This window comes from Hydra viridissima, unplaced genomic scaffold (genome assembly GCF_058129835.1).
Source record: "Hydra viridissima isolate aposymbiotic clone 2 unplaced genomic scaffold, HvirCarnegie_v1 scaffold_9, whole genome shotgun sequence".
Classification (NCBI taxonomy): Eukaryota; Metazoa; Cnidaria; class Hydrozoa; order Anthoathecata; family Hydridae; genus Hydra; species Hydra viridissima.
In genome coordinates this window covers 3209830-3354008 of record NW_028324308.1, presented here as the reverse complement: position 1 = coordinate 3354008, position 144179 = coordinate 3209830, and the positions used below count along the sequence as shown (strand labels likewise).

Below are 144179 nucleotides of genomic sequence, written 5' to 3'. Positions count from 1 at the left end.
AATAAAATACCTGCTGAAAACCTGGTGAGAGCAATGGACGAGCCACATCTAAAATCTTTAAAGCCCTGTTTGTGTGCAAAATGGTTGTCAATGATATTAGTGATTGCATGTTCTAAAAATCAATTTCAATGAAACTAAAGATTTAAATGTAGTTATTTCAACTCACCTTTTAAACAAACAAACTTAAAGTTGTTTCACTTTTTTTTTTTTGTTTCTTTTTTTTCATTTTTTGGAAATGATTTTAATATCAGTAGTAAAAATAGGTTTTGAGGGGTTTAAAAAAGATGGCATATCTAGTATTAAATTGAATCAGACCATCTTGTAACTATATTCAAGTTGAAGCATCATCAATTCCCACTTAAAATCAGTATGTGTCATGTCACTGAAGTATAAATAACATACTTTCTCTATGGCTATATCCATGCCAACCTTTGCGGCAACAAAAAACAACAGGAACTGGTGCTTTTTTGCTTTGATTTGAAGAAAAGTGCAGCTGATGGACAGTGAGAACATGCTTCATCAATAAAAACATGGGAACACTGGTTCTGACATTTTAAAAGAGAAAATTTCAACATTAGCAACAAAAAACACGAAGGGAGGGGAGTAAAATTTAAAGACACTGAGTTAGAGGCGTTCTTGGATCACAAGTCATGACAAACTCAAATGACTTCATACTATCTCAAGACCATGGATATGGTGCAAAAACAAAGAAGTTGAGTTCCTTTTGAACTCAAACCAAGAAATGTTGAACACAAATTTTTCACATGCAAAAAACTACTCCAAAGGTAAATTTGGAAGGTTTTTTTGCATTGAATCATGAAAGGGGACAAAATTTGATCGAATATGACAACTAGGTGCCCTTTTTGACTCTAATTTTCCAAACTTGTGATTCAGGATTTGTCTGGCTTAGCATTTCAAAAACTGGGATTGGCCAGTTTTGACTGGGTTTCATCAGGTCAAGGAATCCTTTAGAATAAAAGATATTGGGAAAAATAGCACCTCATTTAGAAAACCTGCTAGTAAAAATGAGGTTTTTATTAAAAAAAAAAAAATTAGTAAAAGCTTAATTTTTAAAAACAAATACCTCATTTTTACTAGCAGGTAAAAATGAGGCTTTTACTTAAAAGAATTAAGTTTTTATTAATTAATAAAAATTTAATGTTCCCCATGTTACATGAATAACATGGGGTACAAAAATCGTACTCCATGTTATTCTAGTTTAGAAAAAAATAGGGTACTATTTTTGCCAATATCTCCTGTTCTTAAGGACTCCCAGTTATTTCAATGGGAGTTAGGGGCTCACAGAGTTCCTTGAATTTATTTAAGCCATCATCATTAAGATCAGATTCCTGATTAAGCTCAAATATTGCAAATATCACCTCTTTCCTCGAATCATAAAAGCATTTCAACATGGTAAGTAAGCTGTTCCACCTTGTTTGTGCATCAAGAATCAAAGCCATATCCTTTCCAAATGAATTCACTATTTTGGGTTGTAGGAAATCATCATTTTTTACTGGAAATTTGTGAAAAATATTTTTTCTGACTTTGACAATGATAGCTTTGAACTCTGGAATCAATTCAATATCAACTTGATCTTCCTCTGAACTTGAATCTTCTTCATCCTCCTCATTTTCATCAACTTGCTTTAATTAAGCTCAAATGCCCCCAAAATGCCAAACGAAATGAAAAGTGATATTTTAGCATGATACTGCTTGAACATGTTACAAAGGTCATCAAGGACACTTTGGAGGTGCTTCAATTGGATGTCCTACCTCACCAGCTGTATCCATTTATTACAGTCAATGACTCATAGCCTGACTGAGCAGCACTTCACTTCTTATAAAGAAGCAAAAATTGGATTAGTTCTTGGATTGCACTATGGTTTCTGAGACCCAATTTTTTGGCATAAACTAACAACTTTTATTAAAACACAAAATAGCTAATGATTTTTATTTCTTAATATTGCTAAATATGTACTGCACATGTTATAATATTATAAATAAAATATAACATAGACATAATTATATAGCATAGACATATAAAATATAACATAGACATAATTATATTTAATATATTATTATTTATATGTATTGTAAACAAATACTAAAAGATTAAGTTACATTTGAAAAATCACACAAATTTCAATTATATTTCACTGCCCAATTCAATTAAATCTAAATAGTTAAAAGATATTAGTTCTTAAGAACCATCATTGTCATATTTGTCACCATATTCTTTGTCATTGCTGACACTACCTTCTTTGCTTTCATTATATTGATGTTGTGAGGTATTAGATAGCATTTTTGTTAGTAACTCTATTACCTCAGGAGGAAGAAAACATTTACTTATAATCAAATATGAGATATCTAATGCTCTATCTAAATTTTTTTTCCTGTTGGTTTTGCAATCATGAAAATGTCTATCATGTTTATAAAATTTATATCTGGCTTCAAATATATCTTCTCCAAAATTTTAATTGGCAGCACTATATTTTCTAGAACCTGTCTGTCATGTACTAAAACTTTGTGTACAGTTGCAGATACCAGGGATATTTAGACATGTTTTGCAGTTAAAAACAATATTTTTCAAATTTATCTCAATTAATTTGATATTAGCAAGATATGTATATAAGAATAGATAAAAATTTTTTTTCAAGTCTTTGTCTGCATTAGTTATTTTGGCAAACTTTATAACATTATCAAATGCTTGTCCTACAGTATTGTCATCATTGGTACTTCCAAATACACATAGCGGACAAGCTTGGTTTGATTTTGTTTCGGTTAATGTATTTAAAATTTTGCCATTAATTAATGTTGTAAATAAAGTAGTGTTTATTTGAATTTTCTTATTATTAGACAGAGAACTTGTTAATATCTCTAACTTAACTACTTGTCTGTCAATATCATGGTTTTCTTTTAAAATGTGCTCCATGGATTCATTTACATAATCAACTATTAATGGTCTAAAAAACCGCACAGATTGAGGAGTGCGATTGTTCCATAAGATCTGGTCATCTTCCTAGTTCAAATAAAGTGCCATAACAGTTGTCACAAGTAAATTTAAATCAGAATGACTGACAGTAGTATCAAAGTGTTTATAGGTTGAATGTCCGGAACTGCCATCAAAACCATAACTAAATATTTCTCTGCACTAACGTGCTGAGAAATTGTTTCTTCTTGCAATTATACAATATGTCTCATCATATCTTCTCATAAATTTTTTAATAGTGCTTGAGCAATGATATCGGAAATGGAGATGCGTTCTGGTCTACATGCTGATTTACATTTCCAAATCTCTACTACAAACAACTATATATTTTTCAAATTAATGCAACTGTGGGCAAGTTTTAAAATCTGAAACATAAATATCAACTAAATTTAAAATTTAGAAAAAAAATATGAAAGAAAATATACTATATACATGCTATTTGCTTTTATATAATTAATGTAAATATGAAATATTTCAATTTCATTACATATTTTTAAAAAGTGTAAAAATAATTTTTACTTTTTATTGTTAAAAAAAAAGTTACGTATTATCAAGTTAACTGCTCATTTTACACTTATTCACTGTAAACTAAATTGAGATAAAAAATATTCTCAACTTGAGTGCACAATGTAAACAAACTAAGCTATTAATTTTAAAATAGACTGTGTTTAATTACACTTTGAATTGGTTTACTTCAAGATGCCACATAAAAAAAAAAAAAAAAATTTTTATACTTTGAAAAAACAAATTTTTGCCAAAAAATTGGATCACAGAAACCATAGTGGATTCAAAAGATGAGAAATTGTTTCTACATGCAATCCAAATGCTGTCTGAAAAATGGGGAAAAGTTGTATCTAACAATGAACAACACTTTGAATGAAATACATTAAGTTAAAAAAAAAACAACAACTCAAAATTTATTTTTACCCCAGTAACTACAAACAAATACATAACTGTGCATTTATACCTGATCTGTGTTGTTAAGGCTTAATTTCTCTAAAGTCGAGTTGAATTGTAAAGCATTGGCAATTGCTATACCACCATCTGCACCAAACTTATTTCCATCCAGTACTAATACTGTAAGACTTTTATTAAACTAAAAAAATAAATTGTAAATTTGAAATTGGTTTTATGAAGGCAATTAAACCCTATAATGATGTTATTTGTCAAAAATTTTAAAACTATAAGTTTTTAAAGCAATTTTAAAAAAACATTTTAAACTTTTATATAATGTATGTAAAATAGAATGGAAACATAAATTTTTAACGTAAGGATAACAAAATTTTTTGACATTGGTACATCTAAAGTCTAATTTTATCTTTTTATAGCTTTAATACTTTTATCAAATGTGTATGATATCTTTACCCAAGTTTGGAGTTATCCAAATTCGGGTAAAGCAGAGAAAAAATTTTATGACTTTCTTTGCAATTTATTGCAATACTTCCAAAAATTTATCTTTTTTCATTAGCATTATTATCATCTTCTCCATCCTAATAATCTTCATTAAAGAAAGCCATAATTATTTAGTACTCCAAATATAGTACACAACTATTTTAATGATGATCATGCCTATACAAAAATCTTTGATGAGTTCAAAGAGAATTGAACTTTAAACTGTAAATTACATTTTTATTTGATCAGTTGCCAAATAATGACTCAAGGTCACAAAAAAGAAGCTTCTCATAGCTTTTAAGAGTTTATTTTATAAAAAATGAGGTATGACAGGCTATTTCAACCAGTGAACTACTCATTTTCCCAAAAAAATATGATGCCTTTTTATGAACTGCATAGCTTTGTAACTATTTGAAAAAATAACAAAAAAAACCCCCTTTTTTCTGAGAAAAAGCTGCCTGTTTAATTCAAGATAAACTTACAACTTTGATCAAAAGAATTTTATCCATTACAAAAAAATGCCAAATTTTGCCTAAAACTAACAAGAATGCAGAAAGTGTGTTTGTGTTATCTGCATGAAGAAAGGTGAGTTGGTTGTTCATCATCAACTTGTGATTGTTTGATTTACTCAATTGTAAAACCCAAACAGAAAGAAAAGTATTCAACAGTCAGCTCAAACTTCAGAAAATTGTACAAAATGCTTGTCAATCTTTGTTGTGGACTTTCTCACTATTGTAATCCTAAAGCTAGACTTGAAACTTTAAAAACCATAGCTGGTGCTGATTTTATAGGAGCTAAGCAATGTCATCATCAGTTTTGGCTTCTAAAGAGGCATCTCCTCGCTAAATCCACTAGGTTGATTAAGTCAACCAAGTGGAAAACTTTTAGTAATAAGTAGTGAAAAAAGAACATCAAATTGATAATTCTACAATCAACAGACACTTATTTCGTTCAAAATTTTTTTTGGATCTGTTCATATTCAGTCCTTAAAATGATTGCTCTATCCAAATTTAAATCTCAGATAAAAGCAAAAACAAGAAAACTCTACCCCAGAGTTTAGGATACCGTTCACTGAAGATCAAGAAGCAGAGTTTCTAATGAATAAAACTGTAAAAAAGTGTCATGATTCCAAAAGCAATGAGTAAATTGCAAGGGTTTGCCTAGGGCAAAAGAAGCAAAACTTAATAGAGTTAGGAAATCTTTCTTCAGAAAACAGCAAAATGTTTTGGCTAAACTTGTGTTACTTTGTGAAAAAGGCCTAAAACATTTGAAGTATAGGCAACTTTAAATAAAATGAAAGAAGCAAATAAGTAGCGCAAATCTATGACATAATTTTACTTTAAGTTTAACTATTTTGCTAAAGTTAATGTATCAAAAATTTTTGCTAAAGTTAATGTATCATTTTTATTTTTGCATTATATTTGGGAGTTTTTTTCAGCACAAATTGTGTTTTTATTTAGTAATGTACAGTAGCATGCAAAAGTTTAAAAACACCAAATTTTTTCAGTTTTTAAAGCTGAAAATCAGCTGAAATTTTTACCAAATGTTTTATTAAATTAACTCAATTCATAATACAAATTATAAAAACTATAAATTAACAGTTAATTGAAATTTAACATTTTTTGTGAAAAGGCTTCTGTGCAAAAGTTTAGAAACAGTATCACACACTGCAATTAAATCAAGTTTTTGTAAACAAAAGTATAATTAAAGGCAAAATATCTGTGAAATTTTGTAATTCAATTATGTTGAGGTATTTTAAAAGCAGTGAAGTATAACTAATCACCAAAATATTTATGAAATTTTATAATTCAATAACTTTGTGATATTTCAAAAGCATGGGAAAAGCTAAGGAAGTTTCAAATGAAATTAAAAAAATTAATTTTAAAAGTTGTGAAAAAAAGTCTTACAGAGAGATTTCTGAACTTTATGTTACAAAACCAGGAATAAGTCAAATTATCAAGAGATCTTGTTAGCGCAAAACTATTGAAAACAAACCTTGAACTGAAAGACCTAAAATACAGTTTGTGCCATGAACCTAATACAATTATGCATTAGGTTCATGGCACAAACTGTAGCATTGATAAAACTAAACATTGATTACATCAAAATAATCTGTATGGTCACCATCCAGTTAAGAAACCGCTGATATCTGCAAAAAATCTGAAAGCCAGAATAAAATTTGATAGCCAGAATAGAATTTTCAATAGATCAATAGGTCAAAAGTCCTTTTCTCTGACAAATCAAAGTTTATGCTATTCAGTATTGACGGAATTAAAAATGCTGGATATCCAATCGGAGACTAACTCTATCCAAAATATCAGTTACCTACTATTAAACATGGTGAAAGAAATGTTATGACTTGGGGATGTTTTAGTCAAGACAATGTGGGTTCCCATTCATTGCATAGAAGGCATTATGTACCAGAAAGTTTATTTAGACATTATGAAGAACATTACACTGCCACATGCAAAGAATAAAATGACTCTCTAACGAATCTTATAACAAGATAATGACTCAAAGCATTGTGCTGGATCTGTTAAGGATTACTTTAAGACATGTACCAGAAAAAATCTGCGCGTGTTCTGATGTGGTGTTTATGGAAACCGTACAACATTTTAAATAGCTAATTGTTTTAAAATGTCATTGTATTAATGTTATTCAAAATTTAAACAACTCTGTTATTAAAACAATTAGTTTCAATTGAAATGTCATCAAATCAAGATAAGAAACAAGAAAAAATGTTGCATTTTCTCGTTGAAAATCCTGGTGTATCAAACAAAACAATTTCTAAAGAGCTGCAGATTGCTTTGAGAACAGTGCAGAGCATTGTGAAATGATTTAAGGACACTGGTACAATCAAAAGAAAATCAGGAAGTGGAAGAAAAAAATGTTTTGTTAGACAAGATCTTGGTAAAAAAGTGAAAGATGCCTTAGACAGAAAACCGGAGATTTCTGTTCGAACTTTAGGCAATAAATTTAAGACAAGTGCTTCCACTATACAAAGAGTAAAGAGAAATTGTGGCTATAAATCTTATAATAAGAAAAAAAGTTCCTCGTTGTAAAGAAAAGCAAAACTGTTCAAAACTGCTCTACAAAAAAATGTGCTAAAAAATCTTGTTTGATAATTGACAATGAAACTTATTGTGCTGCATATTTCCGATCTCTTCCAGGACACCAATATTATTCAACAATTAACTGCAAGAAACTGAATTTCAATTATAAATGGATTGGAATGCAAAAATTCGCTAAAAAATTCTTAGTTTGGGATGCAATTTGTGAATGTGGTGAAAGAAGATCTTGCTTTGTGACTATGGGAACAATTAACACCAAAATATACATAAAAGAATGCCTCAAGAAACATCTTTTGCCGTTTTTAAGAACACACATGGGTAACCTGTTATTTTGGCCCAATTTAGCATCATTTTACTACTCTGGGACAACTTTAAACTGGCTTAGAGAACATAAAGTAGATTTCTTTGTGAAACACTGCAATCCACCAAATTGTCCTGAACTACGCCCTATCGAAAGATATTGGGCTACTGTCAAAAAAAAAATAAGGTTCAATGTTAAAGAAGCCAAAAACATTAAAGATTTCAAAAATAAATGGATTAGAGCAACCAAGGAAGTTCAACTGAAGACTGTGCAAAACCTGATGTTGAGTGTAAAACGCAAAGTGCATGCGTTCTCATGTACAAAACATCACAAACTTTCCTAAGTGAAATTTAATAATTTTAATTTATGTACTTTCAAAATATATATAACATTCAATATCAAAATATAATAGTTAAATAAATATCCTTTATAATGTCCGTGCAGATTTTTTCTGGTACATATCTTAAATTACAAAAAATCAAAGTTCTTAAATGGCCCTCACAGAACTCAGATCTCAATCCTATTGAGTGTTTTTGAGAGTACATCAACTGCCAATAATTTGGTAGAAAACCAACCAATAAAGACCATTTATTTGCTTTGATTAAAGAATGTTGCTATAACATTCCTCAGGACATTCTCATTAATTTAGTTGACTCAATGCCTTGTTGCTGTGATGCTGTTTTGAAGGCAAATGAATATGCCACTAAATACTGTCCTATTGAAACAGTCTTTTTGAAAAACAGACATTTTAATAATTTTTGAAATAAACTTTTATTGAAATTCAGTTGTTTTTAAACTTCTACATGGGAGCCTTTTCAAAAAAAGATTTTAATCAACAGTTATTATTTATAATTTTTGTGGTTTGTAATATGAATTGCATTAACATAAAGAACATTTGGTAAAAATTTCAGCTGATTTGAGAATGTTTGTGAAAAGTTATGCATAAAAAACTGAAAAGAAATTGGTATTTCTAAATTTTTGCATGCTACTGTAGTAGCATTTAAGAAACATGAAAAATACAGTATAAAAAAATACTGCATTTTTCTTAAGTAATTATTTAAAAAACAGGAGCACTGTTTCTAAAGTTTTTCTTAACTGAAAATGCAGTAGCTAATATTTTTAATAGAAAAACTATACAAAATAAAGAAATTAAAAAAAGTTAAAAAAACAAAAAAAAACAAACAAAAAAAAAATGCATTACCATAATTCTTATTAAATAGGCATTTAACTTTAGAGCAAATTTTCTCAGTTAAGGGATTATTGTAGAAATCATGTTTTTACTACTGAGAGTTGCATTAATGTTCTAAAAATATTTTATAATATGCTTAAACTGTTTAAATAAAAATAAGTTCATTTTTTAAATACAGTTTCAATAATTTTTGATCATGCAATTGGCATGACTAATCTTACTTGGGTTGTAAACAGCATGATATACTAATGTCAACTTTGAAGCAATTGCCTGAAAGTTGTTAGGGTTTAATATTTATTTGTAAAATGCAATCTTGATACAGCTATTGCTGTATGTAGCAGCTGCTTTCTCATGGTCTCTTTGTTCTGCTATGCATTCCCAGATTGATAATGACACCATACCCATTAGAATATTTTTATTTTAACACTTTCATTATATTTACAACAGTTTTTATCCTTAAGTTGCACTAAGGTTTAAGATTCGCAGATCAATCCTTATCTTTTATCTTTAATTGTCATCAATCTTCAATTTAACATTCTAATTTAGGTGATTTTATTTATTCTGGAAAATTATTAATTTCTAAAAAATTAAACATTTGCACCATGCTGAACTAAACAGATCATTCTTATTTTGATACTTTTCCTGCAATAGAAGACAAAAGTGAAATACTTGATTATCATCAGAAAATAAAATATTTGGGACAAATTAAACAAGACAGAGAACTTCATCATTCAATCATATAATGATTTTACTAACTAAAAGAAAATAAAGCAAGTGCATTCAGAAAAAAAGAGTTGAAAGTATTTGAACTCAAAAAAAAAAAAAACTTTAATAAATAGCATAATCATTTAAATAAAGAGTTTGGTGCTGCTAAACAATTTAAAACGTCTTTCTTCAAAATGAACTTTTGGTTTTTAAACAGGTACTCAAAACTTCAATTAGTCTTTGATTTTGCACAAAATACTTGAATAATCATGTGCAGAATACTTGCAGAGAAAATTTAACATTAGTCACACTATTCCTTGTGTACCATCATGGTGGAAAAGAAATTTACATATTGTTATCATGGAATCATCATTTACCAAAATTACTAGTTGTTTGATATATAAATAAACACATTACAAAAGCATTTCCATTAACAAGTTGCTCTCACAAGTGATAAATATGTATAAAAAAGCAAAAGTGCAGGAATCAAAACTTAATTGAAAATATCTAAGAATATGGAGAAAGATGTAGACTTTTAGAAAAAAGTAAGGAAGCTTTTAACATGGGATAATTCTTTGAAAATTAGGAACATTGGTAATCATATTTGTAGCTAAAAAAACTTATATAAATGCTTAACTATTAAATAGTTGACCTAAATTAAAATTCATAAAAAAACAACAACAATCTATGATTTTTTTTTTTTTCTTTTAAATAAGAGCAAAATGTTACCAACTGCTTTTTTTTTTTTTTAAAAAAAAACCCATTTATTTGATAAGAGAAATTTAGTTTAAACAAAAAATGTTGAATATGAAAATATTTAATTTTTTTCAAAATCTTAAATTGAAAAGCTGTAAAATATAAAACAATTTTTACAAGCAATTAGCAAAATAAATATGGATTACAGTTTTTAACATACTTTTAAATAAATATTGAGTTTCTCTAGAACAATGGCTTTTTTTAAATCTAACAAAAATATTTTCTATTTATACCTTGGAGAAAATATTGTGGTGTTTATAGCTTTGAGCTTATATTGTGCTGTTTATGAGCAAACATTGTACTGTTTAATTCCATTTACTGTTATCATAATTTGTGCTTTGTCAGGTTAAAAAATCTTTTGGACCCATATGTTACTTTTTTTTAGAGGCTCAAAAGAATTATGGCTGTTCCTTTCTGTCCTTGTTTATGACTGGTCCTGTTTGGAATTCTTATTATTTGTTAGCTGGTATGATGTTTGAAATATGAAACACTTTTTGAATTTAAAAAACTTACAAATAAAAACAGTTATTCATAAAAAAGTTTATTAAATAATATTTCCATAAAAAACTTTTAACAAATATAAAAAAAGATTAAAGGCCTACTTTGAGTGCATTTGCAATTTGTTTTATACCATCAGCATAAATGTCATTGTAGCTGAGTATCAGGGTTTTAAGTGCAGTTGTTTCCTGATTTAAAAAATTTGAAAACAGAAATAAAATTCAGTCAGAAAATTGAGGACTGTACATTTCTCCTTTAAATTATAGGGGAAAAAAACATTTCATTGCATAGTAAACATAAATAATATAAAGTAACAAATATATTTATATTTGCCTCCAACTTAACTAAGAAAACTATTCAAAAGCAAAAGACCTTGCATTTTAGGCCTCAGATATTTTCAAATTAAACCTAGCTTGTTACCTGCAAGTACTTTCCAATTAAACCAGCACCATTATCACTTATCGAATTATAGCCAAGATCAATACCAACAACAAAAGTGCTGCTTTTCAGAGTTGCAGTTATTGGAAGAATATTCTAAAATTAATTTAGTACAATCTGTTTCAAGGTTTTAAGGTATCACTATATACATAAAATCTTTATATTTTATTCATATTTATGAAAACCTAATAACTAAAGCCACCATAAATGTTTCATTTTATACAAAATATAAGTTTTAGAACATTTGGTTTTAGAAATAAATTACTCAATGACTAGTTGTTTTAGGTATATATATGACTTTCTAAAAGTTGCCCCACATCAAATAAAATGCTCACCAAATATTATCATGTAACTATCATAGAGCTTTATATTAATTGACACCATTACTAGTTAATGATGAAAATAGTAAAAGCAATAAAATGTATACCTCATCAGTTAATTTTTTCCTGTAAACCTGGTTATTATCATTTTTTTTGTTACCATGTAAATAAAGAACATAAGTGTCAATTTTTTCCCTAAACAATAATATTTGATTATTCCAGATAAAAAAAATATGCTTATTCCAGATAAAAAAAACATTTGATTATTCCAGATAAAAAAGAGACAATCATTTATTAAAAACTGAAAGTATGTACTGCATGTAGCCAGCAGAGAATTCTCTCAAATAAAAACAAAACAAAAGAAAAGTTTGCATAAACAAACTTAATAACTTAACAAAATCTTTAAAAACACCATTTTAAAACACCTTTCTTAGACTTATGAAGATAATAAACCTTTGATTTTTTCATATGCTAAAATGTTTTTTTGTACTGCACCATTTTACATGCTGCTTTTATTTATACAAAAAGTAGTTCAAATTATTTCAAAAATTGTCTTTTTTTTTAAGATAACACAGAATTGAAGGGAAAATAAGCAGCTATCAAATGAAAAAAAATGTTTACACTTCTTCTTTTACACATGCTTGAGTTAGCATCTGAACAATTTCACTATTAACCTCTGAAGAGCTGCTTTGTACTACTTGAAGGTAAATGTTAAGCATACTTTTTGCATCTGCCATCTATATCTTAAAATGTTTCTAGACATAAAGTATTTTTGGAAAAAGATAAATTATTAATCTACATACATTCATATATCTAGCATACATACATACATACATACATTCATACATACATACATACATACATACATACATACATACATACATACATACATACATACATACATACATACACACATACATACACACATACATAAATACATATAAGTATATATATATATATATATATATATATATATATATATATATATATATATATATATATATATATATATATATATATATATATATATATATATATAATTTGCCTGCTATAAGTAGCACAGATTAAAACAAAAGTACTTTTTAAAAAAAAGCAGCATCAAATAATATCATTAAACTCTTTTACAAAATATTGCCTTGTATTTCTATAATTTCAAGTAACTAGGTTCCTATTCCCATGGGATTTGTTAAGTCCCATTCACAAGTGTAACTCTAATTCATCAAGGTTTGGAATGTTTTTCCAGAACTGTTGGAGACCTAGTAAGTAATAGTGCTGGGTTTATTTTCCAGCAGGATATTATCCTGAACATAGCTCAAAGTCATAAGGGAAATATTTAGACCAAAAAAAGATGAAATTATTTTGAAGAATATGCTTTGGCCTCTAAAAGCACTGGTCTCAATCTTATTGAACTTTAACAGGAATAGTTGGACAGAGAAGTTCATAGCCAGTTTCTAGCATCAAACGAGAAAGTTGATTTTTACTTTTTCTTCTTTTTTTTTTTTGTTATGATAAAAGTTCCCTTTAAGTTTAAAAACATTTGTCTGATTTTAGCAACTCCTTATTGTGTTTTTTAAATTCATCTATTGGTTATAATGGTCTCAAACTTTTGGGTGGCAGCATATACGTTTATAAAACACCAAATCTGATATTATTATCATTTGCTTTTTTTTTTTTTATTACTAGATACTGTTTTATTTTGCTATTATACTGCATAGACCTACACCTATTACAATATAAAATCTTAAAACTCAAATTTAAGTCTACTCTCACCTATTAAATGTTACGCAAAAAGAAGTGCTGTGCAAAAAGAAAAAATTCTGGGTTTAAAAAACTAACTTATATCAGTTACTATTAGGGATGGTAAGTTTAAAAAGATTCAATTTTTAAAATCAAGTATCAGTACTTAAAACTTTATTATGACACCAAAAACTAAGATATTTTGAACTCTTTCTTGCTATTAACTATACAATTTAATTCTGCATTTTTAAAGACTTTGGCTACTTTCTACTTCTTTGTAAAACCTTTTTAAAGTATTAGAGAGACCTGAAATATCATCACCAATCTTAGCCAAATCTAAAACTAACTATGATAAGCTAATTTCTTAAGCCCAGTGTTACTTTTTTGCACATTTAGTCAGACCAGACATTAAATTGCATTTGAGAAACCGCTCTTTTATGTAACTTGTAATTATATTTTTTATTAAAAATTTATGTAACTGCATATAATTTAATGTATAATAAAACACACAATTACTTAAAAGCCTGCAAATATATTTTAATTTCACTGAATAAATAATATATAGTCAATACAAATAACTTAATTTCAACAACACAAACATTTGAGAAACACAAGAGAAACATATATACTTGCTTACAAAAATATTACTGTCTGAAATATTTTAGTAATAAAAAATACCAGTTTAAAGTTGATTTTTAAAGCATTATTTCTATGGGGTTTATATTGGCTATAAAAAAAGAATATGAAAAGCCATGATATTTAAAAAAAACCAACCAAAAGTCAAGATATACAAAAAATGAAACTACACATTTTAAAGCAGTCATAAAAAAACTAACATGTGATAAAATCAAAAAACAGTTTAGTATTAACATATTGTACTTTAATCTCTTTTATCTAAAGCCAGTACAGTTCTATCTTTTATTCCCAAAGAATGCAGTGTGGCTGATGCTAGCTTCAACTCTCTTTTAGGAACTTCATTGGCATACAAAGCATAAGTTTTTAAGTCAATTTTTATTTTCATGCTTGAAGAAATATATTCAAGCACAGTACCTATTGTATCGTTTCCATTAAAGCAATGCTGTATACGTGAACCCTTAAGGAGCCGGATAACCAAATTGATTTTAGGGTGTTCTGGGTTACTTGTAGCTTTACTTGTGCCTATTAACAGTTCTTCATTTACTTCTGAATTTGTTAAATTATCAAACAAAGAACTAAGACACATTTTTTTAATGGTATTGGATAATGTATCATCTGTTGGAGCTTTCTCATTTGATGCTTTTACTGAGCATTCTGACATTGTATCAATATATGTACGCTTCATATCTTCTGCTCAAGTTACAGGTGAGATAAGTAGAAAGGTAAAATTGGTTTTATTTTTTATAATGAATAGTCCTTTTCGAGGCCAGAAAGTATAATGCTGCCTGATAACTTTTAAGAAGCTTTTATTTCAGAGAAAACTTCTTTAATGGTTTTATTTTTACCTGATTGTAACATTTGGAAGGTTCTTATTTAATTTATTTAGGGAGCTAACAGTGAACCAATTCATTAAAAATATATTAAAAGTTAGTTTTTTGGAACAACTAACTGACCAGATTTTATACGAAATGTAATTTAGTGACTGAGTATGCATATCATATTAAATCATCTAAAAGAAAAACAGATTATAAAGAAAAAACCTATGTTTTTTTTTTTGTTTTTTTTTAACCTAACTTATTATTGAAAACAAATTTTGGCGTTAAAACAATAAAAATAAAACTTCCTTGTATAAATAAAAAAAAAAAACAATTGTATCTTTCAAGTATTCAATATTAACATTATGTATGTATGTATGTATGTATGTATGTATGTATGTATGTATGTATGTATGTATGTATGTATGTATGTATGTATGTATGTATGTATGTATGTATGTATGTATGTATGTATGTATGTATGTATGTATGTATGTATGTATGTATGTATGTATGTATGTATGTATGTATGTATGTATGTATGTATGTATGTATGTATGTATGTATGTATGTATGTATGTATGTATGTATGTATGTATGTATGTATGTATGTATGTATGTATGTATGTATGTATGTATGTATGTATGTATGTATGTATGTATGTATGTATGTATGTATGTATGAGCTAGCCTTATCTCTCTAACCTCATATGCATCATAAACAATTTAAGAAATTTAACTAACTCATCCGATGTATGTTTAGTTTAGCAACGGCCACCATGTTTACGGACTAAACGTGAATACTTATCACCAAAATTGATTTGCTTTTCCTCTGAAACTATTGGTCAGCTGATCAACAGGAGTTGCGTGTTATTTGCACGATTTCATTCATCTTGTTTCAATCATGTAAATTTAAGTTGCAATACTTGAATGCTTTTTTAACAGTAAGTAAAATTTTTTTTTCTTCATCCGTAAACAAAAGTTAAATGGCAAAAGTCAAGTTATTGAACTATATTTTAGCTGAAGGTCGGAGGCTCACTATAATATATATCAGATCTTGTTCAAACGGGCCATTAAAGCAAAATAGTAAAATCACGGGAAACAAAAAAACAGCATCTTAAAGTTTTTATAAATTTATTCGCAACCTAAATTCAATACTAGCTTTAAAATGCTATATATATATATATATATATATATATATATATATATATATATATATATATATATATATATATATATATATCTTTGTGATTAGTAAAAGACTTCTTCACTCGAGAGTGCTCAATAGCCTGCTGGCAAGAGCAATAACATAAAAGATACAGCGAAGGATGACAACTTTGTTGGTACTTAAAGTTTCATACCGGCGTGCCGGCAATCATCAGCCAAAATACATAATGAAAAAAAGCGTTACAAAAAGAAAACATTAAAGAAAAACGAAGTATATAGCATTTAAATTTCTCTTTCGATTCCCTCTTAATGAAAATAAGAGATATTTGTACAATAATTTTAGAAATAAAGATTACATGAATTGCCCGTAAATCATGCTTTGTGTCTAAAATTTTTTTGTAACAGTCCCCCTCTTTAACTAAACTGGTTCCTACTTCTTTGAATGTGTAATAGAGTATCCTGTTTGCCCTCTTTGCTATAGACAGAATCAACAAACTTTAATACAAGCTTGAATGCTTTTTCTTTTCAGCTGTTAACCACATATAGTTGGTAAACAAAATCAAACAAGGTTTTACATAGGTCAACAAAGCCCCAGAAAGATGCAGAACTGTTCTGGACACAAGTAGGTTAGTGTGAGTCCAGTATTATCAACTCTTTAAAAAAAGACTAAACTGACAGTTCTATATCTGCAAAATTATTCTTTAAGTTCTTTATGATATCAATCTTTACAAACGCTTACGTATATATAGAATCCTTTGTTGTGTTCCAGTTTGTTTGGAACATTTTGAATATTAGATTGTCAAGAATATAAGATGAACCAGTGAGAAATTGTTCCCGAAAATATTTGTAACTAATTAACATGTCTTCTTCATGCAGGCTACAATTTGAAAACTACAAATTTTTACAATTGAATAATGTGTTTGATTGAAACTGTCAAAGTACAGACCCTTTTATTTGTCCAAAGATCAAATTCATCTTTTTGTATCCTTCAGTATGCATTCTTCAAAATTTTTCTATCGAAATGTGCAAGTATTGGGTATTATCTTTGATGTGTAGATTTTCTTATTTCTATTTTTCAAATGATATTGTAGACTTAGAAAATGAGAAACCTTATGTATTTCCAGTAGAAGTAACTATCATAATTGGGAACAAATGCATCATATTATACTCATATCTGCTGTTAGAGACTGCTGTTATTGTTCACATTTCTTCATTAACAGTGTCGGTTAAATCTCTAGAGTTTATAAAAATGGTAACAAAATGTTAAAAAAAAAAAAAGAAAAAAATTTGATTAAAAAAGTTATATTTCGTTATGCGTACAGGGTCGCTGCTAACAAGGGGCCAGAACTTGTCTTTAAATTTAGAATAGTCAATCTGTTTGAAAAGCAAATTTGCGTTTAGATTATAAACGTTTATGCTTAAAAACTCTAAAAAAAACTTATTTATGCAAAACATAAGTGAATAATTACAATAAATATGATAAAAGATGTCCTTTTTTAGTTCTCAACTTTATTTTTAGAATTTTCTGACTTTGTTTCTTTAACTTTGCTTAAAGCTTCTTTCCAAAACAACAAACCAGACGCTTGTCCTGACATGCAACTATCTGTTTCAACCGCTGAAATTCCCCCCAAATAGTTGTAACCCGGTCCAATATTGTGATATTTCTTTAGATATCCAAATGCATCGTGAACAGCTGCGTGATGGGCCCAAGGTCCATCGTCATCAAATAAAATGTTATGCATTAAACCAGTATCGCCTGGGCCAACCCTTCCTATTTTAAATTAGGCGCAAGACAGTTATTCTTTATACAATGTAACTAAATAAATACAACCTTGTTGTATATATGAAAGTATGAAAAGATTTTACCTGTTGTGGGGTTTAACAGGACGCCAAATACAAGATCTAAAGGACCGTAATCTTCGGCGACAAAATCGGCAATGACTTTTCCAGATATCAGTTGTTGAAGAGTTCCCCAATAATCTTTGTGTTTTAAAACATCAATTTCACCTAAAGCAAGCTTTTACCTACAGCATCTTTTTTTTTTTATTTTTGTTGCCATTTACAATTTTTTAATACAAAACAAAACTAAAAAAAAATAAACTATCAGTTGTAAACTTCGTTTGATCAAGTGATCATACCCTTAGCTTACATGATTAACTTTTAACAAATATTTTTAACAACCTAATAATTAAGAAGATTATGAAACAAGCGACAAAAACCTGAGCGGGATTTGTAAATTTGAAGAAACTTCTCTGCATCTTTTTTGAAGCGCTCTTTGTCTTTTATTCTTCTAAACTCTATTAACTTCTCAACATAGTAAGAAAATGGATTTGTTACATCAGTTGGTAAACCACCAGCCATCCAACACCAATTCCATTCCAATCTAAGAAATTCGTCTAAACTTTCTAAAAGATCTGCTAAAGTTTTATGTTTAGGTTCCATTGTTTGATCGACTACTTTCGGTTGATTTTCCATCTTATTTAATTTGCGTGATATTCGCTCGCGGCTGTTTACCAATTCCACACAGTAATCAACAATAGATTTATTTTTCAGACGCAACCATTTTGAGACATGAATATCATTACTATCCAAAACGGGAGCCGATTCTTCTATGGATAAAAGTCTCTCTCTAGATTCTTGATCGTTAGATTCTTTAGAGCACTCTGTTTTTACGCTGAAATCATTTTGACCAATTGGCTTTTCTTCTATAATAGAAATTTGTATGTAATCTTCAAACTGATCTTCTGATTTGTACGTAATACTTTCAATACTTATTGCAAATTCGCTGGAGACTTTTACAGAAGCTTCATTATTACAAGTCAAACCCAGGTTCTTTTTTTTGCTCAAGTTTGAAAACATTGAAACAAAACGCCCCATTATTACAAACTGCTTGATAATAATCTAATGAAAAAATAGTAATTTTCATTGGAAGTAGTAACAAGTTCTGATTTCTAATGAGACTTTCTGCATAAATCGTAATCTAGTGAACTCTAAATTTAGTGGTAGTGAACAACTAATCCAAAATGGTAATCTCTAAACTCATTAAAACATAGTAGAAGTAATGAATACATTAGTTTTTTAGTTAAATTTTTTCCTTAAAACACATACTTCGATTAATTCCAGGCGCGGATCTAAGGGGTGACCATTATGTCAATGCCCACATAGTTTAAATTTAACGGCAGCCACTTTAGTTATGAGAATTTTTCGCTAATGGAATACCCCTAAAAATTTAAATTTGTTTGCCGTAATTTACGGATTTTGGCTATAGAGATTCCTGCCATGGCCACAACGGTTCTTATAATACGTTACCGACGTTTTATTCAATCAATAAATGCTGTGAAAAAATATTAAAGTATCGATCTTTTATCAAAGTTTCAACCGTGAAAATAAGATTTGGCTACACATTTACAAATTCCTGGATCCGCGCCTGAATTCTCATACTATTTCAAAAGCACTTTGTATTAACATAACAGCAAATGAAATTTAGTTCAGGAAACTTTTCGATATTAGTTTAAAATATGTGAAAGGAATGAAAATATGCACAATATTGTATAATGTACAAATTCTTAATATTATAAATGCCTGTTATACATGTCTTTTATCACTTTCAAACTTATAGTAAACGTACAAACAATGTGTATAATTGACATTACATAATCATTTTGCTTGTTGTTAAGATTTTTGTAAGATTATTATTATTTTGTAAGTTATCAACGTTTATTTAACTATTAAACTAATTGAATTTTTTGAATTCTTATGAAATAAATGATGACGTAAGAGTGGCTAGTGGCAATCTATTTTCGTAAAATTAGTGGCACATGTTTCTTGCTCCAACAATTTTTACATATTTACAAATTTTTACAAAAGTTACATATAAAATATTTTTTTTACATGCATCCTGTACACACAACCAGTGTTATACTAAAAAATAACAGGCATAAATTCAGATTCCCATGAATTAAGTTAACATTATGCATGCCTTAGCAATTTAGCAAACTTAAATCTCGACAACTTAAAATTCAGAATAAACTTATATAAAAAGTAAAATAAAACAAATTAAAACCAAATAAAACACTTTTTTTATAGGTATTAAAAATCTATCCTTACCTCTTAGTTTATCATATTTAATAAAAATCAAACAATAAAAAATTAAGAGGATCATAAAAAAATTGCCATTTTTTACTGAATATTATTCAGGTTGGGATAAGATCCCCGACCGAGAGGTTGAGGGGTCTTATACTGACTCTTCCTATATAAATTATTTCTTCAAAATATTTTATTGCCAAAAACAAATATGTGACAAGTTGTAATCCATTTTCACAAACTTACTCATTTCTTAGATTACACTTATATCAAAAACAACAGCACAAACTTATTTAATGCAAAGTGATGTAACAAATTATTGCGTGATTTCGTACTTAACGTAGTTTAAGCATGACTAATTTATGATCTCAAAAATACTTATTAAGAATCCCCTGACTTATTATTATTGAATGACCGTTGTTGCCTTTTTACTCAAGTCCGCTTCGGGATACGATACAGCCTTTTTTTTTTTTAAATCAATAAACGCAACCCGCAATCCCACGGTGTAATGTTTAAAAATGATGCAATGTTCTCGGGCAATAAAAAAATGCAAACATATTTAACAAAAAATTTACAAGATATTTAAGATTTTATTATCGTTATTAACATGAGTGATTTTACCTGTTCAAAATCAAAAAAAAAAAAAAAAAAAAAAAAAAAAAAATTGATTTTAGAGGCAGTGGCGCTTATTGCTGTATTCCACAATCTAAAAGTGTATTTCACGATTCTCAAAAAAAAAAAAGAAATCAAGACAAATTGCATCATAGGAATGCGGGATGCATCTATTGCTATGCAGTATTGCAGATAAAAATCCTGCTTGAACAAAATCACAGGCATTATAAAGTAGTTGTTGGCAATATCAATCTAGTACCAAAATTTGTTTTGAGCATCAATAGTTATCAATATTTATGAAAAAGTATCAAGTTTATGCTTCGACGTTACCATTTTAAAAAAAAATAGGTTTTTCTACCAATTTTAAAAAACAATTCACTCGAACAAGCATAACGCGTGATTAATACAATAAAAATCTTAAAATTTAATTTAAAATTTAAGTCATAGATATCTGTATCGTAGTAAGTACCAATATTTTGGAAGATTTTTAATCGAATATCGATATAATCTAAAATCACATTATCGCAATCCAATTCCTCCTCTATCTTCCGATTTTTCATTAAATTTTTTTTTTTTGAGAATTTTTATTAGAACTGGCATAAACACTGTTGCAGTTTGATTTGGAATTAAAAGCAAAAAAACACAAAAAAAGCAACGTGTTTTTGTTTCAGAAAAAACAATTTTTATAATTTTTTATCTTAAGTATAACGAAAAATGCACACAAAAAAGTGATTCCAAGGATCAATTGATGATTCTACTCAAGTTTCTGCAGAAGAACTATAAGTTTTTTTTTTTTTATTAAGTAAAAAGTTATAAAAACTGAAAATTTAGAAACAAAAATTTTGCTACAAATACGCAAAAGTTTTGCTATTCACAAAAGGTACCACCAATTTTCCCGTTAGTTACGTATAAAAGATTTAAGCTTAAAATTTTCGTGAAAGAATGTTGCGCAAACAGAACAAAATAAAATGATTAAAATGATGAAATGATCAAAAGCACGTGACCGTAATGAAGACAATTTTTTTTGCTAAATTTATTTAAATCATTTTCGAAAACTTTCATCTTGATATCGACTGCTACTCAATTTCAAAGCTACTCATTAGTAGCTATTGATCACTAAAACTTCGAATTCCTTTTGACAGCGATATGTTAAATTGAACTCACGTCTAAATTTTTTTCTTCAACTCCCATTATTCTATTTGCATATATTGGAGGAAAACAAATTTTCTATCAATTACCTGATGTGGAAGATCTGATCTTAATCCCTTAATAATCCTATTGTTTGACATTTAAGACCAATTTAGAAACGTCATTTTTCAATATAGCGCTCTTGATTTCAATGTCCTTAGAGACAACCAAGATGAAGTCACCGAGTTTTATTTAGAACTAAAAGGTTAACTTTTTTTAGATTAAAACGTTCCAGATTCGTCATAATAATTCGAATTTCAACATTTACTAGCCGCACCAAAAAATTGATAATTTTTTAAGAAACGAAATATATGTTATATAAAAAAGATTACCTGTTCTCAAAACATGTGAAAAATGAAACAAATTTTAGTTTTAAAAAACTTTAATAAGCAATCGCTGTTAGATTTGTTTTATTTTCTACTTTAGCTTAAAACTCTGTAGTTAAACATTTCTCAAGATTCCAAAGATTTGTATTTGTATTTGTATACAAAGGGTTGCCTTCACTTTACTTGTTTTTTGGTTTTTAAAGTAAGCGTAGATTGTTTGTGAATTAAAAAAGGAATATTTTAGAATAACATTTTTTTAAGGTCAAGCTTACGCAAAATACTTAAAGAAAAAAGAATTACGCGTAAGAGCTTTTACTTATACTAAATTTAGTAACGTTTTTTCTTACGCCCAGCTTAAGTAATTCTTTTGAAGTAAGAGTTTTTAATACCTGCTGTATTTTAATTTTACGCATTTTTAAATAAATTCATTAAAATAAATTTTAAGATAAATTCATCAAATAAATATGTTCATGAGCTGATTTCTAACAGCATAGATTTGAATTGTATTTGGGCGCAGTACATCAATTTTATTAGTGACAAATCGATAATTTTTCTTAATAAAAAAAAACAATGAGGTTTTAGGCAATAACTTTTAAAATTGAAGTCACAAAATAAAAAGCGTAAAAGTTGCAAAAAAATCAAAAAATAATAAAAACGTATTTTCAAAAAACATCCCTTACAAATTGAGACAAAAAACTTACATTTGAGGTTGAATGATGACATATTTTTTGACACGCAAAAACTCTTAACTTTCAATTTATTTTTGATTTTATGTGACAATAAGTTTTGTTGGTTGAATTTTAATTGGTGAAATAAAATGTCAATGCGGAATTATTAAAATAGCGTTTTAAAATAAATTTACTGACAAATCAGGTCTCTTTGTAAATCAACTCTCCCTAATCTCCCCAAAGGATACAAAACGCAAATTGATTAAGTAACTCAACAAACAAAAAAATTAAATTCGCAAAATAAGTTTTAAAAGCGATAAATGCGAAAAAACGTCGTTGTTGTATGCGTTAAGCTTATTTAAATAGAAAAGAGAAAATGAGTTGCAAATCCGTCAAAATTTTTTCTCATACATGAATTTTCTCTAAGTCAAAAATATTTTGTTGTCCTGGATAAAAAGATAATTTGTTAAATTGGCTTGATCTTAGGCACGAAAGTTGTTATATAGGCATCAAATTTTTATATATCATACAAAGGCTTGTTTTACTTTTAATTAAGATTATTACTTTTCCTATCAATTCTTTTGGTCTGAATGGTATTTTTTTTTTGTGTGTGAAAAAACAACACTTGTTAGTAAAAATGGCTTTTCTTTTTCAGTAATATTGTATATATTTTTTTAATTCTTGAATATATATGTTATAAATGTACAGTATAACTATTTTAAATTTAGTAAGAGCCACAGTTATCCGATTTTCTACTTTAAAAAAAAAGGAAATCTGTGTTTGAAGATTCCTGCAGTCTTCAATGTTAAACATTTTTAAACTGCTCAATAAAAAAAAATCCAGCCTGTTAAAGGTGGATTTTTGCTTGCATATTGCGAAAAGTAATAAATAAGCACCAGTACATGATAAAAAGGACGCAAATGCGAAAACTTTTGAAATGGGACATCTGTAGTTTTTCCCGTGTTGTCTTCAATTATTATAGATTTAGCTTCATATTTGTTGCTACTATTCCTGTATTCCAGCATTGTTTTCTCTAAGAAAAAAAATTGGCTCTATTAGAAGCTAAGAAAAGCAGAAAATCCATCTAGCTTAATGATGAGCTGAGTGAGCATTTTAAACATTACGTAATTGTTTGCGGCAATGTCTTGATCTGCAGCAAAACAAAGTACTAGTTTGTGAAAAAAGTCCACGCAATTTATCAATATAACAAATTTTTTCTAAGGTTGCTCATCCAATTGCAGAAGAATGGCAACGAGTTTAGAGGTTGATCTGGATTCTCTAAAATAGCTGAACTCAAAACTTGAAAGAACAACAAAAAACACCGGGAAAATAAAATTGAGAACTTTTTAAAGATCACTTTCTACACTTGTAGAAATGTTCTTGTAGAAATGTTCTACGATGAGGACAATGCGTTTGGAAAGAATTTTGTGATGACTGTGCTCATTACCTTTGCGAATATGACTTAAATTTAAAAGTTTAACAAAATGAGTAAATATTTGGTTAAAAACCAAGCGAGAAAAACAAGGCAATTTTTCTAGATTTTTTTTTTAAGGCAGAGTTTGGTTTGGAGGTCAAAGAGACTGCCAAACTTAGATTCAAAAACTTTTGCGAGTCAGTTAATCAAGCTAAACTCTATTGACAACACGAAGAATCTTCAAAGGCTAAATAAGAGTCATTGGTAGCATTTTATCCTTCCGCTCTAGATTTGATGCTAATGATATGGGTGCTGCAACTGAATTTAATAATCCCAATATTGGTAAAGTCAGTGGTAATGATAAAGTCAGTATCGAAGTAGTAGTAAAGAGGACTCAATATTAGAAAAACAAGAGAGTTATGTTAAATGCAAAACTTGATATTAGTAATGCTGCTGTTATCAGACTTAGTAAGTCATCACCTTATACTTAATGGTCTATTGAAAGATATTATGAAGACAGGGAAACTTGATGAAGATTAAAACCACCTCTTATGTGGTAGCATGAAACTTTTTTTGTCCAAGAGCAAGCTAAAAAAAGCATCAAAGAAAATCAGGAAAATTAAGATAGGTTAGAACATGAAAATTCTTAATTCTTTAACTCTCTGTATCAGTTTATACAAACTCTGTTGCAAGCTTGAATGCCTTTTCTTAGCAGTTGTTGACCACATATGGCCAGCTAACAAAATCAAATAAGATTTTAAATTGATAGACAAAGCCCCAGAGAGATGCAGAGCAGTTTAGCCAAAGTTGATCTTTGTTCTTACTTCTATTTAAGAAACTGTAAATAAACTGTGAGTTTTTGCCAACCAAGGTAAAGTCCGGAGATTAAACTGGACACAAGTAGGGGAGTGTAAGTCCACTAGTCCATTATTATCGCCTCTTGGAAAGATTAAATTGAGAACTGCATATCTGCAAAATTATTCTTTAAGTTACTTATGATATCAAACATTACAAACGTTTACATATATATAGAATCATTTGCTGCATTCCAGTTTGTTTTAAACTTATTGAATATTAGATTGTCAGGAGCATAGAATTAACTAGTGCGATATTGTTCCCGAAAATTTTTGCAGGTCATAAAAATATCTTCTTCATGAAAACTGTTATACAATAGAATCCAGTGTATGACCGAACCTATAAATGTGTCAGCAGTAGGGGGCATGTTTTCAAATGTTAGTTATTGTTTTGTCAAAGCACCAACCCTTTTATTATTTCAAAGCTCAAATTCATCTAAAGGCTTATTAAAGTATCATATTGAGATTCTCCAGTACCTTGTAACATTGGCAGAATGCCAAAAAGTTTCAATCTCTCTGCCTTTTTGTACTCTTCAGAATGTATCCACCGAAAATCTTTCCATCAAAATTTGCAACAACTGGGTATTTACTTCAACGTGTCGCTTTTCTTACATCTATTTTGCAAATGATATGGTAGACTCAGAAAGTAAGAAATCTTATATATTTCATTAGAAGTAACTATTATATCTGAGAACAAATGCATCATAACTCTATCGTTCACAACTATTTCATTAATAGTGTTGGTTAAATCTCTAGAGTATATAAAAATGGTAATAAAATGTTATATAAAAATAACACGATAAAATTTGATAAAAAAAATTTATATTTATAATGCGCACAGGGTCATTGTTAAGCATGGACCAGGAATCTTCTTATGTTTCTATTGGGTTGGCAATTAAGTAATTTCGGTTTTTTAGTCATAAAAAGCATGCTTTATATTTTTAACGACCAGTTAGTCTTAATGTAGTTTGTTTTTTACATTTGATACAAAAACAAATTGAGTTACTTTAAAAGCAAGTATCACATGAGTACTTGTGTACATGTCAGCTGTGCATCAATTTCAAAATGGAGTGCAAAAATGAACATTTTCAGCACATTTTGCTTTTTTTTTTCCACAAAGGAAAGAAAACGACTGAAGCTCACAAAGAAATATGTAAAGTGTATGGTGTTGATTGTCTGATAGAGCGCACATGTCAGAATTGGTTTCAAAAATTTCGTTCCGGAGACTTTTCTCTCAAAGATGAGCAGCGTGCTGGCCGGCTTTCTGAAGTTGATGGAGATGAAATCAAAGTTATGGTTGAAGATGATTGTCGTATAACTGTTCGAGAGATTGCAGAGAGGTTGAATAAATCTCACACAACTATTGAGAAGCACTTGAAAAGTCTTGGACTTGTAAAGAAACTTGATGTTTTGTTACCTTATGATTTGAAAGAGATTCTCTTGACACAAAGAATTAACATTTGTAATATGCACCTTAAGCGCAATAAAATTGACCCTTTCTTGAAGCGAATCACTAATAGTGATGAAAAATGGGTTTTCTAGAAAAACATTATTCAAAAAAGATCATGGTGCAAGCAAGATGAACCACCACAAACCACATCAAAGCCTGAATTGCATCAAAAAAAGATCATGCTGTCAATATAGTGGGATTACAAATGTGTTGTGTATTTTGAGTTGCTTCCGAGGAACCAAACAATCAATTCTCAAGTTTACTATCGACAACTGATGGATCTGGATGAATCAATTGAGGAAAACCGGCCGGAATCGGTAATCGGAAAGGAATAGTGTTCCACCATGATAATGCAAGACCTCACACAACTTTAGCTACACGAGGAAAATTATTGAAGCTTGGTGGGGAAGTAATGCTACATCCTCCATAAAGCCTTAATCTGGCACCATCTGATTACCATTTATTTTTCAGTTTGCAGAATTTTTTGAATGATAAATCTTTCACAGATGATGATGACCTAAAATCACATATGGTTCAGTTTTTTGCTAATAAGGAACAGAAGTTCTACAAGCATTGAATCATGAAGTTGTTAGAAAGATGGCAAAAGGTCTTTAAGCAAAATGGAAAATATATAATTGATTAAAGATAATTCTTTGTATTGAAATACATGAGTTTGTTTCATATTATAAAACCAAAATTACTTAGTTGCCAACCTGATAGTTTTAGAAAAAATTATCCGTTTGAAAAGCAAATTGGTGTTTAGGTTACAAAGTTTTATGCTGTAAAAACTAAAAAAAAACTGATTTTTGTATATAAACCTAAGTGCATAATTATAATTAATATGATAAAAGATGTCTTTTTTTAATTCTCAACTTCATTTTTGGAATTTTCTGACTCTATTTCTTTAACTTTGTTTAGGGCTTCTTTCCAAAACAACAAACCAGACGCTTGTCCTGACATGCAACTATCTGTTTCAACCGCTGAAATTCCCCCCAAATAGTTGTAACCCGGTCCAATATTGTGATATTTCTTCAGATATCCAAATGCATCGTGAACAGCTGCGTGATGGGCCCAAGGTCCATCATCATCAAATAAAATGTTATGCAGTAAAGAAGAATCGCCTCGGCCAACCCTTCCTAAATTGAATTAGGCACAAAACAACTTTATACACCGTAACTTGTAGTAGTAAGATAGATGCGTTGGACTAGCCGAGAGCTTAGGGGGTAGACTCCGAGGTACCTTCAGGGATACTCTCTAAGTTACTTCTGAGGGGTGTCTTAAAGGTATCTTCGATTCCCTCGGAGGTATCCTCAGAGGCTTATGAGGGAACCTCTGAGGTAGTCTTTGAAGTACCCTCAGGAATACCCTCTAAGGTACCTCTGATGGGTACCATCAAAGGTTAATGGACAAGGCGTGGCCAGAAGTAACCCAGAAGTACCCCTCTGAGGCTTATGAGGAAGCCTTCTAAGATATCCTCTGGGGGTAGCCTCTGCGGTCTCTAAGGTAGCGAGAGAGCGGCAAGCTGGCAGGTGGCGAGCGGGCGAGCGTGTGTAAAAATAGGGTAGGCTCAGAAATTAGGGTCTGAGACTTGTCGAAACCGGTGGCTTAGTGAAGCTTAGGTGCCAACAAGTCAACGCTCTGGCTGTTTGCGGGGCCGGGCACTCGGCGCAGCCAGCGAGTAGTGAGCGATAGGGTTGACGATGTCTCTTAAGTAGCGGATCCAATAACGCAACCACCTTTGAACTTTGCAATAGCGTCTAGCACGATGAACGCGTTAACATCGACAAACAAGACTACAGACTCTGCACGAGTCATATTTATGGTAATACCGCCACCGTTGTTTCCCAGTTAAAAGCCAGGACCATACAGATGCTGATTGGTAGTGCTACGGAAGTTGATAGCGAGGAACTGACGCGTACCTGCATTCCAATCATTAGAGATATAGCTTGGGCGGATAATTCTTTGGTAAACATATTTGTTTCGGGAGAAGATATGTGATTTGTTCCAGAAAGACATCGGAAAGTTTCTTTGTACATTCTGTATAGTGACAAACCGTTTGAGTATAACAAACTGTTCCTCCCATCTATAGCTATGTTTATTCTCACGGAGTTGAGACTTGGGTCAGTCTTTTCTGGCTGGCGTGCAAAACTAACTGAGCTGGGGCAGGCAATAACAACGTATTTCAAACTATCACAAGCGATATTAACATCAAACAGCCAGCTGGTTAGCGTACTAATAGATTAACCCTCCTAATAACTTTTTTGTAAGCCAGAGCAAAGCGACCTTGCGCGCCGAGAGCTATTTCCGGAGATAGCGAGGCGTAGGAGACAGTCTCAAAGTCAAGAGCGATGTTATTGAGACTATATATAACAGTAGTTCCCGTATCAGTCAAGATGATGGCCTGAGATCGATCACTGAACACGGTCTTATACTCCAGATGGTTTCCAGATACTCCAGAAGGTTGAAAGGTGGAAAGGACCTCTACCTGTGACCATCTCAAAGTCGAGAAGTGTGCAGTACTTTGATGGATTCTTACCATTAGCGTTTGCTAAACTAGCATTTGCCCCGGTGGGGACAGCTTAGGATGAACCAGACCTGAGAAGGGTTTGATTACCCGGATCAGCCTGATCAACACATCCTTATATCTAGCGATCAGCACGCTGAAAGGTGATCATAAATGGGTCACGCAAAGCCCAGTAGTCCCTATAGGACTGAATACTTTGAAGTTCTTGACCCTGCATCCAAATGCCTAGCTTGTCTACTATGTTTCGACCAAGATTGCTTACAAAACGTGCTGTAAGGTCAGTACTCCTCGTAAGCGTCACATCATAGGCCAGGCGCACGGTATCAGGCACCATATACTTACTTAGGCTTGGGAATTGGATCAGCAATGTCTGACCCGAAGGGTTAGCTATTGAACTAACGTTTTGACTTGATATGGTTATCAATCTTTCATCGCGGTTGGCGTGCCGTGTCAGCACGTCTCTCGTGAGGTCAAACTGTGTGCCATACATGCTGGACAGAAAATCAATCTTGGTTAATGGAGATACAATGTTTGGATAATGATCCGACTCTCTAATAGAGACGTTGTAAAGATCTTTAAAGTTTTATGGAATTCCCTGAGAGTATTTCTTTGACAAGAGAAAATTAAGCAAAATTTATAAATGGTTATGTGAAGGGCGGGTATGAGGAGGAAACCAAATTTCTACCACCGTCCACACCTACTGAAAAAGTTATTATTCCAGATCAAAAGGGCTTCGAATGGATCAATAAGAAGTTGGGTGAAATAAAGGCTGAAGAGCTTAAGAGCGGCTTCTATAAAAGATTGAGAGAAGGTTATCGAAGGAACCCTAGCGTTGTTATCAACCCCGAATCTGTAAAAGGGAAATTTCTATTAAAAAAGTTGGGAGATTGTCTAGAATTCGTATTAGAGCGGGATATCAGATTTGGTTTAGACCCTTTGTTCATAACTATTGCAAGGAGTGATGGAGGAATCTTCAAACCCCTTGCTTGGAACAAAAGCAGTTTTGATTTTAAAATGAGAGGAATCTTGCTGACACTAGAGGTATTACTGAAACTAGAAAAATATCGTTAACAACAAATATCCTGTAGGGGATGGATGAGTTGAAAACTTGAGCACTTTCCGACCTAACTCCAGGAAATGCGAATTAAGTCACGAACAGTTTAGAAAACTTATCTAAGTTAGTTGAGGAAGATGGAGGAAATTCAACCATCTTTGATAGAGCATTTGACGAAGTGAGAGAATCGAGTCAGAAACTAGCTAAGGAGACTGATAAGGAGAATTCCTCAAAGGAGAATATTGAGAAGATTAAAAGAAAAATAAACGAAACAGAGATGGAAGAGATTGGAGAGAGGCATGAACTACTCGAACAACAGAGAGATAACCTTGAACGAGCAGAAAGTAAATATTCTGATGAGCAAAGTTAGGCATGAAGAGTCAGTTCCAACGGATAAGCGAATTAGTTGATTATGTCTCTTCTTCAAGTAGTGACCTCACATTGGGTGAAAAGATCAACCTAATATTTAGAGAACAGGGGATCACTATAGACGCGCTACTGACGACTATCGCCACTTCCATAGGCTGGTTAGTTAATAGTCTAGGTAAAGCTCCAACAACCGCTCCAGCTGTGGCACCACCTGGTCATGGTCCCAAGCTTCCAGGGCCTGAACCGATAGAAAAAGGAGTCATGGACAGGTTTAAAAATGGCTCGCTGAGAAGACTACTGAAGCATTACTGGCATACTCGGCTCCATTATTGCCTGGATCTTCCGAGTCGCAGCTAACGTTGTGGGCTTCCTCACTGAGAATCTTTGGCTCTCGTCGCTGGTGCTGGACTCATGATCGCGGCAGTAAACAAATATAACCGAAAAAGGAGTGTTAGAGAGAAGAAAAGATAAGGTAAATCGAGGAAATAGTTGTCGTCAGGGAACGATATAACATAGACCTACTAGAAAACTTCAAGACCTACATAAAACCTGGTACTGAGTTTATAGAGGTATTACTCCTAGGTTTAACGAACAGACCACCCTACTTCAGTGACAGTTGTTATCTTCGTAGAGGTAAATGCTACTATCATACACCTAATTTTAATGAAAAATTTGTGTATGTGCTAACTAGACCGCTTCCTCAAATTATCTTGGGAGTAGTAGATGTCAAACAGACAGATGAGGCATCCGTATTCACAAACGGTATTTCAGGGTGTCCGATAACAATTTCTGATATTGAGGCACCATCAGTCTACACTAACGCTGGTTGCTCGTTTAGGCTGGCGTATAGGAATGTCATACTGATATACCTGTTACTTCAACAACATATTTCCACCATGGAAATCGAACAACCCCCTCGAATCTGTTATTTATACAATCGTTGTAAATTTCGCAGAAAGCATGGCTACTGCAGCGTGTGGAGCCTCATAAAGACTCATTCATGAGGGCCTTATAAAGGTTCTACCTTTATTATACGGTTAGGAAGATTATCTGGCGTTTGGGGGTTGTGCTACCTAGTTCTAAAAACTTCGATGCATGGAAAGCTGAAATTGATACTTCAGCACTCAAGGAGATAAAAAAAGAATTTGAAGTTCCAGCACACTGGATGCTCAGGCGGAGTTTGTAAACGCCCTAGAAGTCTACATAGAACGCCCCAAAGACCTTGGTGCCAACATCACACGCTACCAGAGCATATTATTGAACTCATTTTCGCCCTTGTCCCAGGTCTATATCTTTTTCCAAGCGATCTCGGATTAAAGACCGAACCGATGCGATTGTACAACAATGAGCTACTCTAAGCACTGCCGTCTGCTCTCGGTTTTACGACAGGCATAACTGAACGCCTTAATCATGGGCGGTTCGGTGGCTGCCTTGTTGGGTCTCGCTATTTGGTACGTCTCGCACTGAATAGGCAAAAGTTTTTTTTTCAATTGTCGAGCGCAGCCTTTAAGGTCACACGTCTCGAACACGAGTATAGCTTTCGCTAGGACAACAGGAGTATTATCAGGCTCATGGAATTTAAAAATTATCTGGTCTATACAAGTGTTAGGCGGCATTTTCCGCCATTCCGGCGTACCATTAGAATCCTATGACACAAAGGGGGCTGTTTTATTGAGAACGGCAACATGGAGAACCTTGCAATCTTTACCCTGAAAAGTTGAACCACTCGAATTAACAACTTACTATGAGACTAGAAACATCATGTTTCCTGAGGGTGTCGCTAAAATTCTGGACAGTCGTATCTTCGAGCACTGCGAAATAATTATTGGCGAGGCTACCGTGCAAGTGACGCCGAGCGATGGACCACTGTTATAGACGGTGTGTACCTGATGCTTTCTCATGGCTTGGATTATGTAATGTCAGGCACCACTGATGTAATTGGAGAAGAATAACGCCGATCATACAATACCAACACACAATGTCCTAGAGAAAAGCTTTACCCGAAGTTTTCCAGCATCATGAGCGTGTCTTCCATAATATCATCAGCACCATCCGTGATCTCAGAGACGACACTGACGACACTATCGCCTACGGATAGATCTGCAATGAGATTCCAGATGGTCCTCCAGTGGATATATAAAATAGAGAAGCTCGCTGAAAATTACCGAATAATGACACCTGTCAGTAGATCAGTCTGGATCGCTATATCTGATAAGACTGATCTACTGACAGGTGTCATCGCAGCTAGTCTCGTAGCGTCTGGAATTGGCTCTTTCCCTGGAATTGTGATTGCGTGTGTCGGCGCAAAGTGCAGCATCATAAGCAGCCTATTCAGCGTCATTTGAAAAGCGTTACAAATCCTCTTCAAAGAGTTATCACACCCTATATACCCAATCTTGTGCGGCAGTAGCCTTCCTCCAGGAGACCATAAGCGCTGCCAACAATGATGGGGAATTTCCTGTCGAGAAGTTTAAGACTCTCGAAGAAAAATACAAAAAACGTCCGGCAGCGTGATAGATGGAAAACCCGAAACTCTCGTATACATCAAGTGATTGCTCGATATGAGGAATCCTTAGTAGTAGCCGATGATCTTAAAGAAATCACCTTTTGTCGTACGCGCCAGTCGTTAGCACGAAGCGCTCGCTCAACAACACTAGTCGTTGGTTCTTGTTGCTGGTTAACCTGGACTGGTACCTGTGTTAAGTACACCAAGGAACGGGATTCGACTGGTGCATCGGCCATGTTTCTGTCAATTTCGTAATTGCAAAATAAAGATGAGAGCTACAGCTCCTATGGCGAGCACTATATGGCTGGAGTCCGCAGTAAAGTTGTTAGTGAAGCACTGCTTCTTCAGCCTTCTTTCCTCAACTCTCTCACTTATTTCGCCACCAATATCCTGTTTTTTTTCTGGTTCTGCTCGCTCTTGTCTCATCCTTTTCATCCAATATTTTCGTGGCAGCGGTGGCGGCGATCTCCAGCTACTGTTTTTCCAAAGTCTCGAGAACCAGACACTGCTTTTCTTTTCGCGTAGTCGCCAATGCTTTCCCAGCCTTAACAACTGTCTTATCTTTTTGTTTTACGTTGACTGTCGGTAACTCTATCACATTTTATCGAATGTACAGCTGCAATAGACGTATCAGGTTCATCTAAATTCATTTTTTCAACAAACTGCTGATCGTGTTGAACAGACCAAGCTGGACGAGTTAAATCAACATGCTGAACGGTGCTCAACATCAAGTTCGACGGAGCTATACCTAAACCGAAACGGTGATATACTTCTCCTGAAAGAACACACAGCATGCTGCTGTACTAGGTTGTTATCGAGATCATTTTTTATGGCAGTGTGATCACCCACGGGAAAAATCTCTTGACAAGATCTGTGTATGCTGACGTTGCCATTTGGCTTAGCTCGGTGCCCATACTCCTGACCATTCTTGCGGTATATTCCGTGTGCACAGCAGTCACCTCATCCGGATCCATCTTAGTGACACCGTCATGCGGTAGTTTCCTCCCAATCAGTTTTTTACTGTTTCAATTGTTAACAGCAGCGGCCATCCAACTACGATAGAGCTCCACAGAGCTGTCTTTGCGTGTCTCTGGACTAACCCAAATTGATGAGTCCGAGCCATCCCTAATCAGTTCTTCTAGGATCTCCGCCATTAATAACTTTACGATATGTTTGTATAGGGTCTTCCTCCGAGTTACTACACAAGTTAGGCCTGATATACAGATAATCAGCAAACACTATGGGAAGACGCACGAAATCATAGCAGCTCGACAACCTTATCATCATAGGTGAATATCAGTGTAGTGGCATATCGTCTGGAATTAAGATGCGATTGGATCTCATCAACTTTAGACGATTCTATACCACCCCCATTCTTATCAACTATCTGGATGGAGGAGCACCTGTCTTTTAATGGGAGAATCGCCACAGCACTCAACTGGTCTCTCAAAAGCCTGGGCACTGCCGTGTACCTTTGTGTAATGATCCACAGGTTGTGCTTGATGATGCGCCCGCTTATGGCAAGAGCGGGGACTTTTGGGAGTCTATATCCTTTTCCGTAATACTGCCAGCGATAATAAAGATGCACTCTTCTGCAGCCATTTTTTCGGAAAGAACCTTGAGAGTTTTCTGGCTGCCGATGTGCTCTATGGTTTGTAGCTTTACTATGAGAAATTTTTTGTCGCGCATCAGCTTGGAGGTAAGGTAAGGGTTGTTCCTCTCCAGAGTTGGGCATATCAAAATTTTTAAGGCGTTGGGCCGGCGATCAACTAGACATATGCAGAGCTCTGTCTTACTTGTGTTCGTCGCGTCAGCATAAAGAAGATGACCTTCTATCGGATTCACCATTCCAATTAGTGGTGCCCAACCTTTCTAAAAAGTTGACCACCAAATAGACTATTTTGTGAGTATAAATATTATAGTTGTAGTGAAGTTGCGCGATGCCCCTGTCCCTAGCATGTCTGTGTTTTTTGGCATATTTTGAGAAACTATGACTCTGATGGTGTGTGTAAGTTTATCAAGGACTAACCCTCACGATGGAACATTTGATTGAAGTCGGGCTCTTTAAAGAACAGACAGACATCTGGGCTGTTCCGCAGTACTTCCCACTCGTGTAGCGATAATTCGGAACCTTGTCACCATTTAGGGGTTTCTCTCAGATGAAGCAGTCTGTCTTTTCCTCATAGGAGCGCCGATCCCCCATCTCATCGTTCTGCCCCGGCTTTTGAATATTCCATCCGTCTTTCCCAGCTCTGCTCGTAGGCTATCTAGCAAATGCTCCACCGCACCCTCACCGCGATACAAGAAAAGGATCTGGTTCAATAAAAGATGAGTCAAGCTTTTTCTGGGTTGGCTGGGGTGCCTTTTATGGGTATGTTGAGAAACGTATCTGTTTATAGGTATTCACAAATTTTAGTGTATTGTTACCAACCACCGGCATCACAGTCCTCTGAGGTTTTCTCCCGATACCTAGAAAACCCTTTCTGTGAGCCTCCGGAAGGTCCGCTCTTGAGAACACAAACAGGTATCGCCGGGAAGGGTTCTTCGACGCCGTACATTTTATAGGGTTCACTTGCTCAAATTTTTAAACATCTGCAACCCTCACCGGAAAATCAATCCCTGTGAAATTTTAGTCACCCAGTTGCTGACTGTACCTACTCATACGGTCTGTATGAAACTTCGCTGGATAGGATGGCCTACTCAAAGCATCTGTTATCCCTATTCTTCACGTTGATGATAAATCGTTTGGGAATGTATGATGGCGTCTCGATGTAGCAAGAGCCGCGAAATGTGCGATACTCGGCAGTACCAATGTTTAGCGACTCACAGCTAACAAGTCTCCAGCCAGATCCTTCTTCACATACGCTTCCAGCCGGTCAATGATCTTTTCCCTCTATCTTACGAGCATATTTGCGATACCATTTATGATTGGTATCGTGTCACTCCTCAAGTAAATGGTTTTCCTAATAGTCTCCACCCTATCATCACCATAGATACTGCCGACAGTGAAGCTGTCCTTTTCCAGTTGAGCTCCAAAGATAAGCTAGACTTTCCGCATTCCTCCCTTAATCTCCTTTTCCAACACTTTACGGATGCGGGGAGCCATGTCGATCAGAAGCGCTGACGCATCTGATCTTCTCTCATTCCCTGATGAGATGATGGCTCTGTAGTCCTTGAAAAACTTCTTATCCTTATAGATGGTAAAGGTTTGCGGATCTTCAGGTGCCTCTCCCAAGGTTTCATCCCATTCCCATCCTGACTCTCTGAAGAACTTGATCACATCTTTGTCGCTAATCGTTTGAGATGGAGTCTCAAATATCTGATTAGGGATTGTCTCAGTATGGGTCTTGACAAATTTTGAGGTTGAGATTCGGGTGTAGTCTCAGCATCAGCTATTATGTCTAGTCTGGGCTTAGGTAGAGCTGCTTTTAGTGGTAGTGGTGGCTTAGTTTTAGGCTTTGGTGGTAGTGGGAGTTTGGATATGACTTTCGATGCTCGAAGTTGTTTGGGTGGTTCGGTTTCCCTATTCTGTGGTAGGAGGTTCTTGCAAGCCTCCAAAAAATCGTTAAATTATTTTTCTCTCGAACAGGCCTATGAGGTCCTCCTCAGTGAAAGCTTCCATGTCGGATGATCAATATCGTAAAATAACTATAATCTCAAAATGAAAAAAATATTGCTCGCTCTGAACCTTGACCACAAAACAACCATGAACCCTATCGCTAGACACGCCGAGTGCCTTCCCCTGCGAGCAGAGAGAGCGTTGACTTGTTGGCACCTAAGTTTTGCCAAGCCACCAGTCTCGACAAGTCTTAGCCCCTAACCGCTGGGCCCACCCTATTTTTACACACGCTCGCCTGCTCATCGCCCGCTCGCCACACACCCCGCTTGCCACTCGACAGCCCGCTCGCCACCCGCTCGCCGCTCACTCACTCGCTACCTCAGAGACCCAAGAGACTATCCCCAGAATCTATCTCAGAGACTGCCTCATAAGCCTCAGAGGGGTATCTCTGAAATACCACTGAGGTACCCTACTGAGGTACCTCCGAGGGTTGATAAAACGCTAGCAGCTGACGGCGGGCCCTCCGGGCTACGCCTTATTCCATTAAGCTGTGATGGTACACATCAGAGGTACCATAGAGGGTATTCCTGAGAGTACCTCCGAGACACCTTAAAGGTACTCCTCTGAAGTAACTCCGAGGGTATCGGAGATACCTAAAAGGACCCCTCAGGGGTATCTTAGAGGGTTTCCCTGAGGATACCTCGGAGTCTACCCCCCTAAGCTCTCGGGTGGTCCAACGCATCTATCTTACTACTACTTAACTAAGTATATACAACCTTATTGTATATATCGAAATATGATATACAAATACGTCATTTTTAACTGAAAAGATTTTACCTGTTGTGGGGTTCAACAAAACGCCAAAGACAGGATCTAGAGGACCATAATCTTCGGCGACAAAATCGGCAATGACTTTTCCAGATATCAGTTGTTGAAGAGTTCCCCAATAATCTTTGTGATTTAAAACAGCAACTTCCCCTAAAACAAGTTTTTATTTGCAGCACTTTTTTTTGTTGCTATCTACAAATTTTTAAAGTATAGAAGCAATATACTGTGTTAATTAAACGAAAGAAACTCATTACTTTGAAAATCTTCTTTTTTTTTTTCAAAGCTTAAAGCTATATTCAAAGTTGTTATTTTTTGTTTCGTGAAAGGTTGTGACAAGTTAAATGTTATTTGTTTTGTCACAACCTCTTCGTAACAGATTTGTTATTGAGTAGATTTTATTACAAAACAAAAAGACTATCAGTTGTAAACTTAGTTTGATCACGTAATGTCCAAAGCTTTCATGATTAATTATTTTAAAATATTTTTTACGATCAAAAAACTTAGAATATAATGAAATAAGCAACAAAAACCTGAACGGGATTTGTAAATTTGAAGAAACTTCTCTGCATCTTTTTTGAAGCGCTCTTTGTCTTTTATTCTTCTAAACTCTATTAACTTCTCAACATAGTAAGAAAATGGATTTGTTACATCAGTTGGTAAACCACCAGCCATCCAACACCAATTCCATTCCAATCTAAGAAATTCGTCTAAACTTTCTAAAAGATCTGCTAAAGTTTTATGTTTAGGTTCCATTGTTTGATCGACTACTTTCGGTTGATTTTCCATCTTATTTAATTTGCGTGATATTCGCTCGCGGCTGTTTACTAATTCCACACAGTAATCAACAATAGATTTATTTTTCAGACTCAACCATTTCGGAACATTAATATCATTACTATCCAAAACTGGAGCTGATTCTTCTGCGGATAAAAGTCTCTCTCTAGATTCTTGATCGTTGGATTCTTTTGAGCACTCTGTTTTTATGCTGAAATCTATTTGATCAATTGGCTTTTCTTCTATAATAGAAATTTGTATGTAATCTTCAAACTGATCTTCTGATTTGTAAGTAATTCCGTCAATACTTTTTGAAACTTCGCTGGAGACTTTTACGGACGTTTCATTGTTACTTGTCAAATCCGGGTTCTTTTTTTTTTTGCTCGAATTTGAAAACATTAAACCAAAACACCCCATTATTACAAATTGCTTGATAATGGTCTAATGAAAAAATAGTAATATTGATTAGAAATGGTGACAACTTCTAATTTGTAGTGATACGTTCTGCCTACCTGTTTTATTAAAATAAAAAAAAGTTACGAATGGTAATAAAAATCTTTAATTAAGACATTCTTCAATGCCTTTCTTTATCTGTGCTTTCTTCATGTAAAGAAATTACATCGGCCTTACAAATTACTTTTCAATTGAAAATTTGCAATTAAATTGCTTTTGCAAACACAAAGAGGAAAGTAATTTTTATATTTTCTGCTACGCAATTAAATTTCAAACAAGTAAGGGTTGCAAAAAGATTTATTCTTTTTTACAAACGATGTAATCCTTAATCCTAAATCTAGTGAACCCTATATTTAGTAAACTACTAATCCAAAATTTCTAATCTCTTTAGGCTTTTAAAAGATAGTAGAAATAATGAACGTATCAGTTTTTTAACTTAATTATTTTCTTTTAACAAATATTTCGATAAATTTTTAAGCTATTTAAACAGGCATCAAGATCAACATTTTTGTATTAATACAAAACCAAATAAAGTTTAATTCATGAAAATTTTTGATGTTGGTTTAAAGTATGTGAAAGGAATGAAAATGTGCACGATATTGTATAACGTACATGTTGTTAATATAATACAGGCCAGTCTTTTATCATTTTCAAACTTACAGCAAATGAACAAACAATAATGTGTATTATTAAGATATTTGCATAATCATTATGCTTGTTATTATAATTTTTGTAAAATCTTTGTAAAATTTTATTAAATATGTGAAAGGAATGAAAATGTGCACAATGTTGCTCGTATTTTACACAAGTCTTTTACAGCTTTCAAACTTACGGTAGACGAAAGAACATCTATGAACGAACATATTTGTATGTATAATAGAAATATTTACATAAATATTATGCTTTTAATTAGGATTTTAGTAAAATCATTGAAAAGTTATCAACGTTTTCAATTAAGTATTTAAATAATTGAATTTTTAAATTCTTATAAAATAATGATTACGTAAGAGTTGCTAGCTACAATTTATTTTCGTATAGTTAGTGGCGCATGTTAATACTTCTGTTAAAATGAGTAATTTTACCTGCTCTACATAAAAATAAAATAAAAAGTTGATTTTGGAGCTTCTTGTTGTATTCCAGAATCTGTATTTTAATGTATTTAACGAACCTCAAGGAAAGAAGTCAGGCATTGGATTGTTTAAAACTTCCAATGACACGCTGCTCGTCGTAATAAGTGATCGAAAAAATTATTTCTCAACTTAGTGTGAAATTTAAAAAGGACACAGCTTTAGTATGCGAGCTTCATTTTAAAGTTGAAGATATTCAATTTTTAGCAAAAAGAACGAAATGAAAGAATCCTGCTTGAACAAAATCACAGGCATTATATAATAATTACAGGTAATATCAATTTGGTACAAACATTTGTTCTGAACATCAATTGTTATCAATGTTTACGAAAATGTTTTGGTATCAAATTGATATTTGATAGAATACCAACGTTACTGAGTTTTAAAAAAATTAGGTTTCCTATCATTTTCAAAAAATAATTAAGACGAACTTGCATAACACGTGATCAATAACAATAAAAACTTTAAAACCTAATTTAAAGTTTAATTTAACGCGTGGACATTTTGTATCGTGGACATCGTGTATCGTAACGAGTACCAATATTTTGGAAGATTTTAAGTCGAATATCAATGTCGCACCTTTCCATTTTTTAAATTTTTTTTTTTTTTTTACAGATATTTCTCTAAGAACCTGTATAAATATTGCAGCAGTTTGTTTCAGGATTAAAAATATATATATATTTAAACATAAAAAATGTTTCTGTTTTAGAAAAAAACAGAAACACATTTTTTATGTGAATTATTTATAAAAAATAGTAAACTTTTTAGCATTTTTTATCTTTAACATAAATAAAATTAAAAACACACACACACAAAGATAAAAATTGCTTTTAAGGAACAATTAATTGTTTGTACTTACGTTTCAGCAGAAGAAGAGTTGTTTTTTTTTTGTTTTTTTTTTCATTAACTGAAATGTTATACAAACTCAAAAATAAGGAACAATATTTTTGTTAAAAATACTCACTGGGAAAAAGTCTTATTATCGATGGTTCTTTTTTTATCTAAACGTTCTCCATTAAACCAGTTAAGCACGTTAACAGCGCACAAACAATAAACAGTTTCAGGGCCTTGGTAATTCATAAGCTTAAAACAGACAACCATTCACGATTTTAATAAAACTTTGCTTTTGTTAACAGATTATCTAGTTTACAACAAACTAATGCAACGTAAATTATAACCTGTGAAGAAAATTATACGTACGAAAAAAAAAATCTACCTAGCCTACGATTTTTGTAAATTCAATTTCTTACTTAAAGGTTATGGGCATTCACAAAAAGTTTAATAGTTAAAAAAAAAAGTTTTTAAAGTTTAAAAGTTATAATGATTAACAGTTTGTTTTTTTATTAATTTAAATCATTTTTGTAAACTTTCATGTCGATATCCACTGCATCTTAATCGCAAAGCAGTTTAGATGCAACTATCGGTCACTCAAACTTTGATTCTTTTTGACCGTGATATGTTAAATTAAACTCAGATTCAAATTTTTTCTTAAAAACCCATTTTTTTATTTGCATACATTGGGGGAAAAAGAATTTTCTTATATGTGATGTTATATATAAGACCTGACCTTAATCTCTTAATAAGCGAATTGTCTGACATTTAAGACCAATTTAAAAACGCTATTTTGCAATAAAGCGCGAACTAAAAGGTTATTGTTTTGTTTTTTTTAGCTTAAAACGTTTCACATTGGTCACATTAATTCGGATTTTAATATTTTCTTGCCGGTGTTGCGTTAAAAAAGTTAGTCGTTAAAAAAGTTTATTAAATGTGAAATCTGCGCATGCGCAAAATCATTAAAACTTTTTTAACGCCTTACGGCGTTAAAAAAGTTTGCCCGTTAAAAAAGTATTCAAAATGGTACCGTCAACCGGGGTAACTTTGGTCGCCGGGGTGACTTTGTTGACCGGGGTCAATTGTTGATTTTTTTTTAAATTCCTAAAATTTAACAAAGATAACATGTTTTAATTTTGTTAGAGATTCCAACAATATATATCGACTATTATATCAACAATTTTGGTATATCAACAGTTTTTGTGAATATAGCACAGTTACTTCGTAGACTACATTGAGTTTATTTTGGCATCTTTTGACACTTCTGATACATTTATTAAACCATTTGAATTCTTAGCCGGTGAAAATGCCGAGGAAATATAAGCGAAAGCGTGGTTCAAGAGCATATGCAACTTCATACAATCAAGAAACGTTGTCCAATACTATAAAAGAATGTTTAACTGGAAGAATAAGCGTGAGAAAGGCTAGTCGACAGTTCGGAATATACGCTTCCCATTTGCTTCAACCGCTGGATGTTGCTGTTTTCCGTCCGCTAAATATAGAAACGCGCATCAAAAAATCAATACCAAAAAATCAGTTCCTCGGTCTTCTTGCTCTACTGCAACGTCAATTGAAAAGCGATAATTTGAGATCTGACTTCAAGGCTAGTGGAATATTCCCCTTCGATAAAGAAATGGTCATGAAGCGTTTGCCACAGGTTAACAAAGACATTGGAGGAGGTACCGGTAGTACTGTTAAGGAAGTATTCAGTGAAGATATAGGTCTATTAGTGAAACATTGTGGACAGGATGGGAAAACAAATCGCACCAGAGGGAAAAAGATCACACCTGGCAAAGCGATAACACCGAAAGATCTGGTGAATAACACAACTCCTACCACATCAAAGAATAACACCAAGAATAACAGTAACACCAAGAATAACAAGAAAAGGGCAAGAGTTGAACAAGTGTCATCATCCTCAGATTACGGTAATGACCTACTAGAAAATGACTTTTAATGACTTTTGCACAATAACAGGGAGCTAGTTGCAAAATTTTTTGTCCATTTAAATGTTCTTTTCATGTTTCTCTAAGTGTTTAAGGACTGATGATTTTTTTTCATGATAAAAACCTGGGGTAACATTGGCCACTTTTCGGCGTTTAAAAATAAGTATTTGTAATAAAAAATTAAAAAAATAAGTATAGAGGCCTATAGCCAAGACCTATAATGTTATTACCACAAGAGAAAACTGTAAAAAATTAATAAGATTCAGAGATGTTTAAGAAAAACTGCCAAAACTGACCTAAGTTACCCTGGCTAACGATACTCTTTAATTTGCGCAACCCTCAAATCCACAACAGAATATGCTTTGAAATTTTGATTAAGGCATTGGGAGGCATTCTTTTTTTATTTTTGAGCAAAAGCTCTCAAAGAGAGTTGCAATTATTTTTTCCAAATTTTTTTTCCCTGTAATTTTCTAATTCTACAAAGTTATACAATTTTCATGACATTTTTTTTTTCATTTGACCTCCTCATAGTATCAAAGCTTTTAAACTCCTAAATAAATTATATTTCATGAAAAAATAGAACATAGATACTCACTTCTAAAAGAATTATACTATACTAATTATAGTAATATATACAAAATCAAATATTTTTAAATTCTCATATTATAGTTCAGAAATATTAACATTTCACCATGAGCTCCTGTTAAGCTATATCTCTTTGCAGTATATACATTTCCACCTATACTAAAAAGTCTTTCACTCTTCACAGAAGACGGTGGGCAGCTTAAATACTTTAAAGCAAGCTTTGCTAATAGTCGCATTTTGGTTTTCTGTGATTTCCACCACAACAAATGATTGCTTTCTTTGTCAATAAGGTCTTCATTTGAGTAGTGTTGAATTTTGTTTAATAAAGTTTCATTTGAAATTAAAGTTTGTGGTTGACCAATTTATTTAGAATTAAATCCTACAAGTTCTTCGAAGCAATTGTCAAAACCCATTTCTACTATATCTTTCTATTCATTTAGTACTGTACCATTATTTTCATATTCTGAGTCAATATTTTCAATGTCACAAGCTGCAGACCAATCATTTTCAGTAACTTTGATGTTTTTTATATTTTCATGGGTTTTAATAAGTTGAATGTTTATGTTCTCAGTACTTATTTTAGCAGCTGAAAAGGTGTTTTCATTTCTGAACATTTTTAATTTGAATCTGGGATCAAGAAATATTGACAAGATGATGTTATAGTTATCAGTATATTGTTTGAAACAATTCTCCATTGAATTAGTTGTCATCAATTAAAGCTTTATTAATGAAATGTTTCAAAAACTGTATCTGTGGTATAATATCTGAGACAATAGAATTCCTTTCACTCAAGGGAACTCTTGTTTTGTGGAAATCTTTTAGCAAAACACAAAACTGTCCAATAATCATCCATTTGTTTGCATTTAATAAAGGAAGCTTACCATTTTCAAGTGCATATATGGTTAGAGTTTTCCTTTGTTCATAAATTAGTTCTAACATATGACAGGTACTATTCCACCTTGTTGGAACATTTTGAATAAGTTTGTGCTTAGGAACATTGATTGCTTCTTGAAGAGCTTTAAGTTTAGAGCAGGCTTGGGGAGAATGGCTAAAATGCCCAACAATTGAATGCCAGTTTGCAATGACATTCTTGACAACTGTTTGTTCAAATTACACTCATTAATTACTAGTTGCAGTGTGTGTAAAAACAAGGCGTACTATCATATGGGCTATCTTTAATAGCCTTAACAATATTTGTACCATTATCTCTAGCTATTAAATGAATTTTTGAAGGTGATATTTTAAATTCAGCCATAATATCTTCAATCAATTCAGCAATATTTGCTACGGTATGCCTCTCAGGAAAAGGAGCTACTCTAAGTACAACAGTTTTCTGATTAAATGTATTGTCTAAACAGTGACCTGTCAGGCTAATGAAGCTTTTATTTGAACTACTGGTCCATATATCAGTAGTAAAGCTTATGAATTCAGCAACTGAGTAAACATGGACAGCCATTTTTAACATAAAGTTTAAAATAATTTCAGCAACTGAGTAAACATTGACAGCCATTTTTAATATAAAGTATACACTAATTTTTATTATTTTACATACCCTAATGAAACAATGCAACTTTTTTAACGTCTAATTTCATTCCCTAACGAACCTCCTTTGACCATACTGCGCATGCGTAACGTATGTGCAGAACTATTTGTTAACTTTTTTAACGACTAACTTTTTTAACGCAAAACCGGTGCACAGTGGAAAATAAAGGTGTGTTTCGGACCAAAAATCGATAACTTTTTTGTTACTAAAAATAGAGATTTGAAATTTTGCACAAATGTAAAGTAGTATATGACGCTTCTTGAGAAATACTTTTTATAAGAATTTTTTGTAATACAATATTAAAAATAAATAAATAAAAATCAAAAACTTCAAAATTGGCAGTTTGTTAATTTACACTTTAACACAATGCTTTACAAATATATGAAAATACCTTAAAATTATTAAAAACTACGAAAAATACATAAAGTGCTTACCTACTAATTATAGAAATATTTAAGACAGTTTCTTAATAACAATTTTTAAATAGTTGTTTTTATGAAATAATGTATAGGTATATTAAGGTGGTACCAGGGTAAAGGTAACTTTTTAACAAGAAATTGAAAACTATTAATAGACTTTAGCTCTTTTCTATTAATGAACAAAAAAAATATATAAAACAGTAGCCAAAAAAAAAATAAATAGTGATGACGTCATTAATTATGTGCATAATTAGTGTTATTTTACCCCCAAACCTTCTTATTCTTTCATCTAATATAACTAACTCAAAAAGAGTCAAAACTGCTTGAAAATTTGAACATGAATTCTTTAATGTATTTAGAATGTTGTCTATGAAACAGAATTTTTTAAAACATTTTTAATTTTACCAGGTTGACATTCGAACTTTAAGATATAAAATTAAGGGAAGTTTGGGACAAAAGCATGATAAAAATGAGTTTTAAATAAAAAATAACAAAAATTTGCTTCATAGACAACATTCGTAATATGTTCATCTTTAAATCTGCAAAATTTCAGCCCATTATCTATTTTCTATGAAAACTTATTTTTTCTGAAAAATTGAGATTTAGCGAGAAAAAAAGCGTTTCTAAGGTCGTTGTTCAATATTCGTTTTTGCAAAACACATAGTGAAATAGGTAGATTTAAGAATTCAAAACATTAATTTTGGTATTTTTCAAAATTTTATCAAAAACAGCCGTTTTTTACCCTGGTACCACCTTAAAGGTACTATATCATAACTACATAGGGACTTTCAGTTCCTGAAATCAGTTCGTTGACTTTCAAAAGCTGCAGAGTATCTTCATCAAGTTCTTGCACATTTCACGCAAAGAGTTTATTTGGCTCTTTACTTCATCTACAATGACTTTAGTTTTCTTAGAAGTCTCTTTGCAAAATTCTATGCATATAGGTCGACAAAAACGAACATATGAAGTTGCCGGATTTTGCCAAACAACTGCGCCAGTTACTTTATCAATTAGTTTGATAGGCGCCAAAGAACTAGTAAATAAATTTGCATCAGAAATAAGTTCAGATTCCTCTGGAAGTTTCTACTTGTATTGGCTTTGGCCAGAGGAACCATCACAGCCCCATTTACTATATGAAAGTAAATGCTTGAATTCAATACTGTACACGGAATCTATGGTCAAAATTCTAGCTACAGTGTGATCCAATAAATCTTGCAGTTCCAGAATTTTCGGATGTGTGTTCGTAATTTCTATTGCAGAAGATGGTGGATAGCAGGTCTGTTTAATTTCTTGAATTTTACAATATGGTGGGAATATGGAACAGTTTCGTTCATTTGTCATCTTCCTCATGTACAAATACTGTGCTTTTGTTAAATCTAAATTAATAAACATGCTGAGTGCTTTTTCATTCGTTAGCATATTTTTCTGGCTTGCGTTTTCCATAAAACTCGATGTTAATTTTTTTTCTTTCTTTATCAGCAACCCTTAATGATTCCACAAGTTTTGCTTCTGCTTCTTCTCCTATTGAATGCAACGCCTGAAGATATGTATTAAAGATATGCTCGAATCCATATTCCTTAAGTAACATGGAATTTTTTCTTATTTTGCTGGATTCTGACGAATCTCCATAAGACACGCACGGCCTTCCGCGTTTTTCAAAAGAAGTAGATGGCGTGGAGTCGGTAATTGCCTCTTCTGAGTTAGGTAAAGATACACAATATCCAACCAATCACTGTTCTTAGATAAAAAAGCTTCCTTTTTCCGTGACGCCAGTATCCATCGTTTATTAAAAGACTGAATAATGTGCCTTTAAATATCACTAATGATGAAACACAAGCTGTCCCCAGAAAATTGATAATTTTCTTTTAAAATTGTTGACAGTGCTTCAACTGTCTTTCCTCCATCAATATAGGAAAGCAATAATTTACATTTCAAACACTTAAAAGTTGTCATTTTAACAAGTCACAAAAGTAACTTAAGTAAGATTCAATAGTCAAACGAGTCGGTTTAATTTCCACTGTGACTTTGTTATACTGATATAAATGTTTCAACTCTTTATATATTGGCAGTGTACATTCACCACAAAATGAGTGCAAAAATACAAGAATGCTATGGTATCAATAAAAAATTGATAATAAATTAAAAAACATATACCAAGCTATTGTTATAAATGAACAAAATTTGAAACCATGATAAAAAGCGGTTTTCTGTTTTTTTACTTTTATCACTCTTTTCTCGATAATTTCGGAAACCGCACGTTTCTGCAACTCAGTCTTATACATGTTTTTAATAAACACCTAGGCTACAATACTACATTAAATGTAAAGCGTGGGGAAGCGTGGGTAACTACTAAAAGTCTCAGTGAACTTGAAGAATATTATTTTTTTTTCATATATTTTATTGTTCAAATAATTACTCCTAAACTGAACCATATAAGTAAAAATGTAAAATTTTCTTAAAATTTCCATAACATGAGCTTTTCAAAAATATATAATACTTTATACTTATTCCTAGAAAGTTTTATAGAAAATTCACTTTTAAAGTGATGAAGCGAACAGGTTTGAAATGAACATCCGTAAAAGTAATAAACAGTAGGGCTTCAAATCTTTTATTTTTACATAAAATTATATGAAATTCCTGCATTATAGTAATGATTGACTATTAAACTAATAAATAAAATTGAAATATAATGACAGTAGCGACATTAGTAAAAAACATTTATGATATGCTGTTGCTCTACAATTTTCCACTGTGCGGTGTTGCGTTAAAAAAGTTAGTCGTTAAAAAAGTTAACAAATAGTTCTGCGCATGCTTTACGCATGCGCAGTATGGTCAAAGAAGCGTTCGTTAGGGAATGAAATTAGACGTTAAAAAAGTTGCATTGTTTCATTAGGGTATGTAAAATAATAAAAGTTAGTGTATACTTTATATTAAAAATGGCTGTCCATGTTTACTCAGTTGAAAAGAACATTTAAATAGACAAAAAATTTCGCAACTAGCTCCCTGTTATTGTGCAAAAGTCATTAAAAGTCATTTTCTAGTAGGTCATTACCGTAATCTGAGGATGATGACACTTGTTCAACTCTTGCCCTTTTCTTGTTATTCTTGGTGTTACTGTTATTCTTGGTGTTATTCTTTGATGTGGTAGGAGTTGTGTTATTCACCAGATCTTTCGGTGTTATCGCTTTGCCAGGTGTGATCTTTTTCCCTCTGGTGCGATTTGTTTTCCCATCCTGTCCACAATGTTTCACTAATAGACCTATATCTTCACTGAATACTTCCTTAACAGTACTACCGGTACCTCCTCCAATGTCTTTGTTAACCTGTGGCAAACGCTTCATGACCATTTCTTTATCGAAGGGGAATATTCCACTAGCCTTGAAGTCAGATCTCAAATTATCGCTTTTCAATTGACGTTGCAGTAGAGCAAGAAGACCGAGGAACTGATTTTTTGGTATTGATTTTTTGATGCGCGTTTCTATATTTAGCGGACGGAAAACAGCAACATCCAGCGGTTGAAGCAAATGGGAAGCGTATATTCCGAACTGTCGACTAGCCTTTCTCACGCTTATTCTTCCAGTTAAACATTCTTTTATAGTATTGGACAACGTTTCTTGATTGTATGAAGTTGCATATGCTCTTGAACCACGCTTTCGCTTATATTTCCTCGGCATTTTCACCGGCTAAGAATTCAAATGGTTTAATAAATGTATCAGAAGTGTCAAAAGATGCCAAAATAAACTCAATGTAGTCTACGAAGTAACTGTGCTATATTCACAAAAACTGTTGATATACCAAAATTGTTGATATAATAGTCGATATATATTGTTGGAATCTCTAACAAAATTAAAACATGTTATCTTTGTTAAATTTTAGGAATTTAAAAAAAAATCAACAATTGACCCCGGTCAACAAAGTCACCCCGGCGACCAAAGTTACCCCGGTTGACGGTACCATTTTGAATACTTTTTTAACGGGCAAACTTTTTTAACGCCGTAAGGCGTTAAAAAAGTTTTAATGATTTTGCGCATGCGCAGATTTCACATTTAATAAACTTTTTTAACGACTAACTTTTTTAACGCAACACCGGCACCAAAAAATTCATAATTTTTCAAGAAATGAAAATATTTCAAATAGGTTATGTTACCTGTTTTAAAACAGGTGAAAAATGAAACAACATAAACTAGTTTTAGTTTGTGGTTAAACTTTCTCAAGATTCCAAAGATTTATATACAAAGGGTTGCCTTCACTTTACTTGTTTTTTGGTTTTTAAAGTAAGCGTACATTGTTTGTGAATTTAAAAAGGAATATTTTTGAGTGATACTAAAAGAAAATTTTGCGCGTAAGAACTTTTGCTCATTCCAAATTTAGTAACATTTTCTTAGGCCAGCTTAAACTAATCCTTTGGAAGTAAAAAATATTTAATACCTGCTGTTTTTTTTTTTAAATAAATTCATTAAAATAAATTTTAAGATAAGTTCATCAAATAAATATGTTCATGAGCTCATCCCTTTAGCATAGGCTTGACTTGTATTCGGGCGCAGTACATCAATTTTATTAGTGACAAATCGATAAATTTTTCTTCATAAAAAAACAAGTAGGTTTTAGGCAATAACTTTTAAAATTGAAGTCACAAAATAAAAAATGCAAAAAATGCAAGAGATGCAAAAAATAATAATAATAATAATAATAATAATGATAATAATAATAATGATAATAATAATAATAATAATAATAATAATAATAATAATAATAATAATAATAATAATAATAATAATAATAATAATAATAATAATAATAATAATAATAATAATAATAATAATAATAATAATAATAATAATAATAATAGTAATAATAATAATAGTAATAATAATAATAATAATAATAATAATAATAATAATAATAATAATAATAATAATAATAATAGTAATAATAATAATAGTAATAATAATAATAATAATAATAATAATAATAATAATAATAATAATAATAATAATAATAATAATAATAACTCATTTTCAAAAAACATCCTTACAAGTAGAGACAAAAAAACTTACATTTGAGGGTGAATGATAATATATTTCTTTAACACGCCAAAACTCTTAACTTTCGATTTATTTTCGGTTTTATACGACAATAAGTTTTGATATTTGAATTTTAATTGGTGAAATAAAATGTCAATGCGGACTATTAAAATAGCGTTTTAAAATAAGTTTAACGATGAATCATGGGATTCTACCATCAAAGTCATTCCGATGAAAATGATCCTAGATGTGAATTTTTCTAAACATTAGACTTAAACAGTTCAATGTTGTAAAATGTTACAAACTTAAAATGCATTACTTTGTAACACATCTGGGACAGTATCAAACGTGTGACTATAGAAAAATGAACAAGTTCTAACAAAAGTAGTAAGGGGGGAGTAAGTATACTTATTCCCCCCTTACTACTTGTGAAAAAAAATTCTCATCTATAGATGAGAACTTTTTTTCACATTAGAGTCAAGTAGTTCAATAGAATGTAGTACAATATTATGGAATTAGGTTCTGTGTTTTTACATTCAAATTCAGTGCGTTCTACTGCAATTTAAAGAACTCTAAATAAAAGGATTTGTAATCGGCAAAGCACTTTCTTTCATTATTAGTGACACAAACCTTAACAGTCTCTTTTTTTGAAAATAGCATTTGATAATTAACTATGTGTTTGATAGTTGTGGAGAAATTCATCTGAAAATACATTTAGACCTGAAAAAAGTTAGAAGCTTATTTGTGACCAAACTTAAATTTTAAATTTCCTTACAACCGGTTGATTATCTGTTGTAATCAGCGTTTTATAGGAAATTTTATCGAGGTAAACGGTAAAACGGAAATTTTATCGAGGTAAACGATAAAACGGAAATTTTATCGAGGTAACCGGTAAAAGCTAAAGAAATGCGGAACTTGTTATTCTAAATTTTTCAATTAGAAATGTTGAAGATTTTTTTTATTTCTGTTTTTATTTTCAAAATGATAAACTGTTAGTAGAGATAAGGTAGCTCAAATTTTCGAACTTACCAACTCTACTACACTAGGGTCGCGTAAATTTTTATCAGGTATATCATGCTAATGCTTGTTTTATTTTTAATTCAGTAAGTAAATTTTTCTATGTATTCTTCATGCCTGAAGGGTGAAATTTTTTTGTGTGAAAACACTTATTACCGAAAAACATTTTTCCTTTTCAGTAATATTGTATTTTTTCCCTACATGTTGACTTGCTATGTTATAAATGTATAACTATTTCAAATATTCTTTTACCCTTACCGTATTTTCTACATTTAGAAACTAAGGAATTTTGTGTTAGAAGGAAGAAGTTTGAATTATGCGTTTGTGTTTGTAGTCCTTAATGTTAAACGGCTTAAATAAAGTCTGTGGTTTTTTTGCTTGTATATTGTCAAAAGTAAGCACCAGTACGTGATAAAAAGGATGCAAATACGAAAATTTATGAACTGTGCTCAATACCTTAGATTAAAAGGTAATGAGCACAGTTATAACAAAATTCCGCAAAATGAGCTTATTTGGATAAAAACCCAGCGAGAAAAACAAGGTAGTCTTTTCTCTATTCTAGAGTTTGGTCTTGATGTTAAGGAGACTGCTAAACTCAGACTGACCAGTCAACTGATCAAGCTAGACTCGATTGATAACAAGAAGAAGCTTCGAAGGCTAAGTTAGAGTCATTGTTAGCATATAATCCTTCCACTTTAAGTTATATTTAGATCATATTGCTGCTACAGAAGTTATTAACAGTTCAAATGTTGGTATAGTCAATGGTATTGATATAGCCTGGAGGTTACTGCATTATGATCTTTCATTCTGTTGTATTGTGAAAAAAGTTGGTGAACTAACCTATTCAGATAAAACATTTAACTAGAAATCTTTGTAAATATGATTTGAGCGGTCATTTTTTTATGATTGTATGAGGGATTTTTATGGATTATGAGGAAATATAAATTGAACTCAAAAACTTTGCAGAGTGGAGTTTATGGGATGGAGGAGAAGATGTAGAATTGCAACTTTGTGTTCACTGTAAGAAAACAACAGTTGGTGCATGTTATCATTTGCCTATTTTTTGAAAAGATATGAGCTTAGATGTGCTTAAAGCGTTATGCTGATAAGAAAAATAACATGTAAACTATTTTCTAAAATTTAAAATCTTAAAAGAGTAATTGAATTTAAGCTAATTTCTCTCCTGGAGCCTTTTATTAGCGAGGATTTTATTAAGCAAATTAGCACTTACTGTTTTTTCTGTTTGTTTGATTATGACAGGTACTATATTTTGCGATTGTTTGAAGCATAATAAATAACAGCACTTAGCCAAACCAAAATAAAACCAAAAAAATTAAAAACCAGGATGTAAATAAAAACAAAAGCAAAATACAAAAAAAAAAAAATTTTGCTTTAAATCTAAATTTTATTTTCTACTTTAGCTAAAAATGGTTACCAAGTAGATAAATTTACTTGTACTAACACATATAACTGTTAATAAATAAAAAAGTATCAATTTACAAAACATGTAGTTTCCTGCTCAATTTTTTAATTGCCATCAGATGCAATCAGATGGTAAATAAATCAGATGCAATCAGATGGTAAATAAATCAGATGCAATCAGATGGTAAATAAATCAGATGCAATCAGATGGTAAATAAATCAGATGCAATCAGATGTTAAATAAAATAATTTATGTTTGCAAGTTTAAAAGACAAGAAGCATCAAACTGTGTTTAATAGTCTCGCCAAAAGTACATACACTAGTCAAACATTACAGTGAATTTCTTAACACAGTATCTCATACATGTCCAAATACTTAAGTATGAAGTATGGTTGTTGAGGTTGCATTATCTTTCGACATCTCAAAAACAAATGTAAACGCCATTTCTATAGAAATTTCCGCAAGAATTGGATTAAAATCCAATTCTTGCGGAAAGAATTTCTTTCGCAGTACTATTTCGTGCGAATCAAACACAAGAGATAAGAGATATTACGATTGTATTATTTATACACAATATGTATAGCCATAAATAGCCAGTTAGTTTATGCTTCAGAATTTAAGTTTCCTTCTTCTTATCATATTGTCTAAAAAATGTCGAATAGTAGTAAAGCCACAATATTTATCTAAAATTTTAAAACGTCAATTTTGAAAATGTAAATAGAAGCGGATATTGTTGAAAAGAAACGTTAATTATTGTTTAATCTTGACCATTAAAAATGCTTGAGATTTTATTCTTTTAAAAAAAATTAGTTAAACACATGGCACTACTACAATATGCGGATTCTGGCTCATTGATACTTTTCCATACTTAAGGAATTCAAGATGGTGTTGTGTTTTTAAAATGTAAAAATGTTATTAGATTTCCATCTCATTGTTAATATCATGCCGGAACCTGCAAAGAAGTATAAAACTGTATCTTTTTCGTAATTTATTCTAGACCAAAGAGTTTATCATAATCCATAAATGTAAAGCACGGTTTTAGTTTGTAGTGTCCAATGGCTAGGGTATGAATTCCGTCTTGTAAGATGTGTCTTTTGTCGTCGTTAGCGCTGAGAGCGACTTTGTTGATTTCTTCGGTGTAAATGTTATGTTCATGTGATCGGAAGACGTTCATGGTTGCAAGCTTTTCCATCTTATTCATTAAGCAGTCTTTATAATCTTGATGAGTGATGTGTTTATCAACAACTTTCTTTTTAACCCCTTTACATTTTTTGTGTTCATCTTTAGCGATCTTGTAAGAGTAGAGTTTGGGTCGAAGTCCAACAAACTCTTTAATTTGTTTACCAGCAGCTTCATCCTTGAACTTGCCTATAACCTTTTTATTTTTAAACCCAATATCAAATCCAAAGTTTTGAACAGCAGGATGATCTTTCGCGAATTCGCTCGTGTCAAATTTAGCTTCAATATCGTTGGCAATGTCTTGATAAAAATCATCCGTTTCGATTTCGTAAAAGAGTGAGTCAGTATCGGTCATGAGTAATTTCGCGCGATCTCCGTATTTAGGTTTCATGTAGTCATAATGATGCTCAAACATGAGAATTTTGCTTATGTCTAGAACACACAGCCCCAAGTAAACAGGCTTGTTGTAAAAGAGTTTTATTCTTTTCATGTGAACCGCAGCAAGGTTTTCATCAAAAATGGTACTTCTATCATAATTAGGTTTTCTTAACAATTTTAGAACTTCTTTTCTTGTGGTGACAAGTTTAATATCAACATGCTTTCGAATATTCTCCATGGTTTTTCCAAAGACAGAGTTGTTCATAAGCTTGAAGAATTCTTTTTCAAACTCGTTTTTAGCTTTTGCTCTTAATGCGGTGTTGAGATCGATGTATTGTTTCATAAAAGGTTCTTCTTCAAAGGTGATGCCACGATGAATTTTGGTAACGATCAATCCAAGTCGTTCATATAGTTTTAGGTTTTCATTGTGAATAGTATATTTTTCCTTGTTGTTTAAATTAGGAACGAGCTTGTCTACTTTTCCAATAGTCATTCTTTCAGGAGCTAAAGGATAGTCGTTGTGTAAATCGTGAAGCTCTTCAGGATAGGTTAAATCGACTTCGAGAATACAAGGCATGGATTTCCAATTGGAGAGTTCATCCTCAGCCATCCATCTGAATCCTCTAACAGGAAGAGGCTTACACATAGCCCATCCATATAAATTATTAGCGTCTAAGTACTGAATGAATTTCGAAGGTTGTGAAGGATCATAATCACTCATGTATTTGTTATTGGCAGTTCCATGTCGTTTGCTGATCATGCAAATTCCACCGCGTATCCCTCTTTGAACCATGAGAAGCATATCAATATCAGACAGAAGCTCTAACTGAATTCCAGTTAGTTTCAACATGGCATCCCAAGCCAAACCAGGAGAGGTGTAATACCAAGCAGGGTCAAGCTTGTAATAGTTACGACACACGTCTCTGAAATTTTCAAAGATATCGGCAAGTATCAAGACGTCAGACATGTTGTACAGCTCGTGATAGTTTTTAAACGTTTCACATTCAAATACATTCCAAACGTTTTTTGCATGCGCATAGTCTTCACAGCTTATTTCCTCATCATTCAGTTGGGAATAGAATGCTTCAATAGGAGGTAATTGCGTTTCGGAGAACTTTTCAATCGAGTCCACCCATTCGTAAGGGTAAACGCCTTTTTTTCTTAATAAATCAAACTTTTCTCCAGAGTAATATTGAGCAACGTTTTTGCATTGGTCGTTGTTTAGATTTTTAGCTAGATCTTCTAACTTGAAACCCATGAACCTGTAGCTGTCAATAAACCTTAGCTCTTTCCATATTTCGATTCTTTCGTTGTTTTTATTTTTCAGATTCAACGCTCGAGCGACTGACCATTTAAAGCATTGATCGTCCTCGTTTTCCATGTTGATGATCGCCTTTTTGTCTTTCAGCTCTTTAGACAGCTCCATGTAGGAAGCACCGCTGAGAGGTTCATAATCAGTAAAGTTAATATCCATTCTTAAAATCTTAGATATAGTGCAATTAGATCCTAAAGCATTGTATTTAACACTACTTTCCAAGACTTTCTCTTCCATTTCGCTCATTAACTCTCTTACATTTGTAGCTGCTAGAATAATCTCTGATCTTGATGAAAAGCTTGCTTCCCGAGTCACTTCTTCACCAGTCATGATGCTTACAGATTTCATTTTACACGTTAAAATAATTCTTACTCTGGTGTTTCTTTCCCCTTCCATGGTTTGAATGCTAGACTCTCTTACCAAATTAAAAAAGGATGCAATGTCTTGGTATCGAGAAGAAGGTGTGTAAGAAAATTGTCTCACAGAACTCTCTGCCGAATGTTCAGTCATTTTAAACTTTACTATAATTGGCTTTGGCACAGGCTGTACTATAATTGGCACGGGTTGTTTATACTCTGTTCTTAATACAAGTGATTTGATAGACTTTATTTTTTTATTGATTTGTTCTACTGATTTGCTTACCTGATTCTTGACTACTTCAGGAACCTAGGGTTCTACCCATTCTTTAATATCATTAAACTTAGTTTTAACATAGGATGCCACACTTTTTGTAGCTGCCGTCAGACTTGAAAATAAAGGTCTTGGTGCTGGAACCGGTCTAGGTGTAATAACGTTTGTTGAATCTATAACCGGTGTGTTAAGAATAGAGGGTTCATCTCCAGTCACCCGATTTTGCAAGAGAGTAGAAGGTTCGAATGAAATCAAGTCGTCAGACCTTGGTCTTGGAACAGGCACAGGTCTAGGTGCTGGAACCGGTCTTGGGACAGGCACAGGCCTTTCAGAACCAACAGCAAGCCTTACTTTTGTCGGTTTTATTGAAACTTTTACCGGCTTTACAGAAAGTTTTACAGTTGGTCGAACAAACCTCACCACGGTAGGTCTTACATTAACAGACAACGGTCTTGCCTCAGTCGTTCGTCTACGAAAAGCAGCAGGAGCAGAGACAACTCTAGGAGGCTGTAAAGCCATTATAAGTTCTCCCTTTCTCATTTTAGAGTACCCTTTTATTTTTTGCCCTTTAGCAATTTCTTTTAATTCTTTCACAGTTTTACTTTCCATTTTTATTACGGAAAGATTTTTCTTTATGTCACTTTCAATTTTTCGCTCTTTGGCGGTAGTTTTTGCTTTTTGCTTTTTAGCATCAGTTTTATCACCCATTTTATTAAGGGAAATAAAATTTTTTTCGATGCATTCAAGTTTCCGCTCTTTAGCAATTAATTCTGGTTTTGAAGAATAGATACTCATTTTTATTATACTAAGATTTTCTTTAAGTCAATTCAATTTTTTTTAAATCTTGGCACACTTTCAGCATATTTTCTTCTTCGAAAAGTTTTTACCGTTTTTTAATTCTTTTCGCGGGAGAATTAAAAATTTATGAAACAAGATAATTGGCAAAAATTTCGCTTATTGAGTCGTATACATGTGCTTGACCCATTTCATCAAATCTAATCGTATACTTTCTTCCCCACTCGTCATGTGCAGTAAATTCGTATCCAGCCACATGAATTTCTTTTTCTTCATCAAACAGATGCGCACGACCCATGGTATCAAATTCAATCACATACTTCCTCTCCATCTTTTTATTTATGCCAAGAATTTTATTTAAGTCAATTTTTTAACATGTTAAAAGTTAAAAAATCAATTTTGCTGCTTTTTACGTTTTTCAAGCTTTTCAGAATTTAAAAATTCAATCTTGATTCCATTATCCACCTTTCCATCTCGACGCTCTAAATATCTCCATCCACGTCCAGTCCCTGCCATCGCTTTGTAAAGAGACTTGTATTCAGTCACCTCACCCGTTTCAATGTTGGTTATTCTCACAGTGATGGGTTTTTTCTTAACTAAACTAAGCCATTCCCATTTTGGATCAACAGGTTTTTTTTCTTTTGGAGGAGGCTTTACTTTTTTTTCTTTTGCTCTTTCTAAAATCTCATCTTTACTGATCAAATTATTTTCAACCGCAAGCATCATCAACGTTTTTAAATCATCTGCTGTTTTACTAACGCCGTTTTCATTCAACAAATTTTTCAAATACGATGTTGTATATCTCATTTTTATTATACCAAGATTTTTTTTTAAGTCAATTCAATTTTTCCTGAAAAGACATCTTAATAAACTTAATAAACAGCAGTCATGTTGGTTCCGTCTGAAACAAATTTAAGCAGTTTGTCAGAGATCACCACTGCAAAAATAACGGTATTTGCAATAGTTGAAGTTCGAAATTTAAGGTTTACCACTAATTCAGCTGTTTCCGACGCCACTCTTTCTTTTTGCTTGCTGATATCCACAAAGAACAACGGATATAGTTTTATATATTTAAGCAAGGTTAACCCAGATTGACAAACAAGTTCATTTGTGCCGTAATATTTTTCATCAAAAGAGAACGCATCTGAATAAGCCATGACCACTCTCTTTTCTCCAAAATTCAAGTCGTAATTGTAATTTGGATACTTTATTCCATTAACAGTCACGTAAAAATTGCTAACATCACAATGGTCGAATAGTGATGGATTAACTGTTTGACTGGAATTTCTGTTTGTCTGAAGTCCGAACAAGATAAATCTTGGAATGCTTTTGTCCGTGACTCTTCCAAGCGACCAGGTAAATTCTGTTTGACCGGCTGGAATAAGCTGTCTTTCACATTTGTTTGATTTATAAGCCACTTGAATGGGAATTTTTTGAGCTATTAAATTCATGAAATCAGTCTTTTTCGAAATATCTAATTCAACGCGAGGCATATAAAGTCTGAATTTTTTAAGGTTGATCATTCCTGCACTAACGCTCTCCGCTCTGTAAATCGCATCATCGCATTCTTTCTTTGTAAAGGTGATGGTATGTCTGAACCCATAAACAACTTTGTCATAGGTTTCGCAAAATCCAAAAATGTGCTTCAACGGAATTTTAAACGAAAAAGCTCCAACGGATGTAGTGTCTGCAAACAAATGGTCTCGTCTAACTTTAAATCCTGAATTTTCAACAAGATTTGACGTATCCATATACCACATCTGTTTTAATCCATCAGCAAACTGAAATCCATAAGGATATTTCATCAATCCAAGTATGGTGGTGGCTGGACCTGGATACATCACTCTTTCCACTTGCTCTCCCGACAAGTCATAAGTCACATCATTAAACAAATACATCAAAGCGTTGTTCACCAGTGCAATGTTGTCTTTAGCATCGTAAAAGGTTCCATCGCTCTTTTTCAACACTCCTTCAATAAGAATGTAAGCCTCTGATGGTACTGTTTGAATCGATTGACAGTCTATCTCAAAAGTAATCGTGCCTGAAGAATTTAAATCGAGATTGGTTGGAAGGTACTCAAAAAAATCAACTTTTTCAATACCAATATCATACTCTGGGTTCTCAGTAACTCTTAATCGCTCAGTACTTATCATTTTTTATATAATAAAAAAAAATTATTTAATTCATTTAAATGTCTCTCATTGCAAGTCATCGCAACAAAATGCTATCTTCATACTATTTTCATGCCCTGCCCCATTTTCACCAGGTCTTAGATTCGAATCGCGTTCTTTTTAGACATTTTCTTAATTTGAATAGATGAACCAGTCTTTAATTTCTCAATGGTCTTTTTACCTTTATCAATAGCCACGTCTTTAGCAGCGGAGATGGCTGAAAGGGCTAACTCTGTCCCAGCAGATTTTGCAGCTGTAATCGCTTCTTGTCCAATTTTACTTGTAGCAGCATTTTTAAGCAAATTCACTGTTGCTTTTGACACACTTGACGCAGCTGCTCTTTTTATGAAATTTTTAATCATGTCCACAATACCACCTCCTCCAACAACGTTCTTTTTCACATATCTTCTTTTGTTCACAATTAGCATTTTTTAAATAAAAACAATTTTTTAAATAATTTTATCAATAGTCCTCATTAACGATTTATATTCCTCTTTATTAATCTCTCCTTGTCTCAACAGCTCATCGCAAATAGCAACAGCCACATTTCTTGACTCTTTATTCCCAGCATGCCAAGCAGCAATACTCAATTCAAGCTTTTCTACCAACGCATTAGGATCACTTGGAAGAATAATAACACCACGACCTTTTATACCCTTTTCAATACGCATCATTTTTTCCCAAATAGGAGCAATAAGTTGCTGATACTTTGGTCTTCTTGATGATTTCGGTTTATGCGGTTGCGAATCAGATCTTATAGCATCACTGTCCATTAAAATTTTTTCATAATTTTGCAAATCTTCATCGGTATAGCTCTTTGGTATTGTTAATTCAGTCATCAGTTCCCAAAGACCTTTTGTTCCATTATACTTTTCTTCACCGACAATGATATCATTTCCATCTATTTCAACCTCCATTTTTCCAATGTACATTTTATCTCCAACTTTGTTCACTTCGAAAGGTCTTTTCTTTTTTTGATCGACTGACAGGCTTTTGATCATCTTTTCATTGCTCTCGATGATCGGCTTGAACAGCTTGCTCACATCAGCTTGAAAATTCGTATCTGAAATTTTGTCGTTGATGCTGTTCTGATAAATCCTCTTTCGTCTATCATTAATTTCTTTCAAAATTTCATCCCTTTTATTCAGGTCTTGTATTTTAAAGAAAAACATCTTTTTAAAATACGTGGAAAAAAAACATAAATTGGTTTTTACGACTACGTTGATCCTTTTTTAAACAAATTGTTAAACGTTTGAATCGCGTCTTCTCGTCCTTTTTGGATCAAGTTTTCTTTAGTAACTTCATCTATTCCCTTTTTGGTTTTGGTTCGTATTTCATCCATCAAGGATTTAAATTTTTGAAGCTCCCCAAGAATCAATTGAAACTCTGAATCGCTTATTTTTCCGTCTATCAACGCTTTGGAAATGTGCTCGCTGATGGTGTTCAATTTCGACTCAGCCAACACTTTGATCTTCTCATGCTTCTCCGCTTTTAATGCTAGTTTTTTGTTGACTTGACCTCCAACAATCGATAAAAACCCCATTCCAATAGCCACACCTTCACACGCAATCGCTACTGGACTGGCAATAATCGTAGACAAAAGCCCTATTCCAGTCGCACCTAGTGCTATACATAATCCTTGCATTGTATTATCCACATTCGAAATGATTCTAAACACGCGATGGTACTTTTTGCTTAGATGAACTCGCTTTGCTTTTTCACTCTCTATCTCTTTCTGAATCTCGCTTATTTTCTGAAGCTTATAAACATGTCCTCCTTCATCTATAGGAGCTGATGGAAGAACTGGATAAAGTTTTTCATTCAATATTTCCATTTTTATTAAGCGAAAAAAACTATTTTAAATCAATGTAACTAATCTTACAAAGTTTTTCTCCTTTTTTAACAATCACGTCCTGTTTGCTGTTACTATTCACGTCCATAATAACATCATCTACAGACTCTGAAATAATAACTTCGTTTTTTCTATAATTCAATTGATCAGTAATTTTATTCATTAATGTTATCACTGCAACACCTTTCTCCAAATTCAGCCCAATGGATAAAGCTATCATTGTATGTGAGAGAGCAGCAAATTTAATGTCTTTCTGGGCAAAAATCTCATATTGTTCGTTAACGTTGAAATAAGGTGGATGATCTAACGTTTTCGTAGACACAATAATGTTGTTTGGTCTTCTTTCCTCCAACTCTCTAACCCTCTCTTCCAAAATTTTTAATTGCAAATCCAAACTGTGGACTTCTGCTGAGGTAACATTTCTAAAAAACTTGTGAGGAGCATGCATTTTACATATTAAAAATAAATTTTTAGATCATTTTTGCAAACTTAACAATTCTTTATTGTTCACCCAAGAGTTGAACGTATCAGGATATCCTAACCATTTGACTAAGGATTTAACATTATCATCATTTGAATTATTTTACTAATTATACCACAGTGTCTATGCAAGTTATTCATGTATGTTTCCAATTTCATATTTCTACTATCCCATCGAAATTTCTGTTCCACTTCTAAAAAATCATCAACCAATTCACTTTCAAAATAAAACATCTTTTCAAGGATATCATTCATATTATCTAAATTCACTGCTTCATGAATACTACAACGCAATTCATTCAACATCAATTGGTACTTAGACATGAACCTATTCAAGTCAATATGTTTCATGCTTTCATACATATCAGCTTCAAGCACATTTATTTTTATAATCATCTTATTCATTATCGCATTCATTTCTTTTCTATATGCAAGATTTTATTTAACTCAAAATCAAAAATTTTTTTTCTTGCCATACAAAACGACGCGTCTATTTTTGCAAACTTAACAATTCATTATTATCTACCCATGAGTTGAACGAGTCTGGATATCCCAACCATTTGACTAACGACTTGCTCTTGGTTTTGCGAATGATTTTTTCAATTCTGAATATGTCTTGATGTGTCTTTTGCATCTCCTGCTCGTAAAAGGTGCCTTGAATTTCTTCACCGTTAGCGTCAGAGATTTTATACGTGGGCGGATTCGTATACTGAACTTTTGACACTGTAAAAACCTCCTCAGTCCATCTCGGCGTATACCCCTTTTCAAAATGAGACTTCTTTTTTACGATTCGCACTTGATCGCCCATGGAAAATTTCGGTTTTGCTGGTAATGTTTGATCCTTTCCATACAGACTCCACCAGACCTTATATTTATTCTTTTCATCGCTAGCTTCCACTGGTGTCATTTTGATGGAAGAATGCTTTGTGTTGTTGTAATTTTTCACCATCTCATCCAATACGTCAATGTATTTATTGGTATTGTTGGCTGAAAAATATTTAAACATTCTCTCTTTCATTGTTCTATTCCATCGCTCGACAACAGAACTTTTTTCCTCGTTTTCAGTGGAATACAGTTGCACACCCAACGCTCTCACGTGCTTGTTGTAAAACTCTTTTCCTTTGTCTACCCACAATTTAATGCATTTTCTTTCTGTGAAAATCTTTTTTAACGCTTCAGCTACTTCAAGACCTGTTTTGCTTTTTAACGGAACAATCCATCCATACTTTGAAAACACATCAATAACCATGAGCAAATATTTTACGCCCTTGTTGAATTTTGAAAACGATTGCATGTCCACCAAATCAGCAGCCCATATTTCATCAATGTCGTTCACAATCACTTTTCTTTTTTTAAAATGATGAATCACCGGTTTATGAAGCTCCTCTGCAAGTTGATCCGTCCATTTCAAATCACTCACACCCAATCCAAATTTAGCTTTGGCTTTGATGATGGGTTCGATGATTTTTCGCTCGCTTATTTCTTTTTGAGTAGGATTTTGTATAGAATCCATTTCTTCAAGCATCCTTCGATCTGCTAAATTTCTGTTTTGCTTGTCGTTAAAATACTTGTAAGCTAAATCGTGATGATATGCTGCATTGTCCACTCTATCCACCGGTTTGCTCCACTCTTGATACATGTCTGTGGAAGTGAGTCTTTTATCTAAATTGGTACCAGGTCCTGCAAAGTTCATCCCTGGAACGTGCATTTCTCCTGGAAACTTTGCCCATGGAAGCTTTATTTTTTTTGAAAAATTGTTGATCGATTCCACCAAGTCTTCTCCTTTTGCAGCCGAAACAAACTTGCATTTTGTTATCCCACAAGAGTTGCAAGTCCCTTTCAACATAGTTCTGTTGTTTTTTGTGATCTCGTTTTTCAAGTGAATGGTTTCAGTCTCTCTTTTGCATTTAACGCAGTACATTTTAACATATATAAAAACTTTTTTAATATAAAAAATATGGAAGTGATGAAATTGTCGTGTAAAATTGGGAAAACCAAAAGAAACAACAGCAAGCTTTTACCGAGAAGCATTCGAGGAATCATCGTTGGAAAGTCTGGATACGGAAAAACAACGTTGCTGCTCAATTTACTGCTCAGACCTGGATGGCTAGATTACAACCGATTGCAAGTGTTTGGAAAATCCCTTTTCCAACCCGAATACAAAATACTCAAAAGATCATTCGAAAATAAACTTCCTAAAAAGGATATTGTTGATTTGTTAACGGATGATGTACAAGACGAAATGGAAAAATTGAATTTAATCCATGAAGATGTTATTAACGATCTTTCAAAAAAATATTCTGACAATTATGATATGGAATGTCAATTTTTCGAAACAGCAGACGATGTGCCAGAACCAGAAGATCTTGATTCATCTAAAAACAATTTAATGATCTTTGATGATTTGCAATTGACCAATCAAAACAAGTGTGAAAAATATTATATCCGAGGAAGACATTCTAACGTTGACTGCTTTTATCTCGCTCAAAACTATTTCGAGATTCCAAGACATACCATCAGAGAAAATGCTAACTTTATTTGTCTCTTTAAACAAGACCAAAAAAGCGTTAATCACATTTATCAAGATCACGTTTCCTGTGATATGAAAATAGAAGAATTTAAAAAGTTTTGCAATCATTGCTGGAATGAACCTCACGGATTTGCCGTCATTGATTTATCCTCGAAAAAGGATTGCGGAAAATATCGAAGCGGGTTTGATGATTTTTTATTTTTCTAAAACAATTTAAAAAATAATTATTATTTAAAAAATGACAGGTATAATCATCGATGTAGATGGAAAATCAAGTGTTATCACCACTGAATTTTTAGATAAAATCGTTTTTGACGAAGGAAAAAGTTATGAAATGGCTTTTCTCGGTCTTGAAACTTACAACAGCATTCCAAATGTAAACAGTAAAAACAATTCTTTCAAATACAGCATGAACAATGGAGCTCATTGGGAGAACACTATCATTCCATCAGGAAGCTATGACATTAAAGACATCAATGAGTATTTGCAAAAGTCTATTTTAAACACAATAAAAACAGCTCAACGTGGAAGTTATATTATTGCAAATAAAATTAATTACTCTCCAAACAACCTTCAAATTGGAATCAATCTTAATACTTTAAAATCAACCATTAAACTTGGTTTGAATTATTTGATTGACTTTAACGTGGAGAACAGCATCTCTTCAGTTTTAGGGTTTACTAAAAGAAAATTAAATTCCAATTCCGAATACGAGTCGGATCATATCGTTAGAATTTCAAGCATTAACACCATCAGAATCGTTAACAACGTTATCGGATCATCCTATATTAATGGAACCCAACTCAATTGCATTTACTCCTTTTATCCAAATGTTAGTCCTGGCTATAAAATCATCGAGAGACCAATGCATTTGATTTATCTTCCTGTTAAACTGTTTGAAATTTCAACAATGGTTACTCGCATCATTGATCAGAATGGAGATTTGGTTGATTTTCGTGGAGAGGATATTACAATACGATATCATATTCGAGAAGTGAAATAAATAATTTTTAATACATAAAAAAATGAGCAATTATCAAAATATCAAAATTAATATCTCGCAGAGCCAATCTGATAAAATTAAAAAAGCTATGCATGATAAAACCGATACTAGCATTAAGCTTTCTCATCAAGACTTGAACGGTAAACATGTTCTCGCTATCACTAATGCGCAATTGAACAAAATTAGAAAAGCGTATGAAGCTGGTAAAGGAGTCACTCTTAAATTGAGCAAAAGGCAATTATCATACAACTCAACCATTGAAGGAGGATTCATCGGAGCTCTACTACCGTTATTAGGTATGTTAGGCAGCACTCTTGCCACAAGAGTAGTTCCTGCTCTCGCCACCGGATTGTTAGCAGGTGTAGGTTCTTCTGCTGGCTCTGCTATGGTTGATAAAATTGCTGGGCGAGGTCTTTTTTACATGAGCAAAAATGGAAATGGAATGAAGATAAAAACTTTAGGTGGAGAAGGATTGTTTATTACCCCATGGACTAAAAATGTTCACGGTGATGGACTCTTTGTTAAAAATGGAAAAGGCTATCAATCTATTGGATCCGGATTATTGCTCGGACCTAACTCACCCTTTAATAGTATACCCTTTTTAGGCGCTATTCTATGAAAAATCGCTTGTTAAAAAAATTCGGATAAACTTTTTAAGAAATTAAAAAAAATGATCAACTTTCAATGGATTGACGTAGAAGGAATTGTTTTACCCAATGAGGCTTTAACTAACTTTCAATTGATAAAGGCTACTAAACAGTTAAAATTGAAAAACTTTAGAGGTGTTTTTGTGAGGGATGATTTACCAAAAAAGACAATGAAAAAAGAATGTGGAATTGTCAACACAGGAGATTCTAGTACAGATGGATTTCATTGGGTGTGCTGGTATAAAGACGCTGACAAAAAATACAGCTTTGACTCTTATGCTCAGCCTCCTCTTGTTGAATTGACTAAATACTTGAAAAGCCCGGTTTATTATAACAGTGAAAGAGTGCAATTTGGTAACACGTCTTATTGTGGTCACTTGTGTCTTTACGTCTTAAAAAAATTGGATGAAGGTCTTGACTTTCAAGAAGTTATCAATACCTTGTGGTGAAATTTTTAAAGAATAAATTTTTTTTAAAAATAACAAACCATGGAGAATATTCAAAAAACACATCACTCATCAAGATTATAAAGACTGCTTAATGAATAAGATGGAAAAGCTTGCAACCATGAACGTCTTCCGATCACATGAACATAACATTTACACCGAAGAAATCAACAAAGTCGCTCTCAGCGCTAACGACGACAAAAGACACATCTTACAAGACGGAATTCATACCCTAGCCATTGGACACTACAAACTAAAACCGTGCTTTACATTTATGGATTATGATAAACTCTTTGGTCTAGAATAAATTACGAAAAAGATACAGTTTTATACTTCTTTGCAGGTTCCGGCATGATATTAACAATGAGATGGAAATCTAATAACATTTTTACATTTTAAAAACACAACACCATCTTGAATTCCTTAAGTATGGAAAAGTATCAATGAGCCAGAATCCGCATATTGTAGTAGTCATGGCAGTAAGCAATTCTTTCATTGCAACTACTTACTTTTATGAAACGTTGAAAAATGAAATAACCAACCATTGCAGCCGAAAAGGTAAAAGGTGCTTTACCAATGTGCTTCACCAATCGCTTGAAAGCCAAAAACAAAAAACTTACGACGACTATGATAATAAAATTAAAGAGGAACTTAAGGTTAGAATCACTGAAAACTCATTGGAAGTAAAACAAAATATCAACACTTTGAAAGTTGAAGATCAATACATCCAATAATTAGTTAAGAAGGAAGCAGAAAACTATACAACAAATGAATGTAAAGCGTCTTATGATCCCTTAGAGAGCAATGATGCAAAAGAAGATGAATTTTTTGACGATTACATCCATATAGAACAAAAGTCATCTGTGGAAAATAACACTTTACTGTTGGTCGATAACAAAAAATGTAAAAACGGAGGAGTCAATGGAAACGTGGAAAAAGAGTTCACTGTTTTAAACCGTGAGGTTTTTCAAATTCCATCCTGGATGTGCCTAAAAAACCAATCAATAGTGGAATACTGCGTAGACTTAGTCTGTACTTACGAACAGATTTGCCAAAACAAATATCAGAGAAGGGAAATTCAAGATTTAGTTACGGATCAATCCACGGATAAAAATTATGAGTCGTTTGGTGAGCTTCTTCGAGAAATTGATACGTTTCTCAGGTTAAAAGAAAAATGGCATTTTGGATTGAACTCATCAGTGGTTGTAAATAATTCATATTATTATTATGTTGAGAAGTTGATAGAGTTTCGACAAATTAAAGATAAAACACGCTTTAGGGCGGATTCTAATAAATTTCTCAAAATTTATAAAGCCCGCTCAGGTAAATGATATGCACTTTTACGCGAACAAGGCGATTTTTGTTTTCATGAAGCTAGTTGTTTCACAGTAATTATTTTAAAATTAACACTTGTAATATTCGGCTTTCAGGTACTATTGACATTTTGACGCACTCGGAATACTGGGGAACACCTCAACAACTTATATCTGGAAAAGTAATAGCAGATTTTGTCGCTGAAGATTATGGCCCATTGGACCCCGTGTTTGGAGTCTTGCTAAACCCCACAACAGGTAAGTTACATAACGTTCCTTAAAGCTTAGTTTATTTTTGAAAGCATTTATATTATCTTTTAATACAACCATTTTTATTAAATAAGTTAGAATTTGGATTAAAAAAGTTTTTTCTTTTATGCAGGAAGAGTCGGACCTGGTGATTCTGGTATCATGCACGATATTTTATTTGACCATAACGGACCATGGGCTTTCCATGCAGCTGTTCACGATGCATTTGGTTATCTGAAAACATTTCATAGCATTGGACCTGGTTATAATTACTTGGGAGGACTTTCAGCTGTAGATACCTCTCATTGCATGTCTGGACAGGCAGCTGGATTAATGTTTTGGAAAGAAACAATAGAACAGAAAAAAAAGTTAGAAAACTCGGTCCATGTTGCTTTTAAGCTTCTAAGTAAACTTAAAATATAAGTACTTTTTTATATAAATTTTACCTTATAAGAATGCCATATGGATTCAAGTAAAGAAAAACTAAAAGTTGATTCAATGGCTGTTTTTGTGTTCTGGCTATCTTTAGATTAACATTTTAGTGAGAAAAAAATCGTTTTAAAACTTTTTTAGCTTTCCCACAAAATATTTTATAAAAAAAAAGTTCAAAGTGAATTAAGTTAAACATTACTTTTTTTATACCCAAGAATATAGAGGGTACATAAAAATCAATTTTTCTGGAGATTTATATTAATAATTCAAAACGAAAATGGACTTTCCTTATTAAGATGTCAAGAAAATTACGAATTTTTACAGATAATTTACCTTTAATATTTGTACATATCAGTAAATATCACAAAAAATGGCTAATGAATTATTCTAAACCATATATGATTCAAAAACAAATTGAATATGTTTACCCCAAATTCGTTTTAGAGAAATATTAGTTTTAAAATTGCCATCTTGACTTTAAAGGTTTCTGATTTTGTTTTTGAAAAAATGTTTGTAACAAAATAGTTGTTTACAAAGTGATCACATGATGCGTTTTTTTTATCATTATTACTTTTTAATGGCCTCTGTTTGCTCCGTTCTTATGAAATCAAGATCACAGAAGAAGGTCTTTTGAAGCAGTCTTCCTGGTTCCCAATTGGTTTATTTTTCTAGACGTCTTTCATAACTTCAAACCTGTTGAGTCAATTATTACAATCAACTTCTAGCAATGGGAAAGAATCTTGAGGACTATTGGATTTATACTTACCCAATACAATTCATGCATAAACAAAATGTTCTAATTCTTTTTTACAATGTTAATGTGAAAAGACTGTATAAGCTGCCAAATAAACCACGGTAACACACCTGCGAGACTTATTTGAGCATTCCAATAAAATAAAGGGTATAATAATTGCATACTATAAAAAAGAGCTATAAAAGGTCGCAACACTTTTACTCATGCAATTTACAGTAAATATTTTTGAAAGTTGTGAAATTGCTTTAGAAACTACAACTTTTTTTGACTAGCTGACAAAAGTGCTCAGAGCACCAACATTAATTTTCAAGAACTCTTTTTGATTAAATCTTCACTAGAGAAATTGCTTGTTGAACTTACAAGAATAAAAGATAAAGATGCTTTAGAATCTTCTCCCAGTAAGCACACAACGTTGAAACAACGTTGAAATAACGTTGATCAACGTCGATCAACGTTATTTCAACGTTGTTTCAACGTTGTGTGCTTGCTGAGTCTGATTTGTCTAATATTAAAAATAAACATAAAATTTTGCGATATGAAGATTATCCTAAACAAAACCGTGAAAAAAGTTGTCCAATTAAAACAAAGCTCATGTAACAGCTAGAACCTCATGTAGAAGCTTGAAGATCATATCAAACCTCGGGTAAAAAACTTGGACTATGGTCTCATTTATGTCGAGGAAAATTGTAATATTTTGTTTGTTCCATCCATCTCGAGAGATACTCCTTGGTTTCTGTTGTCAGATCATAGTTCTCTTCTTAAAGACTCCTAATTCAGAGACGTAGAATCAGCATTAAAAGTAACAGAATGCATTTGTAGTGAGATAAGAATGATATTCGTGTAATGAAGAAATGTAGATCAATAAACAAATTTACTGCTCATATCAAAATAGGAGGTTTAATTTCTGTTGAAAATTTTTAAAAGGGGTTAATTTTTTTGTTACAAATCATTCACCCAAATTATTGCATAATGCCATCCATATAGCTGAACTTTTATTCATAAGTCATTAACTAGTTTTAGTTCTTGAAAAAGTCCGCTCCCAAATTTAAATCAAGTGCTATCTAGATTACTTTGGCATCTGCAAAAAGAAGGAGATACTTAAGTTTAGCATTTTTTATTTACAAAACATGGCTACAACAAGTACTATGTAATTTTTTAAGTGATTACAAATATATATATATATATTTGTATTGTCAAATTCATTAGCTTTTTATTGTCAAAGCATTAGCTTTTTATTGTCATTAGCATTTGTATTGTCAAATTCATTAGCAATTCATTAGCTATTGCCATAATGACAAGGATATCGTTTTTTTTGTATGAAATCGTTATTTTACTTTAAATCTTTTACCTCATTTTCAATGATCTAAATTATTAAATGCTTGTAAAAATATTTCTCACCATTGTTTCATATAACTCAATTAGGTTCAGATCAAGTGGCTGTAGTGATTTTGTCGTAAACTGGTTTTGTTATTCTCTTAAATCTGAGACATTCAGATCTGTCCTTAAAAGTTCATTCAAATCTGGTAAGCGGATGAAAAAAAATTCAAAATAGTTTCAGTTTTATTAAAAGATGCTTCGAAAATCTGAGAAAATCAGCTTCAAACTAAAAATATTTTAATCTGAATCAAAGCTTTAAGAAAAACCCTTTTAAATCAAATATATCCCCCCCCCCCCCCCGTTCTTAACTTACTCATAATCTTTCCTTAAGCTCCTGAACTTCTTTGCTTTTTAATTTTTCCAGTTTGATTTTATTTAATAACTTTTAACATGTTTGATAATTTTTCCAGTTCATTTTATTTGAAAATTTCTAATATGTATGATATTTTCCCAGCTGATCTTATTTGATCACTTTTAGTATGGATGATATTTTCCCAGCTGTTTTCTTTCATAACTTTTATCATATATGATATTTTCCCAGCTGATTTTATTTGATAACTTCAAACATGGATAATTAAGCCTTGGAATTCCATGGGTAATTTCATTTAATCTTTGAGCTTTTTAATCTTTGGTAATCTTTCTGAACAGCTATGAACGCTGTTAGTGTTACTTTTAAAGCTCCTAGGAATCTGAAGAAAACTTCTCAATCTGTTATTTCAATTTGATTTTCGGGTTTCCAGTCACGTGTTTTTTTTGACTGCTTTCCTAAAAATTACCATTTTATTTAAACAAATGACATACCTCAATATGGCATAGAGCAATCATTAAAAATTTGCTTAAATTGAAATTTTTCGAGAAGACGGGATTACAACTTGTCTAAAACGTCACAAAACTTTTTTAAAATAAAAAAATTCAAGATCTTTTTTCCAACTTTGGATTTTTTTTAAATTTAAAATTACATGTCGAAAATTACAGATGTAATTCTGTAATACGTCCTTCAAAATTATTCTTAAAAAAGTCCAAAAAAACTACGCACAAAAAAGCAAAAAATTTTCATGACAACATTTCGAAGCAGTTTTGTTGGTAAAGAAACGATTAAAACGTAATCACTTCCTTTTCTTGTTGACTTTTCTCCAGGTTATAAATATGGGTCACAAGTATTTTTAGGATTTCATACACCTCATAGAGTAATTTTGCTCTTGTGCGGTATTAAAAATACAAGGTTAGCATCCACCAGAATTACCTAGTAAATGTTTAATCACAATATGGATTTGTTTCATTTGAAAATGGCGCTGAGAAAACTGAAAAATAGATGGAAAAATCCCAATGTACCACCTTAAGGTGGTACCACCTTAGGGCTAGTACCACCTTAAAAGCGAGCTTTGAACATTCTGCGACCAATATTTGATTGGCCGCACTTACTAATACAATTGTTCTGAAGTAGTATACAGTACAGAGAATCTGTAGCGTTCCGCTCAAACCATTTATTTTGCTATTAAACGATAGATGACTTTTCGTTTAGTTCCTGAATATCTTTTTCTTTATCCGGAAAATATCGGATCCGATTGGGTAGTTTGGGCGTTTTTTTATTAATCTTTTTCGGATTTCGGACAAATAGATTTGTAATAAAACTTAAGCATTTTTATTTTAGAATTTAATGAAAGAAAAAAAAAAAGCTAAAAATTGCGCAAAATAGAAAAGATTAGAGTAAAAATGGGCACAATATTTCTAAATTTTAGATATCGACTTTTCCCAATCTTGAATTAAAAAATGTCCGAAAGAAAAATACCGCATATCAAAATATATATTGTTAATTATTGAATAGCTTTTACCATATCATAAATACAATGAAAGCGAAAATTTACTTATATTAAGGACGATGCTAAATTTTAATGTTCTTTGATAAAAAAAAATATTTAAAAAAAAGTTTGGGTTATCGTTTCTGCCCGCGTTTTAGATCGTCATCACGCGAGAAATCTTCCACGACAACAAATCAGTAGCTGACTGACGACAGGAACAAGCCGTTACATAGAAAGCACTTCCTTTTATATACAAAATTACAGTGATACTAAAGCTTTATTTTAAATCATATTTTACGTAGCAGTAAATATGGATAGAAGAAGTATCTACGTTATTTTTAGTGTTTTTATAGTAAGTTTTTACGTTTTTCAAAATGGAACTTAATTCAGTTTTATCCCTTATGCTAATTTTTGCTTCTTTATTCGTATGTGCAGATAGAGCTTGCAATAGCTGGAATATTTATCTTTTTAAAAATAATGTAGAATTATACATGATGATGCAGAATCATGTTTGAAAGTCATAAGTCTCCTTACAACATGATATCACCAAATGTAAAAATTTCAAAAGCAAGTTAGGACTGTGGTTGTCACAATCAAATGCTTCAGTGTAGGCTTCTTCACTGTTCTAATAAACCACCTTGTACGTTTAGTGTTCATTTTCTTTAATTTTTCAATTTTTTTATTATACAAAACTTTACTTTATTTGTACAAAGTACAGCAAATACGTCTTCTAATTGTAGTGTCACAAATTTCATAAAAAAAATATCAATTTTTTTCTCTGATATTGGGAGATTCTGTCTTTTTTTAGTTTTATACTTGTTCTTTTCACTTTTGTTTATTTACTCTGTTTGGTTTCTCTCTCTTTTTTGTATTATTTTTATGCTGGCTTACTTGCCATCTTAATTGCTTCTAATACCAATAATCTATTAGCTCCTCTTTTCTTATGAGTAATATTGATGACCCATTTTATCAGAGTTTCTTTTCTGATCTATAAATTTGCTCTTCTTAAAATGCAATCCAGATGGATTCTTAATGCATACTGTTTTGCAGAAGAAATGATGCGAAGTTTCAAACTATCCACTTATTTATCATGGATCTTTTTAATGGCAGGAATACCTTGTAAATGAGGGATCTGGTCTCTAACTGAAACTTACCATTTCTTTATCCATTGGTTTATGAAAAGTTAAATAACCAACCTAATAATTCAACTTATCATTTTGCAATCTTGTTTAAAAAAATTACTATACAGATTTACTTGAAGTACTCCACAGAAGGGAATGCTTGATGCCAACAATGATTTTTAAAAAGTTTTATTCCATTATTCACATAAATTTGGTAGGTTCACAATGGCATCACATGAAATAGTGTTTGAAATATTTTGGAGGTTTGACATTCCTACAAAAATAGGATTTTATTTCAGCATGACTACCCTGCATTCACAACTTTATAATTTGGTAGGTTATGAGACAGAGTGTTAAATTCTGATTAGTCCAAAAGAGGCATTTGAATTTATGCACTTTTTTTTTTTTTTATATATGTTTTATATATTTTAAATACAAGTGTACAATATTATACCATAGTATTAAACTTTAACAGCTATATATCTATATTTATTTTGTTTCAAGACACCATTAAAGTTGAAAATGAAAGCACATAATTGTTTTGTCTTCAAAATCTGCCTCTTTGTATAAAACAGCCTATAACAAACAAACTTTGCATAAAAAACCTATATTGAGACAGTTATTTCTAGGTGTTAAAATTGACACTGTTTCTCACTGCAATTTTGTAGAACAAATGGTAAGAGATTAAGGTGTTAAACCAGAAGAATTTAACCTTTAAAAACTATGAGTGCATATATGGACTTAAAATTTGTAAAAACATGATAAATTAATAATATAAAAATTCTTTTATTTCATCTTTACTTAGAAATCTGTGAGCTTGCTTTTTTCTTAAAAATAAATACGAAAGACATCAAGCTATAGGTTGATTACTGTTTTAATTACTGAATTTAATTTTAAGTTGGTTCAAAAATAGTTGCACAATCTTTTGGGATTTCTACTGCCCCTATTAAACCAAAGCAATCAGTTACGATATGTCAAGTGTTTTTTTACAGACAAAATATAGAAATTCTCACATTTTTGCCTATTGGTTTTGCAACAATACCTTAAAGAATGTAATCCAAAATCTTTGAACTTTTATTTTATAGCTTATGCATAACTTTTAACATGTTGTTTTTAGGTAGTTTTGAAAATTGATGTCATTTTAACTGATGCTTTACAGTTAACTCAAGAAAATTATCAGGACACATTATGTAGGTTATAATTTTAACTTTTATTACAAATTCTTTTGTATATTACTAGTAAACTAAATCTTTTTTAACATTATTTTTGGAAAATTCTTTTATTAGATTTAAAAGAAAACAGATAAGCAAATCAAAATAATTAGTGTTTAGATTTCCCAAATTTTCTCAATTTTCTTTTAATGGTGCTCATCAGCTTCTTAGCATCTGAAGTTACTTTTCCAGCATGAAGATCACATTCTTGATATATTTTTGGTGCATCTTAAGCACTTCCACTTACCTTTAGGTTTTTAGTTGACAATAGCCCAATATTTTTAAATCGGGAAAAGATCTGGGCAGTTTTCTAGTTTCATGCTCTTTATTACTGCAGAAATTTGGTTTACTTCTCACCATTCAACTACTGATTTAGTATAATAGTAGCCTGCTATATTTGGCTAGCAAGTAATGTGTTTATTATATTCTCAAGTGATAGGAAGCAATTGTTTCTGCAGGCACTCCTACTGTAAGTTAGCATTCAATGTTGATGAAGTCTTGAATAATCAGTTCTTCATGCAACAAGTACAAATAGCTTGTCACTTGAGGAGCTTTTTCCCACTATTTGTCTAATAATATGTTATTACAAGACAGAGTCTCAGGATTGTTGAATCATAAAATTGATATCCTGAAATCTGTTTATTTTCATCTTTGATGTAAGTCTCATTGTCCATTAATATGCAATTGCTCTATTTGGTTAAGATCTTGTAATACAGCAAACAAGCCTGTTTTTTAGCCACTAATGATTGCTTATCACTATTAGAATGTTTGATAACAAAACAACCTGTAGCTAGCTTTAATATGTGTTCTTCTCACCTTTTGTTGTTTTTATTCAAGCTGTTCAATCTCGATGAGATAGCCCAGAGTTTTTAGCTAATGGACCCTTAAATCAAACTCTAATTTGATTCAATAGGCCTTATGTTTTTAAGCACTGGTCTGTGTACTTTCTTCCAGATAAACACATGAAAATTTGAAAATAAACTACAGATTCTACAGTGTGTATCATAATTTTCACTTAAAAAAAAGTTTAGAAAGTTTTTGGAATGAAAAAAAACTGTTAGACCTCAAAGATATCTTCATTTGCTTTATGTTATGCATCAAGATGCATGGTGAATGAGTCCATAGTGGTATGCAAGTAGGAGACGTTGAGATCAGTGAATGCTTTGATCAACACTTTCTTTTGCTCAACAAATCAAAGTATTTATGTTGTTTTTCACAGGCTTTTTCCTCAAAAATGCTCCATACTGAATGATCTATTGGAATGAAGTATGGAGTTGAGGGAGGCCGTTCATTAAAAGTGAAATTGTGCCATAAATGTCAAGTTCAGTCCTTCAGGGCACTCCCATATGATTCTGAATTGACTTTGCCAAGACATCTCTTTGATTAATTAACAATCAATGAGCGGTAAAAATTTACTTTAGTGTGAAAACATTTATTGCAGGTAATTTTAACCTACCCTGTAGAAAGTTTTTATTGGTTTTCAGAAAGTTTACTGTTACTGGCTTGTACTTCTTTAATAAAAACCAATTCAATTGTGGAAAAATATTTTTAAATATTTAAGTTTGTCAAATGAATACAAACAAGTTGACCAAGTTTTGCTTTTGTCATTCACTATTTAATAAAAAGATTCTTAGATTAATCTACCAATAAATCATTTGTTTTTCATTTAGTAATTTTTTAAATTGAAGTGCAATATTTCAGAAAATATTTTTTAAATTGAAGTGCAATATTACAGAAAAAATTGAAGTGCAATATTTCAGAAAATATTTTTAGGTGAAACTGATTAAATATATTTATTTTTTTTTTTACATTTCATATAAACTTTATACTTTGAGATTTTTTTTTTATTTTTCTAGCAAAAAATAAACTTGTTTTTATAAACTTCTATGCTGATTGGTAAGTTAATAAACTCATTTTTGTACACTTCTAGGATGATTGTTAAGTTAGCAAAATACTTGTCACATCAAGATTAGAATACAGTTTTGGCAGGTCATAAGTGTTTGCTTAATTCTTAGGTGCATGTTTAGTCAACAGTTGGCTCCAATATTTCATCAAACTGCTGATATCATTCATGAAGAATATCCGGTGAGTCAAGCTCAAGTTTGCTTCATCTGCAATATATCTGCCCATTGACTTCTTTAATTCTTGTTTTGAATAGTACTAGAATTATGTGACATGTTTCGCAAAAAGTTACCTTTTTTAATTTTCTGTAATAACAGCTTATAAATAATGAATAAAAATGTTTGGCATTCAAAGAAGTATATATGCATACTGTAAATGCAGGCATTGACTCAAAGAGATAGTGTAATGTTTTACAATAATACATTAGTAAAGTTGTATTTTCCACAAGTATCTACTTTTGTCTGCATGTGTCTTTAAGAAATATTGTGATTTGTAGCCATAAAATGCTACAAGTTTGACCTATTGTGCGCATAACCAAAGGAATGTAAATGATGTGTAATTTGTCATTCTTATTTACCCTTTATGATTTCAAATTATCTTTTCACTAGTAAAGTTGTAATCTCTGCATCCTGTATATCTTTTGTCTAGCAGACTACACTTCCTTATATTTAACGGCTAGAAAATACTTCTATGGTTACTAAGACTTTTTTTTATATTTTAATATTAACTGATGAAATTTTCTATTGAAAAAGACTCTTGTTTGCTCTTTTCATCTAATATGTATATTACTTTACTTGTTGTCTACTTGTTATTTAGTAAAGAAATATTTAAATTTATTTCCAGGATGTTAAGCTTGGCCGTGTTGATTGTGAAAATCAGCAGCAAATTGCACTTGAAAATATGGTCAGTAAATATCCTACATTAAAGTTGTTCAAAAATGGCAAAGTAATGAGGAAGGAATATCGAGGAGCCCGTTCAGTTGATGCTTTCACATCATTTTTAAAACAAAATTTAAAACCTTCTGTAATTGATGTTACCAATATAAATGATTTAAAAATTAATGTGAGTCTTTCCATTATTATAAGTAAAATATTTTTTTCTTTTTTTAGTTAAGTGCTATTAAAGCTTTAATATAATGCTCTATGTAATACTCTAAGGAAATTTAATCCATTCAATATATTTTTTAAATAAATTCAGGAAAAAAAGAATACAATTGTAGCCTATCTTGAGAGTAAAAATGAAGCTTATCAAACCTTTAATAAGGTAAGAGTTGTTTTTATCTTTTTAAGATTTAATAAGATAAGGATTGTTTATCTTTCTTAGAATTTGATTTAGATAATTGTGAGTTTGTCAGCTGTGTGCTGTTGTTTCCTTTTATACCACAATTTTTGTGTTATTTTAAGCTTGCAGAAGAAATGAGTGAAATAGTTGATTTCATAGCTGTTTTAGGGTAAGTTTCACTTTATAGTTGCTTTAGGTTAACTCTTTTTGTCATAAAAATTAAATATACAAAAAAGCATAAAGATTATTTTAAATCTTTATTTTTTAAAGTTTGTTACTAAAAGGCAAACAACTTTTCAAGTTGACAAATTAAGAACTTGTTGAGCAGCTGGAGGAACACTGTTCACTATCACCCTAAAACATTAGCAGGAATGTGTAGATCACAATTGCCATAACTGTCATCCTTTCACTTGTTGATAACGATTAAAATTGTTGTCATGGTCAAAAGATAATTCTTTATAAGTTGGATTAAATTTTGCTGGTTAACAAGTTCTGAATTTACAATTATTGAATTTCAACTTTCTGTCCTAAATATTATCTTGATCTACTGTCAAAAAAACGTAATTCAATGTGTGAATATTGAATTGTCTTTTTTTTTTTAGCATCATTGATATTTTGATTGTTGACTAATCAACTCTTTGTTTTGTTTTATGATCAAATATTATGAAGACTAAGAAAGTTGTTTTGTGCCTTAGAACTGTGCTATAATTCAAAACTTAAGAGGATTTGTTTACTTGAAAGAGTGTTTGGTAAACTGTAATGGCAACAACATTTAGCTTATTTTTAGAGAGGCTAGTGCACAAGAACGTCGGGTTGGAGAATCAATTATATTTAAACCAAAGAAGGTTTGTATTAATTTGATGCTGCTAATCATTTTGGTATTAGAGCTGTTTAATTTTTCAATGATTTTAATTTTTCTATGATTTGATTTGATAATTTATGAAAATATTTTTGAAGAAAAAAACTTTAAGTTCTTCTTTTTAAAGTTCAAAAGTTTATGGAGATATTTTTTGGTCTGGTGTAGGTTTTTGCTGTTATAATTAAAAATCTAATATTCATTTATTATTTATAGTTATGTGTATGAATTAAAAGTAATGAATACAGTAGTAAAGTTATGTTAAATGTTGGCAAGCTGAAAGGCGAGCCTTTCAGTTGGTGTGCTAACTGATATAGTTAGTACCATCCTAATTGCATAATAACTTGTGTATGAAACTCATTGTAGACATCTGGTGAATCAGAAGCTGCCTTAACAGTGGGTTTGAACAATTTTGAACAACTTAAGCAATGGGTGAATGACAAAGCTAATCCATTAGTGAGAGAAATAACATTTGAAAATGGAGAAGAGCTTACTGAAGAAGGGTTACCATTTTTAATTCTATTTCACAAACCTGATGACATCACAAGTATTCAACGATTTAAAAATGCTGTCTCAAGAGAACTTTTGTCAGAAAGAGGTCTCACTTAATTGAGCTTGTTTGTGATGTTTTGTGAAATTTTTTTTTGTTAAGAAAAACATAATGATGTAACGATTTTTATAAAATTTAACTTTAGGTCGCGTAAACTTTTTGACTGCAGACGGTACGACCTTTGCACATCCGCTACATCATCTTGGAAAATCAATTCATGTAAATTGGCATTTTTGTAGCATTTTTTTAAATCGATTAAAACTTCTGAATTGTTTACGTTGTATTCAATGTTTTTACTGAGTGATTCAAATTTTCTTTATATACAATCATAGGATTTGCCGTTGATAGCAATTGATAGCTTCAGACACATGTATATGTTCAAGAGATTCGATAATATAGAGTAAGAGGTCACTTTAATCAAGTTTCAGTAAAAATTTTGTTTAGATTTACATCGCTTTTACACGTTTTCATACTTAAAGTCGTTATATTGTTTCAGTGTACCAGGCAAATTAAAACAGTTTATTGCTGATCTTCACTCTGGAAAATTGCATCAAGATTTCCATAACCCACCTCCTGATACTGTAGTAGATACACCCAACGAAGCTATCGAAGTATTTTTTTTTCTTACGTATTTTTATTTATGTTAGATTTATTGTACTTTAATAGTTGTTTTTATATTTATATTTATATATATATATATATATATATATATATATATATATATATATATATATATATATATATATATATATATATATATATATATATATATATATATATATATATATATATATATATAAAACTTGCATTTATGTCGCGCTTCTAAAAAAAATAAAGCAAAACGAGTGTATTATTGCAACAATAAATAATCCCTTACAGGAAGTCGCGAAGGAACAACCAGCACACGAATCAGCCGAAACGAACCAAGAAAATCAGAAAAATCCTCAGGAAAAGAAAACGGACCTCGGATCGGGATCCGGTCAAGCGCCTCCACCCGAAACCGTATTTAATAAACTAGCACCATCAGAAAATAGATACACGTTGTTACACTGGAGAGATTATTCTGGAGAATGGCGTGACGAACTTTAAAAACGTGAAGTTAATTAATCCATTTTACTGTGTAACGAAGTTCTTTACCTACTCAACCTTATAAAAATCTTTGATTGTAGTTATGTGAATATCGACTCCAACCTTATATATTTGTCTAAAAGACCAAGTTTCATGTATATGAAAGAATTTACGGGGTACGATTATTTTGAAATAACTTCGTTACAGTTTTTCATTTTTTCTTTGTTTGCTAAAACTTTTTGTTACTTTATATTTTCGGACTATTCTTTTTCTCAAAACTTGAAAGATATGAAGAAATTTTTGGTTTTATATTTTTGGAATAACTCTTCGATGAAATTTCGTTCCTTTTTTTAGTCTTGACATTTTTCTGTTATTCGCCTTTCGAATCGATGAAGTTTATATTTTTTTCTGAGTGCTCATGTAAATCGAAAATGCATAAATGAGAATTGACTATTTATTCTATTATCTGGTTAATTACTGTTTTTTTTTTATTATGACCTACATTCTATCAATTCCTAATAAGTTTTCATCAAATGTAGCTGTTTTATACACAGCTGTTTGTGGTATATCTTGGTCTGTGCAAAACACAAACAAGTCGTTTATCGATGGCAGCTACGATGTAATTGGGAGTCAGTTTGAATTCCACATTTTGAACGCTTGATTAACCACTAACTACTTGAAAGTGTACATTTATTCTCAAGGTTTTAACTTAGTTTTCAAATCTCGTTCCGCCCTTTTGATTTTTTGCGGTATTGTTTACCGGTTAATAAAGAAACACTTCGAACAGATTTATGGATCGAATCGAAGTGTTTAAAACACGAATACGCTTGAATGAGATCTCGGGGCGGTGTTTGCTGAAGCGTGTAATCTTTAAACATGCAGAGGAGCTCAAAAGAATCTCACCGTTGCACGAGAGCTCAACCATACACCGCCTACCCAAGTATTTTTAGGGCAATGAAAAAGCGAAGCAAGTATGTTTAAGTTATTACCTTAAATGTTGAGCGGAACTCTTCCGCTCTAAGAAGCCTTTTAATTATGGAGGACGTGTTAGATGCAACTTTTTATAACGATGACTTTCTTACACGAACTCTTACCACTTCTGTTTTGTACGATAAATCACAACTTGATCTTACGTTTGTCGAGAATAATAACTGTTTACCTTCAAAGCGGCAACAATATGAATCTGCTGTTGAATCTCCTAACTTAGACTTCCTTAAGCTTGGCTCGCCTGATCTGGAACAGATGTTTATGAACATAAACGAAAATGATTCCAACTTTTCGAGTGAAGATAAGTCTGATGCCTCAAATGCTGCTTTTTCTTTGGACGATGATCTCGTGAGTACGGAAAATTGTTTTACAGATGCGCTTCAACAATTACACGATAAACAAGAAGTTCTGCCATCGGATTTTTCCGGCACAAATTGCAATAATCGAGTAGGAAAAGAAAATTTACATTCCAAAATATTACAAGGAAAACGTAAGCATATTTCTTCGCCTATTCATGCATCCCCACAAAAATTGAGGACTCAGAATCCTATGAAACAATTATACCATAATCCAAATCAACAGCGCCGAAACAGTTTTCAACACCCTCAAAATAAAAATTTGCATCGTTTAAACAATCTTGCAGTTCACCATCAAAACAATATTTCTCAACCTCACCTGTCAATATCTGAGCAAATGGCGCTAAATAACCAAATAACTATGATGGGCCATATGGGCCAGACGATTAATGCACATCATATGCAGCAACAACAGCACCAACAAGAAATCGCTTTTCTTACACAAGCTATGGGTTTTCAAACGGACCGTGAGTCGACTTTAAATTATCAAAACGATCGGAGTTTGATTTCCAACGGTTTTCAATCGCAACACAATGTATCTTCACAGGTGCCGGCTCAAGTTCAACAAAAAATATTAGAACATCAGCTCATGCAACAGCAAATCGGTGCCGGTTTTTCGAATAATAATAATAATAACACTACTCAACATTTGCAGCAAACAGACTCTATAAATGTTATGGGGATTGACGAAGGAACTTTAAAAATGTTAATGGAAAATCCACACATGGTACCTGTAAATCTTGAATTGCAGGAACTTATAAAAAGGGAGCGAAAGAAACTTCGTAACAGGGTTGCATCTTCCAAATGTAGAAAAAGGAAACTTGAACGCGAAGGTAGATTAGAAGACAAAGTCAAAGATTTAAAGGAAAAAAACATAGAATTAAATGCAGTCGCAAACGCCTTAAAACAGCAAATATGCGATTTAAAGCAACGTGTAATGGATCACGTAGGTGACGGGTGTCAAATTGTTTTGCCACCTTGAATTTAAAAATCTTTAACGATGATTCCATCAATGACTTTTGTAAGACTCACATTTGTTTTATAAAAACTGAGCTTTCGTGTTTCAAATCGAATTTCAGATGACTTTTGTATGCGCATAATAAATGATTGGGAAAAGAAGTGTTCAATCGAAAAAATATCATTAGCAATTTTTTACACATTAGAACTTTTTTATGACATAATATACTTTATTTTGATACGCATCATACTGTTGAATAAATTAATGTTTATATAAAATCAAACAAAAGAATTTAATCTTTTGCAATATCCATAATTGTACAGTGATTTCTTATATTTCATATTAAGCTGTATTCAAAATCACGTGTTTTCTTGGAAATTTCAATGGAAATGCCTTATCTACAATTGCTCTCTTCTTTCTTTCATTAAGATTACTTTTTACTTTTTCGATAATTTATGGCTTAGGATTGAAACAAGAAGACAACTGCATCCGCAACGAAAATTTACATATTTTTTTTTATCAAAAAAGTAAATTTTTTAACCCAACAGACGTTAAATGACCATGCTTGTCTTAATCTTACTATCATCTTTAAAGACCTTCTTAGAGGGATCTAGGTAAATATCTGGGTGGGTGGGATAGGTCTTGGTGGAGGTCTAGAGCTGTATCTTTTAAGTAAATTAATCATTTTCTTTTAAAATATTTTACCTTCCCTAGGAAAAACATTTTAAAAGGCTCTCTTTTGAAGAATTTGCTTTTGATGACGATGGTGGTTGATAAGTTAAAAATCTGTTAATATACCAAATAATAATATATAAAAAATAATATATAAAATAGTTAAAGCTTAACAAAAGTTCAATCAAAACGACAATGTTTTCTTATTTTTTTACGCATAAAAAGTTTTTATTCTTTTCTTAGCTCAGCGATGCCACCTGTACTAATTTATTTGTACGAATTTACCTGTATGAATTTAAATTACTTTCTTTTTAAATTATTTCCTTACGTATAAGTTTTTCTTAGTGTAACAACAGCCTGTTCGTGAAATTTTTTATTTTGATATCATTTTTTATCTCGTCATCGTTTCTGTTTGTCTATAATAGCAACAACACGCGTTGACAATATCTATCCAACTTTCTCTCCATTTTATTTAAAAATTAGGTTTACAGCATTTGTGGCCTTCAACCGGACACTTTCCTTCCGCTTCTTCGTATCCTGGTGAACAAAGACGGCTGTTATGGAGACAATGTGAACTTGGTCCGTTACATATTGAACGACAACATCTTTTATTTGCATCTAAACAACTACTTGCAGGTGCATCCTCGTGATTAGGATTACAAGGTTTTTCAATAGGTCCGCAATATGATAGAGCTCCAATAGAATCGCATTCGGATTTTGTGCACCCTGTAAAATGAAAAATACAAAAACATTTAAGAGTAGAGCATTAGTTTTTTTCAATTTTACAAATAATCTTTTTCATTTTGTTTATTTTGTAAAGCCAATAAAAGTGCTAATCCGTTTTGATAATATTTAGTAACTTATGAGACATTGTTACCTAGTAAAAGATAGTTTGCAACATAACCCCGCGCTTTCCCACACTCCCCTTCCTTTACCTTTTCCCTCCACCCACCCATTAATTAATTCATTTCAAAATTCTGCTTTTAGTTTTTTCGAGAAAAACCAATATCGAGAAAAAAATTATGTTTACGTTATGCTAAGAATATTTACGTATTGTTTTCAAAGAATTGCAGGCAGCTGAATTTATCTTAAATGTGATTTCAAGTTTACAATAGTTAAAACATATCTGACGAAAGTTAAAACATATTGGACGAAAGTTTTCAATGAGCTTGCTAAATATTGCTCTTTAACCAAAATAATAAATCTTATCCTGGATTTTTCTTGTAGATTTAAAGAAGATAAGTTAAACAAACATTGAGCCACATTTATGAAAAACTAATAAAATATTTTACCACTTGATGAAGAATCATGATGAAGAATCATGCAAACTTTCGCCTCATTGAATTTTAGGTTTTCTTAAAGAGAAAACTTACTTGTATAACGAGAGGATCCATCGTGTTGGTCGGATGGAGAACATAATAAAAAGAAAACTAAAACAAAAACTTCTAAATCAGTTAACAACTGCAACAACAACAACAGTAACAACAACAACAACAACAACTACAACATCAGCAACAACAGCAACAACAGCCTATAAAACATACCGAAAAAAACCTTTAACATCTTTTTACACACAACCTTTAATACATAAATTTTTTTTAGTTACTTTCTCAATAAGAAAAGAGAGAGGAATTTTTTTTTTTAAAAAAAAAGCGAGTTTAAAAAAATTTCATTCGGCTTCACTTACCATAGAAGATCCCTTGTAAAAATATGATCATTTTCGTAAAAAAAAAAATATAGTGGAAGCAAAAAAAAAAATTAAATTTGTCTACTCTTCTAGTTCATAAAATTGTTTTGAGCTGGTTCAGCGAGCAGCACAGTTGTATGACCTTTTCTTTTGTTTTAGTGCAGAAAGAGATTTGTTGCATTTTAAAATTGCAGCCTCACTAGTTCGTGTAATCATGATTTTGGTAGGAATTCTTAAAGCAGAAAGCAAATAAATATAGCATGATATTTTCCTTTCATAAGTTTAGCTAATGAATTCGCTTTTGGAGTTACTCCATGTCAAAAAAAACACCTAAATCTGCACTCTACATCATTAAAATCGCTGAATTTTGGCACAAATGATATAAATTAAGAAAGATTAGTTTTTCTTTATAAAGTTAACAGGATCTTAAAGTTTGGTCAATTTTGATTTTAAAATAATGGGGGAAGGGGGAGGGGAAGAGACGAAACTGTTTACGTATACTATTATGCTTACAATATATTCGTAGTATTAGTAAAAATTACCGAAGAAGAGAAATCCTCCAATCATTCTTTTAATCATAGGGGAGTTCAAAGGTTAGTAGCTGACGACACAAATTTGGAGAGGGGATCTATGAAATGATTACACTTTATTACGTTATATGTAAATGATCTCATAGTTTTTGACCCATGCGCGTAATTATTGTAATAAAGAAAACCGTCGACAATTAAAGCGCAAAATAAATCTGGCTAAAAGAAAAAAAATTATTTAATTTTTTTCATAGATTGAACTTGTATCTACTTTGAGGACTACTTTGGTTTGGCTTTACCTTTCTTAATTGAATTTTAATGGAGAAGATTTGTAATTGCAACTTTGTGTTCGCTGCATGAAAACTACTCATTATTTAAGAGATTATTGATGTTTGATCTGTACTTAACATTTTCTGATATTTTTAAAATCAGACACAATCTATTACCAGCTTTTGCTAATTAATCAAATTAGCTATTACAATATTAGTGGCTTTGTTATTTTTTTACTTTCATCTATTGTTTAATAGAAAATTAAATATATAAAAAGACATTTTTGAAGAAGAAAGGGTGAAAAAAAAAAAAAATCCATGTTTTTTAAAAGATAAAAAAGGTAAAATGACATGGGACTGAGCCTGTTTGAAAATTACTTTTTCTAATGCTAATTTACATTCAGTTCGAACTACATAGTTTGTTCCAGAAAATTTGTTTATTGACCAGTCAGTTGGAGCAAGAGTATTTTTTGAAGTGTTGTTGTAGATTATGATTTTGTTAGTTAAGACTTTTGAACAAACGAGTTTTGAACAAACAACTTTTGTTTATCTATTTACTCTTTACCAAAACTTGACTGTTCTTCAAAACTTCTTTAGATTTGTTAAGGGAGCTAGGGAGGGGCTAAGGGGGCAAAGGGGGCTAAAGGGGGCAAAAGGGGGCCAAAGAGGAGTTAAGGAGACTAAATATGTTAAGGTAGTTAAAAAGTTTTTTTTTTAATGGAAGTTGTTACTTGTTTTCACTTACCTTTTCTGATTTTACCAGACACAAACCTCAATAGAAATTATGTCTCATTATCAAAATCTTCATCATTTTTTGTAGCCTTTTTGTAGTGAACACAAAATTGAAATTAAAAATCTTCTCTCCCCATAAAAACTATGTTCAACGAAATTTCGCGTTCAATTTATACTCGCTCATAACCAACGAAAATTCCTCTAATACCGTCATAAAAAAAACTGCTGAAATTATATTTACAAAAACTAATACATGGGAACTTCGTCACGTCAATTTCTTTTACCATTTTACAAAGACTGCTTTTGTGCAATGCAATTTTTCATTTCTACTTAAGCTTTTTGATAAAAGCTTTATCACTCTGCTTCTACTTCATATTTTTACATTTTTAGTAGGATATTTAGATAGAAACTGAATATTTTTGCGAGTACTTGACATCATCTCCTGGATCATGCTTTGAGCTACTTCTTTTGAAGTTGCTATCCACTTTTCCTTAAGACTTTTTTCATATGAAGCTGATTTCTTGGTTTTCAATAGGATTCCTTTTATAATTGATAAATAACTTTCAATTGCAAATCAGACCAAAGTATTGTGGGCATATCATACTTTTCGTTAAACAGCAAATAGCGTTTCTTTAAGCATTATTCTATATACAAATCTGAACTCAAAGTCTCACGAGTAGACAATAGTGGATTTTTCAAACAGGAAGGAACAGATTGCTTGCCATACAAAGAACTTGGGAGCAAATCTTTCAGCTTGAATGTACTTGAACTTGTTGGTTACATATTTACCTTTTGACTGATTAAAGTATTTTATGGTCAATTTCCATACAAAACGTCAAAATTTGGGCCAAATGTGGCCGAATTCGAGGCTTTCACCAACTCCTCTTGGATCCCCTGCTCATTTTTTGTTGTATCCTATCAGGTTGTGCAAAAAAATGCCCAAGGGCATCAAGGAATTCACGGATAAGTACCGAAATTTGCGACAAATGTACAGAAATGCTTAGAATTTGCAGCTGTGAAGTTATTTTTTTGCAATAGTTTTTATTGTTTTCAATTATGCACAAGTTTTCTCAGCTTAAAAAGTTTGTATAGCCTTTTTTGAACAAAAAAATTGTTTTAATTTCTTAATCAATGGAGATTTGGAATTGCTTTGGAGTTTTCTTTTTTATGATATGTTTTACATTCTTCATATTTAAGTAATTTTCCTATCAAAACTTCGCTTTATTTAAATTTTCTTGCAAGATCTCTCTGTAACTGACATGGATTTGCTTTTATGGAGCAAATGATTGCATTATATTTATCTTTAAATTCTTTCTTTTTTGCACTTCCTACTTTTCTTTAAATAGACCAAGTCTCTTTATATCGCCGCATAATAAATCTAACTGAATATCGAGCAACACTTGTCAATTTTGAAATGTCAACTTGTCACAAAGAAACGGTTTTGAGGAAAAATCTCCAAAACTTCTCGATTTTATATTTGTTTACTCGTTTCGATTTTATGGTTTACTCGTTTTAACTCGATAACAATGATAACCAATACTTGAGGCCAATACAATCAAATAACAACAGCTTCTTTCTGCAAAAAAATATTATTTAGTGATTACGTTTTTAGTTATTGACCGAAAATTATTTATTATCTACTGAAATGTATTTTTTACTGGGGTAGATAGAAAGTGAAACCAGGAAAAATAATTTTTTTTTTTACTGGACAGTTAAGTTGTAGAGAACCTTTTCGGCTCTCTTCCTCCCTCATTTTTCAGTCAAAATCGGACAAACTTCGAGTAGCTGTAAATCCCAAATAAATAGGAATTACAAGAAAAAACTTTTAGTCTTTCGTGACTTACGTCTCGAAACATTCGTGCCAAAATTTAGCGATTTAAGTGAGGTCAGGTATAGCCTCTCGTTTTTTTATCATGGAGTTACAATCTTTACATAATATCGATACAGCATTTCAAAACTTCTTGAAATGCGTATCGATATTGTGTAAAGATTGCAGTAATTCCCAACAGTTTGCAAAAAAACTCCGACGGACTTAACCCTTAAACTAAGATGTTTCTGGATGTAAAATCAACAATTAGGGGTTGGGGTTAAAAGTCTTTTAGATAACTGTCTTGTAAACTCAAGTCAGTTCCATTCATTGAAGAACTAAAGAACTTTAGCCATAGCATCGGATAACTTTAGTCCGTAGTAGCAGATTTGCATACCAAAATCAATCTCAGTGAGGAATATATTTACCAGAAGCGGATATATTTACAAGAAGCGGATTCACCAAAAAGCGGTTTTTTTTACCAGAAGTACTCTCTCTCAAATCGACTGTGATCGAGGAAAAAAAATCCTATAAGAAAAGCAATAAACTGAGGACAAACAAGACTACTGATTTGTTTCATTCAGGGGACGAAGAAATGTTACAAAGATGCAACAAAGTACTTTTCGCAATAATATAAAAGATTTTCAAAACATGACGTCATTATTTATTATACAATTTACAGCGGTAAAAAGAAAATATAAAAATTTCAACTGAGTTATTATTTACAAACAAGTTGCGACAATCTCGTTAACAGTCTCTGTAAACAAGGTAAAAAAAGAAAAAATTTAAAGCGATAACATTATTTGATTATACAAAAATAGCGAAATTTTCAAGACATAAAAAATCAAAAGAACTTAAAATGGATAACAATTAATCGCTAAATAAATAAAACTATATGACAGTATATGTCAAAGGAGTTATCACATATTAAACATGCGCGGTATATCTTTTATGTCTCTTAGATGAATATAGATACATATTCATACTCATATATATATATATATATTTATATTTATATTTATAACCAATAAATACAAATCTTTAAATATCCGGTTGAAATATCGCTCTCGTCGTACCTCAACATCTCATGAAAAAGTTAAAAGGTGAATTCTAATGTACTGAAGTGGTGAATGTCAAGTAATAAATTAAAAAACACACGACTTAAAAAAATATATTTAAGCAAAAACAGGTCATTTTAAATATTACTTTTATACCATTTATTTTAAACATTTTAACAAAATAAAATTGCGTTTCTTGAACACTGCAGCTATAGCGAATCATAATCAGATGGACACTGATCTTAAATTTTACCCAACAGTTCGCTGATAGAACCACTGCTATCGTAATTTGTTTAGCAAAATGGAAATATTGCGATAAATTTCAGTAAAGACCAACTTTCTTTTTCCAGTTCACTTGCTGCCAAACCGGCAATTTGTAAAACGTGGCTTTTTGAAAATGAAACACTTCCTAAAATTAAAGTTAAAATTTAACAACTTTGAATTTATTTTGATTTATTAGCTTTTATGCTAAACTAGCACTAACAGTAAGAAGTTATCGCGAAAGAGAACAGCTTTTAAAAACACTTGCCAAAAAGCTTTCCTCCGATAAATATTTCTCCAGTTTAGTAGGATCCACACCTTGGGGAGGGGGTTTGCGACGGAGTTCTTCAATGGTGTAGTAGTCCCTGGATTTAAAAAATATGCGATTAATACACACAAACACACAGAGTATACACAAAAAAAAAAAATCTAATCTTTTATACCTATTTTATACTTTATTACCAAAATATTTGTATTAGCCAATTTTAACAAAAATTGTACATAAAGTAAATAAAAAATTGTAAATAAAAAACTGTAAATAAAAATTGTACATAAAGTATGTAAATAAAAAATTGTACATAAAGTAAATAAAAAATTGCAAATAAAAAAATTGTATATAAAAATTGTACCTAAAGCATGTAAATAAAAAGTTGTATATAAAAACTATATATAAAGTATCCACTCGAATATCAATATCAACCTATCAAGATTTTGGAAAAAAATCAGTTTTCTTTTGTAGTATAGGAATTTCGAAATTTAATAACTAAGCTACCACAAAAAAATCAGAAGGCATGATTTTCCTTGATTTTTCAAACCGATTTAGAGGTTTCGTTGATGAAAAGTCAAATATTTTCTTTATGCCATTTTACTGTAAAAGTATATTTTATACTTTTCTTTTTTCAATTTTACTTACCAGTTTGATCGTTTAATTTGCTCAATTTACGCAAAAATATGGAACTATTTTGTTAGTGTACAATTATTTTATTTTATTTTTGCAGTCAGTTTTATGCTTCATTTGATTTTTTGTCTAAAAATTCAATAACAAGTAATTTATTCACCAACACCGAAATAGATTCACCAACACCGAAACAGATTCACCAACACCGAAACAGATTCACCAACACCGAAACAGATTCACCAACACCGAAACAGATTCACCAACACCGAAATAGATTCACCAACACCGAAACAGATTCACCAACACCGAAACAGATTCACCAACACCGAAACAGATTCACCAACACCGAAACAGATTCACCAACACCGAAATAGATTCACCAACACCGAAACAGATTCACCAACACCGAAATAGATTCACCAACACCGAAATAGATTCACCAACACCGAAATAGATTCACCAACACCGAAATAAAAACAAAACAGATTCTTAAAACTTGATATGATATCAAGAAAAAAAAAGTTCACATATTAATACTCATTTTTTAGATGCAGTTTTTAAAATCATGGTTTTTTTTTTTAATGTATAATTATCGTTTTGATATCGTGTATGGATGGATGGATGTATGGATGGATGATGGATAGAATGGATTGGATTGGATGTATGTATACATATATGTATAATATAAGACCTACTTTGTAAATAAAGCAAGCTCTTCAGTGACTTTGTACAACTTGTCTTGTTCAATACCCATCTAAAATTAAATCATTAGTTGTGTCAGAGAAATGTCATTAGTAATGTCAGAGCAGAAAAATAATTTGATTAAAAAGGAGATTTGAAATAAAAAAAAAAAAAATAGTAAAGCTATTCCAACATTAGTGCAAAAACATACATCAATTTGCAGATCAGTTATGTCTTCTTGTATGACCCAGTATGGAAAAAGGTCAATAAAAGATTCTGGCTCTAACCCTGCATACACTATATATAACTTATCTGGATCACGATCCATCTCTAAACAACATATTACAAACAGATTAGCTTTAACTAATGTTAACACTTTGAATAAAGTCTAAAAAATAGTTATGTCTAAAGTCCTCTTAGAAAAGTTTTTACAACCAAATTTTTAAACTTAAAAAGGAAAATTAACAGTTAATGCAAAAAGAGCAAGTAAATTTACCCTCAGCATAAAGTAATGCACTCTCCATTGCTTTCTTTCTTTCTTCACCCCAACGTCTAATCTTTGAACTGCTTTCACCAACATCATCATCATCAGGCCACCAGCCAAACCATACATAAATATGAACACTTGAATCCAAAATAAAGATAGCTGTAAATAAAATGAAACCTCAATTTGTTTTTTAAATTGAGTAATTTTCAGGATATTTTGAAACAAAAGTAACAAAAATGATAAAAATAAACATAATAAAACAAAGTAATGACAAGAGAAATTCTACTTCAAATACTGAATCATTTTTACAATAATCCATGTTTAACTTGAAGCTAGAAAATGATTTATGAGTTACAAAAAAAAAGAGTTACCTTACTGAAGTCTATCATCCTTCTTTTTAGGATGACAGACTTTAGTAAGCTATAAATAGAGTGTTAATGTTAAGATAATATTTTAAAAACTTTAAAATAAAAGAGGAAAGAAATGATGATTTGCTTTGATTTAAATAATGATTTATTTAAATAAAAAAAAACTATTTCGTACCTGGCTGCTCAACATTATACATGTCATCTTGCAAAACAGGAAAAGGACAGTGTATTGATTCTTTTCTTGAAGGACATATGATTTCATGTGCAATGAAAGTACCTGTTGTGCTCTGCATTTGAAATAAACGAGGAGACATCTTTGAGACGTTGCTTTTATCTTCTATAAACAAACAAATAATAGAAAAATTCAAATATAAATTTAAAAATACATTTTAGGTAAATTTAACAATATCAGATCCTTTTGATTAACATCAGATATTGGTTTTGATGGGATTTGAGATAATATTGACATCATCTCAAATCCTACTAATACAAGTAATTAAACAATAGCCAAACTTAAAATTTTAACTTTAAAATTATTTAATACATACCATACAGTAAACTTCCATAATCTTCATGTCCGCCTAAAGCTAACCAAAACACCTCTGGTTCTTCACCTTCCTCAACTTCCGTGAAACCGATCTCATTCATTGAAGCTATCGATGCTTCATCAGGGTGACTATAAAATTTTTTTTTTTAATTAACAAAAACAGTAAACAAACTTTAAAATTTTTAACTAAGACACTGTTTTATTCTAACTCACAACAAAGTGAAAGGAAGGGAAGTACTTTGCAATCAGCTGTTTTGCAGCATGATTGGCAGTGGCTCTAGTTTCCTCATTAGAACAACAGCCATGCCATAAAAACACTTCACCCTGAGCACACAATAGAAGTACAAAGCTTGATCTTGAGCGAAGCGATTCAGATATTGCTGGTACTTGAAGAAGACAAGCTTCATTAGGTTGTTCACCACGAATACAGTAGAGCCGAATGACAGAAGAATCAGTATATTCTGAGCGCAGACCAGGTGCAGGTCGCTTTCCTGCATGAATAACCATACCACCATTAAAAAGATTTAAAAGAGCTGGAGGTTCCTTACCAAGAGTAACTCTTATCTAAAGTAAAAATGCATGTATATAATGTATACAAACATAAAATGAAATAATTAAAACTAAAACAGCAAATATGGTTCTCTTTATATAAATAACAAAATAGTCTTTTTAAATAAGTAGCAATAAAAAGTTTTATTTTATGAAAAAATAAATAATACTTAATAAATACATACTTGTGGCCCTTTTTCTTTGTCAAGCTCTACAGTCATGAGAGCAGTAGCCCCTTCCTCATTTACACTGCAGTCATTTCCCAACCAGAAAAAGTAACAACAACGTTCAACACCACCAGCTTTTAATGGGTCATCAAGATTACGGAGTGCTCTAACTTTAACAATTCGATAATGCCAACGAATAACATAACCCTCACCTATTTCACAATTATATATATAAAAAAAACATTAAATGAGTACTTGCTTTTGATGTAATAAAATTAATTAGTAGAAGTTAAAACTGATTACTGTAACTTTTACCTGAATGAAACTGACCAAAACTTTCATCTGGTAAAAGAATAGAATTATTTTCACTAACAAACCATGTTTTAACATCAAGTGTTATAACATGGTAACCATCCATTCCATTAGGATTACCACATCCCCGACCCATATCATAACCCTCTAGGATCAACTTTGGCAAAGATGATTCAGCAATCATGGTGGTTGGATCAACAGGATTGATACTAAGTTCCATTGCAGGCTGAAAATGCCAAGGATATAATTTACTTTAAAATAATAACACTCAGTTTTACTTAAGTTTTAAGAAAAAAGAATTTATTAAAAGTACATTTCCATATAGTATTGCCCCATTATATACAGCGCATTACTTATATGTTTGATTTTAAAACTTACTTTGATGACTTCACCTTCAGGTCCTCCTTTCATACGAATAATTCTGCTTTCATCAGGCCAATCACAAAATTTTTCTTTAAAAATCACCCATTCAGATCCTTCAAAAAACAACATTAGAAGAGCATAATCTGGGCGCTTTACTACTTCTCCTTTTTGGTGGCGGCCTTGTTTTGTACTTGCTCTCTTAGGGTGTTTGTTACGATTATGATTAAATGATATAGATATTCTACGCGTTTTTCCGAGGTGAGGAATGCTTGATAAAGCTGAATTAGTTGTGTTAAGATCAAGAGCGTAATAGCCTTCTTTAAACTTCTCTGTAGCAAGCTGTTGAATAGCTTTTCGTTGTTGTGAATTTGTTTGTTGACCCACCCACACATAAACTTCAGTTATAAAATCAAACACAAACACCTAAAAAAACATGACAAATTATATTTAATATACATCAGGAGTACTCATAATATTAAGCTGATTTAATGCACTTAGATTAGATAGGAAGATTTTAAGTAGAATTTTTTTTTAATTATCCAAAATATTTGGGATCATGATTCTTAGAAAATATGCTTTTGATAAAAGTAATAAATAGAAATTTTGTTTTCCTTCTCTGTTTGTCTTGGTGAGATGTTCAGTTCAGCAAGACAAACCAAGAAAAAGTTGTTAAAGAAAAATTGAAAAAAGAAAATCATTCAAAAACTTTTTTACACATATTATGCCAGTTCATTTAGATCTCATGGTCTATCATTTGCTTTTTTTTCCTAGAGATAAACTTAACCTTGATTGTGCTTCAGATAGCAAGAAGCATACAAAATTGCTTAAATGTTAAAATTACAGACTGCTAGACAACCTTTCAATTCTTTTTTTTTATAGTAATAAACTTCCCAACAGTTAATTGTTTATTCCTATAGCAAATTGTTTATTCCGACAGTATATTGTTTATTTTTATATCAAAGTTCAAGGTGAACAACCTGCTTTCATAAAAATAACTAAGAAAAATTTAGGTGTGAATAGTATGTGTGAAATATAATGTCTATCATAAAATATAACTTTGAAACATTTTTAAAATTCAATTTTAGTGGTGGGAAAACCTACGCAGTTTGTAAGAAGAATCTCTTTTGAAGGCATTCTATGACATTGTGTATCAACTGGAACAAGTTCAGGAGGATCATTTGCTTCACATAGTGTGTATGTCATATAGGCAGAAGTTATGGTCTTTTCAAAATCTTCATCATCCAACACTTAAAACAAAGAACCAAATTTAACTTAAGAAAAAATCAAGTTTATTTATAATGTGAAAACAAATACATTAAATGTTTTAAAAATACCATTATTGTTAATGTGCAGTTCTTCTGTATTTTCTTCAGATAACAAACGCATAATTTTATTTTCTGTTTGACCTCCCTGGTCAACATAAATAACATCTATAGCTTTGCATCCCATCTCCTTTTTTTGATTAATTCGTGATGCTATTTCAGCTGCCTGCATATAGCAAAAGAGTTGTTAAAACCTATAAATTATTTTGATAATCTGTTTAACATTCTGGTTAATCCCAGTGACCAAAGGCAATAGAGTACTATATAATCTGACATTGTAATGTGGACAGAGAAGTAATAGAGTACTATATAATCTGACATTGTAATGTGGACAGAGAAGTAATAGAGTACTATATAATCTGACATTGTAATGTGGACAGAGAAGTAATAGAGTACTATATAATCTGACATTGTAATGTGGACAGAGAAGTAATAGAGTACTATATAATCTGACATTGTAATGTGGACAGAGAAGTAATAGAGTACTATATAATCTGACATTGTAATGTGGACAGAGAAGTAATAGAGTACTATATAATCTGACATTGTAATGTGGACAAAGAAGCAATAGAGTACTATATAATCTGACATTGTAATGTGAACAAAAGAAGTAATAGAGTACTATATAATCTGACATTGTAATGTGGACAAAAGAAGTAATAGAGTTAAATTATTAAAATTATTGATAAAAGAATAATTTATAAACCAGGTGAAATGTATTACCTTTGCTTTCTCAATAACATTAGCTTGGGCTCCATACCAGCAAAACAGATCTTTTGGAGTGATAATAAGGAAGCAGTCATTGCAATTTAAAGAAGAGATATGATAGTTTACCACTGATGTTTGAACCTTTTTGCGACCTAGCCATAATTTTTTAGACATAAATTTTACAGTTATACAGTTTTAGTACCAAAATATTTTTTGTAAATTTTTAATTCAATATTACACACAAAATTTTTAGTTAAATATTAATTACAAATTTAAGAAAATTTGTTGTAAATATTTAACTAAAAAGATTTTTAGATTTTTAAAGTTTCACACACTGATTAAAAACTTATGATTTTCTAATATCTATTTTTTTTAGCTGCAAAAATCTTACAGCTAAAAAAAAAAATTTGTCTCACTGGAATTTCAAATTGTTTTATTAGTAATGTACTAGAATTGAACGATTGTTCATTACGATGAAGGTTTTAAACTCTTATTATACTCAATAATATAAGAAAATCATTAGGAACTCATTTTATATCATTTAAAAATCATGGTGAAAAACTAGCATAGAAAACATAGACAAATATTAACCTTTGATTTGCAAAAGAATATTTGTGACAGTACTGACTTCAAAACCCTCTGATAATCCATTGCTTTTTTCCCCAACTTCAACTTTGCGTAACTTTGTCTTTGAAAAATCAACAGTCATTCGAAGAGCACTGATTGCATTATCATCAAGATCTTGTTTATTTGCTAAAATATAGAGACATTATTTAAACTTTAAAAATTATTAACAAAACTAATATTAAAGTGTCATGGATTAGGAATTAAATATAAAGCCAAATTCAAATACATCATAAGTATATTTAAAAACTTACAAAAACACCCAGAATTTCTTTTCATCTCTATGGTTTGAGTAACCTTCAATTCTTGTGTGCTTGTTTTCTCATTCTAAAATGCCAGAAATTATTCAAACATTACCACGCAACTATCATTCAAGCAATTAACAACTGAAAGTTTTTGAAAAAGTTTACATACTGCAACTCAGTGTTGATTAAAAAGTTTTTGAATTTATTTTCACTTTATGATTTAATTCAATTTATTTTTCTTTATAATGATATAAGAAAGTTTAAAAAGCAAATCATTTTGTTGCATTGCAACTATTAAAATATAAAAACAAAAATTATGTTTTCAAAAATGTAAACTATGTAACTTAGTAGCAAATGTACTCAAATGATCAAGATCATCTTGGCACCAGATGTAATCAAATAATTATTTTCCATTAAAAAAGGTTTCACTTTCTTTTAAAAATTGCATTTATCATTTTTTTGTTTCCTTTAGGTATATTTTATCTTTTAAGAGGTTTGCCACAAGGCCATGGCAATTTACTAAAATTCTCTCACTCTTTACTTTACTTTTGTATTTCTATTATCCTATTGAAACCATCTGAATTAACCAAACTAGTGTTTAAATCAACATATTTATCTATATACTTATCCTGAAGTATTCTGTTTAAAAATTTGTGTTAACTCAATTCCATTGTTTATCAAATAATATTGACCCATACTTGATATACTGAAAAAAAGGTGACAAAGCTTACAATAGAAAGTGTGCACAGTCATTCTGTTATCCTCAATTTAAGTATACAGTGATGTCAACACTTCAACCAATTTAAAATTACTCTATGTTAAATCCTATTGAAATCCTCTTTGTGTATCAAAAAAAAAATTACAAAATATGTTAAAATACTGTTATCACTATTTAATAAAAAATCCAAAACTCTAACATTTTTTTTCAGCCAAAATTTAAACCAAAACCTAATTATTTTAGTATCATAGCAACAGTAGTTACTGATTTTAACAGCTTTGTGTTAATGATTTTTACTTAACAGAAAAACCAATAGCTAAGGAACTATATCTATAGCACAAGTATTGTCAGGTCTTAAAACTGTAATCTTAATTACCTAAGTGTGAAAAACTCCAAAAAGTCCATATATAAATTAAACACCCACAGAATCAACAAACACCTTATTTAAACTAAGAATCTTAGAAAACAGAAGAAAAAAATGCACACCTTTGCTGTAGCCACAAGGCTGGTTTCATCAATAAGATCATCACGCTGTTGAAGTAATTTAATTGGATTTACTCCACTTTTATGATGGCGCTGAGGACGAAGACTGCGTTTGTCAGAAGTAGAGACTGATGTAAGCCTAAAAGAAATTGTTTATACAAATATTTTGAAAGTTAACTTAATAAAATCTTTTATGATAAAAGTTTTTGTAAAGTCTATTTATTGATAAGTTAATATAAAATTTTATATTAAATATTTAAAGTATACTTTGTGGACAAATTTGACACAAAATCAAGATCTGAAAGATTTTCGTTTGTTCCATTTTGCTGTCTCTTAGCTGATAGTTGGTTTTCTATGCTGCATTTGTCAACTTTTTCAGGATCATTGTCATCATTTAAAATATTTTCACTTAAATCTTTTTGGGAATAATGCAAAGATGGATTGCATTCCAGAGCTGAAGCTAAATCTGTTTCTGTCAAGCCTTAGTAACAAATATACAAAATAAAAAGTTTGCATTATAAATTGTAAAACTAAAATATAGAAAACAAAATGTAAATTTGTTTTGTATATAACTTTGTTTAATTTAAGGTTTTTAAAATTTGTGAGTTTTGTTATAATAACTATTTTTAAATATCCTTCTAGGTGGATGAAAAATGATGAATCAAGATTTTGAGATAAACCCTACGCCTGGTCAGGTAGCTGCAAAGTTAGGGTTAAAAACCCAAAGAAGGAATCACAATGACTTATATATTTATGGTAGATGGTAGATTGAAAGAACCAGTTTATTTAATCAAAAAAAAAGCTTTACTTGTATTTACTTTAGGAAGTAATTACTTTTAAAAAAATTAGTAGTCTCCGTAATGTCACTAATACAAACTCCATCGTTCTTATGTCAATTTTTTTTTCTAGATCATGATGTTATTTATGGGCAGCACCCAAATATGATAACTTGAAGTTAATTCTCATTATAAGCCATTTGAAACTTTATTCACAATTAAACTTAAAGAAAAATATATATATATGTGTATGTATATATATTGATATATTGATATATTGATATATTGATATATTGATATATTGATATATATATATATATATATATATATATATATATATATATATATATATATATATATATATATATATATATATATATAAGAATCTTTTTTAGAACAAAATTATATTTTCACACAACAAACTAATATTTCGGTATTTATTGGTAAAATTCTAATTTAAATTGAATTCCCAGGAAAGTTTAAGATTTTTTTAATAAATTCTATAGTGGATTCCTAGGAAAGTTTAAGATTTTTTACTAAATTCTATAGTGGGTTAGCAAAAAAAATCAGTATCATAGCTTTTGCATATCCTCAGTAGTTTTTTTGTAGTCAAAAATTGAAAACTGATTGACTATTCAAGATTATATTTTACGCTTATTCATTATTTTGAAACTATACAGTAGATTGAAATTAAATGACATATTTTTGAAGAAAAATTGGTAGAAAAGGTAAACTCACAGAATCATCAACTCACCTTCATTCATTATGCTTTCAAGATCATCAAAAAGATCTTCAAAAAGCTTTTTGCTGTCTAACCTTGTGTAACGCTTCTTTTCTCTCTTTTGTGCTGGTTCCTCACCAACGTTATTTGCAGATTTATTTAAAATATTTTTATTTGATTCGGTTTGTTTTTGATTGTTTTTTTCCAAAACAGTTTTCTCAAATTTCTCTTTTTCTGTTTCATTTTTTATTTCATTCTGCAGTTTGTCCATCGTCCAATCATCTAATCCAGAAATAGTGTGGGGCCTTTCTTTGCGGGAATTAACTCTTGGACTTAAATCAATGGGAGTTTTTTTAGTTAAATGCTTTTGTTTTGTATGCTCCATAGCTTGCAAAAACCGATTTTTCATTTCAGAAAGTGGCTTAATTTGTTCTTTAGTATCTTCATCCACATCCAAATTTATATTTATTGTAGTCATACTTTTAGTACGCTTAAGCATTGTTGGTTTATTTAATCCATCCATGTTTGGATTAGATAGATTTGTATAGGAAGCTCTCAAATCCTCATTGGATTTGAAATTACTAGGATGATCTTCTACTAAAAAACTTTTGCGTTTATCTGTATTTGACATTAAAGCAGCTGTTATTTGTTCAAAAGTCTCTTTATTTAATGATTCTCTCTTATTCTCACCCTGTTGAGCAGCAGCAGCTGCTTGCTTAGCAAGTTCAAGATCTCTTGGAGCTATACCTTCTGTTATAGTTTTATACCTCTTTGTTGACTTAGTTCTTTTAATTTTTTGCCGCTCATTCTGGGGAACTTTTTCAGGAGTTACATTAGTGTTAATATTGTCAGGGAGACCTTCAAGAAGTTTTTTCTTTATTTCAGCAAAACTAAGATTTTCATTTACAACACCAGACCCTTTATCTTTACCTCCTTCTAAAAATATCATATCAGAGTCAATCCCACTCAGTAATGTTTTAGGGCGGTTAAGTCGATTGTTACGCTTGTTATTTCTTCTCAGCACTACTCCATCATCACGAACCATCTGTGGTGTTGAAGGTTGCAAGCATATTTCAGGAACATTGGTAATAAACTCTGTATTAGCTCTTCTTGCTTTATGTTTTTTTCTGGTACTTCCAGGAGTTGCTGGAGAAGCTTCAATGTTTGAGTTATCCAGTTTTTCAACAGATTCAATTGCTTTTCCAACTTGTAAAGCATTTGTAAAATCAATTTGTAAATCCCCAGCATCAATTGGAAGTGATTTCGTTCGATCCATAGCCTCCTTTTTAGCAGCCTTGCGATTTTTTATACGCTCTTTATTTTTACTATATTTCTTGATGCCAGTTTCACTATCATAAACTGACTCCTGGCTTCCAAATTCTTGATTGTATTCTGGCACACTCAAAGTATTTTTTAAGGCATTTGGTACTTCAGAAACTTCATCTGCAACTTCATTATTAATATTTTGCTTTACACTAACTAAAGATGAGTTATTGGTAAAAGTGTCAGCAACTGAAGGAAAATCACTTTTTTCATCTACAAAACTTTCTTTCTTCTTCTCTTCTTTTTTTTCTTGTGACTGAGATCGAGAAAGTTTTCTTTTACTATTCACAGTGATGCTTAGTGATTTGGAAACTTTTTGTTTGATATTTTTCTTGGATTGATCTCCATGATTTATATCATTTTGTAACAAGTTGTTTTCTTCTTTTGATTTTGAACTCGGTTTAACTGAAGTATTAAATGTATTATTTAAAATATTATCTTTATCATGGTCCAACTTGCTTGTTTCAATATTTTCAATTTGTGAGTCTGTTTGGTCAATGGATTTTTTATGGAATAGCCGAAAAAGTGAAGAAGCTCTTCTGTGTTTTATAGGAGGTGATGTAACAGAACCTTCAAATGTATTAGAATTCCCAAGGTCATTATCAAAGCTAGCTGAAAAATTAGACACTGTGTTGTGGGTAGAATCTTTGTCTTTTCGAAAACTAAAAAGTGAAGATAACGAATGTTTTTTCTGCTTTTCATGTTCAGGGCTGTTTGATTCTTTATGATCATGCTTTTCTGACTGATTTATAAAAGAGTATTTGTAATCTTCATCATGCACAGCATCAATATCACTCTTCAAATTGACACCTGTAAGCAACTTTACAGATTTAGTCTTTAACATTTTTTTTAACATACAAAAGCAATCAAAAACTTATAAAAACTGTTTAAATAATTAAAATCTTCTCAATTAAATTTTAAAAAACATAATAATTTAAAATTTACAAGTTAAATTTTAAAAACTTGTTTTTTTACCTTTTATGGTCACAGAATCCTCACTGAATGCTAAAAGTAACATAATTGTAAAAGTATAGATAAAAAAATCTTAAAAACAGGAAGCACACATTAGACAATAAAAACAGAGTTTTTATTTAGACACTATTTTATGCAAACATTTAGATTTATATAATTAATGCATCCTTAAAAACTTACCAAAAGGCATTTAGGTAGACCTTTTCACTACAAACATGCACATTTTAGATATATATACTGGCACATACATATATATATATATATATACTTAATATTTTGTTTAGCTCAAAACATAACATTATTATTTGAACACATTTTAAAGACTTGATTTTATGATTAATGCGCTAAAAAGATTTATTAAAGTCGGATTAAAAAAACAATTTGATACCAACACAATAAAGATAACAGTTCAGTAGAGTTGCATTTCATAATAAGATAATGGAATGCATAGCATAAATACCATCACTATTGTCATCTCAGTGGTTTGTATATTTATGCATGCATAAATATAATGCACAGATAATATATTTTTTATGCTAGAGTTTTTACTAAATCATTTACAATATAGTATGTATATGCATGTGTACAAAATATTTTTAAAAAATTATATATATACACATACTTAAGCCCACATATATCCAGATATACACACATGATATATATAATCTTCACATATTTACTAAGTATATATAGTAAATATATAGATAAAAAAGCCTTACCATTTTTATTTTCATTTTTTCTGTTTCTATCTGAAAATGATTTCAACTCATCTGCTCTAGATATTTTAGTTGAAGAAATTCTAGTAATAGGCCCAAAAACAGATATTGGAGATTTAGAAATATGTGTTGTATTTTCTAAATTGTTTGTATCAGTAAAAGAAATGTTATCAATGCCTTGCACAATATCATTACTTTCATTGCCTTTAGTTGATGAAGAATTAAGTAGTGACAATTCTCTAAAATTATTTTGTTTCTTGTATTTAATTTTATCAATAGACAGTCTTAAAGGTTCAGTTGTTCCAAACTCAGATTCCATTATACAAGACTCTTTATAATTTGGATATGCTTCTGTTCCAGAATATTTACTTGGCCTTCTTTCAGTAGATTCAAACTCCAACTCCATTTCATACTCAGAATCATTTGTATTTGGTTGAGATGATTTACCTAAAACACCAAGTTCTTGACTGCTCCTATCAGAATTCTTAAATAAGTATTGTGAAAATAAATTGCTACTTGAGGATGAAAATGACTTACTTAAGTCTTCACTAATATTTTTATCATTGTAGTAATTATCTATTCTATTATTAAAATGTTCGAAATTTTCTATTTTGTTTGATTTATTAATATCTCTTTCTTCCACTTCACCACACTTATCAGTTTCTTTAGATATAATACCGCAATTTAATAATAATTTGTCTTCAGATTTACAGATTTGCGATATTTCTTCCAATCTTTTTCTTAAATAAGCAGATCTTGGTACGAATGGCTCTGTATAAGTATTTATACTACTTATTGACCTAGTCTTGCTTCTCCTATCGCATATTTCATCAAATTGTTTTGGTTCAAATTCACTTTGATTTAAAAAGTTTTGTTCCGCAGAATTATTCTCAGTATTAACACTTCTCTTCGATTCCTGAAAAGAATTAGTACGATTAATATCTAAAGAGATTTTTCTGTGAATAGCTGGGTCTTTGCTTTGAATATAGTTGATTTGTTCTATTGAATTAGTACCTAGAACTCGGTTATTTGAATCCATTGAATAAGAAAGCCTTTTGCTTGTTTGAGGCTTAAAATTTTTATCGTGGTTGTAATAAGAACCAGGCGAGTTACTTTGAATTGAGCCGTTACATTTTTTTTCCATAATCGTGCTATTTCCTTTTCCTGATTTATCGGTTCCTGTATATAAACAAAATAATTCGTTTAGCTTCCCGTTCTCGCTCAAAAAATGTTTATAAAAAATGATGTACCTTGACAAACTATTATTTTTGCATAGAACTAGCAAATGAAGCAAAAAATTATTTTGAAAAAAAAAAAAAAGTTTTTTTTTCTACTCTTCATAAATAACAACAAAAAAACTTTGAATAAACTAAAATAGATAAAGAACTTACCTGTTATTTGGGATTCTACATCGGTGTAGACCTTGTCGTCAGTGCGTAAGTTTTTATGCGACTCTATGTTGATTTCACATGCCTTTACACTGAGAAACTGACGCGGTTTCTGAATACGTTCTTTTACATCAAACAATGCGTTGTTTGATTGGGCGGAATTGTCTAAACTATAGGTTCGATTTGTCCTTGAAATCTTTCCTGAACCTCCGATAGTATGAATATTTTGTGATTCAGCATCGTTACAAAATGGTTGGAGCATTTTATATTTAGGCGGAAGGCAGGTTGACATTGAGCGACCAATACGTCGTGTTTTTCGTTGGCAGTTTTGCTTTTCATTTTCTTCGTGGTTAGAAGACTCCTGTGTTTTATTTTTCGTTAAACTCTCTAACAATTTATGATTTTCAAAATTTGGTACTTTTTTATCTGGTTGATTTACAATCTTAACCTGTGGATAACAAGAATCGGAAGGATCCATCATGTTTGAAATACTAGATAAAAGAGTTGCCTCGTTAGGTGCTGTATTTTGAGCAGAACACTCCATTCTTGTGGCGAGAGTGGCTTTATCGTCTTCGTTAGAAAACGTTCTTTTAGTAACAACCTGCTGATGACTACTGTTTAAAAAGTGATCTCTATTGCTTCTCAACTTAAAGGATTCATAACTCTCCATAGTTCGCATACTGTTTGTTTCGGCACTTTCTACGTAATTTGTATTTTTCAGCAAATTTGAAGAACTTCCCTCCTTTTGGTAAACTTCATTATAAAAAAAACTTGTCTTTTTATTACAATCAACTCCATCATTTTCTTCTGAATAATCTATCAGATCAGTCCAACTTAAAGCTTTACTTTTACGATTTTTTAGATGGATATATTTGCTCAAATGTGTGTTGCTAGGGCTTTGGTTTTGCAAATTTGAGGCATCGATGGAAGGAGAAAAAATTTTGTCCTGCTGATCTTTTAAGTTTGTGTTCAAAATTGAAATATTTACATTATCCTCTAAAAAAGTTTCTGAGGAAGGAAAGTAACTAGACCATCTTTTTATTATTTCACTGCGTGTAAGTTTCTTATTGGTAGAATTAAGATTGCTTGCCAAGCGTCTGGAACCAATTTTGTTTATGCCATTATTACTATTATCATTATTATTATAGTCCACTGTATGAGTGGAACGGGTATCACTGCAAAGTCCAACTGATGGGAAAGTAGTACTCAGAGAGGTTACCTAAAAAAATTATTTGTGTAACGAATACGGGTACCTGTTTAAGGTACATGATTTTCTTTTTCCATTCAAATAAAAAGTTGTAAAATGATAATGTTACATCTAATCAGTCCTATTCTTTTAACAATAAGTGTAGCAACAGTCAAAATCATTTATAATACTATTGATGATTTAAATATTTTAGATAACTATTTGTATCAGTTTCTCTTCATGTTTACTTTAGTGAGGTGCTTAGAGGGAAGCACAATTTGGCAAATTTATTTAGTAGTTTGGAATGAATCGTAATTTGGCTAAAATTCAAAGAGTAAAAAATCATATTTTAAGACTCACACGGGATGAACAGCATATTTTAAAATTCACAAGAATAAACAGCGTACTTTTTTTAATATTAAAGTAAGTTTTACAGAATTCAAAGTTAAAAAATCATAAAAACACTGGTATGAGAATTATTTGAAAACAGTTGTTGATAAACGTGGAATTTAGAAATAAACTGGAATTAATGTGTCTGGTGCCACGAACACCTACAGTAAGACTTACTATCATAATCAGAACAGTAAAAAAAACACAGCGTTTACATAGGCATTAATTACAGAATAAGTTTCGTGTTTCATCAAAGCGACACTTTTAACAAATTATACAAAGAGATTAAAATTGTTTAATATTTTTAAATAAAATAGAAGGAATGACATTTTTTTCGTCTGATTAGTTTTATCAACGATTTAGTTATAAACTAAGCCTTAAATCTGCTAGACTATAAAACTAAATATGACCTATTTTCAACTACGCAATCCTTTTAAGTCAAATTTTGTTTTTTGTTTTTTTTTTAGTAAAAATATCTTTAGAATTTCTTTTTTTCTGATGTCTCGGAAAAATATCAGAAAAAAAGAAGTTCTAAAGATGTTTTTACTTATAAGTAATAAAATATTTTCTCGTAAAAGTACACAAACTTCTTAATGATTTAAAGTAATGTAGCTTTAAATTGTCTCAACGCCCATAAATCTCTTTTGTTTGTGAGCTTTCAGAGATACATTAAAATAAAAAAATCAAACAGAAACCATACAATGACAAATTTACGAAACTTTCATTCACTAAATTCACGATGGAAAATTTGTAAGTTAATTTTATTTTGTAACTTTATAAAACGCCTTAAAGAGAATATTTCCTTTATTTGCAATTAGATGCACTTAGTTTGTTTTTGTTTTTACGATCCACTTGAGTAAAGTAGATCGAATTTTCCATAGAACCTCTTTTTTTCGATTTTTAGATGACGGGTTTTTACACGAAACAAATTTTAAAATTATATTGACCTATAAAAATTAACATTTACGAGCTTGCAATCGTTACTTCTAGATTTATATTGGATTCCGGCACGCTTTTCTTTATAAACAACAGGATGTTGAAACTTAAAATAAAGCTGATTTTAAATACAAAATAAGGTTTATCTAAAGACGAAAGATTTCAGTAAGAAAAAAAACAAAACAGAAAAGTTGGTGGAAACCGTGTAATTAATTTTTTAAAAAAAGAAAAGAGAAATTCGAAAGAAATAAAAAGAAAGGTTTTTATTTATTTAAAACATTGTTAAACACACGCGAAGAAGTATAATCTAGTTAGTTCTATTCTATTTATATGAAACGAAGAAGTTTGTGAAAAGTTTGTGAAAGTTCAACGAACAGAAGACTATTTAGAGGGAGTGGAGGTTTATCCCCTCACTATCCCGTCCTGAAAAACTGCCAAGAAAAACTTTTTTTTTTAATTTTAGCAAATAGTAACTAACCAAGTAAATATGGTTAGTTACTATTTACTAAAGTTTTGGATATTAGTTTTGAATAGAAAACAACTTCTCCGTGATGCCTATAATCTCTTATACATTTTCGGCATTAGAGAATGCAAAAGCGTACAAAAATAACGGTAAAAAAATGTAGGTGAGAGGGGGGAGAGGGAGAAGCGGGATTAAGAAGGGATAGTAGAAAAGGGACAGAGGAGAACTGAGGCACTCAATACAACTGCTCCCTTTTTCAACAAGAATTTTTTTCAAAAAATGAGGCAGACGTACTTTTAACGATATGCTGTATATACCTTAGATTTAAAGCCGTTTAGAAGAGGTGGAAAAATTAACTATACAAAAAATCAAGACTTTTTTAGACTAAACTTATTTGTATCAAACTAAAAGGGAATATTTTTGTATGGTTTATTTAATACCGGATTTTTAACAATTTGGTAAAGTTCTTTTTTTAAAATTCTATAGAAAAAGCTATCTCTCCACCTCTCTTTTTCTCATCTTCTCTACACTTCTACTTTCCCTCCCCATCCTTCAATATTCTTTAAACGTAAACCCTTTTATGATCCTGATTCAGATATCTTTTTATTAATGGGATTTTTTTTAATGATTATGTTTCGAAGTAGTTAAAGAATGATATAATCAAAGCATACTTAAAGTACTCTCAGGATAAAGATTCTAGGCTTTGTAAATTACAAAACAAAAAAAGTGGCGAGAAGTTAGTTACGTGGGGCAAGAAGAAGTCAGTGTGGTGAGAAGCAAGTCACTTGCGGCGAGAACTGAGTCACGTGTGGTGAGAAGTGAAACAGGGTCAAAGGAAAATAAAGAAAGACAGTGAAATATATTTTAGCAGCCAACTCACTTTTTTATTGATTACAATTGAAACAGCTCACACTTGCTGGTTTGTAATATTAAAACAATCAAAGCTTTCTAATTATAAGCAGAAAACATACACAGATAAATTCATTACGACATTAAGTAAAGAAACTCTTTTTTTACAAAACAAAAACCAGAGGAAGGAATTAAAAAACTTTAAGGTAGTAGGTACACTGAAACTTGGTCCAAAAAGAAGTAATATAGTTAGCTGTCCCACTTATTCCGTACCTCACCTCTCACCTCCTCCATCCGTATTTAGTAATGAATTAGTAATAAAACAATCTTTTTTAATACATTTTAAAAAAAACGCTTCAGTTATGTTGATTTTACCTTTTGATACTCAAATGATATTTAACAAGCTAATAATTGTACCTAAATTTGGTTAGCGCAATTGCGCGAATAGAATCACGCATCGCAAATTTTAAGGTAAAACTAATTTAAATTTTGAATGATTCACAAAAATGAGTTTCACGATAAATCGACTACGAAACGGCCAAAAAAGATTAGAAATAAGAAAAATAAACACCAACATATTTTTTAATGTGATTCATAATTGTGACAAACATGTTTCATCTGTCGAAAATTGCCAATTTAATGTAGAAAAGACTCCAATCAAAAACAGTTTTTTTTTTTTTTTTTTTTTTTTTTTTTCAGAAATCAATTTAAGGATGAAAAAGTTATTTCAAGAGAAAAAACCATTAATTTGGTCAATTTTGTAATAGACATTTTGCTGGCAGTGTTTTTGTTGGCTGTTGTATTGTTACCATTCGTGTTGATATATATTTTTTTATTGGAGAAGTTTGTACATGCTTTAAATATTTTTTATGGAAATATTAAATTGTGTAACAATTTAATACAAAAATTTATATCACCTTGTATAAAGTTAGATTAAACACAAGTAGATATAAATAATTCCACTGATGTCTGTTTTATATGCGTAAATTTTTATGGAGCGCTAAAACATCTTATCCAAAATAAGATAACTGCTTTAGAAGAAAAAGTCTGCCAAACTATATGAACGCATTTAAAATACTATCAGTTAGGTGAATCACAGCATATTACTTCTTTTTAAAAATAATACTCTTTGAAGGGGGCTTTTTATTTTAAAATAAAAGTTTCCGTTTTACAATGTTTGTAATTTCAGTTTCACTCTTGTAATATGATCAGGTTTTCCTTCTATAAATAAAACTTGGAATAATTTTCTTAATAAAAGTAGTAATTTTATTTCCTGTTATCATTCTGACCCTCAAATATTTGAAGCTCATACGAATATAGTGATGAATACATATTCTAAAGACCACGTATCTCAACAAGTATGCATGCACATTCTGCCATACTTGCTTGTTGGGATATAAAACACCCTCTACATTTGCTAATTTACAGTAATAATAATAGTTATATATTAGAAGATAATAATAATATATAAGGATAATAATGATAATATGATGATGACGATGAAAATGATGATGATGATGATGATGATGATGATGATGATGATAATGATGATGATGATGATGATGATGATGATGATGATGATGATGATGATGATGATGATGATGATGATGATGATGATGATGATATCATTTTATCATTTTTTTTACCACAAAAATATTGTCGAAGGAGTAGCAAGAACAACTGATTTATTTTACTCCACAGATTAACTGAGTTCAAAGAGCTCTTTTTTTTTTTCAATAGTTAAAATACAAGATTAATTAAATGCTTGTTTCTCCTAATCTCTCATGGGTTTCCATCAATTAAAAGGAACCAAGCTTTACTTGTTTAGTCAAGCTTTAAGCTTTGTTTAATTTAAAGAGGGTTTTTTGCTCAGTTAAGATTGTAGAAGTATATGAACTAAAGCAGCATTTTTTTAATACTTTCAGTATAATCTTAATTTTAACAATATTTTCAACTAAATTAAATGCTTGTTGAACGCTTAAAAGTGTTGAATGAAGAGCTATTTTATTTCTTCTGTTAAAAAAAAAAAAAAAAAAAAAAAAGACTGCTAGCTAAAATTACAAAAGTTTGATTGGCTTGAGTAATCCACTGCTAAAGTATTACATAAAGTTCAGGAATCGACGTTTGGGTTTCGGTTGTTTCGATGCGATTCGATTTAATAATTGAAAATCGCCCTTTCGATTCGAGAAATTGTAAAATTCCGCGTTTTCGATGGATTCGTTTAATCACGCTACAAACGTCAATGCTTAATAAAGTTAGAGCACATGCAAATAGAAAACCAGATTTATTAAATCTTTTTAATCCTTGTTTACATTAAACCTTTAAAATTGCAGATAAAATGTTATAGCAATTTAATCATGATTGGTATCACTTATTAACCCTTACTTATGTTTGACTTTCTAAATATTCCTTAATTATCTTAAGTTTGACGCGTTTTCATTATTGTATACAGACAAGACTTCAATGTGTAGCTGCTTAAACATCAATTTCTAACGAACGAGGTTACTAATACCTGCGGCAATGTCGCATTGCAGATTTTATTAAGTATCATGCCATGTGCCTATCGTCAACCAAACACAAGCAAGAATAGTTAACTATAGTTTGATTAATAATAATTGTATGGTTTCCATCATTAAAATTTTTAATAAACGAGCCTCTTCTTTACTGAAAAAGTAAATATTCATAAACTATTTGTATATATCTGGTTTTTTGTTTATTTATATCTGTTGGTGTAAACATAGCTGTATTTATTTAGTGTTATTCAGTATCTACATGCAGTTAAAATTCTCACTACGTAAAGTTATTTGTAACGAAGAGTTCAAATATTCAATGTTTTAACATTTTTCGCATTTGAGATCTCATAATAAAAACTAATACCTACGAACAGTTTTTCGCAAATATTTTCATTTTCTTAATTCAAATTAAAGGTTCAATCTCATCATTAAAAATGGCTCTAAAGTTTAGCTGATAAAAACTTTGCTGATAAAAATTTTGCTGATAAAAATTTTGCTGATAAATATTTGATATAAAGATAACCATTTAAATATCACCACTGCTCGCTCCAATCAAAAAGTTTGAAACTATTGCGCCAAACTGACAATAAAAATTATCTTCAACCTTCAAAAAAATAAAAATTCGGTAAAATTGCTACTTACAACACCAACAGTCGGCATAGAATCGTTTGCTGAGTTCTTAACGGTCATAATCTACAAAGGTCCGATTAAATAGTTCCAAGTTTTAGGTTTGGAGTATACAGAGCTCAACAAAATCACAGACCGCACCTGTATTTGATTTTTCTCATTAAATTTTCCACTTAAAAACCGTGTGTTAAAAGCTTTTGAGTTAAAAGCGATAGCTTAATTTTTTGTTCACTCTTTTCAACCCACCACTCTCCAATAAAGTTTCCGTTTTTTTTTAAAAATACTTTTATAGTAACACGTTCTTAGATTTAACAATTGGTTGCTCCAACATAATAACAACACAAAATTTCATATTAGCATACATGCTTTTAAGAAAGCTACTTAAACTGTAATGCGAACATTAATCTCCTTCTTTATTTGCATAAAATGGTTTTAAATAACCGCGCACAATTATAAGCGTTAAAAAAAAAAAAAAAGAAAAATCGAAGTCACGTGATATCAAACAGTATATATTCTACTTCCTTCAGGCATTTATTACACGCGGGGAGCTTCCTAATGAAATTTAATGGAGATAAATAGTGGAGATTGGTTCATTTTAACAATTATAATTAGTGATTTAAAAACAGGACTTTGAAAAATAAATTGGAATGTTTTATTGTTATAACTTTTCTAATCCAAATATATTAATCATAACTTCTTTCGAATAAAGTTGAATTTTTCAAAAAATAAATAAAAATGAAACTGAACTTTATATTCATTATCAACCACAACAAAACAACAACAAAAACCACAACAACAATAAACCACACCAACAGCAACAACAACAATACCAACAACAGCAATAAAAAGTAAATGGGAGAAACGAAAGTTAAAAATCGTATTTCTTCTTTAAAGAACACACTTTTAACATTAAGTTAGACTATATATATATATATATATATATATATATATATATATATATATATATATATATATATATATATATATATATATATATATATATATATATAGTCTTAAATTAAGACTATTATACATATATATGTACATATATGTATATATATAATAGTCTATATACATATACATGTACATATATGTATTTATATAATTGCCTTAATTTAAGAAACTATGATCAAAATTAAGTATAGATTTTAAGAAACATGTAAAAAGAATTTCGTTTAGTATTCATATATTAACATAGTTTGAGGCTTTTAGAAAACTTTTTACAAACCTTGCTGGATGTTTTATTAGAATTTTCCTTAAGATTTCTTAAGCCATCTTCAGATATCTTAAGTAGAGTTATCTTAAGATATCTTAAGTTGAAGAAACTTTTTTTTGTAAAACATTTCTAAAACGTTAAACAACAGGAGCAAGCTTCCTCTGATAAATGAAAGAATTTTTCTTTTCAGTTGACAAAAATATAAAGTTAAAAAGCTAACCAAATAATTGTACTTTAAAATTACAATTTCATACCTTTTCTCAGTCGCCCAAGTAGTAATGATCTATCTGTAAGCGTAATGTGCTGAAGCATTTTTTGGCATTCAACAGAGTTTCTTGGAGTTCGGAAAAAGAAGGAATCGTTTTTGTTAATTGACAAGCTCTGTATATAATGCAAAAACATTAAACACATTTTAAAACGTTTTTCTACTAAACAGTCTAGTTTGTTTTGTAAAAAACATAATTTAGTTTTAATTTTTTTTTTTTTTTAAAGGAAACAATCTCAGCTATTATCATTTTTCTTCGCGGAGTCTAAAGGATGTTTTGAATGCAATTTGAATACAGCGTTTAAGTATTTTGTTCATTTGAATAAGTAGTTGTGCCATGAAATTTTCCCTGGGCGATCATTATAAAGGTAATTCAAGATTCTCAAAAAATTAATTGCTTCCACAATAAATATCATATTTAACTAAATACAGCTGAATTATTACATGGTTTATGATAATGTTAAAAAAATAACAATGATAAATAAAGTTGGGCCATCGTAAATAATTATTCACTAGTAAATAATCAATGCACTAGCATTGGCAAATTTAAAAAAAAAATAGCAAAAAATGTAAGTACTCCTCAGAGTTAAAAATATAAAAATTTCTGTCGAAAGGCATATTTATTATTTATATCAAATAATTACTTAAAGGATATTTTTGAACTTACAGTGTTCCTCATTGCTAAAATACCTTTCCATCCGAAACGGGACTTAAAAAATTTATAAAAATTTTCTTTTATTTTAGCTCACCATTTTACTTCCGAATGAATCTCTTTTCTGAATATCGATCGGTTATAACACCGTGCTGTTCAGCACGGGCTGTGTAAGAATCTATAGAAAAAGTTTTCTCTTCTTGATAGATTCTTAAATAGTCTTTTTTCTAAAAGCTGCTGCCAAAAAACTCCATCAATACTTTATAAGTAACAATTCAGATATATCTATGTTTAATGAAATAGTATATAAAAATAAATGAAATAGTACATAAAAACATATATACTAATAACAGGCAAGAAATATTTGACAAATGCATATTATATGTAAATATAGGTGTATGTAGAAAATTGGGGTGTTTATATAAATGATGATTTTGCGTGTGTGTATCGAGCTTTCTAGCTTTGTAACAGTTACTCTTCTATGTATTAATCCATATTTACCCCAATCTGTATTAAATATGAAGCTAACAATAGAAATTGTTTTTAAAAAAAGCCCTGTGAACATAGCTAACCCAGCACAAACTTAAGTTAAAAAAAAAAGAGGTGTTGAGAGCCATAGGGACGTAAGCCTGTTTAAAGTAATTCAGAGAAAATAGAAAAAGGTCAGAAAGGGAATTTGAACTGAAACTGTAAATTAGATGATTTTATATCAATAAAGATTTGTATAATTATAAATAGTACAAATTTATGAGATTGGCCGCATAATATGTAATTGGGAAAATTTCAGGGTGACATCACTTTGGCTCTTAACGTCTCGAATATAATGGTTATTTGAATATGGGTTTTTAAATGTACGTCAGTATGACGATCGTAGCAATCATTTTTGACCGACGTCACGACTATTTATTCCATTTTGGGTCCTGCTTAAGTTTTTGTTTGAAATTAATTTTGTTTTTGCATTTCAAATTAAATATGCGAATTGCATTTCAAATTGAATATGTGAGTTTTAAATTTCATTTCTTTCATTCTAAATGAATACATTTCTTTCGAAAGGTAAGTTTTAAATTTTTGTATTAATTGGAATTTCAGATAAAAAAATAGTTCAAATTTGGAGTTAAAAGAAATTAAAAAAAAAAAAAAAAAAAGATTTTTTTTTTTTAAATTTTTTTTTAACTCCATGTAGCAACCAGACAATCTCTAATGGCCTTATTATAAAAGGACAAAAATAGACTTCGACAAAGCACTAATTGCAACGATTTTAATTACAACTATCAAAAATGAATTGTCTATAAAAAATGTTTGTCTTTCTAGACAATCATTTTAAAAACGGACACTAAATGAACAATTTCGATTTTTTAATGAGGTATAGAAGATCTATTTCATATATAATTTGGACTTATAACGAGTAATTAAATTTTCACTGCAGCATCGTTTCAAAAACTGAAAACGAGCACAAAATTAAAAATACAATTTTTCTAACAGAAGTTCATTTTTTAATTTTTTGTCCAGCGTGTGCTGTTGATTAAAAAGTTAATGTCTATTTAAAAACCTCAAAATGGACTATTTTGTGCTCAATTGAAGTTCATTAATTACTCAGTTCAGTTGTTTTTCAATTCTCAGTGAATGTGCGTGAAAATTTATTTTTAAAATGCCCTCTCCAGTTTGGGATTTTTCTTAACATTCTATCCTCAGACTGTGAATCTGACTATGATTGGATCTAAATTTTGGAAAATCAACTATTTGTGTAAACATTATTGTCATATTCCGTCCTAAAATTTGTCACCACTTTAAATTTGTCACCATAAAAGTCATTTTTACCATGAGATAAAATTCAAATATAATGTATCGTATATTTTCTTTTTTGTTTCTAAGGGATTTTTTGGGTAATTTAGATTTTATTGGCAAAAATCAATATTTCTGGTTTTATGAAATCAAGTAAATTTAGACAAAATCATAGACACCAAATAGACAAAAAATTATGCTTTGTAGACTTATGAAGTGAAAATTATTTTTTAACTGAGCAATCTTAGGACACCATCAAAAATTTGATAGACACAACAAGGACAAAAAATTAAACATTTGTTGTGTCCATTACAACATACAGAATTGTCTATGTCTGTGTTGTAAGTCTATCCATAGACTAGTCTGGTTACTAACTCCATGTAATGTATTCATGTAATTAACTCCATGTAAATGTATTCATGTAATTAACTCCATGTAAATGTATTCATTTAGAATGAAAGAAATGAAATTTAAAACTCAAAAAAAAAAATCTTTTTTTTTTTTTTTTCATATTTTAAATAATTTTTAGCTAATTCGCAGTTTGAGCGATCGAATACAATATCAGAATTGATGAACAATTTTTATTTTGCGTAGCAGGATAAAAATTGTTGCAGATTTTATGTTCGTTTTAAGTTAAAGATAAATCGCAGTTTGAGATAATTAAAGATTAACAAAAATAAAGAATTGACCTTTTTGTTAATTAATTGAAAAAAGTTTATCTGTAAGGGAAATGACGCTTAAATTGAATTCCCAAGCATGATTAACTCTTTCATTTGTATGAATCAAAACTAATTGAAAATACATGCGCAAACTTTTGTTTTTGGTAAACATTGTACTACTTGTTTTGCACACATTTCCTGTTGTAACGTGTTTTTAAGCTGCTTCATATATATATACATATATATATATATATATATATATATATATATATATATATATATATATATATATATATATATATATATACATACATATATATGTATATAAATAAGTAAAAATAAGTATGTATGTATGTATGTATGTATGTATGTATGTATGTATGTATGTATGTATGTATGTATGTATGTATGTATGTATGTATGTATGTATGTATGTATGTATGTATGTATGTATGTATGTATGTATGTATGTATGTATGTATGTATGTATGTATGTATGTATGTATGTAATCACACCTAATATAAGATTACACTTTAGACCAAATAGTTGATTAATGAGAAATCACACTTTTAAAACTTGAAGAAAATTGTTTACTTATACTATTGTAAATAAATTACATAGACATACAGGGCACCTAAATATTGTAAAAATAAGTAAAAATCTTTCATTTAAATTTTCAGAGTCACGGTTTTGTAATAGGTCTGCAATTTGTTTTTAATTAACGATAATTTACTGTAATGGTATATGAAGATAAATTTCCAAATTTTTTCGACAATAAATAAATAAATTTTAAACGCACAGTAGTCAATTTGGTGTTGAGCAAAGAAAGATGGTATCCAATAGAATTTAAAATACAAAAATACATATATTTCCATACTTACTGTTTAACGTAAGAAAAAATAAAACCGCTTCGTCTTAAGTATGCGTTTACATAAAGATATGAGTACATAAAGATACATTTATATCAAGATACAAGCGGAGCTATTCTCTTACGCAAGCGCTTGCGGTAAGCGTGAGTAATTAACGTGAAATACAAAAGTTTATGGAAGACTAGAGGGGAAGACCCACAATTGTCCATGTTTTTACTTTTGAGAAAAATGGAATTTTGTGTTTGAAGACTTCAACGATTAACACATTAGTTTTAAACATTATAATTCACCTCGATAGCGTCTGATAAATGTGTTTTAAACATTATAATTCACCTCGATAGCGTCTGATAAATGTGTTTTAAACATTATAATTCACCTCGATAGCGTCCGATAAATGTGTTTTAAACATTATAATTCACCTCGATAGCGTCTGATAAATGTGTTTTAAACATTATAATTCACCTCGATAGCGCCCGATAAAATGTGTTTTAAACATTATAATTCACCTCGATAGCGCCCGATAAAATGTGTTTTAAACATTATAATTCACCTTGATAGCGTCTGATAAATGTGTTTTAAACATTATAATTCACCTCGATAGCGCCCGATAAAATGTGTTTTAAACATTATAATTCACCTCGATAGCGCCCGATAAAATGTGTTTTTCATTTGTATATTGCCAGAACGTTAGACTCGTTTGTACATTGTCAGAAAATAAGCACTAGTACATATTGAAAGAAACGCAAACTCGAAAAATTTTAGAATTAGAAAACTATAGTTTTTTTCCTGTAGTCTTCAATTGCTTTTCTTTGAAACCTTTATTTTTGTTTTGCTCTTTGGGTTTTAGATGAAATAAAACGTTTTTTTTTGTAGCGGAAATTATGAAAAAGAGAGCTTTATGATGGTAGAAATTTAAATGGAGATAATATTTCTCAATTATACGACGACCGTTCCTAATTTGCAACAAAAAAATAGAAGAAAAAAATCACAAAAACACGAAAACCCTGTTTCCGTGTTTTTGGCAAGTTATTGGTTGTTTTTTTTTATTAGCGTTCTAGTTTAAATCTCAAAGTACACGTATTTTTTTTTTAAAGAAACTTGTTTATGATAAGCTAGTACCCAAGCCCCGAAATCTTCAGAAACTTTTAATACTAATTTACTTTTCAAAAAGTGACTTTTGTTAAGAGTTCGAGGAATATTTCCTAATTTGTGTTCTGTTCAAGGACAAACCTGAGGGTTATATTACATTGAATGATATTAATGTAATTCAAATAAATTTAGTCAACTGTAAAACATTTTATCTTACTCGTTAACGTGTTTTCAAAATGCATTTTACTTTCTTTTTCTCTCTTGATAATCTGAAACTTAAAAACCTCTTAAGAAACTTTTAATAATAGAATTGCAAAAAAGAACCCTTAAAATAAGAAACTTTCTAGTACAAGCTTATTTGCTTCATTTCTTACAAAAAATAAAAACGTATACCAACATATCTGCAAAAAACGCGGCAAAACACGGGAATTGCAAAAAAAGCGGAAAACACAGAATGGACCACCCTCTGTCAAACAAAAACTGATGAACCGAAATAATGCAGAAAAATATAAATGCATACATTGCATTTTTATGTTTATCCAAACGTGCAAAGTTTCAACACAAGAAAATAAAGTTTTACATCAAAGCGTCTTCGAAGCTAACTAATTATATTCAAAAAATATCAAAAAACACTGTGTAAAATAAAAATTCTGAATTTGTTTAAATTATTTGTATGTGACTGACTTGTTTTGCTACAAACTAATTTCTTAATATTGGTTTGTAAACAATTGATCATTTCTACCCCCAATGGCGGTGCATTTCTTTATTCATTATTATGTCATTTCTATCCACTCATATATCCATATAAAGGCTTGAGAAAACCATTTTTGTGAAAAAGGTATAATTTATGAAAAAGTATAACTTATATTAACGTATTAATTATCTTTTTAGGTTCAAAATTGGATTACCGGTACTACTGACGCACTTCCTTTTCATAAATCTTTTTTTTTTTGATGAAATTAATATATCACGATTGTCCCATGCATTGAGAAAGGTTTAAAGTATAAAGGTGAAAGAGAGAAATCTCATAAAGCAAATTATTGATTTACCGAAATTTACCGAAATTTACCGAAGTTTACCGAACTGATTTACACTGTTGGGACTTTACTTTGATACAAGGCTTGTTCAATATAGTATATCAATTTTGACAGTTTAACAAAAAAACAAAAAAAAAAAAGGGGGGGGTGGGACTAATGGTTTTACAAAAAAATAAGGATAACAAGAAGTAACAAAACTGTGAGGAGATTTAAAACTTCGTTTTATTTTTCGTATCACAAGAAATTTGGATTTGGTAATATACCTTTTTTTATGTAGTTTAATGATTACACTGGTAAACACTATTTTTATCAAACAAATTTTGTGACGATTTTTGTTTATGTTGGTGTACCCTCATTAAAAATATATAATAATTTTGTTTCAATCACATCCAATATTTTTTTGTAACAGCTACATATTCATTTCTGACCTCATATACATGTCTTTCTTTAAATAACTTCATTTAGATGACTGTATAACTATTACATTAACTAACTTACATTTTATTTATGTTAGTTGCGTAGTATATATGGCACGAAGGTGTTCTGGCAACCCCCTCAGCTTCGAAATTTTTCACTTCTAATTGAACAGTGCTTTTTAGACTACTTTGGATTTCCTGTACGACATAAAGATTAATCCTGGGCTCCACACAACTGTTGTGTAACGTGTGTGAGAATCCTATTAAATTGGGTTAAACAAAAACCTAGACATTTTCCATTTGCTAACGGAACTAAAAAATCATGTAAGTGATGGTTATTTTTGTTTGACACAAACAAAAAGCCTTAAAAAGTTTTACAACAAAATCCAAACACACTATCCAGTATTCAAACTTAAACTCGGCCAACAGACTTATCCTACATTGTGCCGAACTGCCTGTGTCAAAGCCTCTAAATTGATCAGAATGTCGGGGTTCTATTTCTGAACTTGCTCTAACTTCACATAGGTATCTTAGGATAGTGATCTAAGTTATAAACCGAACTTCAAAAGAACCGCAGTTATTGATACAAAGTGATTTAAATGGTTTAGTGCGTGATTTGAATCAGTCAATCAGTCAAGACAGAGCTTTTGATGCTTAGATTAAAACAGCTGGAATTCCCTTTCTCCTGATCCGAAAATTTCTTCTTTTCTAATTCTGATCCGAAAATTTTTTTATTTTTCTAAAGCAGAAGATTTAGTCTATTGTAATAAAGTTCCTCTTTTGATGAGTTTATTAAACTTTGAATATGATCCAAGTCATTGGTAATTGCTCTAGACTCCTCAAAAACTAGTTTTACAGCGGTGTTGCTACATAATGGAAAAAATTTCTTTAGTGTCGACTGGGCATAGTTCTAATATGCCCAGTCGGCACTGAAGAAAGACTCACGAAAATATGAAATTTCTTCTTGAAAAAATTACAATTAAAATTTGCGGCAATTTAAAGGCATTGCACTTTTACTTGGATTACAGTTTGCGAATGGGACAGTATAGACAGAAATATTCACTATGTAAAGAAAGTATAACCCAAGAGTGACTCACTCCAGGCCATAAAAATGTTAAAATGATCCTTGAATGAACGCTGGTTACATAGTATTACCGCAGTTACACATAGAGCTCGGCCTGATAAAAAATTTTGTAAAAGCTATGCCTAAATATTGCAGTTGGCTTTTATATCTGAAAGAGAAATTCCACAAAGCTTTGAAGAAAAACTGAATGATTAGGAAAAACTTGCCAAGAAATGTTTTTTGAATGCTGCACCAAAGTTTCTGCGAGACCACAAAGCGGAAAATTACAACGACTTAATAAATGAACTTAAAATGTCATGTAAAGATTTAAGATGTAAAATATCCTTAAAAATGCAACTGGAGTTCAGTATTGCTTGCAGATTATTGTCGGAGATTTAGAAGAGATCAACCAGAAACCTTGTATTTATTGTATATTAAGCAATGATTTCTCTAAATGTAGCTGACTTTTTTACTTTTTACAAAAAGAAGTTTTGATGTCACAAGAGATCTGATGTGTCAATTTTTTTTATTGCAATATTACTAATTGGTAGCCCCAGTACATTCAAAATTTGACATTTATCTTCATGTGACAAAAAATAAATAAATGAAAATTTCTCTAACCAGCGTAATTGTAAGGGAAGTAAATATTAATTTTTGTTGAAAATGATCATTAAAACTGAATTTGACCCTTAAATGAGCAGAAAAAGAAAATCTAAAGGTTCCCCTAGTAAATATTTAACTGAAATTTATGTGGATAAGTTTTTAAAAAAACTTTGAGTATTTTCCCTACCTCCATACTTATTTTTAACCCATTTATTTACATCAGCCTTTGAAATACCCTTAGTTTTAAAAAGAAGACAAATTTTTAGTTTGCTAGTATCTCCTAAAGTGTCATTGTCAATTGTGAGTAATACAAGCTGCCAAGCTAGGTATATGATGATTAATATTTAAAACTAAGCTCTGCTCTAGCTTTTCATTATAATGCTCTCTAATTTTAGCACTGGTATTTTGAGCTTCCAAACGCTAGAAACATTCTAGATATGTATATACAATTAAAAAGTATTTTAATTTCCTTTTTCTTTCCATTTTTGTCGCGAAAGAATATATTTTGTCCTTTGGTGAGCAGGTAAATTTTTGCTGCTTCACTGAACGATTATTGCTGTACTGTTACTTGCCCATAGAAATTTTCCCATAAATTTTTTAAATAAATTTTTGCCAACTCTTCAGGATATCTTTTTGACGCCTAAAGGAATCAAATGGAAAAGGAGCTGTCCGCTTTACCTAAATCCATCAACACAGGTTGTCTCTTAAAAAAATATAATACTGATATACTGAACGTCTAATGCAGGCCTATATTAATAGTAAACCTAGTATTTCAATCAGACCTTAACTTAAAGTAAAACTCTACATGGGAATCGTTACAATTCCCGTATCTTGTACTATACAATATACGGACCATTAGGAGATACAATTCAAAAACAAAATAAACGTTGTCGTTGTTACTATCATTAATATGATCAACATAGACATGCCTGAGACACAATATCATTTTAGTCTAATGGAGCTTACTTAACAAGTAGAACCGTTATAATCTGTATCTAAATGTGCATTTATATTGGCTGTGGAATATTTTTGACAAAGTTTATGTTTAAAAAAAATTTTTTTTAGCGTGGCATAAAAGCATAACATATGTGACACATAAACATATTCCTTTATCTTAAAAAAATTTATGCTTCAAATGCAAGACAAGATTAACTGCAATCCAACAAGAGATGGTAAATGTGATAAATTCTTTATGTATGTATGCAATTTAATATAATAAAATCTAATCTAGTTCAATCTAATCTAATGTAATAATATATAGGAAATATTTATAGGTCAAAATGCATTGGTCAAGAACTATGATAAATATGGAAAAGATATTGATGACAATTGCCCTATGACTGGGGATGAAACAGACACAGACTGCAATATATTCCATGATCTTAATGTTTGCCTTAATTATCATACATCAAAAGATATGCATGAAGAACTAATTGATAAAAATATGTCTGAATTTAATATAACTGAAGCAGGTATTTAGTGTTTCTTTCTCCCACTGCATTGAAATTTGGGTGGACTGCACTATATATCTGCCTGTTGATAACTAAAATTGTTATATATGCTTTTTTACTCTTTTAAAAGATTTTTACAATAGTTTTAAATAACTGTTTTGACTAATTAATGGTCAGTATTTTTTCACACACATGATAAATTCAATTTTATCTCTACCCAAACTTTCCCTAAACTCCTCTAAGTTTTATATAGTTCTCAAAGCTTTATTTTTTTCTATAACAGTTGTATTAGCAAGTAACAAAGACCAGGAAGAAACTCTATCATCTGATCAACACTATTTTAGTGACGAAGAAAGTTCCATTGCAGGGTATTTTCAATCTTTATATAAATAAAAAAACAATTGGAACCAAAGCTAGAATTAAATCTTCAATCATCAACATCTGCTTGCATATTAATTGTCTTCTGTTTATCAAACAAGTAACCTAAGAATTGTAATATTTGAATAATATTCTTTTTATTTTATATGTTTGTTGTAGAAGTTATGATGATTTGGAGAAGTCTGAATTTGATGAAGAAGATAGTTCATTTAAACCAGTTTCTGAAAGAAGTCGTGAAGTATGATTTCTGGAAAGTTTTGTAGATATTCTAGGTGTTTAAAATTTTAGATGAGAAAGACTTCATAAAACTGAACTATTTTGTTTGAATAATATCTTATAATATCTTTACTATATTTTTAAAAATATATTTTCATGCTTTTTTTAAGTCTATTTTTTTTTTTGTATGTAATAATTCAACCAAAAACAAAGAGGAAGAAAAACTCCTTTATCAATCAGTAACTTAAGTTTTTTTGGCATGTAGGAAGCATCCCAGCAAGAAGCTCTTAAACAACATCTTGACCAATTAGGAGAATTAGTACTTCAGAGAGAGTACTCAGCCCAAAAATCAAGGCAGCTAATATCTTATATTTTTGATTTTGTAACATTGATATCTGATGTTTTTGTAGTATGATATCTGATATTTTTAATTTGTAAAAAATGGTTATAGAGCTGATTTGCAAATTCACAAAGAGCATCTAAAAATGGTGGAAGGTGAGAAAAAGAAAGTGGAACTTTGTCTTAAAGAAACACCCAGTGAGCAAGTGTAAGTTTTTTGTTTTTGAAAAAGTATATAAAATTTTGATATTACAAATACATTCCATGTGCAGGGTGTGGAAAAAGTTTCTGTAAATGAGAATAAAAAAAAAAATTGTTATTATATTTGCAAGAAAAATCTTGTCATATTTTTAATACATCCTTCAAAAAACACTAGGGCAACATTAAATAGATTGAAAAACAAGTTAGAGCTGTTAACATCACAGATAGAAAAGGAACAAGACACTGAAAAAAAACTTCAGCAGAAAGTTAAAGATGCAGAGTAAAATTTGAATTTTATATTTACTTTATTTTTGTAATTTTAAAATTTAGTATTTTTTTATTGTTATAATTTTAAAATATGCATAGTAGTGAAATAGTAATACAAATCTTTTTTTACTGCAGATTTTTCTTAGCTCAAACATATATAGAACATGGTAAATTCTTACCTCTTGATGAAGACCTTACTCTTGATCAACAGAAGATTGGAGTAAAGATTGAAAAAGTAAATAATAGATTAAAGAAGGAAATTGCTCATGTTGTTTGTTCTGACAAAAAGCGGAAAGCAAGAGAAAAGTATATGGAAGTTTTTATGTTGAAATATAAATAAAAATTAATTTATTACTCACTTTATAATGTTTGCATTTACTTTTTGAATATTGAATGGAAATTTTTATTATTAGCTAAAGTAATAAACAAATTATTTTTAAGAGAACACATCTCTGCTTCCAGAGAAAGGGAACGAAAAAATCGTCAAGCAGTTATATCTGCAAAAAAAAATAGAGAAGTTGCAATAAAATATTTAAAAGAAACAATGTCAAGGGTTAGGCAGAAGGACAGCGAGGAGGAAAATAAAAGTCGCAAGGATTTAGACCACAGAGTAAATATTCTGCTGAGTTTGAAAAGAAACATTCAGTTAAGTAAAGTATGTTTTTTTCTTTCTTGTCTATCAATTCTTGTAAATATTTATTACTTTTATTCTTGGAATCTGTTTTTGATCCTGGTTTAAGTTCATGTTTAATTAACCCCATTTAAATCAGAAAAGTTTTTTTTTTTTTTTCCTTTAGGAAAATGATAGCATATTGCTAGCACAAAATGCTTATAGAAAAAAAAAAGAAGAAAGTATGGTAAACTTAGAACGTAAAAAACTGTTAGAGAAAGGCGAGAATCCTGATGAGGTATTGACTAGGAAAAATAAAATACGTCAATTTGAGCGGGAGAAAGAGTGAGTTATATAGTTTTTAAAACTTACTTTTGCTAATTTGTGTCTTTAAAACATTTTCATTTTGAAAAGTGTTTATATTAAAAAATAAACAAAAATTATTACTGAGGTCTGATCAATTCACAAATATTGAATTACAATCAAAGCCAGGGTTTGTGAAGATGTAATTTTTTTTTTCTTTAACTAGAACATTTGAAAGGAAGCAGAGGGAAAGAGAAGTATGTTTTACTTCTATATTAACTAAAGTGCAAAAACAAGGACAGTTAATGATCAAAATTAATCCCCTTCTACTTCAAAATAGGGATTGTGTTAATGCTAGCAAAAAACTAGGAATGTCAAAATAGTTTTACAGTTTTTAAATCATGTTTTAGATACTCTCTGTTAAAAACAAAGATGAAACTGCAATCTGCATAAGAGAAGATGAAACAGATTTCTATAAAAAATGATTTTGAGTTTTTTTCAAATTCAAAAGTGACTTCCCTTGTTTTTCCCCTACACTCTTTATTTCTACAGAAAAGCTGTTTTTCCTAATATTTCAGTAGTTGCTAATATGTTTTTGTTTAGATTCAAATAGTAAACAAAGTAGTCTCTGAAGAAAAACAAATAACTCGGCGTCATCAACAGCAGCAACAAGTTCAAGATAATAGATTGCGAGTAAACATATTTACAATAATACGTTGGAAGCAAATATACACATAACAAATCAGAGTTTTGTACAATATTCTTTATTGTTGTAACATGTCTGTTTTTATTATTGTTTATAAAAAATAAACTCAAACAGATCAAATATTTCTTAAAAGTTGTAGTTAGCATGATTTATTCATTGCTACACTTTTCTTATTGGTTTTATTTGATTATTCTATTTATCAAATTATTGGTCCTGGTGCAATCAACACAAGACTTCTAATTTACTTTTTAGCGTTTATCTCGCAGGCGTTCAAAACCTAGAGGTATAATATCCAGTGGTAGTGAGTCGGTGGAATATAGTGCAGATGTGGAAGATACTGGTGTAAGTTTTTGTGTGTTTGTTTTTTTTTATTTGTCTCTTTAAAAGTTTTTACTCAATCTTTTACTTTTTAGTTAGGTATGATCAGATTAAACATATTTTTTAAATATGATTAGCTTGTTTAGGGTAGGATGTCTTATCTAAGATGTAAAGTTTCAACAGATGAAGATGGAGAGTTTTCTCCGTTTGGACTTTCTACAAGAGATGATGATAATTGCTCAAGGTATTTTAAGTTCTAGTAATATTTTTACTTTTAAAAGGTTGTCTTCATAGATTTTAAAAATTCTATTTATTTTAAGGTATAAAGTTGTTTAATTTATCATTTTTGGTTTTACTTTAACTCATTATTTACATTTGCTTTTTTATTTGCTCCTTGTTAGTATTACAATATTGTCCTGTTCTTTGTGTTTTTTAACTTTTTACTAAGAGTGGAAATTAGGGTTTGTTTCAAATCATGAACAAAATTGTTCTGTATAAAATTTCATCTAAGGTATTCAAATGTAAAAATCAGAGTTGCTTAAATATAGTAGCATGACAATAATTTTGTTGCATTTTACAATATGCCAATTTATAACCTCATTTTGTCTTGTTAAAAAAATTTTTTAGTTAAGTCTTGTTTTTAGAGTAAAGTGTTGTGTGAGTAACATGTGGTGTGAGTAATGTTTGGTATAAGTAATGTGTGTTGTGTGCAGTATAGTTATGTTTTTAGTTAAGTCTTGTTTTTAGAGTAAAGTGTAGTGTGAGTAACATATGGTGTGAGTTATGTTTGGCATAAGTAATGTGTATTATGTGCAGTATAGTTATGTTTTAAATTCAGTTTGAAACTAAGTATATCTTTTAACTGCACTTAAGTCTTTTTTTTTTTTCTTGTATTTTAAAGTTCAAAAAGCTAAATGTTTGAACTGTATATTTTGATTATGAGGAAAAAATCCATTAGATATGAGTAAATATCAGTTTTGTCTGTTTTTGTTATCCTAAATCTTTGTTTAGAGAAATAACTGAAGATAAGGGGGTTGTTATTGATAATGAAGACACACTTGCTGAACCAGATTTTGAAGGATTATGGAACTATGAATCACCAAAAGTAAATAAATTGCTGAATATGGTTTCTTTTTTTTATTACTGACCCAATGTTAAATTGATTTACCTTACAGAAATAAATGTGTGCAAGTATGAAGTGTTTATATTTTATGAGCCTAATACTAATCAAAGATTATTTTCATCAAGTTTATTATATGTAGGATCTGTAATAATTTGAAGATAGAAGCACCATATATTGATATACAACACTCTTTTAAGTAAATTACTTTCAAGGACTTTCAAAGATGTTGGGAGTTGTCTTTAAAATGTAGATCATTTGACTTACTATTTGCATGATCAAAATAAGATTAGCTTATGAAAAATCAAGTTGAATCAATATTGGCAACAAAAAAAAAGTGATAATTAAAGCCTAATATAATTTTAAAAGTAAGGAAGCTTAATATTGAAGTAAGTAAATAGATTAGTTGCCACAATCAAATGTGTTGACTTATGTTTCAATACTGTGATGATATTGTTTGTGCAACCCCCTCAACCACTTAGAAAACTCTTTTCACTTGGTATTGAAATAAAAGTCCTTGTCAACTAAATGTGATTTGCCTTTTACTTCAATTTAAGCATGACCAAGGTTTAATTGCATGATGTTTAAATTAGCTTATGTTTCCATTAGCTTATGTTTAAGCCGCTAAATTATTTATTTTTGAATTATCAAATCTACTAAAGTCAATAATCAAGCAATTCAAAGATTAAAGAAGTGAAAGAGAACAATTTGACAAGTGTTGAAACATTATGCAGATACTGGTAGAGCTGAGTACTCTAAGAAATTAAGGTCCATGACTGTCTGTTAAATAATAAACACCTGAACAAGATTAAGAAATGTGGTGTATGCAAAGAACAAATTGATAGTCAAATATATGAAAATGTAACCAGCTTAACCTAACCAAAACCAATAAAACTTTTCTGGGATTAGTGCAAGAGAAATTACAAAGAGTTGAGCAATTTGACATGATTCCTAATTTAAGAATACTTGGATAAAGACATTGAAGGAAGTTGCTAAGAAAAGTGGTGCTAATTTGTTTACTCATTTCAAGTGTAACCTGTATGATGATGGTCATAAAGGGCTGTAGTTTGATTATTGTCCAAATCATGGTATCTAATTTAATTATTATTAACATCTTTTTTCACAGAAGCTATATTTGCATTTCTTTGTTAAAGAAGACTTTTTTTTTCACTAAGAATGTTGTTTAAAAGAATACCAAAGGTTTATCAGCTCTTCTAATCAGTGATGTAGGCAGGGAGGAAGTGGTGGGGTAAAGAATTTGTGGTCAAGCCTCATTCTCTATTCCCCTTTTGAAATAAATTTCAGATGAGAGTGAACATTCAGTGAATGCTCTCTGTAAATGTTAGTTTTCGGTGTTTTGTTTTTTTACAAGAGTAGGTTACCAAATGTCTAATATTTCTCTATTTATTTTGCTCTCCTTGTTTTATTTATTTGCTTTGCTTAGAAAAACTAAGAAAATTTAAAGGTTTTCAGTGCAATGGCACTCGATGGTATGGTTCCCCCTCTCATTACAAAATCCTGTCAATGCCACTGCCTTTCATAACCTATTTAACTAACTGACTGTTACTATCTTTCATTCTAGGATGTAATAAAGGATCCCTTTAACAGTGAAGAAATGGTAAAGGAAGTTGTCTTGGAAAATTTTTGTAAGGTGAATTATTTCTTTGTTAATTCTTTATGAATTATCTTTTTTTTTTTGACCATTACAATGGTACATTGTATTGTTATGGATTGTTACATTGACTATTACAATTATACATTGTATTGTTATGGATTGTTCTAAACTTTGTAGTAATAGTTAAAGGTTATTATTAAAGAAATAAAGAAGGGAACTATTAGTATTGTAAGATTAAAAAACAACAACTTCTGATAAAATAATATTTTAGCTACTTGAACTGAATATGTTTTCTCTTACATTATTGCAATATAGAAGAACATCTTGGTTGCAGTAGCAGTAATTTTTATTTCCAATTAATAACAACAACATAAGACCAAGTCACCTAAATTCTCTTACAAATACTGGCTGAGAATTTTTAGTTTATTGAATCTAAAGAACTTAAAGATTAATTAATAATTTTAACAGTATTTTGTGCATGACAGACAAAGTTACAACAGTAGGTAATAGTATTGGTCTATATTTTTGTTCTGCATGACCTTTATATGTATTAATGCTAAACCCCACATGGTTTGACTGGCTCATTCTTGTTATGGAAGTTCTTTGAAAAGTATTACTCTATGGTCATAAATTACATATTTAAATGCAGGGATCTGGATTTCACATCAAGCCAGATATTTTAACATTTAAAGACTTTGATGTTGGCAAAACTTACAATAAAAAGGTATTGCTTACCAATGTATCATACACCAAAAACTACTGTCAGTTTGTGGGAGTTAGTGAAACACTCATTGATTTTATTGAAGTCAAGTTAGTCCCTGTTTTTTTTTCTTTTTTTTTTTTCTTTTTTTTATTTTGCTGTTAAAATAATTTTTTTTACATAAAGTTTTTACTTTGCTTATTGTTACATTATTTAGCTTTAAGTTAGTATAACAAATGCAAGGATTCAAACCTCAAAAGATTTTCTTTCTTTAGCAATCAGATTTTTATTGTAACAACTTTTTACTACTTAAAAATACATTCAAACTTAAAAAAAAAAAAATCCTAAAAAACTTAGAATATTTTGAAATAATAGCTCTAAATTCTGTACTTTTTTTTCTTTTTTATGTTATAGCTTTATATCATCAGGTCCAATGTCAGCAGGTTTAACTTGTGATCTCACAGTGACATTTAAACCTATGGTAAGCTTTTGAGTTCACTAAATGAATGAAAATGATTTTTAGATTTAAATTGTAAAAATGAAATTAAGAGAACTATATTTTTATGTGATATATTTCTAGCTTTACTTGATGTATGTCTACCTAATGTATGTTCTGAATTTAAACTACATGTTACTTATATGTGTTTTTTTTTTTTTAATGTGTTTATTATGTTTAAGATGATATGAATGATGATATTACAAAAATTATTGTGTTTGCATGTCATATTTGAAATGTTCACCAAATTAAAATATTCTGCTATATCAAAACTGGACAGGTTGCATTGGATATCACATGAACAAATTTTTTTCATCCTTTTCATCTTCCTTAAAATTGTAAAATTGAATTAAATGTTTAATGTAAGGGAGAGGGGGGCACGTTGATACACTTTTATATTTTCTGACATTAAAAGCTAAATATTATATTTAGAGTGGAAATAATAACTTGTATATGTTACACTAAGTATCCTGCATATTTTAGTACCACAATTTTATTGATTAGAACATAATTAAAATAAATACAGCACAAAAAGTAAGGTAAAGATTTGTGTATCATTATTAAATATATCAACCTGCCCCATGCTGGGGAAGTTGATATATTTAATAATACTTGAAAATGAAGCTTTAAAAAACTAATTAAGTAATCAAACACAAAAGATTAGGTAAACAAACACAAAAGATTAGGTAAACAAACTAAAAAAAGATGTGTTTTTTTTTTAATTACTCTAAACAATTTTCACCAATAAAAGCAGGAGTACCATCTGTACATTCTTCATGTGCCCACAATTTACAGTCTTAGTCTTAGTGCAACTAATTTAGACTTTGGTTCTCCTTTTTTCTTTTTCGTATTGGTCAAAATATGTGTTTTGCCCTGTTTTCTCTCGCATTTACTCTGGCTGTGTGGTCTGGCTTTAGGAAGTGGCTGTACCACATAAGGTGAGGCTATAGCTAGAAACATGAAATGTAAGAATGGAACAACTTAGTTGGATTGCAATCCAAAAGATTGGATTGCAAAAGTTTTAAATAGTGGTATTAATGATAACTAACAATGTTTTATTAGGCCTATTTACCCATTTACTATCTCTGCGAGAGAAAAAATAGCATTAGTCTACACCAAACAATTTAATTGCATTAATGCAAATACATAAACAAGAATATTTTCGGCCATATTCAAATGCTTTACCAAAGGGGTAAGATGATACAGTGTATCAATTTGCCCCAAGTGGTCTGTATCAATGTGCCCCTTTAGACTGCGTTGCATTAAATTGGAGTTAAATTTTAACAGAAGCAACGAACAAACAAATGACATATATAAAATCATTTAGCAATGTTTTCTTAAACTTATGGAAGGGTTGATGAGCTAAATGTACTTACCTTTTTTGTAAAATCTCTTATGAAACACATTGTCAGTTTTTTTTGAAAGTTGCTCGATTTACAAAATGCTTCCCAACTTTATCAATTTTGATATGAGCAGAAATCTTTTTACATCGGACATTAGGGAACTAAAAAGCTATTTCCCGTACCAAATCTTATTCGCGCAATAAGTGTTATAGCTGTTTTATTAGCTTTGTATCAATTTCCCCCTGTATCAACTTGCCCCCCTCTCCCCTAATAGAAGTTTTGATAATCATCATTCTTGTTTCACTAATATTTTTTGTTTTAAGTTTTTTGTTATCATAATAACTTTTTAGATTAATGAATCATTGGATGGCTTCATTAAAATGAAATCAAGCTCTGGAATTTTTAAAATCCCTTTAAAATGCCTTGTGAAGTGCTGTGAGGTGAAGTTCTGTTATTCTTTTGTAATACTTTTAAAATGAATATGCTTTCAAAAGCATTTAGAAGTTTTTTTCTATTAGAAATATATCTATTTAGAAATATATTTTTAGGTGTATGTGTCTGATAAAGAAATTGATTTTAACAATGTGGTTGTTGGAGAAGTACAAAAGAAATTTATAACATTAGGAAACAAAGGAGCATTACCTGCAGAATACCAGTTGTATAATGTTGACAAAGGTTTATATTTGAATATTTTTTGCATTTCATATAGAAAGATTTTTGTTAAAATAAATTCAAAGCATGTTATTTACTATTTTTCTGATATTTGTTTTTTGTTAGCACTAAAGCTAATGTACATTATACAGTTATTTGTAAATGTATAACGTAGAGTTTTTACTGATTGTAGATGTATGAATGTAGATGTACATCTGTCATTTAGATAAAGGAAGCTGTTTCACAATTGTAAAAGTATGCTTATTTATCTTTTATTTATGACCATTCTTACATTTCAGGAATGTTTAGTATGTTTATTATGCAAGAGGACTTTTTTTTTTTCTGTTTTCTTTTTAACTAAAGAACCTTTTTAGAATTATAATGGAATACTTCAAGCTTATGAATGTATTCAATTGGAATTAGTATTTTCTCCAAAAGCTACAGGAAAAGTGGAAACCGATTTTAAAATTGCATTTTTGCATGAAGAATTGGAGTCTATATTTATCAAAGTGAGAGGTACAGCTGTCAATTTCCCTCTGTGGATAGAGCGAGAGGTTTATTATTTTTCATCCTTTCTATGTTTCTATTTTTTCAATAAAAGAGTTCAATAAGTGAAATGCTTTTGTGATATTAAAAACAATATTTTTCTGTTGATAAACAAATTTGTATTTACTATCTTTAAAGTTCTCAAATTTATTTTGTGTATTTTAACTTAAAATTATTTATTAGATGATTAATCTTCATGTCTGCATGTTTGATAGACTTTACCAAGATTCTGTAGTTGTTAACAGCAGGTATACCACAAGTTTCTTCATTTCTTCAAATTTTTTTTTTATTTTGTAGCAAGAGTTCATAATTTATAATTATTGTTTATGTTATACATCTATATATATTTTTTTAGAGCCTCAACAACATTTCGGTTGCGATTTGAAATTCCAAAAGAGCTTCATGATCATTTAGATATTTTACCAAAAACTGCTTTCATCCAACCAGAATCACAGCTTTCTGTTCAGTTAAAGTTTTTGCCACGAAAATCAATTTTAACAGATGCTGCTTTATTTTTAAAGAAAGATTCAGGTGTCTTTGAAATTCCAATTGTTATCAGGATAGCAGATCAGGTCTGTTTAATTTTCAAACACAAAATAAATACAAAACATTCTCTGAAATAATTTAAGCTTTAAAAATTTTTTTGTATTTTTTTTTCTTTTTGAGAAAACACTTTAATTTTAATTAAGTTTTTTTTGTTTTTAGGTCCAGTTTATTCAATTCTTACTTCACACAGTGATAACCTCGTCAGATATTGAATTTAGCATGGATGAGGTTGATTTTGGTTACTGCACTGTTTATGAAAGTGTCAGTCATTCAGTTCAACTTATCAACATGTCAATTCTTGCACAAGATTTTGGTTTTATTGGAGTACCAGAGGTTTAATCTTTTTTTTAAAGCAAATTTCATTAAAAGCTTAATTCGTTTAATTTCTTTCTAAAATAAAGTTTAAAGTTTCTAGAAATGAACATTGAGTGCTTTGTGAATAATGCTTATATTTTTTTTTTAAGATTTTTTTTTTAGTAGCTTTTTTTAAATAACATTTTGACTGTTAAGTTAATTTCCCACAATTGTTTTATATCTTTACAGCTTTTTTTAATTTTCTGCAGCTTTTTTTTTTTTTTTTTTTACATATGTGCAGCTTTTTTTTTGCATTCAGCCTTTTTTTTTTTTTATGTGCAGCCATTTTCTTCGTATCTGCATTTACAATTGAGTTTGAATGTGCAAATGTTTATTTGTGTATTTTTTTTTTTCAGATTATTGAAATCCAACCCAATGATGGCTTTGGAACAATTCTTCCTAATGAGCATCTTGATATAATTATTTTATTTAGTCCCAAAAAAGCCCAGGTGAATAAAATTAATTTTAAAATTATTAATTAGAAAATAGCAAACTTTGTAAAACATATTGCAAATGCAGAAAATAGAAATGTTTTGTATTGTTTCATTTTAAAGGATTACAATTTTGAACTTGTTTGCAAGTCTCATATTGGGAGAAAATTTCATTTGCGCTGTAAAGGTGTAGGTGTTTTACCACCCCTTGTTCTTTCTGAACAGTTAATTAAGTTTAAACCTACTGCTGTTATGGATACTTCAACAACACATATTTTCATATCTAATCAACATGAAAGCATAAATCCATTTACCCATTCTGTTTCGCGGATTGGAAATGGTAGTCCGTTTCCTGTTGGTTCTACAATGTTTGAATTTGTACTTCCGTTGAATTCTCCCCTTGAAATATCTCCAAGTTGTGGTCGTATTTCACCTGGTCAGGTATGTATTTTATAAGTATTTTTATTTTTATATATTTTTTAAATTAGAAATTTTAAGTAAATTTATTCACCTGTTATCCATTTATCATGTTAAAGTTTTTTATCATGTTTAAAATTTTTCATTTTTGACTAATTTTTTATTTCTAAAAAATGTTATATTTTTTAATATATAGAAGTGCATGATTCATGTAACATTTGCACCAAAGTTGGATAAACACTTAATTGAAAAAAAATCACTTGAATTACTGAAAGAAGAAGAAGCTGTTCTAGAGAAACAAAAGTTTGTTGAATCAGCTCAAAAGCTTGATGAGACAAAAAATGGAAAAAACAATCCAAAAGGACAAAAGAAATCTTTGTCACCAAAAAATATTTTAAGCAAACCTCTTCCTGATCATAGGTTTAAAAAAATGATTAATCTTTGGGTTTTTCTTAGTTTCAAGTTGTGAAATGATGAAAGTTTATGTTTATATCATCTTTTTTTTCTGAATTTTTTTAATGAGTTTTAAATCATCTCTTAGGCAGCAGGATTAGAATGTTTTCTTGCAAACAAAAATGATTTGACCAAGCATATGATAAAAAGCATGCACTTTGGTGAATGTAAAATTTATTTTTTGTTTAGTCTGTTTTTTAAGAAAGCAGAGTATTTGTTGCAAAGAACTTTTGAAGACTGTTTTTATGTCTACAAGGTACCATGTTTCATAGCCCCTGATAACTGCGATGCACATATCCAAAAGCAATAGTAAGTTTAATGAAAAGAGTTAAATTTATTACTTTTTTAGATGATAGTCAAAATAGAATGCTGCTGTCGATTTAAAGGATTTTTAAATGCATAATATTTGTCCAATAAAATATGAGACAAGTTTATTTTGCATGTAGTAATTTAGTTTTGCACCCTGATTGATTTTTTTTTTTTTTAATGATAAAGCTTTATTTTCTTGAGCTATTTATTCATATACATACATATTTATCAAACATTTTCAAAAAAGTAATAAATATTGTCTAAACAGTTGAACTTGAAATCCTGTGTATACACTTTCTATAATTTGTACAAATAAATTGGTAAAGGATTTAAAGATAAAGGTGAAGTTTGTTCAAAGATTTACTGATTAATCAAGCAAGGAAAAAATGTTACTAGAAAGAAAGGAAACAGTCAATAGCCAAAATTCAACATCCTAGTAACCGTGTTCAACTTAAATAAATGTTTGGTAATAAAAAAGAGAACTCCTTAAGAAAAGCATTTGCAAAAAAAAATTCAAATGTAGCAAATAAATGATTTCAAATATACTTAAGATGATTAAGAAACCAATAAAAATCTGCTATAAAAGATCATAAAGACACCAGTACGACCTTTGCTAGAAATAGATCACCAGTATGACCTTTGGTAGCTTGCCCAAAATGTCGTAACCTTTCAAATATAGAAATTAAAAATTTATAATTGATGATGAGTTGTACTTCACATTATCAATGTCTGGGAAAGATGCTCCAGTGACCAAGATAAGGCAGATGACAGTGTCAGATGCTATGATCAAGCAAAATGTGAAGATAAATTATTTATTTGAGTTGCCATTTTGCCTTCTGGAATCTCCAAATGGTGTACCTTGAAGAATGTTTGATAAAATGGTTCCTTTTTTTATTAAAAAACATCATTCTAATGATCAGTATGTATTTTAGCCAGACATGAGTTCTTCACATTACACAAATTTTGGTACTAACATGGCTTCAGAACAACAAGATCATGTACATACCAAAAGCCATGAATGTTGTAAATGTGCCAGAAATATGTACAATTGGCAACTTATTGGGATGTATATAAGGATGTTTGGCAAGCAAAAAATTTAGATGAGCTAAAAAAAAATAAATTATCTAAGTGTATCTGAAATATCAATGTCAAAGTTATACAAAAGCTCACTAAAGACACAATCAAAAGAGTCAACATGTTTGTAGGTTCGGTATCTCAGATAACTATTGAAAAAAGTTCTCCTTAATTTTTTACATGATTAAATGTATTTCTGTTGTTTTTTTTTCTCCTGAAAATAGATTTCCATGCATAAAAAAATTTACTTTATTTTTTGTTTATTGGGCATGTTTTTGTTCTAAATATTTCTTTGTTACTTATTTAGTATTTAAAAATATTCTTTCTTGTTTTGTTTTGATTTAGTAACCATTACACATTGTTCCTTGAAGTACATTGTCCATCAATTAAACCTGCATTTTTGGCGTTGTCGGTTGATGGTGATAATACTGTTAATTTTGGCAAGGTTTCAACAGGTAAAATTTTTTTTAAACTTTGATTAAACATGCTCAAGAAAAAAGCTTTATTTTTAAAAAACTTTATGCATTTATATTTTAGGCAAGAGATCCATCCAATCTGTTACTTTAGAAAATTTGTCAGAAAATTCAATTTTTGTATCCTTTTTTCCAGTTATTTCTGCTTTTATTTTTTATATAATTAATTTTTGAATGGTTAAAACCAAACAAATTTTAAAAATTGTTTGACTTTAAATGATAAAAAGATTTTATTATTTAAAGTCAAACAATTTTTAAAATTTGAAAAAAAGATAACATTTTTTCTTAACATTATCTATAAAAGCTATCTTCATCTTTCCTTGATCCCAGTGGTCCATTTGAACTTGCAGGTAGTCTAAAAGAAATTGTTAAACATGGATTCGGCTCTATTAAACTGTCATTTACTCCTAAGTCTAATGAACATGTAAGTCCATTAAAAATAAATTTCCTCACAATAAAAAGAAATTTAGCAGAAGTTAGTTTTTAAAATTTTTATTTGAAAAGTCTTTAGGTTTTTATTTACTGTATTATAAAAAGGTCCTGAACCTACAACAACTTCTTTAAGTTCATGTTATTTACCATTAATTTATGTCATTCTGTTGTTGTTTTTTTTTTTTTTAAGTTTTATGATGTTCTTGAAGTTTTCTCAGAAATCTCAAAAGCTAGAATTTACTTAAAAGGACAAGGAATTTATCCTCAAATTAGACTTGACCCACCTGGACCAATAATAACTTTTGGTGATGTATTAGTTATGGATACTTTGAAAATGCCTTTAAAGGTCTGAATTCACTTTATATCTTTTAAATATGCTTTTATATCTGTGATTTTGCACATATAAAATGTGATTTTTTTTTTAAATGAATATATTTTTAGTTATATTTTTTAAATACAACATAATACTTTTGATTTTATATTATTGAAATATAGTTATACATCTTTAATTTAAAAATATATTTCTGTAATACAATTCTATATTTTTAAATTTTATATCTTTAAAATGTAATATTATATCTTTAGTTTTGTATTTCTTAAATAAAGTTTTAGAATTTGAATTTTAAATTTTTTTAAAAACATTTATTATTTTTAATTAAAGTTTGTAAATACAGCAATAATTAGGAAATCAGCACAAATTAGTTATAATCAATTTAACAGGATTTTCAAGTAATTTTTAAAAGATTTTTGTTTAGTTTTTCTGTATTTGAATGTTCTGTTAGGAATTTCAACACCATATAAAGATTCCTTTTTTTTTTTGTCAGAAAAAAAGTTGTTGTTATCAAATTTATATTTTTTCATTTAAATACGTATTTTTCTTACACCACAAAATTAGCACAAATTATAGATTTTCTTTTTAAGTTTTAAAGGTTATTTTATTTCCTCATTTGGTTGGGAAAACCTTTTGCTTTATAACTCCTTCAAAATTGGTGCAGCAAACTTTCAACTAAAACTTTGCTCCAAAATATTGGAATCAAATACCAGTCTTCCTTTATTGCTTGCCAGAATTCATTCAAGTTTTTAGTTTTCTTAACACCATATCAAAGTTCTCAATAGAGCCTCTTCAAAAATAACAATTATAAAGCTGTTTTTTCACTAAAAACATGAAGTGTGCTTGTGGTTGTTATCAAATGGCTCCCTGTGAAATTCTATAATATCTTTATAGATGTGCTGATTCATTCTAATACTTTTTTAAATTTAATCTAATACAATTTTTGTAATTGGTGCAATACCATGCCAGGAAAGTGCCAGCCATCCTTGTGAATGAAAACTTTTGGCTTTCAGCCAAAACCAAAACTGAAATTTCTGCCTTAACAACCTTTTACTTTTTCAGTTTCAGGCCGAAATTTTGGTTCAAACCACTACCGAAATGAACTGAAACTTTTATGAGATTTTTTTTACATTTAGATAACTTGTTTTTTAATTTAATGTGGGATCATGATGATGAGACCATGATGATTTCCTAATCATAATTATTTCCTAATCATAATTGTTAGTAAATCAATTTTTAACTATAAGAATTGTAGAAGTTTTAATTGAAATCATGTTGCATAATTGATTCACGTTACCATTCTCAAATCATTCTTTAAGTGAAGTAACATTTAAGGAAAGTAACCAAAATCAATAATTTCATCAAAAGTTTCTCAGTGCTAAATTTTACAATTGAAATTAGTTAAAAGAAAAGTGATTCCAAATACGGAACTTGCAATATCTGCAAAGTGAAAATATCTTGTGGATCACACAATCCAAAATTTCAATCACTTAGCAGATGTTGGTATGCTTAGCTGGTAAACATCTCACCTGTATGAAAAGCTGGTAAACATCTTAGCAATTCTTGAAGAAGCCACCAAATGCATGCATTCCAATTGTGACAACTATGATGAAGTCATTTGAAATTCCCTCTAATGAGGAAGAAGTGATGGGCATGAAAAATGCTTTAAACAAAGCAATGAAGGCACGTGTTTTTGACTTAGAAACCATTGATCATTTTGCAATTGCAACACTTCTTGATCCCAGAATCAAACAGCACTAATTTAGATCCCAAGAAGCCTTTCAAGCCTTCCTTTTTTGGAATTTAACAGTTCAAATTTGAGCCAACATGAAATTATTCCTGTGATGAAAACTACCTCTATTGAGAACACTGGATATTTTTCAATGATGCAAAAAATGATTGCACAGTCACAGAGTACAAGGTTCAAAAATCCAACTTCCAAATTGGCAAAGGAAGTTAAAGAATACCTAGAAAGCCAAACATCTTCATGTTGTCTAGAGTTTTGGAAAGAGTATAAAGAGAAAACAGCATTAAATGCAAAGTTTGGTTTGGCAAAAGTAGCAAAGAGATTCCTTACACCACCACCAACATCAACAGAAGTTGAAAAGTTGTTTTCAACTGCTAGAGACATTCTTTCAAATGAAAGCAACAGCCTTTTGCCAGAAAACACGGAAAAAATTTTGTTCTGCAGAGGAAATATTTCAATTATTAACTTTAATTATTAAAATGTCTAGACATATTCTATTTTTTGTTCATTTGTTACATGGTGGTTGTTTTAGTAACCAGACTAGACTTACAACACAGACATAGACAATTCTGTATGTTGTAATGGACACAACAAATGTTTAATTTTTTGTCCTTGTTGTGTCTATCAAATTTTTGATGGTGTCCTAAGATTGCTCAGTTAAAAAATAATTTTCACTTCATAAGTCTACAAAGCATAATTTTTTGTCTATTTGGTGTCTATGATTTTGTCTAAATTTACTTGATTTCATAAAACCAGAAATATTGATTTTTGCCAATAAAATCTAAATTACCCAAAAAATCCCTTAGAAACAAAAAAGAAAATATACGATACATTATATTTGAATTTTATCTCATGGTAAAAATGACTTTTATGGTGACAAATTTAAAGTGGTGACAAATTTTAGGACGGAATATGACAATAATGTTTACACAAATAGTTGATTTTCCAAAATTTAGATCCAATCATAGTCAGATTCACAGTCTGAGGATAGAATGTTAAGAAAAATCCCAAACTGGAGAGGGCATTTTAAAAATAAATTTTCACGCACATTCACTGAGAATTGAAAAACAACTGAACTGAGTAATTAATGAACTTCAATTGAGCACAAAATAGTCCATTTTGAGGTTTTTAAATAGACATTAACTTTTTAATCAACAGCACACGCTGGACAAAAAATTAAAAAATGAACTTCTGTTAGAAAAATTGTATTTTTAATTTTGTGCTCGTTTTCAGTTTTTGAAACGATGCTGCAGTGAAAATTTAATTACTCGTTATAAGTCCAAATTATATATGAAATAGATCTTCTATACCTCATTAAAAAATCGAAATTGTTCATTTAGTGTCCGTTTTTAAAATGATTGTCTAGAAAGACAAACATTTTTTATAGACAATTCATTTTTGATAGTTGTAATTAAAATCGTTGCAATTAGTGCTTTGTCGAAGTCTATTTTTGTCCTTTTATAATAAGGCCATTAGAGATTGTCTGGTTGCTAGGTTGTTTAGATATATGGAAAATAGTTTTTTTTACTTTGATTCAGTGATCATAAAAGGTTCAGGGATTTTTAACATTCTTTTTCTAGTTTTGGCCTGTTTCCGTTTTGGTTTCAGTTATGACTTTACTGAACCGAAATTTTGTTACTTTTGGTTTCGGCTCAAATTTCAGTTTCGGTCGATCACTAACCCATACCGTGATGTTGTCACCAAATTCCAGTCTGGTTTTTAAGTTCTTGTTTGACATAAGTGCTTAATGTTGAGCTACAGCACCAGTCAAATTAGTTTCATTCATCTCCTGATACAACTACTCATTGGAATTCCATGAAATTGACATTATCAAATGAAGGGATTTTTTTTCATTTCTGGGACAATGAGTTGACCAGCAGTGTTACTTTTTATGTCTCCCTGTGTCAAATTGCATTGTAAACCAATTTTTGAGGTCTTTCTGATTTTTAATTGTTTTTCATATTGGTAATTATTTTTTTTGTTTCCCAAATGCAGTAAAAATTGTATTATTTATTTTTAGTGTTTACTTACAGTTGTTTTTGTTGACTTTGATTTCAAAAATGTGTCAAACTTTTTCTGATTAATAGTGGTTACAGATTGTATGCTAATTTAATGTTTAGCCAAATTTGCAATAAAATTTATATTTTTTTAAAAAGCTGGCAGAAAACTATTTTAAAACTTATTAATATCTTTTAGATTACTAACACTGCAGAAGTATCAATTGATTTCGATCTAGCCTTATATAGTTTTACAAGTTCTAACTCTTATCAATCAGTTTTAAAAGACGAATCTGATGTTGCTGTTGGTGAGCTGAATTTTTTGCTTTTATTCTTTAATTTTTTCATTTTTAAAAAAAATTTCTACTTTTAGAAATTGTGTGTAAACTTCCATTTCATGTTTACCAAGCTAATTCCAAAGTTGTTATATTGGTACATTAAAGGTTGTTCTTTTGCAGGTCCTTCAAATTATTCAGGGATGTGTGTATTTGGTTGCTCACCAGTTTGTGGAAAAATAGAACCAGGTTAGTTGAAGCAGATATTTATGTTGGGAAATATGCTTTTGTTATATTTTTAATGTGCTTCATGAAACATCATATGTTATGTACTTCAGGAGAATCAAAAGAAATATCCTTGTCTTTTTCTCCTGACCACACTAGCTCACTATACTGCGACACCTTAGCTATAAGCATAAATGGAACAGTAAGTCACTAGATTAGGAGTGTTATTTTGTTTACACAAAATGCTTTGGTAGTACCTTTTGCAATAGCTTAAATACTTTTAGAACAAAGTTCAAATAAAACTATGTGGTTGTGCATGGGACCACAGTGCTTTCTCATATGGTTGGGATAATTTAACTCCAGCACAGCCTTTTGAGGATTCTTTGATGCTAGGGTTTCAGCAAAACAGTGAGTTAATTAATTTGTAAGTTGAATTTTAAGAACGTAATAGCAGTCTTTTTTTATTTCATGATTTTATCAAATCAAGTTTATTGAATTTTTTGATTTTTTTTTTTTTTATCTCATTTTTTGAAAAATTTGATTTTAATTTTAGTTGGTGACACTATTGGAAAGACTCTATTACTGAGTTTTCATTGTAGCATAAATGATGGAACAATCGTCGCACCAGAAAAAGTTGTTCAATTAGGATGCATAAAATCTATTTTACAGTCCTCGTCTAAAAAGGTGATTTTAGCTTTAGATAAGTTTGTTGATTCTTTTTAAAAAATAAATTTATGTTTTCTAATGTTTGTATGTTTTTTTTTTTCTTTAACACTTTTTTGGTTTTAGTCCTGTGAATATATCTTTGAATCATTACAAGAGAGCTACGAAAAAGGAATCACTATCGACTTTGTTAAGGTTGTTTTAAAAAAATGTGTTTAATATTTTCTGCACAATATTATCACACTTTGTAATGTCAATCTTTGTACTCTTTTTTTTGTGTTGGTTTTAGCATAAATGGCAACTTTGGTATAGCAAATGTTAGAAGTTAATTTTTTGTTTTTAAATAACATTTTCATATTAGGGAACTATTGAGTCAGGTACACGGAAAAATGTAACTTTTAAATGGCAGCCTTCAAATTACTATGTAAGTAATTTGTTCTTTCGTCATTGATTTCCTAACCTTTTTTTCACTTGTGCAAAAATTCGCTTTTGACTCATTTGTTAATTCAATTAAACAATTTTATGATTCCTAGGAAGATCTTCCGATGCAATGCACTATCCAGGTAAAAAATTTATTTGGTTGTCTTTTTTGTATTTATCATATGAATGTAAATGTTTTCATTTCTTCGATGATGCAATTCGTCAAAAAAACTCAACATCTTTAAAATTTAGCTGACAATGAAATGTGAAGATACCTTAATATACAAGATCCTTGTTCGCGGTTATGTTGACTAATTTTAACTTGGCACGTAATTTCAATAGCGAACCCCCTGAAATAAACACCTACGAACTAACCCAATATGACAGCAGATGAATATAATTTTCGCTTTTTTTTTTTTTTTTCTTTCTTTTTTTTTTTTTTTTTTTGTATATATGAATTTCAACAATTTTTAAATCAATTTGTTTAAAGTGGCTTTTATATATAATTATCTTAAATGAAGCTGTATTTAAAAAAATGTTTCAAACTATAAATGATTATTTATTTGATTGCTTTTTGTGTTTTGTTATTTTTTCTTTCCTAAAAGAAATAATACGCTGCAGTGAGTTCCTCTTGAAATAAGTTCTAAAGGTAGAACTTGGTTATTAAATTTTTTTTTTAAATATTTATTTGTTAAAAGTAAATTTTCAAGTTAAATTGAGGGTGTAGTAAGCCATTAACATTAACATTAACAACTTCTAACCCAAACTTCTAAAAGTTTTGCTGATAGATTTGCTTACAACTAAAACCTCAATTTACGAATTGAGGTTTTAGTTGTAAGCAAATCTATCAACAAAATTTTATAAATATTATTGCATGAAATATAAATGTTCTTAAAAAGTTTAGGATTAAACCAAAAAATGCTGTTAAATAACTTTAATTTTTTATCATTTTCCAAATCTTATAGTAAGTTACCAAAAAGATTTTTTTTCTAAAATAAAAACCTTTTTGATAACTTGCCATAAAGTTTGAAAAATGATAATCACTTTTGTGTAATTGTTTACACAGATGACAGTTCTTTTAAGTTCATTAAATTCGACAAGACCATTCGAAATTTTGATGTTGTTTTGTATTTTTGGAAGATTTCTTTTTTTAACAGTCCCCAATATTCGTTGCCGTTGATTATATACAATGAGAGAAAAGTTTAAACGGCATTGTTTTAAATTTCATAAGAAGGGTTTATGAATTAATTTTCAATCAAACATTCCAGGTAATAATATCTAACAGCTGCGTAATAATTTTGAGTTTGAATCTCATTTAATCTTTTAAGTATAAAAGGATTAAATGTGCAACAGTGCAATAGTTTGGTAAAACTTGAAATCATGTTGTAGGTTTCAGATGGTTGAACTTGAATTTCACATTAGAATCTTTTTTTTTTTTTTTTTTTTTTTCAACAGTATTTATTGCAAAGTAATCATTAATCAACTTCTGCAAATCTGACAATTTTTTAAACGTTTTTTTTTTTACGTGAGTCTTGGGGAAATTTTTGTTATATTTTTTTAAATAACAAGCGTTGTTCTCCAAAAAGGTCAGAATTTTTGGAGTGTTTGTAAACTTTTTTGCTCTTTATAACATGTTCACGCGAATCTCGATTTCGTGGCCAAATTTCCCAAATTACCTTACACGAGGGTTTTCGAGGTCGCTGATTACGAATCTGAGGTCAGATTTAAGAAATTCAAAATGGAGGTCAAAACTGTTCATACGTTGAAAATATGAAATCTAATGTAGTTTGGTTTTCGAGGTCATTGCTTATGATTCAGGAGTTAAATTAGAGCAAAAACATTGTAAAATTGTTTCCAAAATTACGCTATTGATAAAAAAACAGAAATTTTTAATTTTAGTTTTATTATTTTTTTTTAATTAGTAAAAGATGAAGTCACATATATGTAAAAAAATTGTTTATTTAATCCTAGTAACAAAAACACGTATAGTAACAAAAACACGTCATACTCATCTATGTTTGAATCATTCGATTCGGAATCTGATGTTGAACCACTTGTATCTAAATCGGAATCGTTTCTTGTCTCTTGTCTAGTGACTTCAGGTTGTTTTAACAATTGTAAAGTTTCTTGATGTAGAGATTTTGCCGGTCTCTGGGGCAATTTCCTAATGCTCGAGAGGGGTTGTTAACGTGACATCTTTAACAACTTGAGCAAAATGTACTTGACCAGAAGTCCTTAAACTCATTTGAGCAGCATATGCCAATTCTACTGTAGAAAAAGTAAAACATAGTTCTTGAGTCTTTCGCCTCTTTGATCTATCACTAGATGAAGCAAAGGACTGCGAAGGTCGCCCACATGTTCCTTTTTTATTATCATTCTTCACAATCTTCTAATTTGTTGTGCATTCAGTATTGGATAATTTTGAAAATTGTACGGTGCCCTTCAATCATTCTTCAATTTTTTCAAAAAAAAATCTTCCCATCTTCCTGCTGCTCTCCATCTCGATCGAAAATTTGCAAATAACCGTGATAATGACATTTCATCCT

The 144179-nt window shown here is 30.5% G+C and overlaps 10 protein-coding genes and 1 long non-coding RNA gene across 36 annotated transcripts in view; 5 read left to right on the top strand and 6 right to left on the bottom strand.

Annotated features, from left to right (window-relative positions):
• Positions 1-15609, bottom strand: part of LOC145185142 (leucine-rich repeat-containing protein 34-like) — a 32632-nt gene extending 17023 nt beyond the window's left edge. For 5 of the 9 annotated variants that reach the window (XR_016455494.1, XR_016455495.1, XM_090097397.1 and 2 more), the window contains exons 1-6: positions 12280-12426; positions 11766-11853; positions 11321-11434; positions 11005-11088; positions 3956-4084; positions 11-112 (exon numbers count right to left, since the gene is read on the bottom strand). Coding sequence is in view for 7 of the 9 variants with exons in the window: in XM_090097397.1 (XP_089953523.1) it covers positions 11-112; positions 3956-4084; positions 11005-11088; positions 11321-11434; positions 11766-11853; positions 12280-12395 (633 nt within the window). In the remaining 2 variants the exon portion in view is untranslated. Of the gene's footprint in view, positions 1-10; positions 113-3722; positions 3843-3955; positions 4085-11004; positions 11089-11320; positions 11435-11765; positions 11854-12279; positions 12427-15590 lie in introns of those variants that run through there. The other 4 variants (XM_090097398.1, XM_090097404.1, XM_090097403.1 and 1 more) reach the window with 4 other exon arrangements.
• Positions 15610-17390: 1781 nt separating this feature from the next.
• On the bottom strand, positions 17391-23044 carry LOC149883617 (uncharacterized). 4 transcript variants are annotated; one of them, XM_090097406.1, is made up of 4 exons: positions 22924-23044; positions 18233-18914; positions 17880-18020; positions 17391-17784 (listed from the first exon to the last, which is right to left on the bottom strand). In XM_090097406.1, the coding sequence occupies exons 2-4, from the start codon at positions 18888-18890 to the stop codon at positions 17510-17512; spliced, it is 1074 nt and encodes a 357-aa protein (XP_089953532.1). In that variant the 5' UTR covers positions 18891-18914; positions 22924-23044; the 3' UTR covers positions 17391-17509. The 4 variants fall into 4 exon arrangements, with proteins under 4 accessions (XP_089953532.1, XP_089953533.1, XP_089953531.1 ...); XM_090097407.1 differs by lacking the exon at positions 22924-23044 and adding an exon at positions 22229-22348; XM_090097405.1 differs by lacking the exon at positions 22924-23044 and adding an exon at positions 21947-22094.
• Positions 23045-25805: 2761 nt separating this feature from the next.
• Positions 25806-40903, bottom strand: LOC149883616 (uncharacterized). Of its 2 annotated transcripts, none has more exons than XM_090098436.1 (4): positions 40767-40903; positions 37979-38663; positions 37458-37598; positions 25806-27744 (listed from the first exon to the last, which is right to left on the bottom strand). In XM_090098436.1, exons 2-4 carry the CDS (start codon positions 38637-38639, stop codon positions 27470-27472), a joined length of 1077 nt encoding a protein of 358 aa, XP_089954562.1. In that variant the 5' UTR covers positions 38640-38663; positions 40767-40903; the 3' UTR covers positions 25806-27469. The 2 variants fall into 2 exon arrangements, with proteins under 2 accessions (XP_089954562.1, XP_089954563.1); XM_090098437.1 differs by having other exon boundaries at positions 40662-40780.
• A 2960-nt stretch (positions 40904-43863) lies between these two features.
• LOC149883615 (zinc finger BED domain-containing protein 4-like) lies at positions 43864-44620 on the bottom strand. Its single transcript, XM_090098607.1, has 2 exons — positions 44323-44620; positions 43864-44261 (listed from the first exon to the last, which is right to left on the bottom strand). Exons 1-2 carry the CDS (start codon positions 44618-44620, stop codon positions 43864-43866), a joined length of 696 nt encoding a protein of 231 aa, XP_089954733.1.
• Positions 44621-66488: 21868 nt separating this feature from the next.
• LOC149883614 (uncharacterized) lies at positions 66489-68111 on the top strand. The gene is made up of 5 exons (XM_090098606.1): positions 66489-66671; positions 66759-67338; positions 67446-67586; positions 67711-67983; positions 68032-68111. Exons 1-5 carry the CDS (start codon positions 66489-66491, stop codon positions 68109-68111), a joined length of 1257 nt encoding a protein of 418 aa, XP_089954732.1.
• A 3995-nt stretch (positions 68112-72106) lies between these two features.
• Positions 72107-80402, top strand: LOC145185139 (endoplasmic reticulum resident protein 44-like). 2 transcript variants are annotated; one of them, XM_090097027.1, is made up of 13 exons: positions 72107-72291; positions 74178-74250; positions 76128-76167; positions 76287-76356; positions 77017-77235; positions 77371-77436; positions 77577-77623; positions 78242-78299; positions 78677-78908; positions 79006-79079; positions 79193-79260; positions 79357-79471; positions 79740-80402. In XM_090097027.1, exons 1-13 carry the CDS (start codon positions 72250-72252, stop codon positions 79947-79949), a joined length of 1314 nt encoding a protein of 437 aa, XP_089953153.1. In that variant the 5' UTR covers positions 72107-72249; the 3' UTR covers positions 79950-80402. The 2 variants fall into 2 exon arrangements, 1 of the variants encoding a protein (XP_089953153.1); XR_016455369.1 differs by having other exon boundaries at positions 72125-72291; positions 79340-79471.
• Positions 80403-80471: 69 nt separating this feature from the next.
• LOC145185140 (uncharacterized) lies at positions 80472-82588 on the top strand. Its single transcript, XM_080060934.2, has one exon. The coding sequence runs from the start codon at positions 80964-80966 to the stop codon at positions 82251-82253; it is 1290 nt and encodes a 429-aa protein (XP_079917060.2). The 5' UTR covers positions 80472-80963; the 3' UTR covers positions 82254-82588.
• Positions 82589-83338: 750 nt separating this feature from the next.
• Positions 83339-84716, bottom strand: LOC145185733 (uncharacterized). Of its 3 annotated transcripts, none has more exons than XM_090097029.1 (3): positions 84589-84716; positions 84275-84331; positions 83339-83627 (listed from the first exon to the last, which is right to left on the bottom strand). In XM_090097029.1, the coding sequence occupies exons 1-3, from the start codon at positions 84617-84619 to the stop codon at positions 83374-83376; spliced, it is 342 nt and encodes a 113-aa protein (XP_089953155.1). In that variant the 5' UTR covers positions 84620-84716; the 3' UTR covers positions 83339-83373. The 3 variants fall into 3 exon arrangements, with proteins under 3 accessions (XP_089953155.1, XP_089953154.1, XP_089953156.1); XM_090097028.1 differs by lacking the exon at positions 84275-84331 and adding an exon at positions 84194-84256 and having other exon boundaries at positions 84589-84701; XM_090097030.1 differs by lacking the exons at positions 84275-84331; positions 84589-84716 and adding an exon at positions 83779-83948.
• A 4362-nt stretch (positions 84717-89078) lies between these two features.
• LOC145185736 (supervillin-like) lies at positions 89079-112230 on the bottom strand. Of its 4 annotated transcripts, none has more exons than XM_090096858.1 (23): positions 112045-112230; positions 103614-104829; positions 102226-103401; positions 101510-101539; positions 99245-101344; positions 97982-98195; positions 97718-97853; positions 96523-96595; positions 96236-96397; positions 95660-95796; positions 94949-95102; positions 94716-94861; positions 93630-94037; positions 93255-93477; positions 92958-93151; positions 92462-92787; positions 92225-92352; positions 91852-92013; positions 91318-91467; positions 91033-91151; positions 90836-90894; positions 89507-89607; positions 89079-89386 (listed from the first exon to the last, which is right to left on the bottom strand). In XM_090096858.1, exons 2-23 carry the CDS (start codon positions 104287-104289, stop codon positions 89304-89306), a joined length of 6957 nt encoding a protein of 2318 aa, XP_089952984.1. In that variant the 5' UTR covers positions 104290-104829; positions 112045-112230; the 3' UTR covers positions 89079-89303. The 4 variants fall into 4 exon arrangements, with proteins under 4 accessions (XP_089952984.1, XP_089952982.1, XP_089952983.1 ...); XM_090096856.1 differs by lacking the exon at positions 112045-112230 and adding an exon at positions 110590-111023; XM_090096857.1 differs by lacking the exon at positions 112045-112230 and adding an exon at positions 110590-111023 and having other exon boundaries at positions 89079-89390; positions 89511-89607.
• Positions 105589-120130, top strand: LOC149883613 (uncharacterized). Its single transcript, XR_016455319.1, has 3 exons — positions 105589-105936; positions 117999-118398; positions 118659-120130. It is a non-coding gene; the product is annotated as an uncharacterized LOC149883613 (long non-coding RNA).
• Positions 120131-121097: 967 nt separating this feature from the next.
• Positions 121098-142200, top strand: LOC145185134 (cilia- and flagella-associated protein 74-like). Of its 8 annotated transcripts, XM_090097583.1 has the most exons (43): positions 121098-121199; positions 121292-121398; positions 121501-121698; positions 121961-122045; positions 122215-122293; positions 122537-122625; positions 122723-122818; positions 122987-123091; positions 123214-123384; positions 123520-123733; positions 123876-124033; positions 124218-124248; positions 124595-124684; positions 124950-125039; positions 125162-125259; positions 126027-126120; positions 127718-127786; positions 128400-128560; positions 128865-128931; positions 130640-130729; positions 130838-130964; positions 131167-131195; positions 131315-131494; positions 131670-131734; positions 131842-132058; positions 132192-132365; positions 132743-132835; positions 132941-133258; positions 133431-133654; positions 133877-133996; positions 135416-135525; positions 135608-135663; positions 135848-135967; positions 136166-136321; positions 140250-140358; positions 140509-140574; positions 140664-140752; positions 140835-140958; positions 141104-141234; positions 141340-141408; positions 141575-141637; positions 141747-141776; positions 141886-142200. In XM_090097583.1, the coding sequence occupies exons 2-43, from the start codon at positions 121353-121355 to the stop codon at positions 141946-141948; spliced, it is 4764 nt and encodes a 1587-aa protein (XP_089953709.1). In that variant the 5' UTR covers positions 121098-121199; positions 121292-121352; the 3' UTR covers positions 141949-142200. The 8 variants fall into 8 exon arrangements, with proteins under 8 accessions (XP_089953709.1, XP_089953710.1, XP_089953708.1 ...); XM_090097584.1 differs by lacking the exon at positions 121098-121199 and having other exon boundaries at positions 121249-121398; positions 141751-141776; XM_090097582.1 differs by lacking the exon at positions 121098-121199 and having other exon boundaries at positions 121249-121398.
• The last annotated feature ends 1979 nt before the right edge of the window (positions 142201-144179 follow it).

Excerpts from the sequence above, each read along its gene's own strand:
- LOC145185134 (XM_090097583.1), top strand. The coding sequence starts at position 121,353 with ATGCTTCAAATGCAAGACAAGATTAACTGCAATCCAACAAGAGATG. Across the intron at positions 125,040-125,161 it reads CAGATGTGGAAGATACTGGT|GGTAGGATGTCTTATCTAAG; the intron begins GTAAGTTTTTGT and ends TAGCTTGTTTAG. Across the intron at positions 141,638-141,746 it reads GGCAGCCTTCAAATTACTAT|GAAGATCTTCCGATGCAATG; the intron begins GTAAGTAATTTG and ends TATGATTCCTAG.
- LOC149883614 (XM_090098606.1), top strand. The coding sequence starts at position 66,489 with ATGGCAGTAAGCAATTCTTTCATTGCAACTACTTACTTTTATGAAACG. Across the intron at positions 67,339-67,445 it reads AATTTATAAAGCCCGCTCAG|GTACTATTGACATTTTGACG; the intron begins GTAAATGATATG and ends TTCGGCTTTCAG. Across the intron at positions 67,587-67,710 it reads CTTGCTAAACCCCACAACAG|GAAGAGTCGGACCTGGTGAT; the intron begins GTAAGTTACATA and ends TCTTTTATGCAG.
- LOC149883615 (XM_090098607.1), bottom strand. The coding sequence starts at position 44,620 with ATGGCTGTCCATGTTTACTCAGTTGCTGAATTCATAAGCTTTACTACT. Across the intron at positions 44,262-44,322 it reads TAAAGATAGCCCATATGATA|TTGTCAAGAATGTCATTGCA; the intron begins GTACGCCTTGTT and ends TTGAACAAACAG.
- LOC149883617 (XM_090097405.1), bottom strand. The coding sequence starts at position 21,997 with ATGTCAAACAATAGGATTATTAAGGGATTAAGATCAGATCTTCCACAT. Across the intron at positions 18,915-21,946 it reads GATCAGATCTTCCACATCAG|ATTATTATCAAGCAGTTTGT; the intron begins GTAATTGATAGA and ends TTTTTTCATTAG. Across the intron at positions 17,785-17,879 it reads CCTGTTAAACCCCACAACAG|GAAGGGTTGGCCCAGGCGAT; the intron begins GTAAAATCTTTT and ends AATTTAAAATAG.
- LOC145185733 (XM_090097028.1), bottom strand. The coding sequence starts at position 84,619 with ATGATCATATTTTTACAAGGGATCTTCTATG. Across the intron at positions 84,257-84,588 it reads TTTACAAGGGATCTTCTATG|AAAACCTAAAATTCAATGAG; the intron begins GTAAGTGAAGCC and ends TTTCTCTTTAAG. Across the intron at positions 83,628-84,193 it reads TCATGATTCTTCATCAAGTG|GGTGCACAAAATCCGAATGC; the intron begins GTAAAATATTTT and ends TTCATTTTACAG.
- LOC145185736 (XM_090096856.1), bottom strand. The coding sequence starts at position 110,637 with ATGACCGTTAAGAACTCAGCAAACGATTCTATGCCGACTGTTGGTGTT. Across the intron at positions 104,830-110,589 it reads CTATGCCGACTGTTGGTGTT|GTAACCTCTCTGAGTACTAC; the intron begins GTAAGTAGCAAT and ends TAATTTTTTTAG. Across the intron at positions 89,387-89,506 it reads GGAGGAAAGCTTTTTGGCAA|TGTTTCATTTTCAAAAAGCC; the intron begins GTGTTTTTAAAA and ends AATTTTAGGAAG.
- LOC149883616 (XM_090098436.1), bottom strand. The coding sequence starts at position 38,639 with ATGGGGTGTTTTGGTTTAATGTTTTCAAATTCGAGCAAAAAAAAAAAG. Across the intron at positions 37,599-37,978 it reads AATTTACAAATCCCGTTCAG|GGGAAGTTGCTGTTTTAAAT; the intron begins GTTTTTGTTGCT and ends AACTTGTTTTAG. Across the intron at positions 27,745-37,457 it reads TTTGTTGAACCCCACAACAG|GAAGGGTTGGCCGAGGCGAT; the intron begins GTAAAATCTTTT and ends AATTCAATTTAG.
- LOC145185139 (XM_090097027.1), top strand. The coding sequence starts at position 72,250 with ATGGATAGAAGAAGTATCTACGTTATTTTTAGTGTTTTTATA. Across the intron at positions 76,168-76,286 it reads ATAAACTTCTATGCTGATTG|GTGCATGTTTAGTCAACAGT; the intron begins GTAAGTTAATAA and ends CTTAATTCTTAG. Across the intron at positions 79,261-79,356 it reads AAGAGATTCGATAATATAGA|TGTACCAGGCAAATTAAAAC; the intron begins GTAAGAGGTCAC and ends ATATTGTTTCAG.
- LOC145185140 (XM_080060934.2), top strand. The coding sequence starts at position 80,964 with ATGGAGGACGTGTTAGATGCAACTTTTTATAACGATGACTTTCTTACA.